Source organism: Quercus robur, chromosome 2 (genome assembly GCF_932294415.1).
Source record: "Quercus robur chromosome 2, dhQueRobu3.1, whole genome shotgun sequence".
Lineage (NCBI taxonomy): Eukaryota > Viridiplantae > Streptophyta > Magnoliopsida > Fagales > Fagaceae > Quercus > Quercus robur.
Genome location: NC_065535.1, coordinates 88,853,021 through 88,997,199, shown reverse-complemented (window position 1 = coordinate 88,997,199; position 144,179 = coordinate 88,853,021). Strand labels below are relative to the sequence as shown.

General features: G+C 34.8%; 8 protein-coding genes, 1 long non-coding RNA gene and 1 other non-coding gene across 12 annotated transcripts; 2 read left to right on the top strand and 8 right to left on the bottom strand.

Annotated features, from left to right (window-relative positions):
* The first annotated feature begins 29,536 nt into the window (after positions 1-29,536).
* LOC126715690 (gamma-glutamyl peptidase 3-like) lies at positions 29,537-31,198 on the top strand. Its single transcript, XM_050416432.1, has 3 exons — positions 29,537-30,022; positions 30,364-30,696; positions 30,815-31,198. Exons 1-3 carry the CDS (start codon positions 29,705-29,707, stop codon positions 30,908-30,910), a joined length of 747 nt encoding a protein of 248 aa, XP_050272389.1. The 5' UTR covers positions 29,537-29,704; the 3' UTR covers positions 30,911-31,198.
* Positions 31,199-44,237: 13,039 nt separating this feature from the next.
* LOC126715689 (histone-lysine N-methyltransferase ASHR3) lies at positions 44,238-56,079 on the bottom strand. The gene is made up of 11 exons (XM_050416431.1): positions 55,608-56,079; positions 54,549-54,695; positions 53,128-53,292; positions 49,866-49,892; positions 48,879-48,993; positions 48,562-48,655; positions 47,871-47,964; positions 47,641-47,719; positions 46,927-47,098; positions 46,780-46,860; positions 44,238-44,850 (listed from the first exon to the last, which is right to left on the bottom strand). Exons 1-11 carry the CDS (start codon positions 55,974-55,976, stop codon positions 44,694-44,696), a joined length of 1,500 nt encoding a protein of 499 aa, XP_050272388.1. The 5' UTR covers positions 55,977-56,079; the 3' UTR covers positions 44,238-44,693.
* Positions 56,080-59,264: 3,185 nt separating this feature from the next.
* On the bottom strand, positions 59,265-61,172 carry LOC126705095 (uncharacterized). Its single transcript, XM_050404048.1, has one exon. The coding sequence runs from the start codon at positions 61,170-61,172 to the stop codon at positions 59,265-59,267; it is 1,908 nt and encodes a 635-aa protein (XP_050260005.1).
* Positions 61,173-65,417: 4,245 nt separating this feature from the next.
* Positions 65,418-67,319, bottom strand: LOC126705086 (uncharacterized). The gene has a single exon (XM_050404039.1). The coding sequence runs from the start codon at positions 67,317-67,319 to the stop codon at positions 65,418-65,420; it is 1,902 nt and encodes a 633-aa protein (XP_050259996.1).
* Positions 67,320-73,012: 5,693 nt separating this feature from the next.
* On the bottom strand, positions 73,013-73,109 carry LOC126716255 (small nucleolar RNA snoR137). Its single transcript, XR_007652066.1, has one exon. It is a non-coding gene; the product is annotated as a small nucleolar RNA snoR137 (small nucleolar RNA).
* Positions 73,110-73,727: 618 nt separating this feature from the next.
* Positions 73,728-76,948, bottom strand: LOC126715688 (uncharacterized). The gene is made up of 3 exons (XR_007651894.1): positions 76,801-76,948; positions 75,444-75,560; positions 73,728-73,926 (listed from the first exon to the last, which is right to left on the bottom strand). It is a non-coding gene; the product is annotated as an uncharacterized LOC126715688 (long non-coding RNA).
* A 24,109-nt stretch (positions 76,949-101,057) lies between these two features.
* On the bottom strand, positions 101,058-107,644 carry LOC126715685 (uncharacterized). Of its 2 annotated transcripts, none has more exons than XM_050416426.1 (2): positions 107,488-107,644; positions 101,058-103,220 (listed from the first exon to the last, which is right to left on the bottom strand). In XM_050416426.1, the coding sequence occupies exon 2, from the start codon at positions 103,184-103,186 to the stop codon at positions 101,282-101,284; it is 1,905 nt and encodes a 634-aa protein (XP_050272383.1). In that variant the 5' UTR covers positions 103,187-103,220; positions 107,488-107,644; the 3' UTR covers positions 101,058-101,281. The 2 variants fall into 2 exon arrangements, with proteins under 2 accessions (XP_050272383.1, XP_050272384.1); XM_050416427.1 differs by lacking the exon at positions 107,488-107,644 and adding an exon at positions 107,334-107,425.
* A 2,001-nt stretch (positions 107,645-109,645) lies between these two features.
* Positions 109,646-110,323, top strand: LOC126715687 (dehydration-responsive element-binding protein 2A-like). The gene has a single exon (XM_050416430.1). The coding sequence runs from the start codon at positions 109,709-109,711 to the stop codon at positions 110,321-110,323; it is 615 nt and encodes a 204-aa protein (XP_050272387.1). The 5' UTR covers positions 109,646-109,708.
* Positions 110,324-115,779: 5,456 nt separating this feature from the next.
* Positions 115,780-123,842, bottom strand: LOC126715686 (uncharacterized). 2 transcript variants are annotated; one of them, XM_050416429.1, is made up of 3 exons: positions 120,590-123,842; positions 120,328-120,364; positions 115,780-117,834 (listed from the first exon to the last, which is right to left on the bottom strand). In XM_050416429.1, exon 3 carries the CDS (start codon positions 117,802-117,804, stop codon positions 115,906-115,908), a length of 1,899 nt encoding a protein of 632 aa, XP_050272386.1. In that variant the 5' UTR covers positions 117,805-117,834; positions 120,328-120,364; positions 120,590-123,842; the 3' UTR covers positions 115,780-115,905. The 2 variants fall into 2 exon arrangements, with proteins under 2 accessions (XP_050272386.1, XP_050272385.1); XM_050416428.1 differs by having other exon boundaries at positions 120,328-120,404; positions 120,590-123,841.
* A 13,997-nt stretch (positions 123,843-137,839) lies between these two features.
* On the bottom strand, positions 137,840-142,496 carry LOC126715684 (AP2-like ethylene-responsive transcription factor At1g16060). The gene is made up of 8 exons (XM_050416424.1): positions 142,067-142,496; positions 141,884-141,966; positions 141,728-141,736; positions 141,462-141,550; positions 141,278-141,351; positions 141,142-141,192; positions 139,387-139,463; positions 137,840-138,624 (listed from the first exon to the last, which is right to left on the bottom strand). The coding sequence occupies exons 1-8, from the start codon at positions 142,234-142,236 to the stop codon at positions 138,092-138,094; spliced, it is 1,086 nt and encodes a 361-aa protein (XP_050272381.1). The 5' UTR covers positions 142,237-142,496; the 3' UTR covers positions 137,840-138,091.
* Positions 142,497-144,179: the final 1,683 nt, after the last annotated feature.

Sequence of the window (144,179 nt, the reverse complement as noted above, 5' to 3'; positions counted from 1 at the left end):
ACTTTTTATCTTTTAGCAGGCCTTAGGTTTCCCCTAAACTCTTTCTGCAGAGACCTCTTCCAGAGGTTGGGTATTGGGCCTAACCAGCTCAATCCCAATGGTTGGAGGACGATTGTTGCCATGCAAATATTATGGCGTGAGGCATTGGAAGGGGACCGTCCAATTACAGTGGACGAGTTCCTTTACTGCTATAAGCCCTCAGAGATCAAAAAATCTGCTGGGTTCTACCAATTCTCGTCCAGAGGTTCATATTACAGTTTAATAACGGGCCGTAGTTCGTCTGACCGGCTTTGGAAAAAAGAATTTTTTACTATTTCTGGAAATTGGGCTGGGGACCCAGCTGATGTGGGTATTCCCCTCTTCCCACCTTTTACCAGCCCTCTAGGTCGTCTTCGTCCTGAGGGTATGTTTTTCTTTCCATTTTATCCTGTTTGTCCTTTAAAATTTCTTATCTGTCACTCGTCTAACCCTTTATCTTGGTGATGCAGCTGTTGTTCGTCCACACTTGGACAAGTTTTTCTTGGACCGGATAGACGTGGTTCGCACCTTTCCAGGAAGAACTTTCCACGACTTAGTTACCCTTAGTCGTCTAGCTACTTGGGAACTTGGTCCAGTCCCAACTGCTGAAAACTTAAGTCACGAAGAGCTCACTCGTCGAAGTAAGTATCGTCCATTATATTCTATTATTTCAGCTCTCTTTTCTTTTGATTTTCTTTTTAATTTTTCTAATTAATTTTTCTCGTCATAGGGATAAGCACAATGAGGGAAAACAAAGAGAAGACAGTGGCTAGCGGGGACGAGGATGTTGCTGCCCCAACTCCCAAAGTGGCTTCCGTCCAGGCTGGGAAGAGGAAGTCTAAGCCAATCTCAAGCAATGTGGACCTGGACGACCTTCCCAGTCGTCGTGACCACAAGAAGCAAAAGTCAAGTAAGACTTCCCTTCCCAAGGTTCCTAAGTTCGTACCACCAACAGTGAACTTGGACGAACCTGTGGACGTGGAGCCCGTCCAAATAGTTCATCCTGTCCAGTCTGACCCTCCCCCTCCTCCCAAAGCTTCTCACAAGCCAAGCCCTTCAGAGTCCTCTGATCGTCCACCTAATTTGGTTCTGGACGAGGGTTATGCATGGAGGACGTTCAAAGGAATCGTCACTGATCATGAAGTTAACGAATGTTACAACATGTTAGTGAAAGAGTTTGAACGCTCTGGCATCCATGACCTTTTCAAGGTAAGTTCATTCCTCGTCCTTGTGTATAAACATTTTATCTTGAATGAAATGTCTAACTCTTTTTCGTCCAAATGCAGGCTATGTCAAAGTTTTATACAGCAACTTGTCAAGCCAAGGAGCTTGCTTCAGATGCTAAGACGGCCAAGGAGAAGGTTAAGGAGCTGAGCCATGAGGTTTTATCCAAGAAGGGGGAGGTCATTAGGTTGACCGAGGACTTTAATCGTCTGCTGGGAAGCGAGACGAAGCTGAAGAACGATGTGGAGGAGCTCAAAGCTGACAATTTAGAGAAGGATACCCGCATCGTCCATCTCGAAGGGCAAGTTTCAGAGCTTACCTCGTCCTTGAAGAAGGCACGTGAAGAAGCAATTGCTGCTTTTAAGAAGTCTGACGAGTATAAGAATCGTCTAGACAGTCATTATGCAGCTGGTTATGAAGACTTCCGTGCTGACGCCAAAGAGGCATATCCTGACTTGGACTTCAACTCCTTCAAGCTTCCTCTTGCTACAGAGAGTTCCGTGCTGCAGACGAGTTTCGAGGACGTCAACATCATGGACGATGCTAACACTGAAGTCACTCAGGACGACCCTAAGACGAGCTTGCCCAAGTGAAATCTGTTTCCTTAGAAAATTTACTTTTATTTGCCTTTTCATGGAAGCGCCCGTTGTTTTGGGCCTTTTACTTCTTTTTCTTTTATTTTAAAGCTCATGCAAGTACAATCATCTCGTCCAGGATTATGGACGAGTTTTATATACATTTCATATTCAAAACTAAAGGGGTTTTTGGACGTTGGTCGTCCATCCTTTGAATTTTATAAAAGAAATGAATACTTCTATTTTTACTTCCATTGTGTTTGAATATATATGTTTCCAGCTTTATGTATGAAATTTTTATTTTCATATAAGCAGAGCGGTTCGTCCATCTAGGAATTCAATTCACCTCGTCTTGGAAATGGAGGTGAATTTTATTACATCACCTAGATAAAGTAAGTTGATTCCTTTTGGCTAGATTTTTCATCATTCCAAAATTATGGACGATCATTTTGTCGTCCTCGATGATTAGACTTTTAGCGATTTCTCGTCCAATGTAATGGATTGTTAAGCTAATTTTGAAGTCTTGGCTCGTCCGCGTCTCGGACGAACACTTTTGGGAATTCATCTCGTCTTGGGGTCTAGACGAGTATGCCCTTTTCATCTCGTCCCATGTTCTGGACGGATGAAACATGCTTTATTTTTTGCTTGGGTTTTATCTCGTCCTGTGTTCTGGACGGATGGACCTTGGTTTCATTTTCAGGTTAGGTTTCATCTCATCCTATTTTTGGACGGATGGACCTTGGTTTCATTTTCAGTTTAGGTTTCATCTCGTCTCTATTTCTGGACGGATGGACCTTGGTTTCATTTTCAGTTTAGGTTTCATCTCGTCTCTTGCTTTGGACGGATGTACCTTAGCTTAATTTTCAATTTAGGTTTCATCTCGTCTCTTGCTTTGGACGGATGTACCTTTTCATCTTTCCTTCGGAGGAAGGCATATGGACGATATATCCTTGCGTCCAATGATTTCATTCGTCCATGCTTGCTTTCTTTTTGCGGATCAATCTGAATGAACATATAAGGATTCCAATAATATACTTGAAAACAATATATATATATATATATATATATATTTTGAAAATCCAAACTTATGTAAACATTCGTCCACAGGCATGGCACATGCTTATTAGCTAGTGCCTTATTGAATTAAAAATACAAACCAACTCATCCATGAATAGCACAAAAGTGAAAACACTAATGTACTTTCTAGGGGATTATTAAAATACTTAAAAACACTTGACAGTAGTAAACAGTTCTGCTCGTCCATATATCTCGTCCAAGGACACTGGTGAAGAGTCAGCACTTATTGATGGTACTTCCTGAGGTGCTCAACATTCCAAGGGTGTTCCAGCCTCCGCCCATCCAAAGCTTCCAAATAGTAGGATCCTTGCCTTTTGCAGTTGATAACCCTATAAGGTCCTTCCCAATTTGGGCCAAGTTTCCCGTAGGCCGGGTTTTTTGTTGCCAAGGTAACCCTCTTCAAGATGAGATCCCCGATGTTGAAACGCCTAGGCTTCACCATAGCGTCATATTGTCTTGCCATGAGATTTTTGTACCTTGCTGTCCTCTGTTCTGCATCCATCCTGACCTCGTCTATAAGGTCAAGGTTAAGACGGAGCTGTTCCTCGTTTCCTTCAGTTTGATACTTCCTCACCGTGTGGCTCGTCATGTGTACTTCTGCTGGTATAACTGCCTCGCTTCCGTAGGCTAGTTTAAAAGGAGTTTCTCCTGTTGGAGTTCTCGCTGTCGTTCTATAAGCCCATAAAACACCTGGTAATTCATCCGGCCATATTCCCTTTGCCCCTTCGAGCCGAGTCTTGATGATCTTCAGCAAGGATCGGTTCGCTACTTCTGCCTGGCCATTGGCCTGTGGGTGGGAGGGTGAGGAGTAATGGTTTTTCATTCCAAGCTGTTCACAAAATTCCCTGAAAGGTGTGTTGTCAAACTGTCGTCCATTGTCAGACACTAGCACCCTAGGTACTCCGAATCTGCATACAATGTTCTTCCAGACGAAGTTCTTGACATTCTGCTGCGTAATTTTGGCCAAGGGTTCGGCTTCCACCCATTTTGTGAAGTAATCTATTCCCACCACCAGAAACTTCATTTGCCGGGTTCCAGTCGGAAAAGGCCCCAATATGTCGAGTCCCCATTGTGCGAAAGGCCACGGGGCCATCATTGGCGTGAGATATTCTGCTGGCTGTCTGGGAATGTTGCTAAAGCGTTGACATTTGTCACATACTCTGACATATGCTTTAGCATCAGCTTGGATGGTTGGCCAATAGAATCCGCTACGGATGACTTTATGAACGAGTGATCTGGCTCCCGAATGGTTCCCGCATGCTCCTTCGTGAACCTCCCTCAACATGTAATTTGCCTCATCCGGAGCCAAACATCTTAAGAGAGGCTGGGAAAAACCTCTCTTATATAACACCTCGTCCATAAGTACATACCTGGCTGACTTGACCCTGAGCTTCCTAGCTTCGTCCTTCTCTTCTGGAAGCCTTCCGTCCCTTAAGTATGACACTATTGGGGTCATCCAATTTCCTTCTCCCTCTATCTGCATCAGTTCTGGAAGGTCTATACTTGGCATGTAGTGTACATCATCCATTTCGTCCAACGCCTCATTTGCAGATGCTTCCTTCGCCAGAGTATCTGCCTCCACATTCTCTTCCCTTGGGATTTGAACAAAATCTGCTTTTTTGAATTTCTTCACAAGGCATACTACCTTCCTTAGATATTTCTTCATTCTGTCTTCCTTGGCTTCGCATGTCCCATTGACTTGGCCTATGACCAATTGAGAATCTCCCATGACAAGTATTGAGTCTGCTTCTACGGATTTGGCCAGTTCCAACCCCTTTAAAAGGGCTTCATACTCCACTTCATTGTTAGTAGTCTGGTATTGCAGACGGGCCTTGTATTTCAATTTGTTCCATTCTGGCGACTGCAAAACAACTCCTATTCCTCCAGCATATAATGTAGACGATCCATCAACATGGACGATCCATTTGTTGTTGTACTCGCCTTCCCCCAGGTCTTCGTAACATGGAGTGAACTTTGCAATGAAATCTGCTAGGGCTTGAGCCTTTATTGCATTTCTCGGTTGATACCGAATGTCGAATTCACTAAGTTCAACTGCCCACTGAATGAGTCGTCCTGCGGCTTCCAGCTTGTTCATTGCCTTCTTAAGCGGATGGTCCGTCATGACATTAATGATATGAACTTGGAAGTAATGTCTTAACTTCCTAGAAGCCGTTATTAGTGCAAAAGCCAATTTCTCCATGAGCGGATATCTTCCCTCTTCTCCTCTGAGTGCCCGACTAGTGTAGTACACCGGCTTTTGTATTTTCCCCTCTTCTCTGATTAAAGCTGAACTTACGGCGTGTGGGTACACCGCTAAGTATAGGTACAGTTCTTCTCTTTGCACGGATGGACTTAATAATGGGGCAGTTGTAAGATAGTCTTTCAGGTCTTGGAAGGCCCTTTGGCATTCGTCCGTCCACTCAAATGCCTTCCTGAGGACTTTAAAGAAAGGTAAACACTTATCTGTGGCTTTCAAAACAAACCTGTTCAAAGCGGCAACTCGTCCTGTGAGGGATTGGACTTCCTTGATACTCTTCGGTGGCTCCATGTTCAATATAGCCTGGATCTTGTCCGGATTTGCTTCAATTCCTCTTTGCGAGACCATGAACCCCATAAACTTTCCCGACGATACTCCGAATGCACACTTGCTTGAGTTCAACTTCATCTTATATCGCCGAAGTGTTTCAAAGATTTCCTGTAAGTCGTCTAGATGGCTTCCCTCGTCTATGCTCTTCACAAGCATGTCGTCAACATAAACCTCCACATTCCGTCCTATTTGTGGACGAAACATGTGATTCACTAACCTTTGATAAGTTGCCCCTGCGTTCTTCAAGCCGAAGGGCATCACTTTGTAGCAAAACAAGCCTTGGCTGGTAATGAAGGAAGTTTTCTCCTGATCAGCTTCATCCATCTTGATCTGATTATATCTTGAGAAGGCATCCATGAAACTCAGCAACTGATGGCCAGCAGTAGAGTCCACCAATTGATCAATGCGTGGCAGAGGATAACTATCCTTGGGACATGCTTTGTTCAAGTCAGTGAAGTCTACGCACATTCTCCACTTTCCATTAGCTTTCTTCACCATCAACACATTGGCTAACCAATCCGGGTAATAGACTTCTTTAATGAACTTTGCCGTGGTCAGTTTTTGAACCTCTTCCTTGATTGCTTTGTCCCTCTTGGGAGCGAATACCCTCTTCTTCTGACGGATAGGCTTAAAAAAGGGGTATATGCCTCTTATCTTTTAGCTGGCCTTAGGTTTCCCCTAAACTCTTTCTACAGAGACCTCTTCCAAAGGTTGGGTATTGGGCCTAACCAACTCAATCCCAATGGTTGGAGGACGATTGTAGCCATGCAAGTATTATGGCGTGAGGCATTGGAAGGGGACCGTCCAATTACAGTGGACGAGTTCCTTTACTGCTATAAGCCCTCAGAGATCAAAAAATCTGTTGGGTTCTACCAATTCTCGTCCAGAGGTTCATATTACAGTTTAATAACGGGTCGTAGTTCGTCTGACCGGCTTTGGAAAAAAGAATTTTTTATTATTTCTGGAAATTGGGCTGGGGACCCAGCTGATGTGGGTATTCCCCTCTTCCCACCTTTTACCAGCCCTCTAGGTCGTCTTCGTCCTGAGGGTATGTCTTTCTTTCCATTTTACCCTGTTTGTCCTTTAAAAATTTTTTTTGTCACTCGTCTAACCCTTTATCTTGGTGATGCAGCTGTCGTTCGTCCACACTTGGACAAGTTTTTCTTGGACTGGATAGAAGTGGTTCGCACCTTTTCAGGAAGGACTTTCCACGACTTAGTTACCCTTAGTCGTCTAGCTACTTGGGGACTTGGTCCAGTCCCAACTGATGAGAACTTAAGTCACGAAGAGCTCACTCGTCGAAGTAAGTGTCGTCCACTATACTTTGTCATTTCAGCTCTCCTTTTTTATTTATTTATCTATATATATATATATATATATATGTTTTTTAATTAATTTTCCTCGTCCTAGGGATAAGCACGATGAGGGAAAACAGAGAGAAAACAGTGGCTAGCGGGGACGAGGATGCTGCTGCCCCTACTGTCAAAGTGGCTTCCGTCCAGGCTGGGAAGAGGAAGTCTAAACCAATCTTAAGTACTGTGGACCTGGACGACCTTCCTAGTCGTTGTGGCCACAAGAAGCAAAAGTCAAGTAAGACTTCCCTTCCCAAGGTTCCTAAGTTCGTTCCACCAACAGTGAATTTGGACGAACCTGTGGTGGACGTGGAGCCCGTCCAAATAGTTCATCCTGTTCAGTCTGATCCTCCCCCTCCTCCCAAAGCTTCTCATAAGCCAAGCCCTTTAGAGTCCTCTGATCGTCCACCTAATTTGGTTCTGGACGAGGGTTACGCATGGAGGACGTTCAAAGGAATCGTCACTGATCATGAAGTTAACGAATGTTACAACATGTCAGTGAAGGAGTTTGAACGCTCTGGCATCCATGACCTTTTCAAGGTAAGTTTATTCCTCGTCCTTGTGTATAAACATTTTATCTTGAATGAAATATCTAACTCTTTTTCGTCCAAATACAGGCTATGTCAAAGTTTTATACAGCAACCTGTCAAGCCAAGGAGCTTGCTTCAGATGCTAAGACGGCCAAAGAGAAGGTTAAGGAGCTAAGCCATGAGGTTTTATCCAAGAAGGGGGAGGTCATTAGGTTGACGGAGGACTTTAATCGTCTGCTGGGAAGCGAGACGAAGCTGAAGAACGATGTGGAGGAGCTCAAAGGTGACAACTTAGAGAAGGATACCCGCATCGTCCATCTCGAAGGACAAGTTTCAGAGCTTACCTCGTCTTTGGAGAAGGCACGTGAAGAGGCAATTGCTGCCTTCAAGAAGTTGACGAGTATAAGAATCGTCTAGACAGTCACTATGCAGCTGGCTATGAAGACTTCCGTGCTGATGCCAAAGACGCATATCCTGATTTGGACTTCAACTCCTTCAAGCTTCCTCTTGCTACAGAGAGTTCCATGTTGCAGACGAGTTCCGAGGACGTCAATATCATGGACGACGCTAACACTGAAGTCACTCAGGACGACCCTAAGACGAGCTTGCCCAAGTGAAATCTATCTCTTTTGAAAATTTACTTTTATTTGCCTTTTCATGGAAGTGCCCGTTGTTTTGGGCTTTTTACTTCTTTTATTTTTATTTTAAAGCTCATGCAAGTACAATCATCTCGTCCAGGATTATGGACGAGTTTTATATACATATTCAAAACTAAAGGGGTTTTTTGACGTTGGTTGTCCACCCTTTGAATTTCATGAAAGAAATGAATACTTCTATTTTTACTTCCATTGTGTTTGAATATATATGTTTCCAGCTTTATGTATGAAATTTTTATTTTCATATTAGCAGTGTGGTTCGTCCATCTAGGAATTCAGTTCACCTCGTCTTGGGCATGGGGGTGAATTTTATTACATCACCAAGATAAAGTAAATTGATTCATTTTGGCTAGATTTTTCGTCATTCCAAAATTATGGACGATCATTTTGTCGTCCTTGACGACTAGACTTTTTAGCGATTTCTCGTCCAATGTAATGGATTGTTAAGCTAGTTTTGAAGTCTTTGCTCGTTCGCGTCTCGGACGAACACTTTTGGGAATTCATCTCGCCTTGAGGTCTAGACGAGTATGCCCTTTTCATCTCGTCCCATGTTCTGGACGGATGAAACTTGCTTTTATATTTAGCTTGGGTTTCATTTCGTCCTATGTTCTGGACGGATGAAACTTGCTTTGTATTTAGCTTGGGTTTCATCTCATCCTATGTTCTGGACGGATGAACCTCAGTTTCATTTTCAGGTTAGGTTTCACCTCGTCCCATGTTCTGGACGGATGGATCTTGGCTTAATTTTCAGTTTAGGTTTCATCTCGTCTCTTGCTTTGGACGGATGTACCTTTTCATCTTTCCTTTGGAGGAGGGCTTATGGACGATATATCCTTGCGTCCAAGGATTTCATTCGTCCATGCTTGCTTTCTTTTTGCGGATCAATCTGAATGAACATATAAGGATTCCAATAATATACTTGAAAACAATATATATTTGAAAATCCAAACTTATGTAAACATTCGTCCACAGGCATGGCACATGCTCAATAGCTAGTGCCTTATTGAATTAAAAATACAAACCAACTCATCCATGAATAGCACAAAAGTGAAAACACTAATGTACTTTCTAGGGGATTATTAAAATACTTAAAAACACTTGACAGTAGTAAACACTTCTTCTCGTCCATACATCTCGTCCAAGGACACTGGTGAAGAGTTAGCACTTATTGATGGTACTTCCTGAGGTGCTCAACATTCCAAGGGTGTTCCAGCCTCCGCCCATCCAAAGTTTCCAAATAGTAGGATCCTTGCCTTTTGAAGTTGATAACCCTATAAGGTCCTTCCCAATTTGGGCCAAGTTTCCCGTAGGCCGGGTTTCTTGTTGCCAAGGTAACCCTCTTCAAGACGAGATCTCCGATGTTGAAACGCCTAGGCTTCACCATAGCATCATATTGTCTTGCCATGAGATTTTTGTACCTTGTTGTCCTTTGTTCTACATCCATCCTGACCTCGTCCATAAGGTCAAGGTTAAGACGGAGCTGTTCCTCGTTTTCTTCAGTTTGATACTTCCTCACCCTGTGGCTCGTCATGTGTACTTCTGCTGGTATAACTGCCTCGCTTCCGTAGGCTAGCTTAAAAGGAGTTTCTCCTGTTGGAGTTCTCACTGTCGTTCTATAAGCCCATAAAACACCTGGTAATTCATCCGGCCATATTCCCTTTGCCCCTTCGAGCCGAGTCTTGATGATCTTCAGCAAGGATCGGTTCGCTACTTCTGCCTGGCCATTGGCCTATGGGTGGGAGGGTGAGGAGTAATGGTTCTTCATTCCAAGTTGTTCACAAAATTCCCTGAAGGGTGTGTTGTCAAACTTTCGTCCATTGTCAGACACTAGTACTCTAGGTACTCCGAATCTGCATACAATGTTCTTCCAGACGAAGTTCTTGACATTCTGCTGCGTAATTTTGGCTAAGGGTTCGGCTTCCACCCATTTTGTGAAGTAATCTATTCCCACCACCAGAAACTTCATTTGCCGAGTTCCAGTCGGAAAGAGCCCCAAAATATCTAGTCCCCATTATGCGAAAGGCCAAGGGGCCATCATTGGCGTGAGATATTCTGCTGGCTGTCTGGGAATGTTGCTAAAGCGTTGACATTGATCACATACTTTGACATATGCTTTAGCATCAACTTGGATGGTTGGCCAATAAAATCCGCTACGGATGACTTTATGGACGAGTGATCTGGCTCCCGAATGGTTCCCGCATGCTCCTTCGTGAACCCCCCTCAACATGTAATTTGCCTCGTCTGGAGCCAAACATCTTAAGAGAGGCTGGGAAAAAACTTCTCTTATATAACATTTCGTCCATAAGCACATACCTGGCTGACTTGACCCTGAGCTTCCTAGCCTTCCGTCCTTCTCTTCTGGAAGCCTTCCGTCCTTTAAGTAAGATACTATTGGGGTCATCCAATTTCCTTCTCCTTCTATTTGCATCAATTCTAGAAGGTCTATACTCGGCATGTAGTGTACATCATCCATTTCGTCCATCGCCTTATTCGCAGATGCTTCCTTCGCAAGAGTATCTGCCTCCACATTCTCTTCCCTTGGGATTTGAACAAAATCTGCTTTTTTGAATTTCTTCACAAGGCGTACTACCTTCCTTAGATATTTCTTCATTCTGTCTTCCTTGGCTTCACATGTCCCATTGACTTGGCCTATGACCAATTGAGAGTCTCCCAGGACAAGTATTGAGTCTGCTTCTACGGATTTGGCCAGCTCCAACCCTTTTAAAAGGGCTTCATACTCCACTTCATTGTTAGTAGTCTGGTATTGCAGATGGGCCTTGTATTTCAATTTGTCCCCTTCTGGCGACTGCAAAACAACTCCTATTCCTCCAGCATATAATGTAGACGATCCATCTACATGAATGACCAATTTGTTATTGTACTCTCCTTCCCCCAGGTCTTCGTAACTTGGAGTGAACTCTGCGATGAAATCTGCTAGGGCTTGAGCCTTTATTGCATTTCTCGGTTGGTACCGAATGTCGAATTCACTAAGTTCAACTGCCCACTGAATCAGTCGTCCTGCGGCTTCCAGCTTGTTCATTGCCTTCTTAAGCGGATGATCCGTCATGACATTGATGACATGAACTTGGAAGTAATGTCTTAACTTCCTAGAAGCCGTTATCAGTGCAAAAGCCAATTTCTCCATGAGCGGATATCTTCCCTCTGCTCCTCTGAGTGCCCGGCTAATGTAGTACACCGGCTTTTGTATTTTCCCCTCTTCTCTGATTAAAGCTGAACTTACGGCGTGTGGGGACACCGCTAAGTATAGGTACAGTTCTTCTCCTTGCACGGATGGACTTAATAATGGGGCAGTTGTGAGATAGTCCTTCAGGTCTTGGAAGGCCCTTTGGCATTCGTCCGTCCAATCAAATGCCTTCCTGAGGACTTTAAAGAAAGGTAAACACTTATCTGTGGCTTTCGAAACAAACCTGTTCAAAGCGGCAACTCGTCCTGTGAGGGATTGGACTTCCTTGATACTCTTCGGTGGCTCCATGTTCAATATAGCCTGGATCTTGTCCGGATTTGCCTCAATTCCTCTAAGCGATGTGGGACTCTTGCACAATGAGCATGCCCACACTCACTAAGAGGACAAAGCCGTGCGGGTGTCAAGCCAAAAATCCAATATCGGCTACAAGGCAAGCCCTTGGCCTGAGGTGAGGTGAAAATCCCCAAAGTGGACAAAATATTGTGTTCCCACAGATGGCGCCAACTGATATTGCTCCGAATCAGTAAGGTGGAATGGCCTGGCTTCGGTGGGCTGTTCAAATGGTTGATGGCCTGCAAGGAAGAAAATGCGATCAAAGAGGAGACCGGAGAAGACCGGTCGAACCCCCTCCGATGGAGAAGTTAGACTCGTAGAGAAAGAAGTTCCAAGTGTTTTGGAAATGTGTCTGAGAGAAAATCTTACCTCTGTCGGGTTCAGACTGGTCCCTTATATAGGGAGCCCAGGGCGGTTATTTGTCCAATAACCTCCCTAGGATTTGTGGAAACCAACAACTCCGGAGTTAACTACCTCAACGGATATAAAATGGTAACTGCTAATGGAAGTTAACTTATTCGAAGGGTTTGTTGAGATAGTTGAGGGTTGCCGAAAGTTTAAGTGTTGAGGTTTCGTCCGTCTGGTGTAGGGTGGTTTAGTCGTCCAAGGATATTTAACGATTTCTCATGGACGAACCTCATGGACGATACTCATGGACGATCCTGTCCTTCATGGGAGACTTAAACTTATGGAGTGGTGCTATTATTCTTGAACGTTTCTCCTTCTTCTGGATAAACCCCTGGATCAACTTGCGCTGTATGCTCTGGACGATCCATTTGGACGATCTGGAGATGGATTGTTTTCCACTTCTCTATCACATTCTAATAAAGACCTTCTACCTCTTATTGGCAACTTCTTGGTTAGGAAGTCTTAGATTGAAATTTGTGATGAAATTGGGCATTTTATTGTATTGGGTTGTTCTTGTATTTGAGCATTTCATTTTGTATGAAAGTTTTGTCACGAATTGCCAAAGGGGGAGATTGTTAGGTTCTAAAAGTTTAGAACAATTGGCAAATCGTGAATACAAACTTGTCTAGATATAGATCTTAGAGTCTATAGGTATTATTAGACAATGCTCAAGGTGATTCAAGTCAAGATTCAAGAACATATAAGCTGCAGGAAGAAAATTTCATAATTTGTTTGGTTCGATCAATCGAAAGACAGGCTCGATTGATCCAAAGTCGTATCTGTAGAATTTTAATTAAGCCCAAACTGCAGTTTAAGCCTATTAAGGATTAGGGTTTCAGATCTATTTCTCCTAGTATATAAAGGAAACCCTAAGCACGTTTTTATAAGGCTTTTTAGAGAGAAAAGAGACTACCTCTTTTGTATTTAGGGTTTTGTTCCTAAAAAACTCTCTCATATCTTCTACTGGTATTATTACTTGAAGAATCTCAAGATCCGGTATTGTAAAAGTTGCTACCTTCTCTAGTCATCAAAGGTGCTGATGATCTAAACCTTCAAGGGTGGTCTTGGAGTCACAAACATGAGAGTTTGTGTTGCTAAATTTTTGAGTGGGATCTCAAAGTTACAAACGTGGGTGTTTGTGTTTTGCAAAGGCCAAAGAAAGAAGGAGTCTGTGATCTCGAAGTTTGCACGTGGTCGTGTCAGTAAGTTTCTATTGGTGGGTAGCAATAGGATGTTAGTGGTCTAAGTCGCTATTGTAAAACTTCGATTCTTTCTAGTGGATTTGCTTTTTACCTTGAGGATAGCTAAGTTAAATTCTCCCCAGGTTTTTTACTGGTTTGGTTTTCCTGAGTCATCATATAATTGTGTTATTTATATTTTCGCTGTTTTGTATGATATGATTATATGATTGTGTTAACCTAGATCTGAAATTTGGACTAAGTAATTACTTGGCTAATTAACTAAGTTAATCCAATTATGTTTTAAGGGGTCTAAAAACTAACCAATACAGAATCTATATATTTTTATTTAAATTAAGGAAAAAGTCATGTATGAATTAACCTAATTTTGTATTCATAACTTAACCCAAAACTTCACCATAAAAACACATTTCTTTCTCCATATATTTTCAAATACTATATTATTGTGATTTGGTGCATTATAAATATAATGTTATACGATATTTTTTTTTCTCTCCAATAGTTACAATAAATAGAACTCTAAAATTTTTCGTTAGAAGTACTATAAAATGTCAATTGAAGTATATGGCTTTTGCAACATTATTCTATTCAAATATTGTGCAAATGGGTTTATTTATAAGCTTATAGGAATAGGATTAGAACTTCTCAAGATTCGTGTGAATTAGGACTCATTTATTCACATAAATTAAAAATTTGTTCATTAATATGGAAGGAGTTTCTGAAATTAAAGATTAAAAGTTATAATTCAAGCCACTGAGTTTCTCCACTAAGTTTCTATCATTGAAAGTTTGAAACTCTTACTCTTTTCAACTATTAGTCCCGTTTAATCCAAATGAGTATTTAATAAAAAGAAATTTAAATATGCACGTTTCAAAAAGAAATATATATATTAATATGCACTAATACTTTCCAATTTATATGTCTGACTTCTTGGCAATTGTCCACCGCTTAAAAACACCTTTAATCAACCACGAAAGCTTGTTCAAGGAAACATCTTTAATAAAAAAAAAAAAAAAAAAACCTTATTCAAATACCATTTGTTTTGGAAAGAATCAAAACGTGAATGTGATGATTTTTCATATAGACGATGAACTTAACACTTGCGTAAAGAAGTTTGCAACACTGATGAAGCATTGGACCCACTTACCTGCCCCAGTTTTAAGATGCTTAAGTTTGTTCCTTCTTTAATTAATTTTTCTAACTTTATAAGCCGACGAAGGATTCCATTGAAGTAAAGAGAATAATTGTTCGTATCATCTAGTAAAAAATTGCTTAGCTTCAAAAGAATCATATGTAAATTAATATATATATATATATATATTTTTTTTTTCAATAATATTATTTACATTTAATAATAAATTGATTGTAAATATGTAAGAATAAAATTAATTTTATATTACATTACAAATGCACCTTGTATAAACTTGATCAATTTTAGTTTCCAATCTCATTTTTTTTAATTCATTGTTTTAATTGAAATTTTTAAAAATTTATGATTGAATTGAAAGCCATCTTACATTATTGAGGAATTATGCAATCTATTCAAATCTTTTACAAATGATAGCAAGATAGGTAATTACCACATAAAGAGGATAAACACTTGATGGAACTATATATAATTTCTAGAATCAAACTTTTATTATAGTATAATATTGACAATTTGACACACTTGAGATGCAATTGGATTAATCTCTAAAGCATCAATTATTTTTTCTCAAAAAAAAAAAAAAAAAATCCTTTAACTATTAAGTCAAGAGTCTTAGTTTAGTGACATTATTTAGTTTCCTTTACTAGGAGAAACAGATTTTGAATCCCCATCCCTATAGTAAGAATTATAATAAATAAATAATTAAAAAAAAAAGAGCTTGGACAACAAAGGCGGCTCTAGGATTTCTTTTAAGTGAGGTCATTAAGAAACTTGAATATATTGGGTTATCCAAAAAAAAAAAAAAAAAAAAAAACACAAATACTTGAAATTTTACTATTTCTTTCTATAAGTTTTCATATTTTGACATCATTATAAATTTTCATTATCTATTGTCAATGTGGGTAGGTGTAACTATTTTATTTTGTAAAGTTCGTATAACATGTTGTATTTTTATGCAATTTTCATTATCAATTTGTCATTATTTTTATAATATTTTAAATTGAATGACAAAACTCAACCCACATACATTGTATTAATTATTAACTCAAAGAGCCACACCCATCCATACACATAAATAATATTCTACGTATCTACTTAACCAATTAAATGTTTGAAAAATCACTAACTTTATTATTTTTTTAATCACTAAATTTATAAAAAAATGTTATTATAACATGATAACATGCAAATATGTAACAAACCCTCTATATCTTCTAATTATTAAATTATATAAAGTTATATTATATTTATATTATACGCGCACACATTTACACAAATAACATTATAACAAAAATAAATAAATAAATAAATAACTCATACAATCAGTATTGACACACACTCGTACAAATAATTAATATATAAATTTATAATAAAAAGAGATACACTTACAATTCACAAATATTCACTTTTTATAACAATAGTCAGATAAAGAAAACAGATTCATATGAGAGAGGTCTGTTATTTATGTTATTGGTTGGTTTTGGAATGACCTTATTTGTGTTTAATTTTGTGTTAAACTCTGAATGTATAAGATCAAAGTCAGGATATGCAATAATATTTTCAAACGTAGATTAAACTAATAAAATAATATTTTATATATATAATTTTTTTATGTCAAGTCAAGAGGGTTCATTTGAAACCCCTATTAGTAACGCCGCCCCTGTTGGAGAATCAGTAACCCCTGTTGGAGAATCAATATTCTTATGGGGGAATGTGAGTGTGATTCTGTCCCTGTTGATTGTGACTACACATGAAACTAATCTGAAGGGGATATGGAATTTTGCCAAAATTTCAATAATTCTTTTCCTTTGATTGATCACTCAAACCCACGTATGCCGGCATATCTCATTAAATATTGAAACATATATGGAAAAATGAAAAGGAGTGAATGTGGAAAAGGCAAATTTTGGAAGATTTTAGATACTCATCTGTGCGCTTTAACTTGATACATTTGATAGGCATATATGGCAAAGCTCATATTCGATGAAAAATCAGAAGTGAATATAATCCATAAGACAGGTATATATAAAGTAGAAACTAAAATGACAAAGAAAATCCTTACACTTTCAGCACAAGAAGCTAATCAGTGGAGCAAATTGCTTAAAGAACAAGCATATTCTAGAAGGTAATCGTAAGATATACTATACCCTCATGTGAATTGGAATCCAAAATTAACAAGGAACCAGAACCTAATACTTTAAAATTGAAGCATCCTCTCACATGACGTATCCAGAAAAAAAATGGTATAAATGATGGTTTCACGTCCACATACAATGTTTCGATCGGAATTTTGGTTGCCTTTCTAATTACAAAAGCATGAAAGGATCGAGAAATTGGTTTCCAATAGGGATGAAAGATTCGATTTGTTACGTCATTTCTCATTTGCCAAGATTTCATTCATTATATGTCCAACTTCTAGAATCATAATCCCTATTATTAATCTTCTCCAAAAAAAAAAAAAAAAAAAAAAAAAAATCTCTATTATTAAGAGCACCATGCCCATACAACTTCAAGTACGAAAGCCTAGTGCACTTCTTTCAGTTTGTCAAAATTCTGTACCATCAGCAAAATTTTGATGTTTATCAAATTTTAGAAAACGAGGTATATAAGCCATAAGCAATACTTGAATGTTCACGTAGGCATGGAGTTTTCTTATTTTGTTGTACACGTGGTTTGGGTTTTGACATGTCATTATTAACATTTAAATAAATGTTAATAATATATTATTTTGGTTATTATTTAATTAAGTTATCAACAACGTGGCTTAATTTAATCTATTTATTTAAATATAGATAAATAGGATTTTAGAAATTTTATGATGTAATTACGCTAAGAACTCTAGAGAATTGTAATCTCTCGTCTCTTCTTACTACCAATATTTTAGAAAATTTTAGGATAACTTTACTAAAGACTTTTTAAATTTAAATTTATTCATTTGAAATTAATAGATTATATTTTACCATGCCATCAGTATTTAAAAAATTGATGACTATTACTATTTTGGTATCTATTTAAATTATATAATTTGGTAATAATACAATTTGGTGTTGATGCTCCCGTGTTGCATTAAGATTTACACAGTCATGCATTGTCTAAACTTTTACATAGCTCATGCATTATTTCAACATTTACACAACGCATGCATTGTCTTCACATGACGACATTTCATGCATTACAGACTTTTCCAAAATTTACAAACAAATTAATCACACTATCAAATATCGCACAAGTTCAACAAGTGATTAAATGAAGGTTCATTATCAACAGATTCAGTTGTTTACATTTCCATATTTCTTGTACACATAGATTAATCTTAACTAAACTCACTCAATAAACGTCAAAAATTAAGTTTTATTTAACTACAACTATGACACTCATCTACTTCATGAAAACCCTGTTGATAGCAACATCAATATTTCACAAACACATGCTGTGTAAAATTGATCTTCTCCAAAACAAAGATCAATTTTAATTTTCTTAAACCTCATAAATCAATAACAATAAATGAAGAATACATGGAGTATTTTTTAAATTGACCAAAATCACAAGGGTCTTTTAAGATTTTGCTATAAAAAAATAAAATAAAAAAATAAACAAACAAAGACGAATAAAGTGCAAATGAAATTTTTTATATTTATTTTCAAAATCAAATCTTTTTCAAATAGCTTTTTTATTGGTCGTATTATCCCGTTTATATAAATTATTGTGTATTTTATTTTTGGTGCAAATTATTGTGTATTACTTAAGAAGCGAAAAAGATAGGAAAATGTCAAACGGATGTTTATTACGCATGAAGAATCCTTAGGTGACCATTATTAATTATAAGCTTTTTGATGATGATTGAAAAAGAAATGCTGGACAATGCAATTCACGTGAAACAGGTTTAATTAAAAAATTTGATTGGACGTACACCAACGTGTAATCAGTGTAGTGCAGATTTTTATTTATTTTTAATTACAAATATAAGAGTACCGTAGTATCCTCTGTTTTGTTTTAAATTTACCTCTCTCTCTCTCTCTATTTTTTTTAATATTTAAATTATGTCTCTGTTTATTATCAAATAAGCACTACACATAGTCCCTAATTTAATTTGCACACTCATTTTATGAGATGTTACCCTCCAAATCCCTAATTTCTTTTCCAGGTTTTCATTGATTTAAAAAAAAAAAAAACTTTTAAGTTGTAATTTTCATTCCATTGCTTTAATATATACAATTCAAATCTAGATGTCTCCATTAGTTTGTCAATTGAAGTATTTTTCTCCATTTGTAAAACATCTTTTAAAATTTGTAATTTTGAAAATGAATCTAAATCATCAAAATTTCACCTCCCTTTTTTTCTTATATTTTGCTTAGCGCTGGTAACAAATTTCTCAAGACACCAATTTTCAGATTCAATTATTTCTAGTACTCTTGTAATTTGAAGAAAAATATTATTCATTTGAAGAAAATCATAATTTGTAGCGTAATGTTATAACTTATAGCTATAAATATTTACAAATGAAAGAAATTCCATTTACAATATAAAATTATAATAGGACTAGAATAGTAAAATTTAAATCATAAATATGATAGAACTTAACTGTAGGGACACGTTTTGTAGTCCAAGCCCAAATTGTGTGGGATATTGGCCCAATGAGCCAAGTACAATAAATTTGTAGAGAGTGATTAAAGAACTAGGTCCTAATGAATTTGACAACGGCTAGTATGGATGTAGAAGATGATTAAGCAAGAACAAGGAACGTAAAGCTGAATGAATTCACTGTCCGAGGAGGTAGTTTTGCATATAAATCAATTAAACACGTTACAAGTGCAATTTAAATTGCTACAGTGCCTTTTCTCTCTTTTTCCTCGATCCCCTTCCTCTGAGGTCTCTACTCTCATTTATACTACATCTTTTCCTTCATCTTTACCCAACACGTGGATAGTTAATGGTTTATACTGATACTTGTCACATCAGCCTCCTCTAGAAGTTTTTGGGGGATGGTTATAAGGCTGAAAAAGTACTATTCAGAGGTCACTTCCTTATTAATGTGGCCAAGGAGTTAGCTACAGAGCATTCAATGCGGTGGTAGCAGCTTTCCCTTAGATGTTTTTGGGTTCCTATCTTTCTTGTACGTTTATGGCACACGTCCCTATCATTAGAGTTTCCTAGAAGGTCACTTTGATCATTAGGATCTACATCTAATCTATATTTAGCTTATCCGAGGAGATATTCCTCCTCATACCACCTTCCCATTTATATCTTGCTCATTAAGTCTTGAGTTTGAACCATTCATTACCATCCGTTCATCCTTGGATTACTCATGCTCTCAGCCAAGGCCCAAGGCCCAAGGCCCAATATATGATTTGGGCCCTTAACCCTACAATAGCCCCTCAAAATTTCAGTTTTTTCCTTTCATCCGAGGAGAAAACTGGGGTTTTGAATTTTTAAGAGTTAATTCTACTTGATCCTTTAATTAATGAATAGACTTTTATTTCTATTTCTAGTGTCCTTACTTTATATGCTTTCAAGCTTATTATTATGACAACTAGATTCGAACTGTTGCCACTATATCCTTAATAAAAACTATCAACAATACCCCGTTATTAGCTTAAATAATTTGATCACGTACCAGCAATAAAGAGATTTACCATATATCTGCATTGAAAATGGAGCCCTTTGTGATGAAAGTTGAACATAATGAAGATACATAACTTACCTTATAAAAGATAAAAGGAATAGACGACTATCATCCTGCTCATCATTTAGATATATAGCCAAGGACTTTAACTTACTCAAAGTCCTCCATTCGAGGAGTTGGGCATAATCCTGGATCAGATTTGACACTTAGTGAAAAACAAATAGATGTCACAGAGTGTTAATTTCCCCAAAATATGTGGTCCGAGGAGTCAAACATAACTTAGGTTCTATTTAATACTTAGAAAAAATAAATAAATATCATTAGGTGTTAATTTCCCCAAAGTATGTGGTTTGAGAAGTCAGGCATAACTAAGGTTCTGTTTAACATTTATAAAGATGCCATTGAGTGTTAATTTTACCAAAGTATGTGGTTTGAGGGACCAGGCATGACTAAGGTTCTGTTTAACACTTATAAAGATGCCTTTGAGTGTTAATTTCTCCAAAGCATGTGGTCCAAGGAGCCAGACATAACTAAGGTTCTGTTTAACCACTTAGAAAGATGTCACAGTGTATTAATTTCCCTAAAGCATGTGGTCCGAGGAGTCAGGCATGTCTAAGGTTCTGTTTAACCACTTAGAAAGATGTCACAGTGTGTTAATTTTCCTAAAGCATGTGGTTCGAGAAGCTAAGCATAGCTAAGGTTTTGTTTAACCACTTAGAAAGATGTCACAATGTGTTAATTTTCCTAAAGCATGTGGTCCAAGGAGCCAAGCATAACTAAGGTTCTGTTTAACCACTTAGAAAGATGTCACAGTGTGTTAATTTCTCCAAAGCATGTAGTTCGAGGAGTCAGGCATGTCTAAGATTCTGTTTAACCACTTAGAAAGATGTCCTTAAGTTCTCTCATCTTTTGCTTCTAGCTCGCCCTTCACTTGGCCAACAACCAATCTTGAGTTCGAGAACATCTTTACTGTTTTTCCTCCCATTCTTTGAACCATGGACATTCCTTCCAACAAAACCTCATATTCAGCCTCATTATTTGTAGCTGAAAAGCCTAGTCTTAATGACTTTTCAATGGTGATTTGTTTAGGAAAAACCAGAACTAGACCCACTCCTGAGCCCCTTTGATTTGCTGCACCATCAACATACACCTTCCGAAATAAAGGTTCTTACAGGGAGACTATGTCAACTGATTTTCCATCCATACTCTGCGTCGCTGCCACTTCCTCTTATGGAGACTCAGTGAACTCGGCCATCAGATCCGCGAGGATCTGGCCTTACATGTTTCATTGTTGCACTCACTATCACACAAGTTCTTCCCACAGACGGTGCCAACTAATTTTCCATCCATGCTCTACGTCGCTACCACTTCCTCTTATGGAGGCTCAGTGAACTCGGCCATCAGATCTGCGAGGACCTGGCCCTACCATGTTTCACCATTGCACTCACTATCACACAAGTTCTTTTCACAGACGGCGCCAATTGTAGGGACACATTTTGTAGTCCAAGCCCAAAGTGTGTGGGATATTGGCCCAGTGAGTCCAGTACAATAAATTTGTAGAAAGTGTGTTAAAGAACTAGGCCTTAATGAATTTGACAATGGCTAGTATGGATGTAGAAGATGATTAAGCAAGAACAAGGAACGTAGAGCTGAATGAATTCACTGTCCAAAGAGGTAAGTTTGCATATAAATCAATTAGACACGATACAAGTGCAATTTAGATTGTTATAGTGCCTTTTCTCTTTTTTTCCCTGGTCCCCTTCTTCTGGGGTCTCTACTCTCATTTATACTACATCTCTTCCTTCATCTTTACCCTACACGTGGACAGTTGATGGTTTATGCTGATACTTGTCCCATCAACCTCCTTTAGAAGTCTTTGGGGGATGGTTATAAGTCTAAAAAAGTACTGTTTAGAGGTCACTTCCTCATTAATGTGGCCAGCGAGTTAGCTACAAAGTATTCAATGCGGTGGTAGCAGCTTTCCCTTAGATATTTTTGGATTCCCATCTCTCTTATACGTTTATGGCGCATGTCCCTATCATTAGAGCTTCTTGGAAAGTCACTTTGATCATTAGAATCTACATCTGATCTATATTTAGCTTATCCGAGGAGATATTCCTTCTCGAACCACCTTCCCATTTGTATCTTACTCATTAAGTCCTGAATTTGAACCATTCATTACCATTTGTTCGTCCTCAGACTACTCACGCTCTCGGCCAAGGCCCAAGGCCCAATATATGATTTGAGCCCTTAACCCTACACTAACTTATACTAATCAATAGAATCACCCACTAACCTTAATTAACCTTTACGGTACTCTCTCTCTCTCTCAAAAAAAAAAAAAAAAAAAAAGCCCTTTATGGTGAAGATGGATTAATTTAAAATTTAATAAATGTTATAATTTTTCACATTGATTTTTTTTTTTAAATCCAATTTTTCACATTTATTTTATATAAAGCATATAAACTTATTTACCGTAAATGTAACTCTTTAGATATATTTTAATTTGGATTGCTATAAAAGTATGGTATTGTACTATGATCAAGCTATATGGGACTTTTAATTTTTAATTTTTTATACAAAATATATATGCTTAAAGGCGACAATTTCATAAAATAGCCTAATCTATAGAGCCTACATTGTTTTGATTTTTGATATATATATATATATATATTTTTTTTTTTTTTTGTGGTTGTATATATCTTATCATTATTTTTGTTTTTCCAATATCTCTTAATATGTTGTATTCATTGGTCCATATTTTTTAAAACAATATTTCTAGATATTATTTTGTTTGTGGTTATCGATAAATATGGTGATCAGTGATCACAATGTTTTGACAATATCAAAATCTGTGATGTCAATTTATTTGAGTTACATGAATTTTTTTCTCTTATTGAGTTTTGTTTCGAAGAATAGTATTTTGACCCTTACGTGTTTTAAAAACTCTAATACCACTTAATAAAATCTAATTTAAACCAAGTAATTTATACAACAAAATTAATGGATATATTAATCACAAGAATCAAATACCAAACCTAAAGAAATAATAATAAAGTAGAGAAAATGCCATAAAAAGATTTAGTGTCTGTTTGAATTAAACTTATTTTTGCTGAAATTGAAAACTAAAAACTGAAAACACTGTAGCAAAATAATTTTTAAATGGGTGAATAGTACCGTGGGATCATTTTTAATATTTTTAAATACATGAACAGTGCATGCATAGTGCGTAAACAGTACATATACTGTTCATAAATAGTAAATTTTGTCTCCAAAGTCAACATAAGTAGCTTAAAAAAAAAAAAAAAAAAAAAAAAAAAAAAAAAGAGAGAAAAACATGGAATGGAAATGCAGAGAACGCGGAATCCAAACTGCACCTTAATAACGAAATGGAAAACTAATTAATGAATGGCCTCTTCAATGGAAAAACCTCAAAAAATCCAATATTTATAGAAAATTCACTATAAAGAACAATTACAATAGTCTATAGTCTATACTCACAAAACCTTTACAATCATACACTCTATTAATCCTTGTAACTCCCTCATTTATCTTCCTACCGCAATAGTCCCAAAACCCTTAGAATCCTTCTATAGTGATTTTTCGCATAAGCGAACTTCACTTCACTTGTATGAACTAAAACCTCTAACATTCCATGGAACTCCTCAAAAATTCATAGCAACTGGGAACTAACTAGAATAGAACTCTATTATTTCAAGGAATCAATAGTTTGGGTAGAAACATTCAAAGAAAAACTATAAAAATATGTCACAGGAGAAGCATATGCTAAGAAAAGGAATTTAGATTTGTTTAGGTTCAAGAGTCAGAGTGTTTACTCTTAGAGTAATAATATTGATATTATAGGTTAGTAACCTCCCTTCCCTCGATTTGTGAAATAAGGGTGGTTTTTTGCAGTGATTTCTCTCAAGCGAGTGTATAGCGAAATCTCGACGACAATATAATGTACCAATTTTTTTTTTTTTTTTTTTGAGGGGAATAATGTACCAATTTTAAACAATCATATTTCACTCAATGAAAAAAGTTTCATTTAGAATCCTAACAAAATTATTTGGAAACAACCCAATTTGATACTATATTTTGACACTGAAATTTACCTAGTACCAACAATCTCACCAATTTAAAACATGAAATATTATTTTATTATTATTATTATGAACAAAATATTCTATCCACCATGGCTGCTATGGATAAGGATGGCATAAAAGTAATTGGCGGCTAAGGGTATTTGAGTAGTTAACTTGGAGTTGGAGGGCAGTTCATTACCGCCCGCACATGCACATAATTCACCGTGGTCACTTGGCGAACCCCGCAGCGTGTAAAGAGAATCCGACGCGGTCGCGTTTAAAACTTTAAAGTTCACAGCTACGTATTGCCGTCACAAATATTATACTAATATTACTTACTATTTTGTCTTTACAATAAGAGCGTTGACTTCAGCGTGTTCGCTAGGTTGTTCTCCACGTTTTATTTGGTTGAAACCTGAAATTCCCACGTGAAAAAGATCACCTACTACTTACTACTACAATTGGCTTTTCATTTTATTGGTCATAAAATTATAAACCAAGAAATCCATAAAAACAAATGAAAAAAAAAAAAAAAAAAAGTCGTTTTGTCCAATATGAGCAAAGTTAGGGGGAAAAGAAACCATTGAAAGACACGATTTTGTACTAACTAAAATTAATGTCTTAATTCGCATTGTGAAAGAATAGGTTTAGATTGTGACAAAGGAGCTAGAGTATCATGCGGGGAAAGAAAAGAAAAAAAGAGTTAGAGACACACGGCCAAAATAGGCATTTGTCTTTTTTGTCCAAAAGATGTAGTAAAATGCTCTGTTCTAAAACTATTTAGAAAAATGTCTTAAAACTTAATTTTTAGAAAATCGAGTTTCAAAATAGGAGTATTTCGTTAGATAGTTTCAGAACAGAGACATTTTATTACATCTTTTGAGCGAAAGGAAAAAAAAGCTCATTTTTGCCAGAAATGCACCCGTGCAATTTTTGTTAAATAGTGGGGGAATAGAAGAGTACTTTATCATCTAAAAAATATAAGCCAAGTCTACTTTAAATGCTATTTTATAAGTATAAAAAATAGAAAATAGTATTAAAAAAAGATTTGACAACCAAGTGATTAGTATGAGTTTTAATTAACTCTATTAGTACTAATAAATATTTTAGTTTAATAATAAATAACAATCATCTGAACCACAAACGTTATATTTTAAAACTTTCTAAATAAAAAATATCCAAGTGGTCAGTTGTCATGTATATGTATGTTAATTATGATTTCCTTTTCTCAAATGAAGAAATTAGAAATGCAGATGCTACGTCTTTTCGACATGGGGTTGTGTCAAATAATGGCCAATGGGTCATTGCCTAACTCTAGTACTTAGTACTTACTCGGATTTCAATTTCATTGGTAAAATCAAAATTGAATAACCCCTTGGACTTTTGAAAAGGTTACGTTTCAATGTCTCATAAAAAAAAAGGTTATGTTTCAATGACCGTTCATTGTTACAATGAGACATTATTTGAAATTTTTTATATTTTTTTTGGTCTACAATTGTATACAAGATTCGGAATAGATTTTACGAATAATTATGATTTAAGTCAGTGGCGGCTCTAAGAATTTTGTTTTGGGGGGTTATTAAAAAATTTTAATAAAAAAAGAACTTGAATATATTGAGTTACCAACAAAAAAAAAAATTAAATAAATAATACATGAAGTTTTATAATTTCCTTCTACAAGTATTCAAATTTTGAATTGTTATATGATAGTTCATTATAAGTATCTATTGCCAATGTGGGTAGCTATAAGTCTATAATCATTTTATTTTGTTAAGTTCATTTAACATTTTTATTTTTATGTAGTTTTTATTATCTATTTGTTTTTTTTTTTTATAAAAATATTTTAAATTAAATGACTAAACTAAACTCACTGGCTTTGTATTAATTATTGACGCACACAATCACACTCATTCATACATAAAATTATACACTGGTGTTTACTTAACCAATCAAATACTTGGACAATCACTATCTTTACGTTTTTTTTTTTTTTTTTTTTTTTTTTTTTTTTTTTTTAATTTTACTAACTTTATAACAAAAAGTTGTTATAACATGACAACAATATACACATATGCAACAAACCATATCTATTTCCTAATTATTAAATTATATATATTTATATTATAATGTACACACAAACATCCACACACATCATAATTCACACAAATAATATTATAACAAAAAGCAATGCACACAATCAATATTAGATACACTCACACACATAATATAAATTTATAAAAAATAGTGACACTTACAATTCACAAACACTTACTTTTTATTCTTAGAGTTGGAAATACTTGTAATAAGAGTGTGTAAAATTTAAGACAGGGTGTACAAATATATTTTTAAGAAAAAATTATAGTATTAAACTAACAAAAAAAAAAATTATATATATATATATAGAGAGAGAGAGAGAGAGAGAGAGAGAGAGAGAGAGAGAGAGATAGAGAGAGAGAGAGCGATGCCCATGGTTTAAGCTCCCATGCATGCACCTTTCCTTATTACCGTCTTTGTTCAAATGACTCCTAAAGATTCCCTGTAACGTTCTCTCTCTTATCTAGATTTACTGTTCACCGTTCAATATTTGCTTTAATTTTTATAATGAACTTTCCATTTATTAGAGCATCTCCAACAGAGTATGCATAGCCAAAATATAGAGAGTATTTGCTCCAAATCTCTATTTTTCATGCTCCAACCGCTTCTCTATATCCAAATTTTTTTTTGGCTAATAAACAGTAGCCCATCAAGTCTGATGGGCTACTGTTCATTATTCAAATCCTTTTTTTCTATTATAATAATTAGGTGTTGAATAAAAAAATGTTGGAAGATGTATAGTTGTTAAAAAAAGAATAAATAATGAATAAAGAAATAATATTTAAATGAGATAGAGAGTCTGTTGGAAAATGTATTTGAAAAAATTGGTAGATAAAGGTAAAAGTCAATGTTCATTTTCCAAACAGTACAAAAATTTGATTATTCTGCTGGAGATGCTCAAACCTTTAATATATAACTTTTTTTTTTTTTTTTTTTTTTTTTTTTTTTTGAGAATCCAAACATGTTAGCATTTTATTAAGATATAGGAAAATCAGCAGATACAAAACGATAAATATCTGGTGGCAACATCCTCCATCCAGATTAAAATAGGAAAAGAAAGTCTCACTCTCTGCGCTAAGGCATGGGCCATGATGTTTTCCTGCCTCCTAATATGAGAGAAGGATTTGGTTCGTAACAAACCACTTATAGACTCAATGTCTTTTACAATGTGACCGATACTAGGAATTGTACAATTTCCATCAGCAAGTGCTTTAATAACAGTTTCTGCATCTCCTTCAAAAATGGAATGCGCGAACCCCAACTCATGTATGAACTGGACTACTCTGCGTGCTACCGGAACCTCCAGTATTATTGTGGATGTTGGTTTGGGTATTTTTTCTACTAAAGCCTTCATGACCTGCCCCCTATTGTTTCGGACAACCACCCCTATCCTTGCTTGATCCGATTCAACAAACATAGCCCCATCAAAATTTGTCTTCACCACCGCTCCTTCTGGTGGTTTCCATTTGATGTCTCGCTACGACGAAGCTTTCACACTAGACCGAGAATAGCTTTGAAAATCCCTCAATAGTGAAGCAGCGGCCATATATATCATGATTTTTTACATGGCCATGTTGATGGTGTGAAGTGTGAGAAGTACATGAGCATGACCAAGTAAAAATGTTTATCTTCTTCCTACACTGCAATTGCTATGACGAAAATTCCATTCTTTATTCTAATTCGGGAACTTCATAGGTAAGAATTTCTTGTTTGGTAAGCTAGCTGTTTTATTTTTGACCAAGATATGCGTTCATGCATATAGATGTGTTTGCATTTGTGTTCTACTTGATGTAAAAGAAATATGGCATTTGACTTCATCACTATGAATTTAACAACTTAATGCTGTTCAATAAAATTAAAGATTTGGTATCAGAGAATTAAGAGCTGAATTATTAGTGCTGAAATTATAAATTCAGAAATTCTGTAACTAAAAATTTAGTGTTTGTATGTTATTGTATTATTTGATAATTTTACTAGTTGAATTCTGATAAATATGTATAACTTATAATATAAGGCCCGTTTGTTTTGTTTAATCCAAATTTTCAGATTTGACCCAGCAAGTGTTTCAGATTTGTTTTAGCATAAAACAAATTTTCCCAACAAACAACCCCCCACCGAAAACCTCATATTGACACCCCTCACATCTTTGTTACCCCCATTGTAGCCACCTTCGCAACCACATATTCCAATGTCACCCTTGACAAATTGATATTGACAATTGCATAAAAATATAAATTGTTATACAAACTTTACAAAATAAAATAGTTACACCTATGCACATTGACAATAAATAATGAATACTCATAATAATATCAAAATATGACTTGTAGAAGAAAATAGTAAAATGTCATGTATTTGTTTTTTTTTTTTTTTTATCGATAACTAGATATATTCAAATTATTTTTATTATTATTAAATTTTGTTTAATTTAAATTTTTTAGTGATCCCCTGAAAAGTAATCCCTTGTAGCCGTGATTGAATTCGTAGAATATTGCATGCAATGTAATACCATCAGACCAAGATGATCAAGACCTCAGCCGGCCACTCAATAAGATAGAGTCTATTTTATTTATTTGATAATAGAGAAGGTAAAAAGTTAATTTTTTTTCTTTCTTAAAGCACTAGTAATAGTGGTGCTAAATAGCTATTTTGAGTACTCTATAATAGTGGAGCCGAAATAATATTTTTCGACTCTACAGTTATAGTGCACAGCCAAAAAGTAATTGAAAGGTAAAGTAAAAAAAAAATTGCGTTCACACTACTTTTATTTTTAATTTTTTTTTATTTCTTCTGCATTTCATTTTGTGTTCACATTACTTTTCCTCTCTCTCTACCGTGATTTCTATGGTTTTGATGGTGGTTGTGGGTGTGTTTTGGTAGTTGAATGAAATATTATTTTATTATGTTAAAAGCTAAAATAAAACTACTGCTGTTGGATGTGAAAATGTAAAATAAATAAAGTAACTTTTTGTGGTGCTAAAAAGTTAAAAATTTGGTTTCACATTTGTGGATGCTCTTAGTATTGGCTCTCTAAGAAAAACCAATGGCTTATCGAAAAAAAGAAAAAAAAAAAAAAAAAAAGAAAGAAAAAGAAGAGAAGAATTTTTTTTTGGGAGAAAAAAGAAAAATGAAGAACCAATGGAACCTAACCTGCAGCCAGAAAAAAGGAAAAAAAAAAAACAAAAGGAAATCTAGCAAAACGTGTCTCCTACACAAAAGTTTGTCAAAGTCAAATGGTAACACGTTCTCACTTTTGATTTGCACAAGCGACAAAGGTCTCAACTTTTTTTACAGTGGCATATCATTTTTTATTTACCCAAATTCCCATCACATGAAAAATTTCACCTGACTCTATTATTATTTATATATTTTTGCTTGGTCACCTCTCTTTATCGCTTACACAGAAGAATTCCATTATTGAGATCTATAAAAGGGGTCATTGCCTCTACAAACACCCACAATCCAAATCCAAATCCAAAAAATTTCTTCTAAATTCCTTAACTCTCTTACACACACATATTACTATATTTAGTAGCCACTTCAGTTTCAAGATTTTATTCAATCTATTTTTGTTTTCTAGCTAAAGAATTGATGAAGGTTGAAGGAGGAAAAAGATATGCTGTTCTTCTAGCAACAAAGGATTCTGACTATGCTAAGAAAGTATATGGTGGGTACTTCAATGTGTATCTTGCAGCTTTTGGTGAAGAAGGAGAAAGCTGGGACTTGTTCAGGGTTATTGACGATGAGTTCCCTGATGTGAATGAGCTCCAAACTTATGATGGTTTTGTAGTTAGTGGCAGTCCTAGTGATGCTTATGGCAATGATTTTTGGATTCTTAAGCTCTGCTTGCTCTTGCAAACTTTGGATGCCATGGAGAAAAAAATCCTTGGGATTTGCTTTGGTCACCAGGTAATTAATTAACCTTTGAGGACCAATTATAATTAGCTACTACTTTTGCTGAATTGAAATCACATAAATTTGTCAAAAATCTTACAGTTTAACTGGCAGATTTGGTAGTTCAAACAAAAACGTTTATGTTCAAATTCTTCCACTCTCAATATATCAAATTAATAATATATATAAAAAAAAGTCACAGAAATCTCATGCAGGATTTGCATGCAGTGTCCATAAAAATTAATTAAGGTCACATCCATTCTTTATTAACTTTGGGGCCTCCATTTATTGTTGATTCAAATACAAGATTTATCATGCAAATATAATATTATTAATAATCGATCTTTATGAAGCAGGTATTATGTAGAGCATTGGGTGGAAAAGTTGGTAAAGCCTATACAGGGTGGGATGTGGGGCTAAGGAAGGTGAGTATAGTGAAAGACTTGGCCCCATATTACTTCTTTGATGACTTGGGTGAAATCCCTACATCCCTTTCCATTATTGAGTGTCACCAAGATGAGGTTTTTGAGGTCCCTCTGGGTGCTGAAGTGATTGGATTCTCAAACAAAACAGGTGTGGAGATGTTCGCCATTGGAGACCATATTTTAGGCATTCAAGGCCATCCCGAGTACACCAGTGACATTCTTCTTAATCTCGTTGATCGCCTTCTCAGTATGGATGCTATGGAGGTAGTTTAAAAAAACAAACAAACGAACAAACACTTTGTCCATTGATTCATAGTCTCTATTTTGGTTATATTATATATATTTAGCTTGTTTTTAAATATATGAATTTGAATAATTACAGAAAGGTTTTGTGGACGAAGTAAGGTTGGGAATGCAGACAGCTGAACCGGATAGGATGTGCTGGGAAAGGATATGCAGGAACTTTCTTAAGCGATGATAGACTCACGTCACTTGCTTTCTTACTGACCCTGGAATCCTTTTTCTTTTTTCCTTTTTCTTTTTTCTAAGAAAAAAAATTATGCTGTTTTCTTTCTTAGACTAGCCCAACATGATTAGCATGAGCAGGTCTTATACTCTTATACTGTGTAAGATCCTTTCATTAAGAAAATTAATTAACTGTAATGCATTAGAGACAACAAAGATTCAAGTACATGTGGGAGTAATTTCTGTGACTTTCAGTTTTGCAGTCTTGAATAATATCCATTTGGGAAACAAATTAAGCCAATTGACTTTCAGTTTTGCAGCTGGGATAAAGTGAATTTCTGTAGCACAAAGCTCTGTGGATTGTTTTTGATACTCTTGTTACCTAGATCCAAAAAGCATTCGCATCAAATCAGATGTGCAAAAATAAAATAAGGCCCAAAATACGTCCACGTCTTACAAGTCACTGTAACTCATGCAATATAATTTCTTATTATTTCTTTATGCTTCAAGGATGAAAGAAGAAATGACTATAATTATTGTGTGTGAAAAAAGAGAAATGATTAAATAGAAAAAATGACTATTTTTTTTAATGAAATAAAGTATCTGAATAGATAATTTAATGTGTTTGTTTTGAAAAATGGCTAGATAAAATAGATTATTATGCTAAATAAACAAAAAAATTTGCATGAGTTGATGCAAATGCTAACATAGATCTAGATTATGATATATGGATAGAGGCTCCTCCAATTCACAACATGGTAACTTACAAAATAATTTTTGTGTACTTTTAATCATATAACCTACTTAATAATCATGTGATTTATTTAAATGATTTAATAAATCATGCGATAATACATGTGAATAGTCTAAACCGTTATGTAGTGGATTAAAGAAAATTAATCTAACCTAGTTTGGAGGTGCAATGGTGTGTCAATTTCACTAAAACCCGGTTTGGAGGTAAAAGGGTCTTCATCAAGTGCTGTGATGTTTTAGTTTCTGATGATGTTCACATCTCAATTGGAAGAAAGAAGGTAGGTTTTGCATTTAAACCTATGAAAAAATTAGTTAGGTGAAATACTGACAGGACTTTACAATAATAATGAAATCGACACCCTTGTTCCTCTCATCACGTTTACGGTGTTGGAGTATTTTAATATTAATTAATTAAAATGAATAAATGTTACAATATAAGTGTAAAGATATGGGAGTGAATATGGAAGATGAGGAGTTAGTGAAAATGTTTAATCCCACATTGAAAAGGAGATAGACTATTTTATTCTTTTTAATTGTGGTGATTAATGGGCTAATATGAATTGTCTCAAATATTGAGCTAGATTCGTGTGGAAGGGGGAGGTGAAGGGTGGAGATATCAAAATTGGAAATGGATCAGCCTCTTGGATCCTCCTACTTGATCTAACAATTAATCTTGTAACACCCACTACATCAGAATAATGGACCTAATTAATTAGATTAATTTGGGTAGTAATTTCGTGAGGCCAATTAAGCCTATAAATAGACTCATTCAGGTCCAATCCAAGTTACTGGGCTTGAACACTTTGTGCAGAGGTTGTTCTAGCCATACGACACTTGTTGGGCTGTTGTATCTTGGGGGAGACAAGTCAAAGACAGTCTGCACCGGTTACAAAGTTTAGCCAATCAAGGGCTTGAATCTCTTTAAAGAGAGCGAGTGTAGCGCCTCAACCCAAATAGTGTTGTGTAATTTCTTTCTTTACATTAATAATATTCAAAGAAGTATTATTCAGTTTCTCGTTTTGTTATTTTCATTATTATTGTGTTTACACCAACAATTTTAAAGAGATTCAACACATGGAGCCTACACAAGAGAAACCAAATGAGCCTGTTGGAGATCTCAACAAGCCCTTTAAGGGAACCCACTTTAAGAGGTGGAAAGGAAAGGTCCTCTTCTACTTGAGTTTTCTCAAAGTCTCCTACATTCTCACTGACAAGAATCCATTAAAAGTTCCTACTGATGAGATGAGTGAGGAAGAATATAGTCTCCATTAAGAAAAAATAGATAAGTATACAAAAGATGAATATAATTGTTGCTCTTATCTTTTGAATTGTCTTGCTGATCATTTCTATGATTATTATGATACAACTTATAATTCTGCTAAGAAAATTTGGAAAGCTTTACAAAGCAAATATGATACCGAGGAGGCAGGTGCAAAGAAGTATGCATCATGAAGGTGTGGATTTAAATGCAGTAGATTAGATTATACTTAGATTGTGTAAATTTGAACTTTAAAAATATTAGACATGTGCACATGTGTCTTACATCAAATATGTATTAAATTAATTTGAGCGGGTCCGTTTGGATTGAACTTATTGTTGCTGAAACTGAAAACTAAAAACTGAAAATTGAAAACACTGTAGCAAAATAATTTTTAAATGTGTAAATAGTACCGTGGGACCCATTTTTAATATTTTTTTTATGAATAAAGTTGTTGTGGGTCCCATAAACAGTACTGCTACAGTACCGCTACAGTGTTATTTGTCCCCTCCTTTCTGCAAAACGCGTGAAATGAAAAAAAAAAAAAAAAAAAAAGAAGGAATGCAGACGCCAGACGCAAGTTTCAGCCGAATCCAAACGGCACCTATATATTCACGATTATAAGAAGTTTTAATTATAACTAATTCTTTCAGGGGTATAACGCAGAGGTGATTATGCCAACTCTAACTCATAAAGATTATACTTTATTTTTAGGTGTAACAGTGTAGAGAATATTATATTTTTAGGTGTAACATTGTAGAGAATATTATATCTTTTAAAATATATAATCTAACTCAACACTTTATACACGTAAAATTTTTTTTTTTTTAATCTAAAAATTCTGAATCAAAAGAAACGGATTAATTCATCTGAATTGGAACATAACCTTTCCGACATATATAGTAGGCTTCTTAACTTAAAAGTCTGTTCCACTAAAATTATGGATAAGATTAGTTGTACATTAACGAAAGGCTTTTAATACATATTGCAGCGGGAATATTAGGGTCTATTTGGATATTATTTATTTTGCTAAAAACTGAAAACTTATTACTGAAAATATTATAGTAAAATATTTTTTAAAATACAAAACACTATTCACACGTTTTTCAAGTGTTGGCCGGTCCATAAACAATACCATGGGACCAGCCATAAAAAAGGCAAACGCAGAAACATCTCTAAGTAAACACACACTTAGCATCCAATTCTTCTTATAGATATATATAGAAACGAACATAACCGAGGAACCTTGGAATCTGGAAAGTGTAGCATTACAATAGTGTGGTTAGTTTACCTTTTACAGATCCTATCTATGCTATTCTTTTAGAAATGAAATTGTTTTAGTGGGAGGCTAGGGATCCCATTAGGCAAGGCCACCAAAGAATAATTCTCATAACTTTATCCAAGAGATTTGTCAAATTGAGTGTACATGTTTTTTCCCTCACATGTTGTTCGAATCACATACTTCACACTACTAAATAGATTCCATACAAAGCAGTCATGCATGTGAATATTAGGCTTACTTCCATTCTATTATTATTATTATTATTATTATTACATAATCTGGATTCCATAAATTGTATTAGACAATGATATAAACTTACCTTTTAACCAAGATCCTAATGATTTGATTTAACCTCAGATTTCGCATCAACTATTGAAATTATTACAAAGAACAACAAAATAAATTGCTATGGCATTAAAAATTTTGCTATGCTATGCATGTGTTGGTTTTTAATTTTTGACTAAAGCCAACATCATGGTAAATCTATAATAATAATTAAGTAAAGGCTAGAGTACACTTTTGGCCTTAAAGTCTAGGATATTTTTCAAATTTAATATCTCATAACTTCTAATAAAATATTCCTAATATATAATAAAAAATAGTAATAATTCAAAATTTGTGGTAAATGTAATTGTATAATGTTTGTAAGTTCAGATTTTACCTAAATGATTTCAATGACTAAAATTTTTACATAGATGCCGATTGGAGTGGGCATCTGCACGTGAACAGTAACATCATATGGGTTCACTGTGCAGGGGACAAAAATCACTGTTCACGCACTAAAAAATATTAAAAATGAGTTCCACGGTACTATTCACACATTTAAAAATTATTTTGCTATAGTATTTTCAGTTTTCAGTTTTCAGTTTTAGCAACAATAAGTTCAATCCAAACGGACCCATAGTAAATTGAAAACAATTATCAATAATCAATACCATAATAATCTAGTCATAAAAAATTTAAACATAATATTTATATAGTTCTCAATCCCAATCCAGTATCCAACAAAGACAAGAAAGTCACCATAATTAATTAACCCAAACTATACTTCAGTAACCCTATACTTTATCGCTAAAACTAGTTAATAGAGTGAAAACATTGATCACATGATAAAATATTCGTAACATATAATAAAAATAATATTTACTCAAAATTTGTATAATTTAACTATTAGGTAAGCGTACTTGTATAGCATTTGTAAGTTATTTCAATTCTTAAAATTTTTATCTAATAAATTAAAAACAATTATCAGTGTTCAATATCATAATAATCTAGTCATAGAAATTTTAAACACAATATTCTATACAATTCTCCTATGCTTTATAAAAGTACATAATCATGATAGTTATGATCAAATGATGTATATGCTTTAATCAACATACATCTAAAAGTCAGACCAAAAAGCACAAAAATTGTAAATTAACATTGTTCTTATGAAATGTAAATAAAACTAAAGTAAAAATACTGAAAATGAGCACTACACCCTCTTAATTAAAGAGGCCAATAATTATCAAAATTTGACCTTGCTTCACTTGCATATCCTCCTCAAGCTCAACCTCATCCAGCACATCCTCTTCCTATTCGGGCATCAGCTCTTTCACTTTGCCTGGATAAATGTGGAATGCTGTTGTGTCCTAACCATAAAATTCAAAACATAAAAGATGAAATCAATATTTATGAAGAATATTTAGGTGTAGTTTTTGAAGAAATTCAGAATCTCTATAAGTTGTTTGTTGTGCGGGAAAGTAAGGGAAAGAGAAGAAAATAAGAGAGGAAGACATAAATGGAAAGCTTTAAAGACATACCTCAAACGTAGCAATCCATTTGAAGTTAGTGTCAAGTACACGTCAATTGAGACCATGCCATTGCACTCCAATAGCATCACCGTTGTTTCCTCACCATTATTGAGGGGTACACCCAGTTGGCTTAGAATGTGAACCATGTCAAGTCGGTCATAGCAATCACACTATAAATTTATTTATAACGTGCATGAGACAACAATACCATATATGAATCATTGTTTTAAAAACCGGACCGGACCGGCCGGTCCGACCGGTTCAACCGGGAACCGGGAGCCAATCCGGTCCGGTTAAAAGCTCCAAAACCGGTCAATAACCGGTCAACAACCGGAAAACCGGCCAAAAACCGGTCAAAAACTGGGGTCCAACCGGAAATTAAAAAAAAAACGGTTCTATGACCGGTTCGGTTTTTAAAACCATGATATGAATAGTTAACACCACAAAATCTAATTACTACCTTGCATACAATTAAAACCCTCTTCTTCCTTCCATAGCAACATGTCTCCTCCATACACAACCTCAACTCTTGGTTGCACTAGCTACATCTCTCACAAAGCAGCTGCAATATAACCAAGAAAACAAAGAGAAAATTTAACAAATTATTAAGGCAATTTTGTTTTATTAAATTGAATTCAAAGGCATGCTAAAAGCCAAATCCAGCAGACATGCATCAAAGTAACTTGTACAAAAACAGCACAAGACCTAGCAACTTTACCTACTACATTTAGGTACAACACAAAGATCATAAACCCAACCTTACCACTAGAGGTGGCAAATGGACGAGTTGGGCGGGTTTTGGTTGGGTCATAAATGTGTTGGGTGTTTAATTACCTATTTATCCACTTGTAACCCGTTTATGTTAAATTAATTACCCATTATTCACCAAACTCATTTAGTTTAGTAACCCACCCATTTAACTCAATATGACTCAAATACCTCTAAAACTACTTGAATACCTTCTTGACCTCCAAAATACCCTTAAATATCCAAAATGACCCAAATACACCTACACTTCCAAAATTACCAATATACCCTTGGACATTCAAAATTACCCAAATACCCCTAGAATGTCCAAAATTACCCAAAAAACACTAAAGAGCCAGAAATTCCCAAGACAATAACATTTGATTAGCGACAAATATCATTTTTTTTCTTTTCCTAATGGGCAAATCAATAAGGCAATTTTTTTTTTTAATCTCTATTATTGAGGAAATAAAGAATCATTGTTATACATTTATTTCTCTTGTTCTTGAGTTTGGTTTAGTATAGTTTCTGCATTTATAAACTTATTTTTCCATTACATGCCCTCAAGAGAAAGAAGAGATTTAAACTTGGATGGAAATAGAGTGAGATAGAGTTGATGAACTACAACATTGTTTCCTTAGTCCCAAATCCCTTTCCATATTGAACTACAAGGCAATTAATACAACTAAACATTTCTTGGCTATAATTAGATTTAAAAATAGAAGAATATGAGAAGCCATGTCAATGACCAAATATAAATGTAAGTGAATTTTCATATTAAAAACGTTTTGACTATATTACTGGCCAAAAGAACAATATGGTGCAGAAAGAATATTTTTCAAGTTTAAGCTTGATAAATTAGTAGTAGGGGAGCTACGGCTGGACCTTGGGTAAGAAAATCCAAAGGATTATATATCCTCTCTATTTGCTAATGAAGAGAGCACAATTCATGGATGAGACCTAATTTTCACAAATTCAAAATTGTAACTATCCTATGTCAAATCTCTTAACAATTCATCAAAATAAAATATGGAAAAATAAAGACTCCAAATACATCCTCAAATAGTGTCATGATTACCGAGTTTACAACAATAAAAAAGCACAACAAAGCAAATTTTATAACATAGTTCTCTACTTCATGTAGTCTTTAGTTCATATCTCCAATGGTCACCAATTTGTTGCATTAAAATTGTCCACTGCACTAATCTTAAAAGGGAGGAGAACAGGAGGTGAGGTTTTTTTTTTTTTTTTCACATTCTTGCGAAATGCACTAACAATTAAACTACATATCTATACGAATATACATACCTTGGACGATGCCTTCGCTCACCTCTACACTACCATCGAAGCTGACCTCAAATCTGCTCTTTCGGTAACTTCCATCTCTCTCTCTCTTTCTCTCTCTCTCTCTCTCTCTCTCTCTCTCTAGATTTTCCTTAATTTGAAGTCCTAACCTGTTTGGTTACTCAAAAAAATTTGAGGGAAAGAATGTATTTTGATGTGACGGAGAGTGAGATTGAGAGCTTGCCGAATTTTTTTGGTTTAGATATTTAGATTTTTTGTTGTTTATTTAAATTTTAGATTTTAGATGGGTTTTAGTGGGTACTAGTGGGTTTATCCATCTAAAATATAATTAAATAACCTAATGGGTCTTTACCCATTTAACCTAAATGTTCAAATGGGTTGGGTTAAGACTTATCCAAATTAAGTGGGTTATGGGTGGGTTCATGGATATGGATATGGATAAAAATTGCCACCCCCAATTACCACTATACACAAGTCTAGCACCTAACAAAACAACTAACTTAATACAATTTGTACAACTAACTTTCTTTTCCTTTGATAAGACTGAAAAATGTTGATAAGATTGAATATTTTCCCCTTGCACATCCTCCTCAAGCTCAATCTCCACATCCTGCACATCATTTTCTTGCTCAGGCATTAGCTCTTGTACTTTGCTTGGTATATGTAGAATGCTTTAGTGTCCTGACCAGTAACCTGAAATAAAATTCAAAAAAAAAAAAAAAAAAGATGTAAATCCATTGGTATGAAAGAACATTTGGATGCAATTTTTGAATAAAATTCAAAACAAAAAATATGTAACCCATACTATACTTCAAATCTTCAATAACCCTATACTTCATCTATTAGAAGACTAAAGAGAACAGGCATAAGAGCACAAATTTGATACCTCCATAGAAAGGTACAAAACTAGATTGGTTGCTAAGGATTTTACTCAAAAGGAGGGCTTAAACTATATTGAAACCTTTTCTCTTGGTTTTCATAGCAAGGGGAAGGTTGTGTGCAGGCTCACCATGTCTTTATATGGGTTGAAACAAGCCTCAAGACAATGGTTCTCTAAATTCTTTAGTGCTTTGATACAAATGGGCTTTCATCAATCCAAAGCTTACTATTCTTTATTCACTAAGCAAACTTCAAGTTTATTCATTGCTCTATTGGTATATGTTGATAATGTTCTAATTGCCTATAATAATAAGGAAGCTATTGTAGAACTTAAGGTTTTACTAGACCAGCAGTTTAAACTCAAGGATTTGGGAGACCCAAAGTTCTTTTTAGGGCTTAAGGTAGCTAGGTCCGGTGAAAGCATTAATCTCTGTCAAAGAAAATACACCTTAGAGGTGCATAATGATGCATGCATGTTTGGTTGTAAAACAGTCAAGACACCAAAGAAACAAAATTTGAAATTGAGCAAAAACATAGGTGCAGAAGTGAAGGACGCTAGTTCTTATAGTAGGCTGATTGGTAGATTACTCCACTTGACTATAACCAGACCGCATATAACCTTTGCAGTTCATAGGTTAAGCCAATTTATGGCTAAACCAAGGCAGCCTCACCTTCATGCAGCACAAAGAATTCTGCAGTATCTCAAGAGAACACTAGGTCAGGGACTATTATTCTCGAGCAAGTCAGAATTGCAAGTCAAAACCTTTGTTGATGCATATTAGGCCTCTTGTTTAGACACTAGAAGATCCATTACAAGGTATTGTGTATTTATTGGAGATTTTTTAGCATCTTGGAAGTCCAAGAAGCAAAAAATAGTGTCTAGATCTTCAACCGAAGCTGAATATAGGGCCGTGACAGTAGCCACTTATGAGATTGCATGGATCTTAAGTTTTCTTAGAGACATCCAGGTTCCACTTAAACATCACTTTTGTTTACGGATAGTTAGGTTGCACTTCACATTGGAGCCAATTTTGCGTTCCACAAAAGGATTAAACACATAGAGATAGATTGCCATGTGGTTTGAGATAAGGTTCTAGCAAAGGTAATCAGGTTGCTGCATGTGAAGACAAAATCACAGATTGGAGAATTATTAACTGTGGGCTCTTATTTTTGGACAATACCTAAGCCTAAGTAGAAACAAGGATTCTGGATCTTATACTTGTTGTTTGGTGGACTGGACTTAGTTCACCGCAGCTATATTAGGCTGATTACGAACAAAGTTGTGCACAAAACATGGGCCCTACAACGCATACATATCCATACATGCAAACATATACACATTGTAAAATAAATGGCTAAAGAACAGTAAGGAAATAAAGAAAAATCAAGTAAGGATGTTAGGGATCATTAGAAAATAGAATGATATTTCATTATATTAAGTTTTAGTACATTGAACCCTTCTTTTCACTGGGAACAAGGTTCAAATAAGTTCAAAAGTCACAGACTTAAATAGCTCTTTGTAGGCTTTCAAGAATTGTGAGGTTTGAATCCACTTGAATCCAAGTGTATCCTTTAGTGTCTGTTTCAGGATCCCTCACAATGTTTTTCCCTTTTTCTATTTTTCTGAGATTTAAAGGAGTTTTTCAGATGGTCTTTGTGCTTTGATTCCTTATTACTGAATGAATTTTGTTGATGGCTTGATCTCCTTTTATAGTATCTTCCTAGGGTTTTTCGTGTACGATTGATTCCCTCTATTTGCTGCTTTGGGTACCAGAGCCAATGTTGTGTTAGCAATATTGGTGGCTAATCTTTTCCTCATTTTCTCACTATATTCTTATTTTGAGATTTTCCTCCAAAAAGTCCCCAACTGACCTTCCTTTTTTGGGGTGTCCTAGGAGCTGACTTTTAATCTCTTTTTTCAAGGCTTCTAAAGAGGCTTTTCAGAACCCCCCCTTTTGGATGCCTTATCCTTTGTCTTTTTTCTCTAAATAGGCAGATTCCCCCTTGTCAGACTGAAAGATCCCTAGCCACCTTCCTTTATAGTTCACCTTGTTGCTCTTCCTGAGGTACCAGGCTTCCCTTCGTAGGTGCTAGTTCCTAAATTATCAGCTGTTTCCAAAGTCTTTTCTTTTGAGTTGCAAGCGGCTAATGGACATGTCTTTCTTTGTGCCTTGTGCCCATGAACATACTTCCCTAAGCTATCCAACTCCTAGTTGATTATTTCTTGCACTTCCTGAAAATCCCCTCCTTGGTTCTGGCAGCTCCTCGGTATCTTGGTCTAGTCTCTTTCTGGGCTCCTTGGGGATTCTTGTCATAGAGGCTGAGCCAAACTTCCTCTGCTTTTTCTTCCTTCTTTAAGGCCCAAGGCTTACCCATTCATGAGCTTAGGCTTCCTTTTACCCATTTTAAATGGGCCTTGCTCACGGATTAGGCCTTTCCTATCCTTGAGGGCTCATTAGTTTTGGATTTCAATACTTGTAATATTTTGGATCTCAACATTAACCAAAGCACCTAGTTTGCATCAATTTGCATTTTTTATTATCCAAGATGAACTTAGTCAATATTCATTCCCCTACTCATCTTGAGGATATTGCGGGAGAGTATTAGAAGGCTAAAGACAACAAGTGTAAGAGGAAGTTGGATCCTAATCCAAGGCATAACAAAGAAGAGAAGAAAAAGAAATGAAGCAAGTCCAGCAGTAAGTGTTAGTTTAAATCAACCTAAAATGACATCTAGTTTTTGTATATTTTTTCTCTTTGTATGGTCTTAAGCTACTTGTAGTTTAGTATACAGAGGTAGTGGAGTTAGTTATATTATCAAACAAATGTCACAGTTTAAGCTGATTAGTTAGTTATTTAGGGAAATTAATTTCGTATAGTTTGGAGTTGATTAAGGAGTTAGTTAAGGGCTTAATTTTTATATATAAATATTTGTAGTTTCAGATATCAAAGGGCCGTTTGGTATGGTTATTTGAGCAACATTTTTCAGTTTTTAAATAACATTACACGTATTTCCACACACATTTTCATCTACACGTATTTCCAAAAAATACAAACAACGTTATCAAACGGTCCCCAAATTAATGCAATATACAGAATTTTCTTCATTTTCTTATATCATCGCTTAAACTAGAGTGAAAATATTGGTCACGAGTGATGAAGTATAGGGTTACTGTTTGCATATTTGAATTCAAATAATTGTAATTTAATTGCTCACAATTTTTTAACTTTGTTACTCTATAATATCATGTTGTTACTTATCTTATTGTCAATGCAAATTTGTATTTCCTTCCTATTGACATTGTATATTAAGTTATTCATTGATTAGATATCGCTTAGGAAATAGCAGGTGCAACTAATCATGAAGTGGAGAATCTATCTTTATTTATTTAAATGATTTTGAGGTTCTTCTACTTTGGAATAATAATATAATAAAAATTATTATTACTTTTGAGTAGAATTTGTAGTGTGTCTTATATTAAAACCCTATTTTCTCTCCCTTGTGTTTATGTTTGTTGAGAGAGAGAGAGAGAGAGGATGGATAATTTGATCTTACGTTCCATATTCCTATACGGATTCAAGGCATGACATATCCAAACACTCTTACACCATATGAGTTAATAGACGTTACATGTTATAAGCATACTTTTCCTAAGTATCTTACTTTAAATACATCAATGTGGCATTTGGTATGGGGTAATGTTTTAGGATTCCTAGGAATGTTTAAAGATTTCTATGTTTGGTTGCAAATCACACTAAGAAAAGAGATGCTAGAGGAATTTGGATTTCCCCTTTAACATCCTTTCAATAGGAATGTGCATTCTCTTTAAAACAGGTGGGTATCCAAATTCCCAAGCTTCAAGGAAATTATTATTATTATTATTTTTAATAAATTGACAATTTTAACCATTTTTCCTTATCATGTAAGCAATTGAAATAAAATATAAAACAAATCATCAATATTTTTTCCTTTGTCTTTATCTTCCTACCAAAATAACATTATCTCTTCCCGCCAAAACAACATAAACAAGATGGACAAATCTATTGATATATTCATCTTTTCTTCTTTTAGACTATAGTTTTAATGAACTTGTCATAATTTATATTTTGTTTTTCATTATTTATTTAGAGGAATATTATTATTTTTTTAAAAAGACTTCTATTGGATTTACAAATCCAAAGATAGAATGAGAAAAATAAATAATTCAATTAAGATTCCTAAGAATAAACCAAATATTATAATCTCACATTCCTAGGAATAAGAATCTTATTAGATTCCTTATTAAACAAAATATAGGAATAGCTATATTTCTAAGCATCCAAATTACAAGGCATCACATTCTCAGGAATCTAGATGCTAGCAATAATCTAGACTCCCTTGTACCAAACGTCATCTAAGATTATTAGGATAATTATTCTCTTGGTAAATCCTCATTATCACTCCTCTCCTCCTTAATCACTTAGCAAATAAAAAAGTCTAATAAGTATAAAGTATTATGATTAAAATTACAAAAGAAATTTGAATAAAACCAAGTTTAAAATATATAAATAAAGTTTGGTTACAAACTTGGTTAGAAGCTTAGGTTACAACCAACAATAGGAAGATGTGTCATTGTAATACACGACTTACTAAACCATGCACACTTAAAAAAATAAAGTTTTAAGTGAGTAATGTGCATTGCACATAACAAGAACACATGCCACTTCTTATAATTGGTTATAACCAAATTTGTAGTCAAACTTTATTCAAAAGACATTGAATTATCTATTTTAATTATTTACCATGATTTTAAGTTTTAATTAAAAATAAAATAAACTCTTACACAATAGACTAACCCGTACATCTCATGGTTCAATTAAATGATTATACTATGTTTAACAATTCTTGTTTCTTTTCACATCTTAATAGCTTAATTCAAACAAACTCCCCAAATGTAAATGCCATTTTATACAAGAAGGAATATTAATATATTATACATGGATCATATAGAAAATTAGAAATCCTCATATAGGCTAACGTATAGCTGAAATTGGAGAGGAAAAGGTAGAATGCATGTGAAAGCAGAATCAAGATAATCCTTCCTATCATACGAGACTAGCTAGTATGGTACAAAAGAATTGGTGTACTTGGATGAATGATTATAAATAAAATAAATAAACCCTCAATGAACACAGGTTCTCTTTGGTCAAGTGAAGATGGACAAGGTAATAAGAACATGAACAAGCATCTGCAATTCTATGAGGAGGAATTCACTCCTTAAAACAAGCACAGCACCTTGTGTATCACACCCACCAAAAGAGAAAAACCCAACAGCACACCATTCGGGAATTTGAGAATATTTTGTTATGATAATAATGTAAGGTACAATATACTCAAGACAATGGAATCAATTAGTCATGAAAAGGATGCTGTGAACACAACTTTCAGTGCCGCATATACATCAGAACTATAATTCCAACCAATCTGACATTCTTTCAGATTTTTTTTTTCCTGAATTTTTTTACTTGTCTGTAACTGGCTGACTCACAATGTTACACTTACAAGCCTACAGAAGAAAAATTCTGGGAATAGGGGAATTAGATGTTACAAAAAAAAAAAAAAAAAAAAAAACATCTGGAGAGGATGTAATAGCTTGAATGGTGTAAAAACAATGACAAGAGACTGTATTTTCTACTCCCCTTCTTTTTTCCTTTTCTTTTTCTTTAGTTTTTTTATTTGACCACATTTTATGGGAAGTGATTTATGACATGACTATTATAACATTTGTCAATACAAATCATACTGCTATGATAGTTAAGCAAGAAGTTGATGTTCTCTTCCGTTTTGTTCCCCAGCAAATATCCACTTTACCAATCTTTCTTTTGGTCCCAAGATAGCCTTGACAACTTGGAGCTCCACAGTGGCACTTCACCTCAGGTCCAAATTGCACAAATCTACAATGCCAAAAACCAGATAACTTCTCACTCTTTTGCAACTCACAGGTCCTGACTCTTAACAAATTATATGCTAGAAACTTGTAGTAGCCATAAAAATTGGTATAACAAGGACCTGTTACTTTATATAATTCTCATAAAAATTGGTATAACAAATTATCTCATTTTTCTATAGATAATATTCTTTTATCTTAGAAAGAAACCTCAGAAAACAAAATAAGAGATTGCTCACAAGCAAATTTCATGCTGATAATTAGTTAATGGAGCCAGTCAATATAATGAACCCAATTTCTTAATAATCAATCACCCCTGTTAAGAATCTAGAGATCGTTACATGCAAAACTTCAGTACAATTAGTCTACAGATAAAGTGGCACTGATTCTGGAGAGAAAGGCAGCTATGGCAAAACCGGAGAGATCATAAAGCAATGCTTTTAAATTCATTGTATGCAAGACAAATAGGTGGACTTTTGTTGAGGACATGACAGAATTGAACACATATTGGAATAATAAGACAAGGAGATATAAGTAGGTTTGATAGACACCATGCTGAATACATTTATAAACAAATAATCAAAGCTAAAAAGCATACAAACAGCCTTATGGGCGCTGAGAAGAGTCAGCCAACAGCATTGGTTTGGTATGGCAAAAACAAAATTGATGTCAGCTAGATGTTCTGAAACCAATAATATTGGAAGACATGAAGAAAATATTATGTGTCCGTTTGGAAATTGCCTTGCTTTCAGTAGCTTATTTGCATAATGTGAGTCAAAAAACTAAAACCTAGCTTATTTACAAAAAATTAGAAATTTTTTTAGAGTAAAAATAAGATAAAAGCTTAAAGTTAGATTATTTGAAATAAAGCTAAGACAAAAAAACAAAAAGCTTTTTGCTAATTGGCAAACAGGCACATACATCATTATATCATATTATTGCAATGAGAAATAGTTGAAAATTTACATCAACTTCAAAGGTCAAAGACAGCAACATCATCTGCCTCATGCAACAGCCACAAGGAGAACTCAAGAGAGTCCTACATAAAAGATAATCAAAAGCCTATGCCAATATATCGATGCTCACATAGTTAGTGGCCCCGACAAGTGTTGGAGGTCGGGCTTCTATGGATACCCAGATAGCTCTTGCCGGAAAGAATCATGAACCCTCCTCAAGTACCTGAGCAGAATCGACTAGAAGCCTTGGTTGTGTACAAGTGATTTTAATAAAATTACTGAACAAAGGAAGAAGGGATTTATTGATAGAAAAATTGGGAGGATGGAGTTCAGAGAGATCCTATAACAGTGCCAACTAGTACATTTGGGTTTCAGAGGATATTATTTACTTGGAGTAATAATAGAGCCAGGCTAGAGAATGTGCAAGAATGAATTGATAGGGGTACTGCCACGCTCACATAGATGTCATGGTTTTGTGAATGTACGGTCACTCACCTCCCAATCTCCACCTCTAATCACATACCAAAAGCGTAACCACTATCCCAACTACCCGCTAGGGGTTGGGTCTAGTGGTTCCCAAGATTTTATGAGATCTATGAGGTCATGGGTTTAAAACTCCTAACCAACATCTTGGGGCCATCTCTAAAGGATTCTTTCCTATAATTACTTAGTGTTTGTGGAACGAAGGGACTACACAGACTAGGGAAAATAGTTAGGTGCTCGAAGAAATCTAGACACTCACGTTAGCAAAAAAGAAAAAAAATAAAACATATGTACGTACACAGTAATTGAAATATATGCACATATCAAATACTTTGCATCTTCATCCATATGTATGACTGGTTTTGATTGTTTTTTTATTTATAAGTGACAGGTTTTGATTGTTTATTTTGTTGGACTACTAATAAAGGACCAGAAACATAAAACATGGGTTTATATAAACAAAGTAAAGCATAAGTACAAGGTACAACCAGATATACCTGTAATCATACGTTAACGCCTCTCCAACCTTGATTGACCGAGCAGCAAAAACACCGACACGTACTTCCCCCTCAACTTGCCTGGAAGGGAAAATATCAATTAGAAACCAGAAAGGACATAACAGCCAGTAAACTAATCATACTAACCACTTTTCCAGAACACAGTTGGGATCACAACTATGGTTTAGAAAGCGAGAAGCATTCCCCTTGAAAGTTGCATCAATTGTGAAGTCTTTTCGAATTTCACACATGTAAAAATTATGTGCACCTCTGTATTTCATGTCCCAAAGTCTTTTCTCACACTGAGCATCATCAATGACTGAAACAGAAAACCAACAACTTAACTAGTACAAAAAGCTTGAAAAATATGTTTAATTTCACAAGAATGACACCCCACTTTATTTTACAAAGAAAAGTATTTTGTCATTTTCACTAGCAACCCCGAGAAAAGCCAAATGAAAATCTCCTATAGAAGCAAAGCAATTATGATTTATATGAGCACACAGCTGCAGCAACAAGAAATTGCTTCGAAGGCTCATGTTTTAACACACATACACACAATTTGAATCAACTTCCAAATCCTCCTACCTAATTATGATTACAAAATGACAAACTTTCCAAGCAAGTAGGCAGGATATAGTGACCTGAATAATCATATATACACCCAAGAAAAGTGAAAAATAAAAAAGAAGATTGGCATCACAAGGCATGAGTAACAGAGGCAACGCTTGAAATGTGGGATTCTTATTCATGAAAATAAAGCCAAAGCAACAGAACAAAAGGTTGATTTTATTTTTATTTTTATTTTTTTAATTTGCAGGCTTGTGACAATATAAGCTAAATTCAAATAAAACAGACTACCTTCTCCAATGTACTCAATAATAAAATCGCCTTTATTAATTTTTTCTGCTGCCTCTACTCCCCAACCACAGAGTGTTGTCTGAGAGGAAGATAACCATTAAATGGTTAGTAAACTTAGAAACCAAGAACTACATCAACTTAGAAAAAAGCCTAAATAATTTCTCCTAAACAATACAAGTTTGAGGTAAAAAAAAAAACCCTTCATGCACTCATGAATTCAAAATTTTCACCTTGACAATGTTGATCTTTTTCTCGTTGCGAAATGGCCGGTTTGTGCAATTTTCTGAGCAGCGACATGCCTTAGAGCAGCTTATGCATTGAACCCTATTACGCAATACAAACAAAATGCTAAAGCAGCTAGAGTATCTATAACATTGCTACTCAAATGAATAGCAATGTAGTTAATAAAGAATTTAATTGAAGGAGGTAGGAAAGAAAGTAGTGCCACTGCTGCACAGGGATTTTTTTTTTATATATTTTTTTTGATAATTCGATAATTGGGGGAGGGGAAAGTTGAACCCCAGATGTCTCCTTTAGAAACATTAGGAGGCATCAACCACTTGAGCTACATGGCTCTTGGTAATTTGTGCAGGAAAAATTGTGGTTTATCTACAAAAAACTAACCAATTACATTTCATAGAGAAAATTATCAAACTGAGGAAACATGATAGCTTGGTCTGAATATGAGCTATTCTTTTAGTGTTTCAATTTTCAAATGAAGAAATGATTTCTCTGTTTACCCCAACCTTATGTCCAATCAATTCCATAATTAAGAGAATCAAACTTCCATACTCTAATACATGCCAATGGATAATATCTCTCCTCCACTTTAATAGAGAAAAGAGGGAGGGGGGGGGGGGGGGGGGAAGAGCAGGCAGGGCGCACCCTCCCAAAAAAAGGAGAAACGAAGAAATAAATGACCTGCAGACACAATCCTCAGAGCACATAGAACTGCAATTTGTGCATCCAATATCATCATCAGCATCATCACGCTTCTTCTTAACCAGGTAGATATCTATTTTCAGTTGAGGCCAGTGCCATAGTAGTTATAAAAACTGAATTCTAGAATAATGGAATAAAAAATAACCTGCCAAATTGGAGCAACATTCACTGTTTCACCAAGAAGTTGCTCAATAAATTTTTTAACAAATATGCAATTATTTGCTTAAATGATTGATACAATGATAGTGCAGAGAAAATATAACTAATCCAATATAGAACATAACAGAATAGGATACTGCGCCTGATGTGCATATAGGGAGGCGGCTCCACTTTATTTTCCATGTCTTTACATATTGAGTCAACATTGAACTCCTCCTCCATATAAGGCAGAGGCAAGCGACCAAAAGCTTCCTGAAATTTGAGGAGTTTTGTTATCTTTTCGGGGAGAAAGAGAATTAGACACTGGTATATGATGATGACTAAACAAATATAAGATCTACAGCTTTATATGCAATAGAACATTTAGGACTTTCTTTGCTTCTCTAAAAAGTTACAGGTATAAGTTGAAAAAATTTCTTGATTCAATTAGTCAGATTAAGATTTATGTTCCCTCTACTTCCATTTTGTTCATTCTTTGATTTGGTATGGGCCTAGACTAAAGGCCATCCTGACAAGGTAAACCATAAACAACAAACACTAACGCCCAAAGTACAAATACATAACTCCTCTACTGAACTAACAGACAAAGCATAGTAATTTCTAGGTTTAGACTTTGAAGGTAGGAAAATATTAAATGAAAATATGCAAATTTCCTAAAGCATTTCTCAAAATTACATTTACATGGGGTGATTGTGTTGGGTGTTAACTTGCATCTGATATTGAGTGCCTCCACTTTCAATTTCTAACCACAAGGAGACAAATCAATACCAAAAAATTCAATTTTTTCCATTCTATATGTCACAACAGAATAAATTATTCATGCAAACAAAGTTGCGTGCAACAAAGTATTCTTATTATAAAATATTCATCCTTGCAACATTTTGGGTAAAAAAATCTTCTAGATTCATAGGATCCTGAATGTTACTCTCTTCGTTTCTTTGGCACATCTATAACGTCACTGTGTGACAGCAGGCAGGCCCAGCACCAGCATATCCCATGTCCATACCACTAACCAAGAATTGTCATGTCTGACATGGGTACTTAATTTCAGGGCATTCATGTAACATATGATTACATTATATAAGTTCAAACAATTATATTAACAGATTCCTCATGAATTTTACCTTTATGTCACTTGTCCAAGCTGCATGCTGCTCATTCAACAAATATATCAGTCTTGTCAGCCAGCCTAATCAATGAAAAATTTGAATGAAGAAATAAAACTTCAATGAAAATTTAAAATACAGAGAGATAGTTGAATTAAATTCAATCTGTATAACTCAACCCCAAAAGCATCTTTTTCTCTTTGATAAACCACAAAAGTATTTAAAGCACTCTAGATGGTAAATCAAAGAGCCCCACAAGAAATGACAAGACAACGTATTGAGAAGTCCATTGATCACAGTTCAGCACTCTAAATGCTTAACTGGAGGTTGAAAGCAACTAAAATACATACAGACACTGAAAAATGGGTACAGTATGTGAAAGACTATTGAACAATGAGGTAAAAGATATCTAAGACACACACACACACACACATTGAACTGCGATTCTACTAATGCAACAAACTAACCAAAAACTTGAAGAGGTAACACAAAATGCCTTACTTTCAACAATTTTTCACACTTGCCAAAATGTTCATATGGTTTTAACAAAACAAAAACAAATGACACATTAGAATGTTCCTCATAAAATATATTTTCTAGATTTTACTTCATCATTTTATATTTTCCTAAAAAGTATAGAACAAACCGATGCCAACCACATGCTTACATAACATTATTGTCACAAGATGGAAAATATCAGGGAAGGGACAACAACATTCAAATTCCTACCAGTGGGGTCATATACACTAGAATTCTTCCTCATAATCAATAGATGTTCACAAAGTCAGGGTGTCATGCGATGGAGAATATTGGGAAAGTTGCAACCTCTAGAAACCTACAAGTGGGATTCAGAGGGTTCTCATAAATGTACAAGTTTGCAACTACCATGGCACTTCATTCCTTCAGCATTTCTCGTCCTTAGTGAGCCCACATACCTCCTCCACATCCAACCTCTTCAACTCCCCCAGAAATTTCTTTTTATCAACCCCTATGTTCCTAAACTCCCTTTGGCAGGTTATTTTTTATTCCATTATTCTAGAATACAGCGTTACAAATGAGATTTGACTCTTTACAATTCCCCCACAAACTGTTGGTGGGTGCTACAAGGGCTAACTCTGATTTGTAGTCCACAGGTCCAATGGGGATTTAAATAACCCCCCACCAAAAAAAGAACTTAAGATGTATGTGTTGATTCATGAGCAATTAATAAATGTAATTTGGGAAGAGTTTCCTTGTTAGGGCTGTAATGTTATATTTATATTAGATTGAGCCTTTAGGCTTTGACCTTGCAATTGTATATAGGGTGTGAATTTACATTCATTGACAATAATATGCAAGTTGAACACATCAGTCATGGGTAAGAATCATAATTAAGATATGATTTTCTCCATTACATTGAAGGCATCAATCATGGTCATGAATCATGGTTAAGATTTGACTCTTTATCATTCCCCTCTCAAATTGTTGGTGGGTGATATAAGCAGATTGGAATGATGCAATTTAAAGATTGGTGAACAGAAGGCCCTTAGTGAAAATAAAGGCCATTAGAGCACAAGATAACAAATTTAACACCCATTGCTCCATTTGCAAAGACAACAAGCTTCAGTGTGTTTTTGTCCATGCATACATGACAAGATTGGCAATCATGTGTGTCGTGACCTGATGGAAACGCTATCCACATCTACTCCATATCCCAAAAGGACTAGTCAAGTTACAATTAGAGTTCCCCATAATTGCTTATATAACCCAGATTAACCTAGCACACGTTCGATGTGGGAATTGACTCACACCCACGCAACTCACACTCATATCCAATTTGGGTATCAATATATCTTCCACCTATATCCCTAATGTCCTTATCAAGGTCCTTAGATACCATTTCTCATAGCAAAAGAAAAGCACTAGCCACATCAAGTTACAATTACTGTTTCTCGCAATCATTATATAGTTAAGATCTACCTATTAAACACCACACATGGACTCAACACATGCCCACACAACACACAAAAAGGCCTTCACAAGAGAATATATAGAAACTATGTCTTGTCTAATGTTGCTTCCTCACATGAACTATGAAGCACAGGTGCGGGTACAAGTGCGGGACTCGGCAATTTTTGAAAATATAGGGTGTGGGTGCGGCGGGTGCAACGATTAAAAAATTATTAAAAATATTTTTATTTATATATTTTATATATTGCTAAGCATGCTTTTTTATATAATAATAATAGAAAACTCATATAATAATAATAATAATAATAAATAGATAGTAATAAGAACACAAAAGTTTTTGGCACTTGAATTATTGACAAAGGTATTAAAATAGATGAGGCTTCCCATAAATAAATAAATAAATAATAAAAAAAAGATGTGGCTTAGTGGCTCACGTATTTGGTCAGTCCAAAAACAAAATAAAGGATATATGTGGCAGGTATTAAAATAGGTGTAGCTTCCCATTAAAAAAAAATGGAAGATGTGGCTTAATGGCTCACGTGTTTGGTTAGAGAGGCACAAAAATCAAAATAAAGCCTTTTAAGTTGTCAACAAAGGCATTTAACAAAACTTATCAAAAAAAGAAACAGAACAGAAGGCTGGGGCTCTGGCCAAAAAAAAGGAAGAAGCAGACGAAAAAGAGAGGGGTTAAAGCCAGTGAAATTGTGACGGCGACAACGGCTATCTTGTATAAATATCCATGGGTATTTTCGGTTTAGGTTTCTTTTTTTTTTACCGGCCGATTTCCTTTTTCCGGCCGAAACACACCGATATTCGGCCGATACGATCCGAATCGGCCTGGTTCAGCGCGCATCGGAGCCGAATCGGTGCGAGTCGGCGCATCCGAAAATGAAAAAAAAAAAAAAAAAAAAAAAATTCGACGCGGCACCGATACTCGGGCAACAGCGTCACCTGCCGCACCCCGCGTCAGACACCGGTGTGGCACCCATTTTGCTGCATCAGTGCTTCATAGCACATGAATTATACAAACTCAAAACTAGACATGTTATACTAATACAAATTGACTTATGAATTTTTGTTAACCAAGACACAATCATGGTACAATGAGTCAAAACAAATGGTAGAATACAATATAATAAAAGAATGGTCCTCATGTGGATTGCATTGATATAACTAGAAATATTGCTGAAAAAAGTTATGAAGATGAGGGGACCCAGGGTAGCATTTATCAAAATTACTAAACAGGCAATGACAATACCCTTATAATAGATATTTCAAAAAGGTAATAATAGTAATGAAACCAAATTGACAAAGGAAAGGAAAATTTGACCTTCCTATCTAGTCGCCAATCACTAGGATGCCTCCAGCAAACAGCTCTCCCTGGTTGGCTTTCAAAATGCCTTACTTGGTCTGGCCATGGTGCACACTTATCATGCGATGCTATTGGACACCGCACACACCGCCAATGTAACTTCTGTTTGCAAATGAAGCAGGCCTGCTCATCGAAAGATGGAAAATACATTAGCACCTTTACAAGTAGAAGTATAATAATGAATAAGAATATCTAGATATTCATTATTCTGACAGAAAAAAAAATAATTAACATATATCAATCAACAGGGGCAAAAAAGTGTCGATTTAACCATCTATAAAATAAATAAATAAACAAAAAAAAACTTGTGATTCAGAAAATGACACAAAAAAATTCAGAAATAACAGTATTATAAAACAGATATGAAAAAAGAGACATTCCGAAGTAATAAATGAGGGCTCTTAATCTCTCCTAAAAGTTAAGACTTAAGAGATGATTAGATTTGAAAATAATTACCACACTTACCTCCAAAATAAAATGATAATAAAGCTGACATTTGACGGCAGATAAGACACCAAACAATATAATAGAAGCACATCATGGCATTAAATGAAGGTATTCTTTCTCTTTTTTTTTTTCTTTTTTTTTTAAAAAAAGGGGGGGTTTGGGGGGGGGGGGGGGGGTGTTCATAAGTAAAGAAACATTAAACGAAGGATTTCTTACAACAGCAAAAAAGAACCAAGGAAACCCACATTTCAATAGCCTATATAAAATTCAATAATAAGTAGTGCAAATATAAGAAGGGTTGTATTAAATCTATAAAGCACAAAAATATACAAAGCACCTTCAACGTATAGAATAAAAGCAAGATTTTTTATTATGTAGAGGCATAATATAAGATAAAGTGTGCATGCAACCTTGTTACATTTAATCAAATTAACAAAATGCAAGGAATAGTAAGAACCAAAAGATGTCTTGGTGTGCCTTTCCATTTCAATATAGTAAGAATTTGATGTGATCCACATTTTAAAAAAGACCAGCTATTAAGTGTGTATTGACAGCCTAGAAAGAATTTCAATAATAAGTGGACCAACTACTGAAGGTGTATCAAAATCAATAAAGCACAAAAATACGCACGGCAGCTTCAAAATACAAATTAATAGCCAGCTTGTTTGCTGTATACAAGCATAAATTATGACATTTTGTGTGTGTGTGTGTGTGTATTATTGTTACATTGAAGTTAATTAACACAGTGCAGTGATTTATACATCCAAAAATCAAGAAAAAAGAAACTACTATTGGGTTTGATGAGACATTACATGTTGTGTGTGCGTGTGTATCTATTATTGTTACATTGAACTGAATTAACACAGTGCAGTGATTTATACATCTAAAAATCAAGAAAAAAGAAACTACCATTGGGTTTGATGAGACCTTACATGTTGTGGGCACTTGAATTTTTTCAGATTTGAGACCTGAAGCTTTTCCTTTGCACATTGTATGTGGTAGAGTCCTTGACAACCACGAACAGAGCATAACACCCCCTCCTCAGGGTAGATATAATTATGACAAACAAGACATTCAATCTGAAATGGATGCCAACAAGTGAGGAACAAAATAGGGAAGTATCAAATGACAAGAATGCATTACAAAGCATCATGTTGGAGTCACAATTCTCACTAAAAATCATTTACAAGTCCATGAACAAAAATTACAAAAATACACCTTTCAAACAAGTTCATTACGTTGAAAATGCTTCAAATTTAATACAAATATAATATAATATAAATAAATAAATCAGCTCCACCTACGCTTGAAAACTGGTGGAAAGATTGGACAAGCTTCAAATTTAATCACCCAAGTGTCAAGCTAATCTAACAGAATCTGAGGTGATAGCTGTAGTTGCCTCTGAAGTAAATACAACGAACATAATTGAACAGAAAATGGACAAAAAGGCCACCAGACATATTTGTTCTAGCAAAAAGCTATTCCTCAATTATAAGGGAAGTCATAGATGGACCGAGCACCAATCTAGAAGACGCTCATACTACATTACTTGCAGGACACAGAAAAATACTCTTAAAATTAACCTCTGGCAAATCTCTATCTTCGAAAGTTGTTCTTCATGCGCCTCACATTAGAAGAAACCTAGAGAATGAATCATCACTCAACAAAGTGGGGACTATGTTTGATGCTAGTAAACTTGTTGTAAATTATAATTGATGAACTAGTTAAAGCTTAAAGCGGATAAGCTCCAGAATTGTCCCTAAAACATTCTTATGAACTAACATTCATTTCAATAAAATTGCTTCTTCTTCACTGCATTTGAAAGAACCAGTTCCCCTAATACGCTACGAAATTTATGCACATCCCATTTCATAAAATAAAAAAATACTTTAAATCACATACAAATTATACTAAAAACAATTCCCAAATTACTGTACCAAAAAAGATCAAATTTTTTTCAATTTCTCAAAAGTGAGTAAAAATGAAGGTACCATTTTGGGAGCTCCAACGAGGAAAGGAAGCGAGCAATGCGATTCGGGAACCCCTAACTCCATCTTACTCAGAGCCCAAGCTTTCACATGGTCCTCCAAGCTCTTCCCATTGTTGGCCTTCTTAGGCCGGTCCAACGAGCCCCGGCTCCGCTTCAAAACCCTAATTCCATTTCCATTTCCATTTCCATTGCCATTGCCATTGCCATTGACATCGCTGACCTCCCCTTTGTGAAGAATCGGGAATCGCAACCTTTGGTCCCAATGGCGGGCTTCTTGGTCTAGGGTTTTGGGTGGGTCTGGGTCAGGGACTAGCTTGAGGTTAGTCAGAGCGAGAGAAGACGAGAGGGACAGGTTTCCGAGGTCTGGCATTTTTGCGAAGAGAACATTATTTTTCTCTCTCTCTCTCTCTTTCCCTCACTATGTATAGTGAGAGAAAGAGAGAGAGAGTGGAGTTTGGGCGGGAAAAGTGAAAATTTTGTAGTTGCAGAGAGGAGGGGAAAGTGAAAATTACGGTAATGGTATTATTTACGAGAGTGCCCCCTGCCAGGTCAGATGGGTTGGTGTTGGTGGGTGCTGAATTATTCGAGAGAGTGGTCCTGTACGTTGGGATAATACTATATTTTTTTTCAACCAATCAGCCACCGTTGGATTCTGAATCAATCAGAACTGATCAATTTTGCTTTCCTTTTACATCCTCTAGGATGGGTAACGCTAATTTTTCTGAAGCTTTTTTTTTTTTTTTTTTTAATAATGAATTTCCCTTTACGGGTTTGTTTTGGTGGTAAACTGAAATTAGAAAAAATTTTACATCGGGTCCATGTTTGGCATCACCTAAAAATAAAGTCAAATTGAAAATAGAATTCAGTTTGACCGTAAAATATCCTTGCCACCTCGTAAAATCATTTCCGTTCCCATTTTACCTTCAAATGCTTTCCAGAATTACTCACTCCTCACATATTCCTCTCACACACGCATCAATCTCATTTTAGCTCCAACCCACGCACGAACCTCAACTCCACCCACAGTTCGATGCCAAGCTCCGACTGCCCAGCCAAGCCAAGGCCAGCCCAAATCGTGCCGCCCCCACCATCACCCACTCCGCCCAGATCGCGCCACCCCACTACCCAGATCGCACCACTCGCCGCCGTCCTCCATCCACTCCGATCTCTTTCTTTCCCTCCAATCTCTCACTCTTTATTGCTCCTTCTTCCACAAATATATCATGTATATGTTCTAAATATGTTTTTATTTTATTTTTGGTTGTGTTAAGTATATATTTTGAAATTTTCTAATATAAAATTTGTTTGGAAGTTGAGAAAATGGCTGAGAAAATGTAAATTTTTTTTAGGAAAATAGCATTTTTAGAATGTTACCAAATACTGAAAATCATTTTCCATACTATTTTCCATTACAAAACCAAATGCTCGGATATTAATTTCCTTACGGGAATTCATTTTCCCATGCCTTCGTTTTACACTCAGAATTTGATTTACATCAAACCAAACGCAGCCTACATTCTTTACATTTTCCCACAAATTTGGTTGAGATTAAGGCTATGTATTTGTATCTATGTGATTCATGTCTTGTTTGTTCACTTTGGCTTTCCCAAAGTGAACAAACAAGACCTGTAGTTTGAAAAAAATGTCTAGAACTGTATTCAATATATTTAATGAAAATCTTGCCACAGATGTATGCATGGAATTTAGACCCTGATTACCAACAGTTTAGCAAATTTAAGCCAATTCAAGTAAATAATTAATTATGATATTGACATTTAGTTTTGGTTAAATATCGTTGCAAACCAATATTACTAAATAGACAAGTGCAAAAAGTAAAAAATACAATTAATATGGTTATGAAGTGAAAACTTTAATAGGAAAAATACTTTGGTGGTTTATTGCCAAACTTTTAAGGAAACAGATCCATTAGTAAAATTAAAGTTTGTACAGTAAAATTAACCTTATAAGTCTAAAGCTACCTCCAATAAATACTTATTAATGTGACCCGTGACCACTCACAGCTCCAACTCCGTTGGATTAATCTACATAATTCATTTGTGACTTCAAGAACCCTATGGAAGATTTGCACAGCAGCACATCTATGTTGATTGCAACAGCTTCAACTTGATTACTAGTTCTTCCGATCTTCTTTGATTGATGGAGAGCGAAAATTTGGTCACAAAGCCCTAGGCATGAAAAAATGTAACTTTTAAAACCTATTTAAATGTTAGTTTGGATTGCACTGAAAACGTTTTTCAATGCGTTTGTGTTTTAAATAGTGGGTCTCGTGCACTGGTCACGGGACCCATAAGTATGAAATTTAGTAAAATTTTTATTAAAACTGAGTTCTATGATACTATTTATACATTTAAAAATTATTTTGTTATAGTATTTTCTGTTTTCAATTTTCATCAATAAAAAATATTCAAACAACCCCTAAGTCGTTTGTAATTAATCGTTTTATACTCTAGCAATTAGAGCTCAAAATTTAAGAGTTTGGATAGCTTATTGGGCCTAAGTGTCTAGAATCTAGATTCCAATTACATCTTTTTGCTTTGAGCTGGTTTGGGCTTGAATCTTGGACTTCAAATAGACTTTTAAGCACATACAAGACTAACTTTTTGTTACAATTTTCCAACCTACATTTATGGACCTAACCGGCTATCACAAATGAGTCGTGCTGGGGTTACAAAACATTGGTTAGTGATGCTATAATATTACGTTATTATAATTTTATATTAATGAAATCTCAATATAAGAATATGACATTACATTGTTTAGAAAGAAAATGAGATTAATGTGATATGATATATTTTGTAATTTTAAATTATAGTAATATTAGAAAAAATAAAATAAACCAAAAACATTAATGTCACATTATCGTAATGTGCATCACATAAAGCGCAAATCATAGCAAACCAAATACCCCTAATGTCTAGTCTGTTTCTATAAATATAAACAAATTTGTAACAACTATATCTTCTATAGTAGAAAATTTTCTTGTAAGGTTAGATACCCTCAAAGTGATTTTTCTTTTGAAGAATTCTTCAAAAGTTTTCCACTTTCAACAAAATCTGTATATATATATATATATATATATATGTATTTATCGCATTGGATTGTGGTAATTATTATTGTGATGGTGTTAATTTGGGAATAAGTGACAAATAATCCATTACTTAGCTTCACTAGGATCAATATAGTTTTTTAATTTTAATTTTTTTTATTATAATTATATACGGATCATATGGAAAACTTCCAACAAATAGTTCAGAATGAAAGTAGAAGTGTGCTAGGCATTTTGATGGTTTCCTAAAGATGTCTGTAGTCTGTACGAAAGAAAAAAGATCAATTAATTCTTATAACTCAATGCCATTGTAGTAAATATTGTTGGCAATGACTTCATCAATGTTATTCGTAAGCCTTTGTTTCAAGACTCCTCTAAAATAAAATAAAGAAACTAGAAGAATCACTTAAAATAAAAACAGTGTATTACCATCCATAAATTACACATGACTCTAGTCCACACCACCATCAAAGGAAACCTCTTATAGAAGCCAACAAGTGATAGGCATTTATTGTAGAAATATCCCTTGACAGAACTTGAATTTTATTTGAAAGAAATAATTTTTTGATACTCTGAATTCAATGGTATATATCAGTCACTTGTACTGAATTTATCTGTCTTGTGGGCTAAGAGAAGCCAGACATGGGTGATCAATCCCCCACCTCGCCTAAGTTGTTCTGAATGGTGATCAACAGGGCAATTACTCGCTGCATAACACAACATCTCCATCCACACACTACTTATGATCACCCATCTGTTCTCCCTGTCCAACAAATTCCTAGCTAATCTTTGTGCATCCTTTAGCACGTGCCATTTTGACGTGACCATAGTTTCGTTCTTTCTCTTGGCGTCTGACTCCTTGTGAAGTTCTTCTGTCCTCAAAATCCTGCAGGCTTCATATTCATCTTTTATTGTTGATGGCCTTGCTCTTAAAAATGTCGAGAGTTTAGTGGAAGTATGTTCGAAGATGATTTTTGCAGTGGTGCTGCATAACATGTGAGGCCGTATGGCCAGAAGATACATCATGTAGTTAGACAGCAATCTGCACATTTCAATTTGGGTGTTTGTAGTATCATATTGAGCATTATCTGAACGATAGCAGATATCTGTTGCAATGTGCCAAATGGTAATGCTCTTGTCGAAATCTCTCTTAATACTAAATCTAAAATCATGGTTGAGGCATCCATACCTTTGAAGTGCCCATTGACCTCTTTGAGTGATGGGCTTTAACCCTCTCTCTATATCAATCTCTTTCATCTCTTGGACCATCAGTTCTTTCAATTCTTTGGGGAAGTCCACTCGAGTTTTACTTTTGCACTTTCTAATCTTCATGTCCATTCCATGAAACTTGAGGATTCCACCGAACTTGAATTGCTCATCACGGAGGCAGAAGTCTACCAAATTGAATTGTGCAAGTGAATTAGACCATCTTTTCCACTTATATGACCGTGGAGCTAGGACTCGCAAGCAAGGCATCACAAATGGCATGTCATAGTGCTTAATCATTTCAATTATCGCCCAATCTGAGAAAGGCAATAGGATGATCTGATAAACCTCTAGAATGATGGCTCCAATTAGCATTGAATAGGTAAACCCGGCATCTGTATGACTTATGAAGCCCTCTCTGAATAAGATTGTGAATCCAAATAATGTGAAAACTAAACTAAATAAACTTATGATACGGAGAATGCAACCTATCCAAGTATATATAATAGGAGCCTTTGTATAGAGTGCGTCATACATGAAGCCAAGTTCAGAATCAGTGATTCGGAAGACATCCTCAGCTGAATATGCATCTATGGACATCCATGAAAGAGATTCATAAAATGGCTGGTAAAGCCAGTTCTCAAGGTGAGGCTTCAAGCGATTAAACCGGTAATAGGCCTTTAAGATCAATTCTAGATCGGGAATGTCCTCTGATAGCTTTTTGAATAAAGAAAGAGCATTCTCTTCTTGGGCAAGATCAGCAGTGGTTAGACCAGAGTTCCATAGTGCTGACTTGAGAGCCCAAACTGACTCTCCATACTTGATTATTCCAGCCAAAAACGTTGGCAGGTATAGAAATGAGAGTGGTGAATTAGTCCAGCACCTAATGAGGATATAAACTACAATTCCCACTTGGAAAAGGAGGCTAAGTAACTGCCTTAACCCCAATCTATTATCTTCAATAGAGTAGGCAGTAATAGTATCCGGGTTTCCAATTTGGACTAAGAGCAATGGTGCCAACAGTGCCATTAGTTCTATAGTGATATTTTGTTTCTCAGTGTCTCTGACCTCAATTGTAGTGAGCTTACCCATAATAATTTTCACTACAGAACCAGACAACAAGTAGGCAAACCAAACTGTAAATCTTATTTGGATTCCAGGGATGTACCTTCTGCGGCTGCCTAAGAGAGTGAGCACAATTTGCAAAGTAAAGCTCACTAAGGCTAGCGTAATCATACCCCACGCATTCCATAGTTCCTCCAATTCTCCTGGGAGCAAGTCGAAGATCAACATTTCTCCTTTTGCCAAAGTTTAGAATGCAGCTGCAACATAAACATATTTTGAAACTACGTTAATTAGAAGTTCATCCTTTCATTTTCAAAATACAATTTAACTATTTCACAAGTCAAAACACGATTCAGTTGGAGTGTATACAACAATGTATAACTCAGCGTGTGCAACAATAATTAATCTTTTACAAATGTATATAAACCTCTATGTTGAGCAATAAACTTAACCCTATGGTACTTGACTTTGGTAAATCCATCCATTTCAATGTGGAACAGTCATATACAATATTTACCTGGATAGGGTAATGCACGGGTGAAAATGGGTATTAATTAGCTTAGACCAAATATGATTCCTAAGTACTTATAAAATATATAACTCACTTTGAATTCGGTTCAACGCAAAGATTTTCATAGAATTCATGCTTTTACTTATGTCCTTTTTATCTTTAAAATAATAATTATTTATAAAATGGTTTAGGAGTAACGAGTATTTTAATCAATCCAGATCTTAATCGAATTGAATGGACGGAAAAACAAGTTTCTAGGATACGAAAAGAGCTGGCAATAAAGATTTGGTCATGACTCAAAACAGAAGGAAAGGAATGTATGGCCAGAGACAGACATCTCTAGGTCCGATGATTCCACACATGCAATTCTTTTTCGAAACCTTACCAATATGAAAAGGCAAAGTGATTCGTTTAGCCCAGTGACAATAGTCACTCTTGAAAACGAAATGGGAATCTTCAAAAAAACCAAAAAAACGAGTAGTCCAAACACCAAAACAGAACAGCTCAAAAAGAACTTGCAAATCGAAACCAAGTAGCATGAGGAATATAATGCAACAGTTTACAGTTCACATGGTAGCTAGCTTAGGCCGAAAAGGAAGAACAAAATGGTTCTCATATCAGATTTGTAATTGATATCCCTCTTGTTAGATGAGTGAATCTGGAATCTCAGTAGATTCAAAAAAGTTTGTCTCCCAACCGTGATTTAGAGAAATTTTATGCAATATTTACTACTATTGATAAGACTATCTACATATACTTTTGTAACATAACTTATTTAAAAAACTATATGATTTGTTTAAATAATACATATGGACACATCATGAATTGAAAGAAGTTCTATGTTCCATATGTGATTATGTATAGCTTGTGTAAACATACATGCATATCTACGAATTACTTTTTTTTTTTTTTTTTCCTACAAAGGCATCTGGAGCAATTCTACGTTCATTGCATGCCTACCTTGCTATATATTGTGGTATGTAGATATCAATTTACGAACATGCATGCATGCATAAGGTAAAGGATATGAAATTAATATGCATATAGAAGATGTGATAGGTGATACAAAATTTTATTACAATCCCAATCCACAATATTTTATATACAAAAAAAATTTGTGGATGCAATTTTTTTTTTTGTTAAAAACTTATTTTCTTATTTACTGAAAATTGATGAAAGTATAATTATACATATATATATATATATATATATTTATTTTTATTTTTTTAAATTGGACATAAGCAAATAAGTTAAAAGAAAAAACCTTTGGCAAATGCACGTGTATTAAGTGATTAAGTTTGCTATTAGTAAAAAAAAAAAAAAACAACTTATTTGGGTTTTTGAGATAATTTTGACAGGTTTCCATACCAATTTTTTTGTTTCCTTTTAATTTTAACCCAATCTTATCTATCATACTTTTAGAAAATAAGTAATTAACAAGGCACATCTAAAATGCACTTTAATTAACAAGACAACCTTCCGATCAACAATTTAAATAGAAAAAAAAAAAGAATAAATAAATCATAAGGTAATAGAACTTGCACATCTATTAAATCCGTATTCTATTAATATGAAATCCAATATATTATGTAAAATCCATCATATTATGTAATGTATGGAATATATTATAGAAGTTGAGTGTTGTTGATAAGTCGTATCATATACTATTGTGGGCTTGTGGTTATTGTCTATTTTCTTTATAAGGAGAACTAGGGTTCAAATATTTTCTTCTCTATTGATTTAACTATTGAATTATTTTTTTTTAAAATGACATAAACTTGAAAAAGAAGTTAAAATATTGCATGTAACGCACCTGAGCGACCGAGTTCCTAACTCCAGCAAGATAGAACGTAATAGTGAAGCATACAACAATCAGAAAAAAGAAATGGAAAAAAAAATGAGGTTTTTGATCGATAGCCAATGAGGATTGGTGTGAAGGAAGTGTCTCCTTCACCTCCAGCAGTGCTAATAGAAAATGTGAATCAAAGAACCAAAAGGGGAGGAGATTGTTTTCTTCTTTTCTACAAAGTTTTGCTCGAGTTGGAGGATGATTTTCTTATCTTTGATAGCCTATATATGAGGGTTGCTCATTAACTAAGTGATCTCTATTAAGTATTAATGACCTTTATTTATATGATACCAATTATTCACTTTTAAAATGGAGTTTGGGGAACCAATTATTCTTACCTTGTAATAGTGCTTTGGGATGCTTGTATCTATGGTATCATAGTATTGGACCCTTTGCTTTATTCCCTACTCCTTGAGCCCCGCTCACGTGAAACTTTATAAGGGCCTTAAGCTTGCCTTTCTTCTTAGGAGTCCTTTGTGAATCTACCATGCAAGAGATCTACAATAGCTTTTTAGTTTAGCCCACATGAAAATGAAAAACTCTGCTTTCTTGTCTTTTATTTATTTATTTTTATTTTTCCATTTAATGTACCCAAAAATTCCACATGATTCTCACCAAGAGTATAATGCATTAACAATATAAGTCTAGAGGCACAATAAATTTTACAAAATTTTACACAATTACTAAGATCCTTTTTTAAAAATTATTTTATATATAATAAACAACTAAGATCGTTGATTGTAATTAGTGTGCAATAAAATTAATTAATATCAATGGCGGTTCTAGTGAAAGGGCGTTACACACACCTAAACTAATTCCAGTCTGTCACATCAATTATTGATACCATTTTTATTATGGACCAAACAAAACAATTAATACAACAATTAATTATGAAAAAAAAAAAAACAAATTTGTTTCCTTTTTTTTTTTTTTTTTTTGAGAAAGAAAAAAAAAATTGCTTCCTGATTTAATGTTTCAAAATCAAAACAAAATAAAAGAAACCGTTCAAAAGAGAAAAGAATAGTTAAGGTGACATGTCACATGCAAGTGATTATTTTTGGGTTGGTCGGACTTTACTTTTGCCCAAAGTAGCAAGTAGCAACTTGCATGACATGCTTTAAACCTATTTAATTAGTCTTGTCGCCGGAGAGAATGAAGGCATGCATTTAGCAAAAAAGAATAAAGGTATGCTGGTTTCTTGAACCAGAGATTGAATCAAATGAAAGCTTAATGCATATTAAAATACAAGCAACTAATGGAAAGTGGAAACCCAATGAAAGGAGGATTGAATAAATCAAAACACTGCCTTTACATAGAGAGTCCAACAGCAAGAGTTTTGTAAGTAGGTTATTATAACCTTTTCTTTTATAAATTTCGACGGGGATGGATCGATTTTTCAAAGTGTTTTTTTTTTTTCTTTGAAGATGTTCTTTATTACCTTTTCATTTCGTTAACAAATTTGTATGTTGTTCATTGATTTAATTTTATTGCTTTTAGATTAGGTGATTGGAAACTGTGGTTGAAGCACTAGATTGTAACTTTGATCAATTACTGATTTGAAGTATTTGTTTGGACTAAATTGTAACTTGACCAATTGCTCCAGTGGTTGAAATACTTGCTTGAGCTATTTGTTTGGATAAAATCATAACTTTAACAATTAATCTGTTGCTTAAGTTGTTGGACATCTAAATCCTATTTTTCGATTGTATTAGAGCTTTATGAACACATAGGGACCAAAATATGTTTTTTTTTTTTATACCCTTGTTTAATGTTGTCAAAATTTAATATTTTATTACTTAATAGCCACAATATAACAATATATTCAGTTTTAAGAATTGGAATGTCTTGCCAGTTCCAACCAAACGGTAAGGGATAGAAACCAATGAAAATTTTAAATACAAGGACGTAGTATTACCATCATAATTAACATATATGTATCTCTAACCCACATTTGAAGGAAGCTAGTTTCATCCTAACATGAGAGCAGGATTTATTGGAGATGATATATATCCCTTCAAACTTTTCACATAATATTTGGATTACATTTACAAGATATTACAGCTAAAATACCTCAGAACATATATAACAAACAAATACATTGAAAAAAAATGCATTATTCACTGGTATAAAACTTGTCTGTCTTGTGGGCTAGGAGAAGCCAAACATGAGTGATCAATCCCCCACCTCGCCTTAGCTGTTCAGCATGGAAATCCATTGGGCAATTACTTGCTGCATAGCACAGCATCTCCACCCACACGCTGCTAATGATGTGCCATCTGTTCTCTCTGCTCATCAAACTCCTAGCAAGTCTCTGTGCATCATTTAAGACATGCCAGTTAGATGTCACCATAGTTTCCTTATTTCTATTAAAGTCTAACTCCTTGGGAAGTTCTTCTATCCTCAAAATCCTACAAGCTTCACTTTCATCTCTTGTTATTGATGGTCTTGTTCTTAAAAATGTCAGGAGTGTAGTGTAGGTATGTTGGAATATTATATCTGATGTGGTAGTGCATAACATGTGAGGACGCATGGCAAGAAGATACATCATATAGTTTGACAACAATTTACCCATTTCAATTTGAGAGTTTGCAATGGCATTCTGAACATCTGAATGGTAGCAAATGTCTGTTGCAATGTGCCATATGCTAATGCTCTTATCCAAATCTCTCTTAACACTCCATTTGAATTCATAATTGAGGCATCCATACCTTTCAAGTGCCCATTGACCTCTTTGGGTGATGGGCTTTAAATCTCTCATTGCATCCACCTCTTTCATTTCTTGCACCATAAGTTCTTTCAATCCTTTAGCCAACTCAACACGGGTCCTACTCTTGCTCTTTTTGTACTCCATATCAAAGCCTCGAAACTTGAGGATTCTATCGAACTTCAGTGGCTTATCATGAAGGCAGAAGTTTAACAAATTGAATTGTCCCAATAAATTAGACCATCTTTTCCATTTATTTGCTCTTGGGACTATAAATCGCAAGAATGGCATCATAATTGGCATATCATGGTGCTTAGTTATTTCAATTATTGCCCAATCTGAAAAGGGTAATAGTAAGATTTGATAAACCTCTAGAATGATAGCTGCAATTAGTACCAAGAAGGTAAAGCCAGCATCCATATGATGTAAAATGGCAGTCTTGAACATGATTGTGAATGCACAGAAAGTTGATGCTAAACTGAAAAAACTGATGACACGGAGAATATAACCTACCCACGTATATGTTACAGGTGCCTTTGTATAGAGCACATCGTACATGAAGCCAAGTTCAGAATCTGTGATTCTGAAGACATCCTCAGCTGAATATGCATCAATGGACATCCATGGAAGAGATTCATATAAGGGCTTATAAAGCCAGTTCTCAAGGTGAGGCTTCAAGCAATTAAAGCGGTAATAAGCCTTTAAGATTAATTCTAGACCAGGAATGTCCCTAGGTAACCTTCGGAATAAATTAGGAACATTTTCTTCATGGTTTATTTCTTCAATGGTTAAACCATAATTCCTCAATGCTGACTTAAGAGCCCATGCCAACTCTCCATACTTGATTACTCCGGCCAAAAATGTTGGCAAATATAGGATGGACAGCAAAGAACTATTCCAACACCTAACGAGGATATACACTACCACACCCACTTGGAAGAGTAAGTTAAGTGACTGCCTCAATCCAAGTTTATTATCTTCTATTGAATAGGCAGTAATGGTATCCGGATTCCCAATTTGAACCAAGAGCATGGGTGCGAGCAGTGCCTCTAGTTCCAAGGTGACATCGTGTTTCTTAGTGTCACTGATTTCTATTGTGGTGAGCTTACCTATAATAACCTTTGCAACTGAACCTGACAACAAGTAGGCAAACCAAATTGTGAATCTTATCTTAAGTCCTGGGATGTATCTTCTGCGGCTACCAAGGAGAGTGAGAATGACTTGCAACGCTATGCTCACCATGACTAGGGTATCAATACCCCATACATCCCAAAGGACCTTCAATTTTCCTGGAATCAAATCTAGGTGCATGATTTCTCCTTTTGTGAGATGTAGCTGAAAAATTAGCAAAGTTTTCTTATTATTATCACTTTAACTTCCATTTCTAAACCAAAAATGAAAAAGGAATTGCAAAACCTTGTCATTGATTTAAAACTGTAGGCTATACATGTCTTGTTGCCTAGCCAATGGACTGAAATTAAAGAGAAAGATGATAGAAAATGGGGGAAAGAAATGGGAAAAGAAAATGTTATTTTTCATTGTTTGGTTGGAGTACAAAGGGATAGAAAAGAAAAGGGGAAAGATGGGGCCTTTTTACTTGGGTCTATCATTTTTCTTTCCTTTCCAAATTGAGGAAAAAACATGAGAGTAAATGGTAATGAGAAGAAAAGTAAAAAACTATCCCCACTTTTTTATTCTTCTACTTTTAATAATAAAAGCATGATAATAACTGAAAATACAAGTATATTTTATCCTCCACTTGAATGTAGGGTGACACTATTTCACCAAGTGTTTTGAGTTGAGCCTAGTGGTATATTATATTAACGTATCAATTATGGCATGCATGAATTATGTTAAACTTAAATATAGATTTCTAAAATTATCCTTTGTTTTTCATCTTCCCAACAAAAAAGAACTTAGCATCAAAAATTAAAAATTTTGACTTAATTTGATTATTGAATTTATTCAAATCGAGTTTGCTTTAGAGTTGTTATAAACACAACTGTAGGGGGACCAAAGGAACCAGCAGCCTAGGTATACTAAGAATTGAGTTTGGGTTTGGTCCAACTGTGACCCTAAACAATGAATTTATAAGAGAGGGAAACAAACAACCAAAGGGTGACTCCACCCAAGGAGAAAAAAAAGGAAAAAAAAAAAGGCCAATCTTATTATAGGGAAGAACCACTTTGTCAATACTGATTGGCCCGAGGAGGCCTCAATTACATAAGAATTATTACTATTCACTCTTCTCACTTTGGATTCTCTGTGCTTTTTTACTTGTGTTTTGATCCCTTCTTTCTGTAAACCCCTCATTTCTTATATACTCCTCCATTTCTTCACATATGAACCATCCATCCCTACTTAACTAGCTTTCTCTCATGACACTTGTCTCTTTCTACCTTTGAAGAAGGTGGTGGAAGGAGTTTGCTTAGCTATGACTTATACTATTCAGGTCACTTCCTCATCAATGCAGCTAATAAAATTATTGTCCACCATTTAATGTGGAGGTGACAAGCTACTCCAAACTAGAAATTTCTCCTATGACCACTGACTCTCTCTCTTTAGATCCTCATTCCCACTGGGAATGCCTCAGAGTACTTTGACTCATCCCTTCCTCTCCTTGGGTGACCTTCCTCCTCGGGCCCGTGGCCCGTGGCATTTTCACATCAATGTTGCAATTCTTCAACTTCATTCTCAGTTCTCGGGCACCCACAACAACATTTTTCATAATATTTTCATAACTTACTGAGGTGGTGAGTAGTATTTATTAATTTTTACATTTACCATTTACAACTTGTTAACTCAAAGGATATAAAAAAAAAATTATAATTATTTTTAATGTGCAAAGAAAAGCATATTACAAACTTGGGACGTTGTTACATCTATATATATATATATATATATATATATATAATAACTATAAAATTTCTTTTATCTTTTATTATATTACTTAAAAAGTTCACAAAAACGAGCACACAATCAGAATGAGAGCAGAGAACAAGAAGAAGGGGACGGGTAAGTCTTTCATTCATTCGTGGCTACCTACTTACGCATAAATATATAACCATGTATATGTTACAAAATTTTTTATTGATTACAGGTGGCTACCATCATCTACATTCGTGGCTAACTTAAAAAAAGGTTCGGAGCAAGAGTGAAAAACTACAAAAATTATAACCCCTATCCCCAAAAGTTAACTAAATTATATTGTAAACTTCCAACTTAATTTTCTTTCTTAGACCTTTTTGTATTCATTGGTGACGTAGAACTTCAAAAATGATAGTTTTAACTTTCAAGCTATTGGGGTAAAAAATATTTAGAAGAATATAAGTCTTCTATCTCACTTTTTCTGTTTTACTTTCTTTAAAAAAAAAATTATGCTTCACTCTATACTCCACTAATCACAAATTGTAATCTATTTCATTTACTTTCTTTATGAAATAATCAAAAATTAAAAAAAAAAAAAAATCATACACGTCAAGTTACGATTGATTGAGCATAAAGTGAATGAATACAAAAAAGTAAGACATAAAATTTGCATTCATATGTTAATTAGTCCTTCCAGATATTTGTGTTTTACTCTCTTTTTACAAAATTACAGTCACCTAATTAATGTGGACTATCTTAAAATTATAAAAATAAAAGGCACCCTCAGCATGAGTCAAATGCGCATGCAATTTCAACACGTAAATGGTAAATGCGCATGCAATATCTACACGTAAATGGTAAATGATGGACTAAATTAGGTCTATGAACAAGGCCTACAAATCTGTTCAAGTGAAAAATGATGCTAACAATAGTAACAGAAAGAAGAACTAGTTAAAACTATATCTGTACAAATTCATCCAAAAAAAAAAAAAAAAATTTATTGCACAAACCTGGCCGAGTTAATTCCCGCAAGGCAGAAGTGGTCACACTGTTGCAACCAGCTCAAAACAGAAATGGAAGAATTGAGGTACAAAATGTTGATGAGAACTTTCAAATGGACTCTTTTTAGTGCATGGGTTTTCTGTTAAAAGTTGGTGGACCTTCGCTTAATCTGGAAGATGATTGTTTGGAAGTTTCTTCTTCAGCTCCAATGCTTGATATTGAAACTACGAAATTTTGATGGGTTTGTTTTTTCTTTGTTAAGCTAAGCAGATACCTATTAATTAACTAGATGATCCTTAATGGTCCCTTGCTTATCTGGTTATATGGTCACGTTTCTATTGAGTTTAGGATGCTTACCTTGTAACAGTGTTTTGGTATGTTTCCATCTATGGTGCCGTACTTTTTTATATTAATTTCATTTCGCTTTATTCTGCCTTACTTGTGCGTACCTCTCTTTTGATACACATAAATTTTGAGTATTTTGGGAATAAAGTTTTGAAGGAGTGTCTAGGAGTACTGAGGAACGTTTTAATATTCCCAACCACTTGTAGTTTTATATAATTGTACTACTATACATGCAAAAGTGATACGAATTAGCTTTTTAATTAGTTTAACTAGTCCACATGAAATGAGAAGTTCTGTTTGTTTAATTAATATTTCCACCGAATGTCTGAAAGCTTTTTAATGAATCTAACCAGAGAAAATGGGCCTTTGCCCTTACTTTTTAAAAAATTCAGCAAAATGTCCCATATCTGAAACTAATTAGGGAAATACTTCTTTTTTGAAACTTGATTTTCTAAAAATCGAGTTTCAATTTAAAACTCGATTTTTGGACAATCGAGTTTCAATTTAAAACTCGATTTTTGGACAATCGAGTTATAGCGAATTGAAAATTAAAAAAAAAAAAAAAAAAAAATTTGGAACTCGAGTTCCAAAAAAAGTTTTTTTTTTTTTTTTTTTTTTTTTTTTTTTCTAAGTCCACATTCGCTATAACTCGATGTTCCAAAAATCGAGTTTTACATTTGAAACTTGATTTTTAGAAAATCGAGTTTCAAAACAAGTACATTTCCCTAATTAGTTTTAGACGTGGGGTATTTTGCTGGATTTTTTAATAAGAAAGGGCAAAAGCCCATTTTGGCCAAATCTAACCTAGATTTTGTTTTCTTCCAAAAAGAATCTAACATAGATGACAATGCATATAAATATTGCTAGACCAATTTCTAATCTTCTTCTTCTGATCTGTAAATATTTTATAATCAAATGTGAATGATTCTTTGAGTGAATGATCTGAAATAATTTTTGTTGAGAAATTGTTATATTCTAATTAAATTTCATAGTTGTTAATTTTTATTTTAAATTGAGTATCAAAGTTGTTGAATGATTGAGTGACGAGTGAAAGCATAAAAGAGAGAACAAACGTAAAAGTTGATGGGTATATATTTACTATTAAACTCTTGTGTTACATTGAATTCAATGTAAGACTTACATATATACTAGGTAATATCCAGACTAACCTTAGGCTAATTCCATAGACTAATCCAAAGTAAATTTGCTTTTTTACAAGTATATGAACCTACAATTAGTTTGGACCACCTATGCTAAAAACACACGTGTCATGTTGTAGAAGGCTGGTTCTCATACCATGTTAGAGATATTAAATGATTGAGTGATGAGTAGAAGTATGAAAGAGAAAGTAAACTCGAATGTTTATGTGATTTAGCCTAATTGCCTATATCCACAATAGTAAACTCTTCTGTTATAATAAACCAAATGTAGGGTTTATATACTAAAAGAACACTAGATTAACCTTAGGCGTGCTAACCATAGAATAATCCAAGGTTAATTTACATGAGCTTATAATCGGTTTAGATCACTAACCATAATATTTCCAAGAGTGAAGGGAAAATTGGTTGAAAATTAACCTCATGTATTAACGCTCGGTACATGCACTTTTTTTTTCGTCTCACAGTAATCTATCAATCAAAAAAAAAAAAAAAATTGTAAAAAAGGGGTATAAAGCAAGTTTAATTTCACTGAAGAAATTAGAGTCTTCTTCTTTTATCGTTATTAAAATCACTCTGTCAATCTCTCTTTGATTTAGAGCTTAATAAAAGTCCTCCGTAAAACATAGGAGGCCTAGGGGAATTATTAGACTCGAGCTCAGAATTAGTGCGGTATTCTAGTATAATATATACTACGACGCCACCTCTTTGGCCTACAAAATCAACTATCTCCCTCGTCATTAGTTGAATATCTTCAAAGAGAGTTTGGGCTTCCAGGAACACCAGAAGCCAACAATTGTAATATTGGGAATACGGCATTGATCCATACCTATTGATTTTACTGAGCTTGGGAAGAGTAAGACCAACCATTGTGACACGATTTGAGGCTAGGTCGCAAAGCACCAACTTGTCCAATCCTTGTCTTCTGCCTTTTGGGCTGCGGAAGATAAATCATTTCACTACAAAAAAATAGGGCTATCCCAGCGTTTTGAAAAGTGCTGGGATAGCCCCAAAAGCGCTGGGATAGGGTCAAAATTCCTATCCCGGCGTTTTTTTTCCTGGCGCTTCAAACCGCCGCGGTTTGAATGTCGGAATAGGGTCGCCGGACCTGTACCAGCGCTTTTCAAAAGTGCTGGGATAGGTCCCGGCGCTTTTTAGACCCTGTTCCGGCATTTTTACTTGTGCCGGGACAGCCTTTACGAAAATGTGAATATAACCTATACCAGCGCTTTTAAAAGTGCTGGAATAGGTACTACTTATGCCAGCGCTTTTAAAAGCGTTGGCATAGGTCCTTTTAAATTATACTGATTCAAGACCTATACCAGCGCTTTCAAAAGCGCTGGTATAGGTCTTGAATGAATAAAATTTAAAAGGCCTATACCAGCGCTTTCAAAAGCGTTGGTATAGGTCTTGAATCAGTATAATTTAAAAGGACCTATGCCAGCGCTTTCAAAAGCGCTGGTATAGGTCCTTTTTTTTTTTTTTTTTTTTTTTTTTTTTTTTTTAATTTAGGGTTGCAACAATATTTGAACACCTATTGTGGAATTCAAAAAGTCTAGATCTCACAAAGTGGATGAAGGTAAAAAATAAACACTCTAAAATCAAGGCCGTAGAGACTTTTAATTAGAAATCAGATTTACCAGAAGACAGGTAACACAATGCTAAGAGATGAACATCATGCTGTTAAATACTGGAACATATCTATCAATTTATGCTTCAAACAAACAACAAATGACCAAGAACTGGGACATGAAAAGGATGGTATGTTAGGTATCTAAATGAATGCAACAGACAAAACAACTGCAAAAAATTTGGACACATGTAGTATACATAATCCAACTTATGATTCTTACTTAAAGACATATGGCAAAAGCCACACAAGTTAGAGATTTAAAATAAATTAACTTCAATTGTGGGCCATTTTGGATGCACTTTAATTGCATGCTCAATTAACTTTAAGAAACTTGGTCCCAAAGCTGCATAGGTGGATGCCTATATATAGTTTATTGATATTTCAGCAGTTAAGAAAAAGGATGGAAAACCCAGCTGCTTGTTTGATACATGATGCACCCATCACTTAGGTGTGATGCACAAGAACCCTAAGGTGATACCAAGTTGATCTTTCTCCTCTCTCTCTATTTCTTTTTCATTTGCTATTTGCAGCAGTCCAGTCTCTTTACTCAGATTATTCTATCTCCAAACCAACAAACCTAAGCCATTGAGCATCTAGAATACTGCCATTGCAGTGCTAACACACCCAGACTCTTAGCCCAAAAAAGACAACCTAGGTGGCCAACACTTCCAAGCACCGATCTATGCATGGTATTGACATACAAAGCTTGCAAAATAATCAAGTCTATATTCAAAAAAAATTATTAAATTATATTGTACAGATAGATAAAAAGAGAGATAGACATGCTATCTAAAAGTGTAAACATATGGTAAGAGGACCTATATAGGAATCTTACCTGCATTGTGAACTTTAGATAGTTATTAATAGCATAAAGAAGTGCTGGAACAGCAAGAAGCACATTGTTTCGAGCTGCCTGCAAGAATAAGAAAACATCATTCTGAAATTAGAGGTCTCCAGGTGTGAGATGTCAAAGTAAGCAACATGCTAAGTCGAAAATGGGTGACAAATACACAGGATGAGAATATTTTTTTAAATATAAAAATCCGAATTTCAAATTAGAGACTAAGTAGACCAAACTGAAAAAGATCACTCAAAATCTAAGTACTACAATATCATGACATGCAAAGAGGTAGGGGAAAACCCTTGCAGAAAGAATTAAGCCTGACTAAAGAATTTGCAAGATTGCAGACTGTCACCAACAAGTGATGCTTTTCTCTATTGATGGATTAATGACTCATTCAAGGAATCAACTGGCCTTACACTACCATAAGTTTTACAGGACAAATCTACCACAGTTTCATTGCTTAGAAGCCTATAAAAAGGCCCAACAAACAACACTGGCCAATCATGCAGAGTTTACCAAACCCATCATCTTATATCCATGTCAAAGATCTATGTTGTTGAGCTTCATATATAGCAGATAGTAAGTGGGAACAAATATCTACAATTTTCTGTGCAGGAAAAATTAAAAGGCACAGCAATAACTTCTTTTAACTCGTAACTACAAAACTGATTTCATCACCATCAAAATGATGCTTGATTACTTCTGGAACTTGGCACCTAAGGAGTCCAATACAATTGGAGACTGTATAAAAAAGGGAAACCTCATGTTGCCTTCCATTGCAGCCATATTGAGAAATTCATATTTACATCCAGCAAATATTCATTCACATATCCATTATTAAATATCATTTTAGTTCCCTTGTTAATAATTTGTGAATCCAAGGTCAACCACAATTTGCAATGCGCAATGTAATACTATATAACACCCCAAATGCAGAACTCTAATTCTAAACAGTTATCTTCTCCATCAATAAATCTGAAACTTGCAAAAGCATGGTTAAATTCATTGTTATTAAAATATTTCACATCTAAAACCTAAGACTTTGGCAACATATGAATAGCCTTTTTTCAAAGGCGGTCTTACTTCAAAATTTTAAAAACATAAATTGGGTGATAACAATGACAGACTATTACCTACACGAATGTGGAAATTGAGAGAAGAGGCTTCTCCCCAACTTTTTGATTCCTTGCCTGGAAAATCAACAAAAACCTCACCAAGAAAAATAAAACCTCTTGCCCTTTAAGATATGTAACATAATGGATTTTCTAAAATCTGCCCCCAAGATAAAATAGGCTATGAAAAAGTTATTCCAACTATCAAATCAAACCTTTCTCTCCCTTCCCCAACCCACCAAATCCTCTCACTCTCTCTCTCTCACACACACACACACAAAAACAAAAACAAAAACAAACTGCACTACCATCTCCATCATATGCTAGAACCCAACAACATTAAGGAACAACAATAACTCAATCAACTCAAGATCTTCCTGTCAATAAAGTAGTTTGCCTTACTTGTGAAGCTCAATATATATATGTTCTTGTAGGAATAACAAATAAAAATAGATAAAGAAGTTTCAAATGTACCTAAAGCAAGAGCATAGTAATAGCAAAGAAAACCTTTGTAATCTCTGTTAAAAAATTAACACTAATTGGGCTAAACTTGAAGCTCCCATCCACCTTGGACATATAGACTAGAATAGGCTGCAGGGGAATAAAAAAGGCATTAAATATGTGGCAAACATTCATCAAAGCAAATTGAAGAATTGGAAAGTCACATATATGTTAGTGATATTCATGTTCATGCACCGACTGTAGTAGCTAAGCAAAATTATATCCTCATATAACCATGGTTGCTTGAAAGTAACAAGTGATGATGCTGATGCCCATTACAAATTCAAAAGTCAAAACAAAAAAACAAGGAAAGCAAAATTAATGGGTTTCCTAATAAATCTTATATATGACCCGTGTTAATTCAAGAAACCACAATCTTTTTAATTATTTATTTATTTTTATTATTTTTTGTTTTTAAATATAATTTTTTTCTAGTAACTGTCAGACATCATATATATTTGTCACGACTCTACAACTATATGGGGTACCTTTATTTATTTATTTTTTTTGTGTGCTAAAAAACCTGATCAAGAGGAAAATGTGAAAGCAACTATGAAAGTTCTATCAAAATATCCAATCACCCATCTCATTAAGTTTGGACCTTAAAACAGTGACACTTTTATATATGTCACACTTAGGCTCCACGCAATAAGGTGCATTATCAGCTAGGATTGACACTCAAAAGGGTGTGTCACATTCTCATATATATATATATATATATAAAACAAATAGTAGTATAAAAACAAAGTGAAAGGGGCAACCGAATAAGGTGTGGGTAACGTGAATCTTGCCTAGAGTTCTAGAACAAAGTCCCATCGATCCCACCTTGCATAGCTACTTGGTCATATCATATTTATCTAATCTATAATAATTACGTGAGAATAAAATAGTTAGATAGAAACAATAACTAAAAAGAGAAATAAAGAAGCAGGAAAAAAAAAAAAAAAAAAAGCCTCTTTACACTTTTGAAATAAATTAAAAAACTCAAAAAAATATAAAATTGCTTTTTTTTTTTTAAAGCTAATGCAAGTATCAGTAACTAACTATTTCAAAGGAAGATTATTTTCCTCTTCGTTCCAAGAATCAAAACAATAATAGCGAAACACATTACCTTATACAAACCAAAACCCTAAGTTCAAGAAACCTAAACTCAACGCCTATAATTATTCACATCAACAGGGGGACGCATTTTTCTATACAGTAAAACCAACAAGAACAGCTCGCATCACTCAGCTAAGCTAGGGTTTTGTGCGGAACCGAGAGTCACGGCGAGAAAGAATTGAAAACGAACAAGATTGAAGCTTCGGAGAATTGGAACACGAAACAAGACCTTTGGAGATCTGCTGGGGCGGCAGCATGACAAAGAGGTGGTGGTTGTGGCGGCGGGAATCGGAGTCGGTGCGGTCGGCCATGGATGATACTAAAGGGGAGGAAGAGAATGACTGTAGAGGTAAAGGGGAGAACGACTGCTACTGAAGTGAGAGACAAATGCTGAAAAATAGGGTTAGTAGGTTTATAAAGCAAACCCAAAACGACGTAGTTTTGGTTATAAAAAAAAAAAAAAAAAAAAAAAAAGCACTCACTATGGGTCGAACTTGAGCCGAATGGTGGGAACGTGCGTGTCCTTGCCGTTAGGATACCATGAACTTTTTGATATAATTTGTACAATTAGGTTTATGAACATTTTATAAATGAATATTTCATAAATAGTAATATTTAATCTTTAATACATGAATATTTTATAAATAGTAATATTTAACATAAATACTAATATTTAATATTTTCTTGATTAATTTATTTTAAAATTATAGATAGTAATATTTAATATTTTCTTGATTAATAAGATTGAATATAATACTTCAAATTAATAAAATATAATTTAACAGTACAAATTAATAAAATAAATTATATTAATTAATATAAATATTTTTAATAATTCAATTTAACAAAATTTAATTTAATTTAATACTTCAAACTAATTTAATATATTTTAAGTTTCAGGTGTATTTTGGTCATCTATTATTTTTAAGGGGTATTTTAGTCATTTTTTGGATGTCAGGGGTATTCTAGTAATTTTTAGGTTTTGGTGGTATTTTGGTCATTTTATCGGTTTCAGGGGTATTTCGATATTTTTTTTTGTGCTTTTGGGGTATTTTGCTAATTTTAAGGTTTTGAGGGTATTTTGGTCATTTTTTGGACTTTGGGGGTATTTTGGCCATGTTTTTAGGGTTTTGGGGTATGTTGGTAATTTTTAGGTTTTGGAGGTATTTTGGTCATTTTTTTGTATTCTAGCGATATTTTGGTCATTTGATAATTAGCAAATCCCTATAGGTGATATTTATAAGTTTCAGGGGTTTTTTTGGTCATTTTTAAGGTTTCAGGGGTATTTTTGTCAATATTTTGGGTTTTGGGGGTATTTTAGTTATTTTTTTGGGTTCTGGAGGTATTTTAGTCATTTTTAGGTTTCGAGGGTATTTTTGTCATTTTTGGGATATTTTGGTAATTTTTAGGTTTTTGGGGTATTTTAGTCATTTTTTGGGCTTTGGGGGTATTTTGGTCATTTTTTTAGGTTTCGGGGGGTATTTTGGTCATTTTCTAGGGTTTTGGGAGTATTTTAGTCATTTTTAGGTTTCGATAGTATTTTGGTCATTTTTTGGGTTTTGGGGATATTTTGGTAATTTTTAGGTTTTTAGAGTATTTTGGTCATTTTTTGGGCTTTGGAGGGTATTTTTGTAATTTTTGGTCATTTTATGGTTTTGGGGGTATTTTAATCATTTCCTAGGTGACCTATCCCAGCGCTTTAGGTGATCTATCCCAGCGCTTTTAGAGCGCTGGAATAGGTTCAACCTATTCTAGCGCTTACAAAAGCGCTGGGATAGGCCTCTCTCCATAAGGGAACGGAGAGACCTCTCCCAGCACTTTTAAAAGCGCTGGGACAGGCCCTTATGGAGAAAGAGCTATCCCAGCGCTTCTAAAAGCACTGGGACAGGGCTCTTTTCATAAGGGAACGGAGAGACCTGTCCCAGCGCTTCCAAAAGCGCTGGGACAGGGCTCTTTTCATAAGGGAACAGAGAGACCTGTCCCAGCGCTTTTAAAAGCGCTGGGACAGGTCCCTCCATTCCCTTATGGAGAAAGACCTATCCTGGCGCTTTTGGAAGCGCTGGGATAGCTCTTTCCCTATAAGGGAAATCAGTAACCCTATCCCAGTGCTTTTGGGCTTCCTATACTAGCGTTTTTGAAAAACGCCGCTATAGGCCTCTTATGGCAGCGTTTTGAAAGCGCTGGTATAAGCTTATCTATTACGGCGGTTTGTAAAAACACCTAGAAAAAAACGTTGGGACAGGACGATTTTTTTGTAGTGTTTTCCAAAGACACCAACATGACTCATGACATAAATTATAAATATGCCATGAATGAAGTTACAAATTTGCTTACGAGGATTAGAGTGGTGGTGTCCTCCTAATTAGGAGTGATATTGGGTCGGGTCGGATTGGGTTTACTGTGACCCAAAACTCGACCCGATAGAAATCGGGTTGGGCTGTCTGAAACCCGACCCGACCAGGAAAAATCGGGTCGGTTTTTCGGGTCTCAGGTTAGACCTTTTTTTTTTCTTTAAATGTGAAATTTTTTTAGTGAAACAAGGGATGTGATGCTGAACAAGAACAGCTTTCAGGAATTCTCCAATAATATTTTTAAGCTTAAAAGCCTCCTTAGCTCATTGAATGCCAATAAAAATCTAACAGACTAAAAACTGTTGACAGACACTTTTTTGTGTGCCATACTAAATCCATGTGTAAATTCAAGTGAAAGTGTGAGACTTATGGCTTGGAGGGTGAAAGAGAACTTTTTCTTCACCAATTTTGGGCTTTATGGGAAGTCTTGCAAATGTGCTAGGAGTGTTTGCAAGCCATGAGCCCACATTAGGCCTTTGACTCCAAATCTGCAATTAATGTTGTCTTCATCAAATTAATGTTTATTTTCCTGAACCCACTAGCTTAGTAGCTCCAAAAACTGTTGTTCATTTTGTAGCAACAAACTGAATTGAACTGGCTTAACCAAATTGCCTAGTTTAGCACAAAATAGAACTAGCTCAACCTCCTATAAACTTCATTGCCCAATGCACAGGTTCTATTATTACCCACTCCACTACTCAAAACAAATTCTTCCTTCTTTCTAAAGGATGTTTACAGCACCCCCAAGTTATCATAACAAGCAAAATATAGTATAAAGCAAAGTATGAGACATGTATCCATAAGGTCACAAAAGCTAACAGTTGAGAGTTCCAAGATTTAAATATTTGTAATGAAAATGCAAAATTCATTAAACATATTAAAATAGCTAAGATGAATGAATTTCCTTCAAAGGAAACAAAAGAGTATTCGCGTATTTGAGCTCTTGCTATGTGTTCATCTGAGATGCTACACTTATCACTTCTTAGATTTTTTTGCTCCCTTGCAAGGAAAAAAAACATCAAATAGAACTGTGTCAAATTCAGACAGTACATCTACTACTATGGATTGAATGTATGGTAATATTATTATTGACTTGAACGTGCCAGTCCGGTAACAATTTATAGAGTATACAATATAGAGGTAATGCTTATAGAAGAAAATGCACTATTCTAAGTATTTTAACTATTGCTTCAAGAACAAACGTTTTATGGTTTTCCTTTCACTTTTGGCGTAAATGCACTTTTAGTCCCTACATTTTGGCTTTTTTCCATTTTAGTCCCTACATTTTATTTTTTCCACTTTTAGTCCCTAAAACCAATTTACGCTTTCCGTTTTGGTCCTTTCCGTTAGCTCACTGCCGGAATTTGCTTAGGTGGCAGACGGATTATTAAAATAATAATAAAAAATTTTATTTTACTATTAAAAATGCCACGTCAGCTTATAAATTAAAAAAAAAATTATTTATTAATTTTAACTAAAATAAATTAAAAACAAATCATTTAAAAAAGAAATTAAATTAATTAAATTAAAAAAAAAATTCTTTACATTATGTTCTTCCAGTCATTATGAAAAACATGTTCATGTTCTTCCTCAAATAATATGTTTGGTTGCCGAGGAAATTAAAAAAAAATCAAGAACATGCCAACACGGAACACATAAAATCAAAGGGCACATATTTACAAAATACAAAGACCTTCAAAGATTCAAAACACAAAGAACATAAACCCAACCCTCAATCTCTAACAAACCCAGAACATCACATGAAAAATCAAACCCTCCATACAAACATCAAACCCATAAATTTCAAACCCAAATTCGAGAAACCTGTAAACAAACCCAGAAATTTTAAACCCATCGATCTAATAGAGACCCACTGATCTGTGAGAGATTGGAGGTAAATACACTTTAAACCCAAATCCAAACCACCGTCGACCTCAGCCCCTCCACTGTCACCGATCAGTCCATCAAGCCATTGCAACCCACACCAACATCAAACCCATCCAACGATCCACCCTCACTGACCACCAGACCAACCACCACTTCACAACCATTGATCCGAGAGAGAGATTTAGAGATTTTTACAAATCCACAATCTGAGAGAGAGACTTTAGAGCATTAGAAAGATGAAAGAGAGAGGGAGATTTTGGTCTGAGAAAGAGATCTTTAGAGATTTTCATCTGGGTAAGCAAACCCAGATCTACGATCTCTCTCTCTTCACCCAACCTCCAACCCAATCGCGCTCCTCCTCACTTGAATTCGACCACAGATACTTCCCCACCGCGAATCCAGCGTAGAACGGAATGTAAAACGCTGTAGCCGATTCCACCGCAAATCGGTTGTGGAAAACGATTTCCGAAATGAACTGGTTCGTCCAGTACCACGCGAAGGCCGGAGAGGAGGACGGCGTCGTTTTGAGATGGGAGAGGGTGGGATTGGGAGAGGTAGAGCCGATGGAGGTGGTGGATTGGGATGTGAGTGTGGTGGTGGAGAGAGAGTTTGAGGGAATGGAGAGTGGTGGTGTTTGGGTCTGAGTTAGGGATAGGCTTTTGTGGTTTGGGATTGTGTTGAACACCATGGTTGGTTGTGGTGTTAATTGTTTGAATTCTGAGATTTAATTAATTTAATTTCTTTTTTAAATGATTTGTTTTTAATTTTTTTTATTTAGTTAAAATTAATAAATAAATTTTTTTAATTTATAAGCTGACGTGGCATTTTTAATAGTAAAATAAATTTTTTTATTATTATTTTAATAGTCCGTCTGCCACCTAAGCAAATTCCGGCAGTGAGCTAACGGAAAGGACCAAAACGGAAAGCGTAAATTGGTTTTAGGGACTAAAAGTGGAAAAAATAAAATGTAGGGACTAAAATGGAAAAAAGCCAAAATATAGGGACTAAAAGTGCATTTACGCCTTCACTTTTCTTTTAATCAAGAAGTACAAGCAAAATGTCCAAACAAACAGTATTTGCATGTCATCAATGGTTAATTCAAAAGATTGAGAAGATAAACCACAATTCAAAAGATTTAGGCAGAAGCAAAACTCACCAATGTATGTAGGCAGATTAGTCAAGATTTGTAACAGTGCTTGATGGTGAAGGTGATGCTGCTGAAGGTGAAGCTAATTTCGCTTCTAAAATAGCTTCAAAACATTTTAGAACAATAATATATATTAAATTCTGTTTAATGCACTAACAAGATATATTAAATACACAAGATATATTAAATTTTAGTTAAAGCACAAGTTAATAAATTTTAAGAACATTACATTTTCCATAATCTTCAAATAGCTCAACATCATCCATGGCTTGTCAAAGCGAAATTTGCACTGAAGATTGAAGCCAATTTTGAGTACATATGAGAGATTGTACCATCTCAGGGGAAAGTGAACTACAGAATGGGTCTAGTATATGTCCTCCTGTACTAAATGCCGACTCAGAATCCACAATAGAAACAGGTACAACCAACACATCTTGTGCCAGTTGAGATAGTATACTATACTTATTAGTATTATACTTCCACCAAGCCAGTATATTAAAGGTTTTGTCATTTTCCCCTTCACTATTCTCCATCAAGTATTTTGCAAACTCATCTACACATCCAACAGGTTGTTTTCCTTGCCTGTCTGGATCATCATCATCATTATCATCATCATCAACATCAACACCAACACCAACACCAACACCAACACCAACACCAACACCTTCCATCTTGATATCTCACTCACACTTTGTATAGACACATATGATGAATGAGTTGAATTATAATACTTATACAAGCATTCCAATACACGTTGCACAAGGTTAGTGATAACCTTAGCAACATTCTTCCCATACAAATTTGATAAACAATAATTCTAATAATCCAACTTCTTTCGACCCCAATACTTGTCAAACTTCTCTTTCATTGTTTTTGCCATGGAGTACAAAAAATGGTCCTCACTCCTAAAAAAGAGATCTATCTTTCTTTTAATCATATATATCTCATCAAAGAAAGCATTTGATGTCACATACAAGGAACCTGAAAACCTCTTTGTGGCATTATAAAAGAGTTTTAAAAACTTAACAAATTTTCTACAAGTCTCCTAATCATCCTCATTTGGAGGTCTCCTATCATAGTCCCCATCCCGAAAGTGTAGAATATAATCAAGATCTTCATATTCCATCCGCTTGAATGCATGTTCAAACTTTTTCCAACATTTTATAGGTGGAGTTACATCTAGTGGCCACATCCAAACATAAAATAGCCTTTGACTCTATTTTCACTTTCTCCACACACCTCTTGAAGGTTTGTAACCAATTTGGAAAAGTTTTCACATATCTAACCGCATGATGCACCCTATCACTTGACTTATTATGATGTTTTAAGCCATCGGTCACAATAAGATTCAGAATGTGAGCATAACACCTCACATGAACAAATTCATTCCCCAAAACAGTACATATCCACATATTAGTAGCTTCTTTCAAGTAAATAATGGCTACGTCATTTGAGGAAGCATTATCCACTATCAAGGTGAAAATCCCCTTAATATTCCACTCTTTTAAACAAGATTCAACCATTTTGCCAATGGTTTTCCCCTTATGGTTATTAACAATACAAAAATTCAAAATTCTTTTATGTAGCTTCTAATCATCATCTATAAAATGACAAGTAAGTAGGGCTGTCCACGGGTCGAGTCAGCCCGGGTTTGGGCCCAACCCGCACTCGACCCGATTGGGTCGGGTCACTGAAAAAAGGACCCGCAATCAATTGAAATATAGGTTAAACCCGCCGGGTCGGATCATTGGTTTGAACGTGTTGGACCTCTTATTGGGCCTTTTCTGTAAATTTTATTGAATTTAATTTTTTTGGGCCTTTTGGCCGAAATTATTGGGCTTTTCAAGGAATTAATAGTTTTTGAATCTTAACATATCAGATTGGGCCTTCCTCTCTACTATAATTTGTCCAAAACTCCAAACTCATACTTCCCAGAATGTAAAATATCAATACATTATCAATTCAAAGTATGTAAAATGGGCCTTCATTGAGTATGAATTCAAAGTAAAATCTAGATACCTGTTAAATATCAATAGAATGTAAAACCTAGGCATTAATCAAATAGATAAAAACACAAATACACAATTATCATTTTGTTACCACCTGTTCATCATCCACACATTATAACAAATATTTTCCAAATTGCCTAAGCCTTGAGGCCTGGGCAGTACCATTTTGTTTCCACATTCATCAATAAAACACAATTATCATTTTTGTTACCACCTTTTCATCATCCACACATTATAAATTTATAACAAATATTTTCCAAATTGCCTAAGCCTTAAGGCCTAGGCAGTACCATTTTGTTTCCACATTCATCAATCTGTCAAGGTGAAAACATACCTAGTACCTACCAACCATTCCACACATCAAATAAATTTCCAGAACCACATAGGCTACAAGCACTACTAAAAATACATCATCTTCATAATTTGATATATAAAGCCATAGAGGCAACAGAGAAGGCAGTTACTGCACAAGGCAATAAACTACCAAAGCAGTAGGCAGTTGGCAGTTCCCAGCAGTATATATAATAAGTTACAACTATGAAATATTATTAAGTATTTCCAAAAAATAGCTTTCCTAAGGCAGTAAAGAACTACTCTATTTTCTGTAGTTAACATGTCCATAACTTATAGAGAGGAAAGCCTACACAGATGCTAAGTTTTCCTTCCTCTAAGCAAGACAAGAGTTCATGTATAATTATAATTAGAAAAGCTACACATCTGTCCAAAAAAGCTTCAAAATATATCCAAAAAAACCGCCTCCTATACAAAAGGCGACCTTCCATCCTCCTACAATACAAGGGGAAAAATATTTATCAATACTATATAAAGACAGAATAACAGCTACAGAATAACCAAAAGGGACACCAATATGAACAAAAATTATAAAGGCAGAAACATACCCAATCAGTGATCATTCATCAATATTGACTGTGGTATGAGTACCACCTTTGTTTGAACAGGAACTAGAACTTGCTGCTGTTGTTGCTTGATTTAAAACTAGAAAAGAAAAAATTGAGACAATAGATTAAATTTTGCTCAAGTATATGACACATTTAATAACACTTAGTAAACAAGAAGATTGGAAGTTAAACATATTACCTAATTCATGAAATTCATCCTTCAAGGCCTCCATCTCGTCCTTTGACTTGCGAAAAGAATTGGGACATGGGCTTGCAGCCAGTTTTGAGCACAAACAAGATTTTGAACCATGAGAGGGGAGAGTGAACTTCGAAATGGATCAAGTATGCGCCCTCCGGTACTAAAAGCCGATTCAGAAGCAACCGTAGAAATAGGTACAGCCAGCACATCCCTAGCCATTTTGGACAGCACTGGGTACCTATCTGAATTGGCTTTCCACCACCCCAAAATCTCAAATTTCACATCCCTTCTACTCTCACAATTTTCAGCCAAATATTTTTCCATCTCATTGCTACATCCTATAGACTTCTCAACCTCTAAAAACCGCTCATATCGTGAATTAACCATTGCATACGGATCACTACAACCAACTGTATCACCTTCCATGTGTGTCCTCTCATTCTCACTTGGTAGCACCACATTTGGTGAATCAACCCTAGAGTAATCATCATACAACCTAGCCATGAAATTCCCCACCAAGTCAACCATCTCATTAGCCACTTCATCCCCATAAATTTCAGAAAAAGAAAACTTCAAAAACCTCATTTTCTTCCTTGGATCAAGCACCACAGCCACATACAAAAGCTTATTAATTTTATCCCCTTTCCCCCAGTACTTTTCAAACTTAGCTTCCATTTTAGTTGCCATGTTTTTCAAGAGATGATTTTGAGATTTAATTAAATGAGCAATATTTTCTTGAATCACAAACATCTCATCAAAGAAGGTATTTGAAGTCACATACAAAGAATCGGAGAACTTTTTAGTTGCATTGTAAAAAAGTTTCAAGAAACCCACAAATGTCTTACAATTTTGAAAATCAACCCCACAAGGAGATCCCAAACCACCACTATTTTCCTTGTTCAAAAAGTATGAAGAATAGCTATCATCCTCAAAGTCCATTCTTAGGAACACTTTCTCAAATTTTTCAACAGTATCTAACATGAGATAGGTAGAGTTCCACCTAGTTGGTACATCAAGACTTAGTAAACATTTGGATTCAATACCTAATCTCTCCATAATACTCCTAAAAGTTTGATTTCTATTTGGTGAGGACTTCACATATCTCACTGCTTCACGCACCCTAGCAATGGACGCATCAATTTCTTTCATACCATCTCCCACAATCAGATTTAAGATATGTGCACAACACCTCATGTGCAAGAACTCATGTTCTAAAATAGTCCCCTTCCAATCTTTAGTTACTGTTTGTAAAAATTTAATGGTAGTACCATTAGAGGAAGCATTATCCACTGTCAAGGTGAATATGCCATCAACACCCCACTCACGGAGACACATCTCAATCTTTCTACCTATAGTCTCCCCCCTATGGTCTTCCACTTGACAAAAATTCAAAATTCTCTTATGCAAGTTCCAATCATCATCAATAAAATGACCTGTGAGGGACATATAATTCAGATTTTGAATACTAGTCCATGTATCCGTAGTAAGGCACACCTTACGACCTTTCAAGGCTTCCCTTAGTTTCTCTCTCTCAACACCATAAATGCTAATCACATCTCTAGCCACAGTTTGACGAGATGGGATATCCCTAATTTGCAACTTAGGTTGTAAGGTTGTTGAATATTTTTGAAACCCATACCCTTCAACAAACCTAAAAGGCAACTCGTCTATTATAATCATTTCTACGAGTGCCTTCCTAGAAGCCTCAACAGTAAAGGCTGTTGGTACAAGCTTAAACCCTTCCTCCCCATTCATTTTGGGTTCAAATGCTAAGGTTTGTTGCCCTTTAAGTGAAGCTCTATTAGGGTTCTTAACATAGTTTGGTGTATGATTCAATAAATTAGTAGTACCATGACCCTTACTATTAGCACGGTAAGTTTTTTGGCAATAATGGCAAACAACCTTAAATTGACCCTCACTCATTTTTATTTTTTCAAAATGATCCTAAGCAGTAGACTTTTTCCTATTATTACCACAATCAGCAGCTATCTCACTCACTTTGGTTTTATCACTAGGTCTAGGTGGAAGTGCCTCAGCATTTGTTGGAGTGGGAACAGGTTTAGCTTGGACAGCAGGTCCAGCTTGGGCAGCGGGTGTTGTTTGGGAAGGGGGGGCATCAATAGAGGGTTCCATGACCTAAAGACATCAAATTTAAGCATAAACAAACAACCATAAAAAAACTAATACTAAGAAAGATCATTGTAGTTGACCTCTTAAAGGGCCAAATCACATACATTGGAGCTTTGTAAAATAAGAAATATCATTATGCATAAGAATTTACTTCACTAGTACTGATTTCATTTAACACTCAGTGTTCTGTATCAAGGTAAATTACATGGCACTTCATGATTTTATTTAAATTGCAAGTATGCATTGTTTAAGAGTCAAGACAAAACTAAGAACTGATATAACTATAAGCATTTGAAAGAAATTGTCCTTGTTCAAAACATAGAGGCCCAATACATTTTCCAAAATCTTTTTTTTTTTTAAAAACCAGATCATAGACACAACTTCAGTTGAAGTAATCTGAGACTCTCATTGTCTTTAGTTCTCCCCTTTTTTTTTTTTTTTTTTTTGTTACACATAGCCAATGGTTTTTGAACAAACTTCCTCAACATCACAGTGTTCTTACATGGAAAGGAGGTGCTTGAGCACTAATCACAATCCGTCACCTCAAATATTTTTTTACTTCAAAAAGTTACAAACTTTGTTTGGTGTCTGTATTATTCGTTAAATCCTCACCATTCTTTATACAATAAGGTAATCAAATAATCTTAAAAGCTTTAAAAAACAATCAGAACTAAAGAATCTAAATAACTAATAAAAAAGAGAAAGAACAGATTTGTTTGAGCGACACGAACCTGTTGACGAGAAAAGCGAAACCGCAGTCGCCGTGCTTGAAGGCTGAGAGGCGGCGGACGGTGCCCTTGGTGCGACAGACCAGCGACAACACTCCGATCCTCTGCTTAGAGGGGATACGTGTGAAGATGAGAACCAGCAAGGTTTGGTGTTTGGTCCGTTGGAGACTTGGAGAGTTGGATTGAAGCCAAGTGTTTCAAAATAAAAGAGAGATTTTGAATCAGCCCTTGAGACTAGAGAGCAGAGAAAAGTGGAACAGAGAGAAAAATCAGATCTATTTAAAAGAGAAAGAGATGAGGGTTGAGGGTCTCTTGAGGCTGAGGGAGGGTAATCGGCCATGGCTTGGGGAAGTGGAAATTTTTTATTATGATTTGAGTTGAGGTGAGGGTTAGCCGTTCTGCACCTCTGAGAGTCTGAAGAGAGATTTTGTGGGATTTTCTTTTGTGTGTTGGAAACTTGGAATGATTTTGTTGATCTTCAGAAGGATCAAGACCGTTGATCACGCTCAAATCGGACGGCCATGATTGCTTTGTGTGTAAAAATCTTAGGAGCAAGTAGGTTGATTTGAACTTAGCGTGTAAAACAAAAAAAAAACTGAGTGCTTTAACCGTTGATCACGCTCAAATCGAACGACCATGATTGCTTGGTGTGTAAAAATCTTAGGAGCAAGTAGGCTGATTTGAACTTAGCGTGTAAAACAAAAAAAAAAACTGAGTGCTTTAAGTCCAATCAGTCTCCTCATTTCAGTCCTGGACAGCACCCTTCAGTGACTCAGTCTTCACGGGTAAACTAAGTGCTGAATTAGCTTTTTTTTTTTTTTTTTTTTAATATCGGTCGAGTCGGGTAATGCGGGTTTTTTCTTCCTTAAACCGCTACCCGACCCGAATAATCGGGTTTTGAAAGAAATACACCCGAATCCGACTCACTACAGGTTTCAGGTTCATCCGTTGGGATGCGGGTCGATCGGACCTGGTCGGTTTGGACGGGTCAAAGAACCGCTGGACAGCCCTACAAGTAAGACACATGTAATTAAAATTTGTATTGAACTCCATGTGTCAATGGTAAGACAAAGCTTATGGCCTCTCAAGGCATTTCTCAACTTATTCTTCTCTTCAAAATAAATCCGACTCACATCTTTAGCTACCGTGAAGCAAGATGGGATATTAAAATTAGGTTGGAAGATATTACAAAACCTTCTAAATCCTTGATTCTCTATAAACCTAAATGGAAGCTCATCCAATATGATCATCTCAGCTAGAAATTTTCTACCCACAACATTTGTAAAAGTCCTAGGCACTAGATTTCCCTCCTCTACATCCTTGGACAATGGGTCTTGTCCATCATGCAATTCATTAAAAAGATATTCAGGACAAATGGGTGTATGGTTTTTTAAATTAGATGTCCCATAAATTTTGCTATCAGCCATGTATGCCTTGCTACAATATATACATCTTGCCCTAGTTCTACCTTCCTCATCTATAAACTTCTCAAAGTGGTCTCAAGCCGTTGATGGTGATTTTCTCTTATTATGTTTAGAAGAAGATATCACCTGCAGTGGACGAGGAGGTCTCATGGTTGGTCTTGTAGTGGCAACATCAGGTTGTGTAGGCTCCATTGAATCCATGACCTAGTACCATACAAAACAAATCAATCATTAAACAATTCGAAGGTTTTTAGACCCCTTAAAACACAATTGAATTAACCTAGGTAATTAGCCAAGTTGTTACTTAGTCCAATTTAACAAATCTAGGTTATCACAATCACAGAGATCATATCATGCAAAGCAGCGGAAAAATAAATAACACAAAGATATGATCACCTAGAAAACCAAACCGGTAAAAACCTGGGGAGGATTTGACCTAGCTATCCTCAAGGTAAATTTGAATCCACTATCTTGAAAGAATCGAAATTCATACAATAAGACTTACAAGCCCCCACGCACACTTCTTATTGCTACCCACCAGTAGAACTTACTAACATGACCATGTGCAAGCTCCGAATCCACGGACTCCTTCTTTCTTGAATTCACCACCAGATACAAGCACATTCGCTTGTGTTTCTTTAAGGTTCAATGGCAGCAACCGAGTTGATCATCAAGGTGTAGATAAAATCTTCTCCTTGAAAACCCTAAGTTTGTGTAAAGGAAAGCTCCTCTAGATCTCATAAGAGATTTACACAAACAGCAATATGAGCAACACTAAAACGTGGCTAGAGTTTGCATTTTATACTTAGGACAAAATAGAAAACCCTAAACGTTTTAAACAACTAGGGCTGAGTTGGAAATCTGCAGAAAAAATGCATTTTGCCCGAGATTTGATCGATCGAGCCAAAGCTTCGATTGATTAAGCCAAACCGAAATGCACAGTAACTTCTGTATTAGCTTGATTCCAGCTTTACATAAAAGATACAACTTTGAGCAAGACTAAACACTTCTAAACATATTATTTTGATCATGGTTTGCCAACAATACATATTAGAGTTCTAAATACATAAAAACTTAAGTCTTTAGAACCTAACAAACTCCCCATTTGGCAATCCGTGACAAAACACAACTAGAAGTTCAAAGTTTACAAATAAAAGCCCTTTACAAAACAAATGCTCATAAAACAAACTCAATCCTAACTACTATCCATCAGTTGCAAGTGTAGACAACAGCTTAATTGAATCAACCTGTATATTTCCTGAAACACTAAACAAAATGCATAACCGCATGTGTAGAAAAATATAAGTAAACAAAATAAATTCTTGATTTCAAACATCAAGCAATAAAGACATATATCAATGAAAAACTCATAAATATAAATCAATAAACAGTTGAAAACAAGAAACATATAAAGCAAAAAAAAAGACTCCCTCTAACATGAATATCCCAACAAAAATATAGCAAGAGCTAAAAAGATAAAAATACAATGTGAAACACCTAGATACAATCTAAACTCCACAAGCTCCAACCAACAAAAATACTCTCCCCCTGAAGACAAAAACTCTACAAGCTCAAATATGCTCAAATATGTACTCCCCCTTTTTGTGATGGAATACCAAAGGGCAAACAAAATCCATCATCAAAAGGGAGGTGGCGGTGAAGATCGTCTAAATTGTGCCAACTTTGCACATAAAGCACGGATCTCATCGAGCACGTCCACCAAAATCTGTCCATAAGCCACCTGAACGGTCAAGACATGATCCAACGTATGTCGAATGTCTGAATCATCCGAACTAGTCGGTGGAGGAACATCAGCATCAGCACCTGTAGAAGAGGGAGGAGGGGGAACAAAACCAGATGACACAACTCTAGGACGCGAATGAGCAACTCTCAAGTGAGCAGTTTTCTGCCTAAGAAAGGTGGCATCTATGAGAACAACAATATGAACAGGCTCACTAGAAGGAAAACCATCTAGACCTAGAAACAGCAAAATCCTATGAATGAAAATAGGATGGATAAGCGCATGCCCTACGGCAGAACTCTTATGAACCTCGTTCAAAGAACGAAGGAACATATGAGGGAAATCGATAGACGCACCAGAAACAAACGCATACAAAAACACACATCGCTCTAGAGGGATGGTGTGGAGATGAGAAATAGGCCACAACGAATGACACGCTATCCTAAAGAAAAGATAGGCAGTCTCGGTAAGCTCAGCGGATGTAATCTGAGGATCAGAACCCCACTAGATAAAAGACCCAGTGATGTATGACATGACAACATCTAAGGGAGGAGACTCATCATAGGGATAGTCAGGCTCCCAAACAATCGGAACCCCAAGAGTTTCAGGCACTACCCGAGGGGTAATGGTGAACTCAACACCTCGTATCCAACTCCTAACAAGGATGTTGGAATCATAGACGTGGCAAGAGAGATTCGAGAAGAACTCTCTAATCAGGGCGGTCGGGGGTGGATGATCTATCTCTAAGAGAGACAACCAACCTCTAGACTCAAAGTTAGCCCGAATGGCCAGATCAATCTCATCTAAAATCACAGCATGCTCAGCCTAAATCTTACGCTTACAGTTCAAAGTCTCAAAGGTCTCTCTGCTTTTATCATTTCTAAACACCTCACTCCTAGAGGGAGACTCAGAGGAAGTGGAAGGTGTCCTATGGGCTCTAGTTTTCGTAGGTATGGTGCTAGGATAAGGACCAAGACACAAAGTAAAGGAACAAAATAAAAAAAACACCAAGGGCAGATTGCAAGTTAGTACAAAAAAAATATAGAACAAAAATTTATATGATGCATGAACAAATTAAATGGCATGATGCATGTCCTAATGCAGTGCAATTAAGTTCAAATTCACAAAATTGGCTTGAGCATAGAGTTTCTAACACAAAAACCCCAAATTTTTGAAAAACCACTTGATCAATTTGAAAGAAATGGACTAATTGATCATCATACAAGATAGATTTTAGAAAATAATGACCAATTACATCAAATCAACAAGCCAATTTCATCAATTTAACCAAATTTGAACAAAATCCCCAATTCGGGTTAATTACAAGCCCTAGAATTTTCAATTCCTCAAAAACCACAACATTGATCAAATTAAACCACAAGGATCATGATTATAACATCCTAGAAAAAAAACCCAATGATCAATTTCACAAAATACGGTGTGAATCATCAAAAACCCCAAAATATGCTAAGTCCGAAAATAACCCTTCAATGCATGGAAAAAATGCATGTAAAACAGAAAATAAATGAAAAAGAGAGGGTAATATGGACATACCGGCTTAGGGAGAGAGATTCCTTGCAAGAAAAATGGAAGAAAACGACAAAAAAATCTCAGTGGAGCCTTGCCATGTCAGAGAGAGAGAGAGAGAAAGTTTTGAAAAAGTGAGAGGAACAAGTCAAAACTGATATTTTTAAAAACCTGATTCACGAGTTTTGATTAATCAAAAATCAGTTTCGATCGATCGAAATAGACAGAGGCTCTTTAAAAAATTTAAAACAATTTCGATTGATCGAAAATTAGGTTGGATCAATCGAAATGGACAGAGGCTCACAAAGTTTGAGAAAAAAAACATAGTTTTTGAAAAGACATTTAGGAACAACTCACAGCATTGACATAAGGAACAAAATGCATGAGTATGTGATGATATGATTTTCAAAAACAAGAATTTAAGCCCAAAATTCCCAAATTTAAAATTTCTTGCATTCTCCATAAATTTTCAAGCATTAATTCAATTTTGCACAAAATTCAAAGTATTTGCAAAACTTGGTTGGTCAAACCATGAACACACACAATAACATGTACAATGTTTAGCAAAGAGTAACTTGTGTAGTGTGTGCAACTAGCAAAAGCTTGAGATACATGTGAGGTGATATGTGAATAGCAATCAACCACAAAGTCTACAAAATTCATCACATAGAATTTAAAAGAGACTATCACCTAAAGAGTTACATCATATAACTCTTACATCTCCTAGATCATAAGCTTGCAATCATGTAAGTTTCTTGAATTATGCCTCATAATATACACACCAATTTTAATTCATTCAGAAACTTATTAAAAGGCCAGGATAATGTACACACCAATTTTAATTATGTGATTTTGACATCAAGCCTAATAGTACACACCAATTTTAAGTATTAAGCAATTAAACCGAGGCTACACCTTATGTTCTTTTTGTGCATGTACTACACTTTCTCGAGCACAAAATCTTACAAAATGCACTAAGGTGTTCATGATTGGCTAATGAACAGTGGTGAGATGGTTATTTATGCATTTCTCTAAAAGTTTAAGTCCGACAGTCAAAAACATGTGACTTCAAGATCAAGACAAAGTGATGAAAAATCATAAACATCTTTCCCACACAACATGCACTACAAAGCTTCAACTAGTAATGTGCAATAAGTAAGCTCATCAAAACTAAATAAGGTACAAAAGACATGTTATGTGAAAATAAATTGACCAACGTTGTTCTCAAAAACTAAGAAAATAGTACAAAACACAATTTGCTTCATTTTTCTTCCTTTTTTTTTTATTAAAAAAAACTTAGAATGAAATGCATGAATGTTATGCAATGCAGATCCTAGAAACCAAAAAAAAAAAAAAAAAAAAAAAAACAATGGTCACAAAAGGTAGAGCAATGAAGCACAAGGACCATGTCAAAAAGACTCAATTAGTTCAAGTCTTTTGCATCCAAAACCTTTTAGATACACCATGAGCATTGGAGTTCTTATTCACATGGGAATGATTACCAACTCCAGGATTGGAATAAAAGTTTAAAACCTTTACCAATTCACCAATGAGTACCATAGGATCTTGTGCTTGAGGCACAGGTACTTTTGGTTTGTTTGCTCTTTTTGCAGCTTGCAACTTGTAACAATTTGGACGTATGTATCCAGACTTTCCACAAAAAATGACAAACTTATACAGGTTTATCATGTGTCTTGTCCTTAGATAGGGTAGGCTTCTTAGGCTTAGACTATTTCAGATCAACCCTAATCTTCTTAGATGATAAAACTTCTATGGGTTTGACAACCTCACTCACAGGGGGTTTGATAGTTTCACTCAAAATCTTACTCACAGAAGGTTCAGAGGAAGATGAAGGGACAAAATTTGTGGAATGGGGAGCAGACACAGAGATGCTTTCAACATAACCTAATCCAGATTTGTCAGAAAGAGACTTTTGAACACTTAGCATTTGATCAAATTTAGAACTAGCAGATCTAGCAACAGATAAATCAAGTTCCAAAGATTTAACTTTATCAAGCAAAAGCATATTCTCAGTTTTCACATTGTTCAAAAGTTCATTAGTATCAAACAGTTTTACAAGCAAATTCTTCTTATCAAGCTTAAGAGATTCAATTTTCTTCAGGCCAAGTTCAACATTCATAGCATCCTTTACAGCAACTTTGCAAAGTTTATTGTAGGCCTCTTGAAAATTTGCATCCTCAGAGAGTTCCCCATCAGAAGGGTTCTTTTTAGCAGATATGCTCTCATTGACTACAGCATTAGCAATGAAAGCAATGAAGTTTCCATCTTCGTCACAATCAGACTCATTATCAGAAACTTCACCATCACTAAGGGTTACAGCAATAGCCTTACCCTTAGACTTCAAATAGGTAGGACATTTAGATTTCATGTGACCATACCCTTGACATCCAAAACACTGAGGACCCATAGAATTATTAGAAGATTGACCTACTTTTTCTCTAGGTTTATCATTATTGTTAACCTTAGTGGGATCATTCTTCCTAAAGTTTCTAGGTTTAGTAGTGTTCATGCCTCTTACCTTTCTGTTACTATTCTTGAGAAAGTTTCTAAAGTTCTTGGCAAGGTAAGCAATCTCTGTAGCAGAGAGCTCATCATCAAATCCACCAATCTCAACATCATCAACTGACTTAAGAGCCATTGATTTGGATTTGTTAGTTTTGGGTAGGTCCAACTCATAAGATTGAAGAGATCCTACAAGTTCATCAACAGGGATGGAGTCCACATCCTTACTTTTAGTAATGACAGTCACCTTGGGTCTAAAGTCTTCAGTTAAAGATCTAAGAATCTTCCTAACAATTTTAGGTTGATCATAGATTTCACCCAAGTTAAAAGCAGAATTAACAATATCATTCAATTTAGCATAGAATTCATCAAAAGATTTATCATCAAACATCCTAATGCTTTCAAATTTAGAAGTCAATTGCTGCAATTTATTGATTTTGACAGCCTTTGTGCCTTCATGCACAGTCTGGAGGATATTCCAAGCAGTATGAGTAACCTCAACATTAGAGATTCTCTTAAATTCCTCCATAGAAACAGTGTTAAAGATAGCATTCATAGCCTTGCTATTGAACGCGGCTGCTTCTTTTTGAGAAATTTCCCACTCACTAACAGGAGTAGTGGGCTTCTCCCATCCGTATTCAACGGAGTTCCAGACTTTCTAATCAATTGATTTCAGGAATGCTTTCATCCTTACTTTCCAATAAGCATAATTATTCCCATCAAAGTGAGGAGGAATAACTAGAGAGTGTCCGTGTTCCATGACAACAGGGGTCAAGGATCAGCTCAGTGATCAAAAGATCAACAACAATAGAGCAACCCGCTCTGATACCACTTGAAGATTTTTAGACCCATTAAAACACAATTGAATTAACCTAGATAATTAGCCAAATTGTTACTTAGTCCAATTTAACAAATCTAGATTATCACAATCACAGAGATCATATCATGCAAAGCAGCGGAAAGATAAATAACACAAAGATATGATCACCCAGGAAACCAAATCGGTAAAAATCTAGGGAGGATTTGACCTAGCTATCCTCAAGGTAAACTTGAATCCACTATCTTGAAAGAATCGAAATTCATACAATAAGACTTACAAGCCCCCACGCTCGACTTCTTATTGCTACCTACCAGTAGAACTTACTGACACGACCATGTGCAAGCTCCGAATCCATGGACTCCTTCTTTCTTGGATTCATCACCAGATATAAGCACACCCGCTTGTGTTTCTTTAAGTTTCAATAGCAGCAACCGAGTTGATCATCAAGGTGTAGATAAAATCTCCTTCTTGAAAACCCTAAATTTGTGTAAAGGAAAGCTCCTCTAGATCTCACAAAAGATTTACACAAACAGCAATATGAGCAACACTAAAACGTTTTAAATAGAAAACCCTAAACGTTTTAAATAACTAGGGCTGAGTTGGAAATCTGTAGAAAAAACGCATTCTGCCTGAAATTCGATTGATCGAGCCTAAGTTTCGATCGATCGAGCCAGGCCAAAATGCACAGTAACTTCTGCATTAGCTCGATTCCAACTTTACATAAAAGATACAACTTTGAGCAAGACTAAACACTTCTAAACATATTGTTTTGATCATGGTTTGCCAACAATACACATTAGAGTTCTAAATACATAAAAACCTAAGTCTTTAGAACCTAACACAATGCATTCACAAAAGAAAAACATAGAGAGAGAGAGAGAGAGATATGTATGTATGTATGTATAAAAGCGTAATCATTTGTTTATAGTTCTATTAGAGTAGTAGCAACTATTACAACCAAAGAAAAAAAACCCATAAAAAAAAATTATCCAAGAAAATCAATCCACACAACAATTTCATAAACAAATTACAGAAACATCAAACCTTAAAACACCAAGGTATTGCATGTAGTAATATTTTGTGTATTGTGGAGAATTTGGCAAAGACAGAAACAATAGAACTTTTGATGCACAAATAAAATTCTTAAGCAATCTATTTTAAGATCTTTGTATGATTGGATAATTTATAATTTATAATTTAGGAATCGAAATCTATTAGAGTATACTTTTGAAAACTTCACATATAGCAACCAATAACTTATAAATACAACAAAAGAAACATGATTATAACGCACTAAACTAACAAAACAAAAAAGCAAACTATAACTACAGTTGAATTATAAAAATTCCATTTAATCAATAAAGCCTAATAAAATTGGCAAAACAAACAAAAACTTAATCTTAATGTAAAATGTAAGAGTAAGTAAGGCTATCAGAGGATCTACAAGTTCTTCCTTCCTACCAAAAAGAAACTTTTTGCTCTATTGCTCTCTAACATCTTCTCTTAGGGATAATACTAAGACAAGTGGTGGAAGTCAATATGTCAATTTTCCACAAACTTAAAATAGGAGGCCAATAATATTTGAGCACGTACACCAAAGAAAAAAAAAGAACAAAATATTTAGCACCTCTAGTCCTCTACTGTCTTCAAAGCTCTCAAATGAAAGACTATTTGCCAAACAGTAACTGACAAGTGAACCTGCATGAAAAAATGACAATTTTTACAACACTAATGCTAACCCAGATAGGAAAAAGTTCACATTTTCATGTAGAAAAAGAAAAGTGAAACAAAAGGACAAGTGAGGTGGCCATAATGCTAAAGAGGGAGACAGTATTCAAAAGAGGAATGAAAACCCAGATGACCATTTCTTGAAATGGATAAGTGTGGATACTGGATAATTGGCAAAATTAAAGGGTCCAAATCCAATACTGTGTATAATGAGTGAAGAGAGAGTAAACCCAGAAAGCAAAAAAAGAAAAAAGAAACTTGAAGGCTTTAGCCACAAACCCAGATAGAATATATGAAAAAAAATTGAAACTTGAAGGCACTCAGATTGAACCCATAAGTACATAAACCCATTATTGAATATTGCTCATGTAACAGAATCTAAAACCAAAAATCAAAAATACATTCAGCATACAAAAAATCAAAAGGAAACCCATGTAACAAAGTGCGAGTGAACATATCACACACACACAAACACAACAACACCATCCAAAATCTAAAACCAAACACAAAACGAGAAGGATGACTTACACAGAGATAATTGAGGCCCTGAGGGAGGCGGAAAGAGAACAACAACAGAGTAGGGTTTTTTCAAAAAAAAAAAAAAGTTTGAAGTAGTATATTTATATGATCCGACGTTAACCCGACACTGACCCGAACCCGAAAATAACCCGAAATTAAGACCCGAAACCCGACTCGAATATTCTCAAACCTGCCCAAAACCTGTCGGGTTGGGTCGGGTTTTTGGGTGGGTCGAGTCCTTGCTCAATCCTACTCCTAATGCCTTAACTGTTATTGTTTTCTGTCTTCCTAATGGGTGAATAGAAATATTGTTAAGAAAAAAAAAATCCTTTTACACTTCCTTCCATACATTAATTTACGTCAATATTTGCATTTGATGCAGAAATTTCTATATTTTTAAATGTTTACATTTTAACACAAGAAGCAGGATGTGAAAAAAAAAAAGTGTAAGAGTAAAAAGCCCTTTTATTAAACTAAACTTATTTTAAATTCCTTTTTGAGAATATTTTATAAATTACAAGAATAAGAACTAAGGAGGCTAATTTTGTCGTCCATAATGTAGTCAGAACATTTGCATAAGTTGTTGTAAAATAGCATAAGACCCAAAATTTGCCCAATCAACCCCAAAATACAAACACTTTAGTCTATATTTCATTGTGTAAAAGTACATTTGTGCTACAGTAACTATGCTACAATAGCTATATATGCTAATGAATATTTTGGTAAATTTTTACTTCACCCAATGTGCACTCCCCCCCCCCCCCCCCCAACCCCTCACTCTCTTTTTCCTCTTTCTCACGTACCCAAAGTCTTTGGGATAATAATAGAAATTGATAAGATAAAAAATAGTCCATCTAGGAGCATTCGCATTAATTCATGTAAAAAATCTTGAGGGAAAGATTCCCATTCCCACCTCTTCTATCCCACTGCCTAGGGTCCATGGAAAGAGAAGAGTCTTCCTCTCTCTATTTGTAATTGTTGTGAAAAATCGATGAAACAATCTGTTTACAAAAGGTTAAAGAAGAGAGAGAAGAAAATATGATACAAGGAATTTACGTGATTTGACAATATGCCTATGTCCACTGGAGGCAACATAATAAAGTTTCACTATAATTTTGGAGATTACAACAACAGCTTAAAGATACTCTCACACAAATCCAAATCCCAAATACACCCTTGGTTCTCTCACAAATAAATAAAGAACACCCTATTGTATTTAGACAAAAATTGCAGAACACTCTAGCTTCCTATCTCTGGTACACACATAGAAGAAGCTCTTTGATATCTCTCGTAGAAACCCTCTCTTGCTCCATCTCTATTTATAGCTAAAGATCTAGTTGAAATATTAATAGTTTCAGCACATGAAACTTATCATGCCAAAAGAAGATGGCCAACATTTATTGCCAATGGAGTCATTCATTTCAGCTACAAGCAGAAAGCATAAATTTGGTTTGCATGTCAGGTATATATTGTTCCTTACCTTTTTCACAATTCATGCAAGACAACATTTAAATACAAGCTTGTTGTATTTCTTCACGCATGATATTTGGTTGAATATCATCCAAACTTTCTGACATGAGCATGCAAGCCATTTAAGGGTTTGTTGGCTAATGTCTTAGTGACAATTCAAGCCATTCCAACAGTAATATTTCTTTTGTCAATGGAAGTTATTAGGTTCCCTTTTTAAAAAGAGGCTATACACGGTTCATTATAGATTTGTTTGTTAATATTACAAGGTTTCCAAAGTAAATTTGAAAGTAATTCTTCCAATTTATATATTCCTTAAATAAGAACTTATTAGAAATCTTGCACTACCTATTAACAAAAGAGATAGCTTAATTAGTTGAGGAGAGGCTCAATAATCTAGAAAAGAGCTAAGAGCCTTATTACATGCTTATAGTTTAATTGGTTAGCATCTCTTGATGTTCTTAAAAGAAACATCCTAAGTTTAATAAAGAGCTTATTTGTCATGCTTTTTATTTTTTATTTTTCCCATTTACGTGTGACAACCACTACTTAAATGGGATACAATAAACATTGATTACAAATATAGTTTCACTTTCACCACTTAAAACTTCTCTGAACATGTTTCACAACCAAAGATTGCTTGGAATCGTTAACACATCAAGCAAGAGAAAAAGTCTCAATTTAATTTTATTCATCAAATTCAACATATCACAATTATTTTCTAGAGCCTTTAAGAAGCATTGATATTGATTCCGTTTCGTTCCGGCCGAAAGGGCCGAAATTTTTCGTACCGGTATGCAAACTGGTACCGGAATACCCCACATTCCACCTCGGGTCAAATTTCGGGCCGTTTCGGTCCATTCCGGTCAATTCCGGCCGAGATGCAAATTTCGGCTGGTACCGGATTTGGCCTATTATTAACTTTTTTTTTTTTTTTTTTATATAAAAAAGTTATATTTGGGAGTTCTTTTGATGATGAATTTGATCCTTCTCTCATGGATGATGATGAAGAGGAGGAGTAAATCTTGTATTATTTGATATTTAGTTATTGTCTTGTAATCTTCTTATTGTGTGATGTTAAATTGATATTATATTTCAAGTTATTGATGTTTAAGACTTAAGAGTTTTTTTTTTGTTTAAGACTTAAGACTTAAGACTAAATAATTTGTATTATTTGATATTTAGTTATTTATTTATTAGAATTGACAATTTTATGTTCTACAAGAATATATATAAATTATTTTTTAAGAACTCCGAAACACCCTGAAACGGTACGCCGAAATCGGCCGGTACCGAAATATTCCATTCCACTGGACAAACCGAAACGGGCTCCGAAACGGTATTAATAACAATGTTAAGAAGGGTTTTTAGAGTTACAACAAATAAGGAAAGAAATAATTTAATCAATTGCATTAAATTAAAAAATAAAACCAGAAATAAAATCCAATAAATCCTCAGCATTAATCCTTCCTCAATTGGCTTGGTGTGGCCCCAAAAGAAGCTATTCTTATCCTATTTTTGATAGGATTTTATTGGAGCCAATTGAGTCAAAGGTTTCAATTTGTGTGTGCAAGATTAGGTTGCTAAAATACCATTACAGCATACAAATAGTTAATCACTCGTATAGAACTTATCTGTTTTGTGAGCTAGGAGAAGCCAAACATGAGTTATCAGACCTCCACCTCGCCTTAGTTGTTCAGCATGGTAATCCACTGGACAGTTACTTGCTGCATAGCACAACATCTCCACCCACACGCTGCATATGATGTTCCATTTGTTCTCCCTGCTCATCAAACTCAAGGCGAGTCTTTGTGAATCTTTTAGCACATGCCAATCAGATGTGACCATGGTTTCCTTTTCTTTATCCGAGTCTGATTCTTTGGGAAGTTCTTCCATCCTAAAAATCTTACAGGCTTCTCCTTCATCTTTTACTAAGGATGGTCTAGTTCTTAAAAGTATCATGAGTTTAGTGTAGGTATGTTGGAATATGATATTTGCTGTGGTGGTGCAAAACATGTGAGGGCGCATTGCTAGAACATACATCATGTAGTTTGACAACAACTTACCCATTTCAATTTGAGAGTTTGCATTGCTATTTTGAACATCTGAATGATAGCAAATGCTTGTTGCAATGTGCCATATCATAATGCTCTTATCGAAATCTCTCTTGACACTCCATTGGAATTCATTGTTGAGGCATCCATACCTTTCAAGAGCCCATTGACCTCTGTGTGTGATAGGCTTTGAATTTCTTGCAGTGTCCACCTCTTTCATTTCATGCACAATCAGTTCTTTCAATTCTTTAGGGAATTCCACGCGTGTCCTATTCGCGGTCTTTCTGAGCTCCATGTCGATGCCACGAAACTTGATGATCCTACTATATTTCAACTGCTTGTCGTGAAGGCAAAAGCTCAACAGATTGAATTGTCCCATCGAATTGGACCATCTTTTCCACTTACTTGACTTTGGGCCAAGAGCTCGCAAGCATTTCATCACCAGAGGCATGTTATGGTACCTCATCATTTTGAGAATTGCCCACTCTGTGAAAGGTAGTAGTATGATCTGATAAAGCTCCAGTATAATTGCTCCAATCAGCATCAGATAGGTAAATACAAGATCTTTACGTGAAATTTTATCGGAGGCTGTGTTAGAAAATATTGCAAATACACATAATGCTGAAACTAAACTTAGGAAACTGATGATACGAAGAATACAGCCTTGCCATGTGTATATAATAGGCGCCTTCGTATAGAGCACATCATACATGAAGCCAAGTTCAGAATCTGTAATTCTGAAGATATCCTCAGCTGAATATGCATCAACGGACATCCATTGAAGAGACTCATATAAGGGCTTGTAGAGCCAATTCTCAAGATGAGGCTTCAAGCAGCTAAACCGATAATATGCCTTTAAGATCAATTCCACACCAGGAACGCTCTCTGGTAATTGTCGTAATAAAGCAGGAACATTTTCTTCTTGATCAATTTCTGAAATGGTTATGCCAGATTCACCAGTGAGTGCTGTCTTTAGAGCCCATACTGTCTCTCCATACTTAATTACGCCGGCCACAAACATTGGCACGAAAAGAAATGAGAAATGAGAGGAACTATTCCAGAAGCGAACAAGGATCCAAATTACCACACCAACTTGGAAGAGTAGGCTAAGTAATTGCCTCAATCCCAAACGATTATCTTCTATTGAGTAAGCAGTTATGCTATCTGGGTTTCCAATTTGCACAAAGAGAAGTGGTGCCAATAACCCTTTCAGTTCACGGTGAGGAAGGCCCTTAGTATCTAAGCCAGTGAGCTTGCCTATGACAACCTTTGCAATTATATTGGACATCAAGTAAGATGACCATAGTGTGAATCTTATCCAAAAGCCAGTAATGTATTTTCTGCGGCTGCCGAAGAGAGTGAGGAAGATTTGCAAGGCAAGGCTCACTAGTATTACCATTTCGATGTTCCAGTCACCCCATAAGTCCAACCAGCTAAAAAGATCATCTTCGCCCAGTGTCATGATCTCTCGATCCTTTTGACAAATAATAGAAACTCTGCAAGAAAGAAAGATAAAATTTAATCACTTAAAACTTTTGGCAAAGTTCTTAATTTTAAAACAAAACCTATATAAGTGTAGGAAATGTAAAAATTATTACAAATTAAACTATATTATTGAAGACTTTCAACAGTAAAAGTGATTGATGTCAATTTAATTATATATAAACAAATCCTTAAGTTAATTTTTTATAATTAATAACTCATTAATTTATAAGAATTATATAATAAAATTTGTAATAGCTTTATCAGTATATATGATTGACCCAGCTTATAAATCAATTATATCAAAGAATTGCAATTAACGTTAACGTATCATTCCATTGTGAGTGTTTACTATTAATTTTTTTTAGGCCATTCCATTGTGAGCTGGCCACCATCATCCTCTTAGCTAGACTATGAAATATATAAAATGATTAGTTACAAAACTCCTTTTTGACCAGCTAAAAGAGGGAAATAATTTAGAAAATTATTTCCAAGACCATCTCTGATAATAATCATTACGATCCATTGCTAAAGAGATAAGGGAATTAAGGCAACGATAATTTAAAAAACAAAAAATAACCTAGCTACTTTGGCCCCACAGATAGAAAAAGAGGAAGCACATTCTCAAAATATATTCTCAATTAGGTGGTCGAGAGATTAACTAATGAGTTTTTTTTTTTTTTTTTTTTGAGAAACTATTAATTAATAAGTTGATGACTTGCTCTTTTAATATTTTGAAGGAAAATGCTAAATCTAGGACATTTTATATATATATATATATATATATAACCTTATAAAGTGAATGTAATTGGTACCGTATTAACAACTTAATAAATATTTTAATTACTTTTATGTTTTTTTTTTAATTAAAAACAATTACTTTTATATCTTGTGTTTAAAAACTGACACATCCATTTATAAGAGTTATGCCGTAATGTTTGTAATATATTAACTATGCTTAAAGAATGAGTACTTCCCCATCCAAAAACAATGAGTACATCAGTCATAAGAATATTAGAAATACAAGGGGATACTCCTCCACCTAATAAATGGCATCATTATGAACAAACATTAAAACTTATATTATGAACAACTTTATTCAAGTTTGATGGTCAAAGAGTTATGTAGTAAAATTTATAATATAATTTAATGATATTTGTGACTCTTATAGAAATGAAAATATATATATTTTTAATATATATAAACGCGATATAATTTCAATCTATGGTATATACCCCATGATGATGATTAAAAACTTTACCAATTGAGTTATAATTAAAACTCACAAATGATAATAATGCTATGTATCTTTTTGTATATATGTATCCAAAAATGCGTTTTTTTTTTTTTTTTTGATAATTGTGCATCACCCATGGGCATCCTATGAACACTAGTTCATTTTTATTTTGTCACATTTTACTACACTATCACGGATGTTTATAAATTATGCACTATATAATCTGTATACTTTTGTAAATTTGTGAATCCTAATGGTTTTTTTTTTTTTTAAATAATTTTTTATCAATTATCATTTAGCAAATTATGTGGGTCTTATATGAAAACTAATTTGTTTTTTTGTTTTGTTTTGTCACATTCTACTAAACTATTACATTACATATGTTCATAAAATGTAAATATCTCTAACTTAGTTTAAGAATTTTATTATATTGGGTTGTTTAGTACTAAATGTTGAGCTTCGTGTATGGATTAAATGCTTCTATGCTTTATGTCCTCATAATATTTACTTTAGGGGGCTTTCAATTAATCTAGACCGGCCCTTTAATTGAATTCAAATTCTACTTTATATTTAGAGTCTTCATTAAAATCTTGGTAAATTATATTTTTTTTGAATATATAATTCTTTATACAAAAACAATCATAATAAGTGTCTAATATCTATTAATAACTAAGTAATGCTATAAGCACAATAGTTTTCAAAACAAATTTCTCAACGGTTGAGCTGAAAAATATTATTAATTTTTATATAGGTCCACTATTGACACTACTTTATTACCTACCATTAATAACTTTAGACCTTATATAATTGTGAAATTTGTGTGAATAATGTTGTGCCTTTAGACTTATTGATTAATATCTATCTTAATTATCAAATTTCATATTGGACGTAAGTTTATATAAAAGATAAAAAGTAATATTATGTTAAACTTTTTTATGCATTGTACGAATTATCGACTAGTGTATAAAAACCTTTAAACAATGTTTCGTTGACAATATCAAGGACTAGACTTAGGTGTGATTTTCTAAGTAATTAACAGTACTTTGTGATGCTTATTTTAATTAATTTTTTATGTAAATATTAGAAAAAATTTCCATAAATATCATTGAAATTAAACAATAAATGATTAAAATATAACTAAACAAAAAAAATTACTTAGGTTATATGATCGTATGTAAGACTAGATTTTTTACGTGAAAAAGATCCAGATTATTGTTATTATTTAAACCATTGTTTTAAAATCGGACTAGACCAGCCAATTCAACCGGGAACTAGATCCTAAACTAGTCCAACAAAAACCATAAAAACTAGCAAAAATTGAAAATCGGTCCATTTTCTAGTTCTTTGATCGTTCCAATTTTTTAAAACCATGGTTTAATTTAAACCATTTAATAGGTGGAGTATCTTTTTGCATGATAGACAATCAAGTGAAAACTATAAATTAAATATTATTTTTTGTTCATATGTGCAATACTATTTAGGGTTCATTTGGTTGGGGGTAAAAATTTGGGGATGGAAAAATGGAGGAGAGAAAAATATGAGAGATGTTGGGTGGGAGAGGTGTTTGGTTGGAATGATTTGGAAGGAAGAAAATGATAGGGTCCAACTGTTTTCTACCCAAGCCCACCACTTTTTAGCCTCCCTAAATTGGAGTGAAAATGGGTGGAGAAGAGGTTGGATAAAATTTACCCATCTACCCCTTCTCCCATCCCCTAAACTAAAGTAATGTTATTCTTTTACCTTTTTTTTTCTCCCTCATTATTGAACATTTGGGTTGTTTTTTTATTATTTTATTTTGTATATATTTTTTATTTCAACAATACTTTTTTTTCCTTTATAAAATATTTATAACTTTATATATCCTCATAGATTTCTTTTTTGAGTGAATTAAATTCATAAATAATATAATTAGTATATATAAAAAAGTGTGGCCCAGGAAGTTTGATGAGGCACTAACTTATCACAATTTATCAATTACATAACTGTGCTTAAATTGATCAATAAGTTAATACTTTATAGTTCAAAATTTTATGACACGTCACCCTCTTTAATTGGAATGAAATTGTTGGAGTTGTACCCAAAAAAAAAAAAAATTAAGGAAGCTGTACTTTAAAAATGTGTAATTTGAAAGCGCATTATCAAAAGGAAACTGAATGCAAAGATTCAATTATAATCTAATTTCCATGGTTCAAACTGGAAGTGTTAGAGTGTTAAGAGTAACTCGCATATGGAACTAGAAATACTAATCATGCTCAATAATCAGTACTAAATCTTTGCTCTAATGTAACAGCTATTGAGTTTGGGTTACACATTTCATTGCAAGGCCAACTTTAGCCTTCATCAAGGCGCTGCAGATTTTTCAATCTTTCCTATAGTTAGTCTATTTCAAGGCCACAAATTGAGACAAAATGCAAGGGTATAATTTTTTTTTTTCCAGATAATAAAATTTGAATGGCCACTGGTCTTTGAAGTGCTTTTTAATTGTTACTTCCTAGATTTATACGGCTATGTAAATGTAAGCTAATAGTTTAAAACATGATAAAGCTTCCAAAACAAAGAAGTTTGCCAAAAAATAAAATACAGAGGTCCTTAGGCCGCGTTTTTAGCTCAAAAAAACGCGGCCTAAGAACCCGTCTATGGCCCCGCTTAAAAAACGCGGCCTAAGAACCCGTTTATGGTCCCGTTTTTATGAAACGCGGTTTCAGTTTATCTTGGGCCGCGTTTTTTATAGCCACGGCTTAAAGAACGCGGCCCAAGGCCCCCGCGTTTTGTAGTGATAATGTCAAATATGTGAACACACAAAGACGGTGTTAAAAAAACAAGCACTAAATATCACCGAAAGTTTACAATAATGATGATGATAATTTCAAGTCAAAATCAGTAAGCAAACCTGAATATATAGTTTAGTCCCTGCCCCAGCTACACTGAATTAGTTGTCGTTAAGAGCCTACTAGAAGAGCTACAATGAAAAAAAATGTTATAGTAAGCAAAAAAAGTTTACAATAATGATGATGATAATTTCAAGTCAAAATCAGTAAGCAAACCTGAATATATAGTTTAGTCCCTGCCCCAGCTACACTGAATTAGTTGTCGTTAAGAGCCTACTAGAAGAGCTACAATGAAAAAAAATGTTATAATGGAGACAAGAAATTTTGAAAGGACTTCATGGATTTTGAATAGAAGTAACAAAAAACTGATAGTTTCTCCTTTACTTCCAATGCTTAGAGACTTGTATAGAAAAAAGAAAAGGTGAATTTAATCATGAAAGGAAAAGTATAAATGCATTTCTACAGTGTTAAACACCTTTGCTTGCTTTGGAAGAAGTTCTTTATTACTGTGATGGGCTGTACAAGCAGATAAAACGTTTATTTTTTGGTTAAAATTATCCATTACTTACCTGCATGGTTATGCTTTCATTTCATGTGTACGGAGGAATTAATAATTTCTGATACTTACCTTCTGGTTGTGTTTTGCTTACATTTTTTTTGGTTATAATAGTTGTTTTGTTTTGCTTTGTCCTGCCTCCCTGGACCCTCCTGCTTCCTTTTTTTGTGGAAAACATGCATGCCGCTATTAGCTACATAGGACTATAATTTTGGATTAAATAGTATATATTTGGGCATCTTAGTCGTATATACAAAAGTACTTTTGAAGGAATGGATATATTGAAGAAGGCTTATTCCACACTCCTGCCTTTCATTTGCACAAGAGCTGTTCACTAGTACAGCTGGTTAGATAAGGCCCCATGAACAGTCTAAGAAGCCTTTAGGCCTAAATGTTTAATGTGAAAATTCGCATATATCGTCTGTTAATTTGCTTTTTGATGAATGGTGGAGATGGTTTTAGTATTTTAATCATTGTATGAAAGTTATGTAAGATTGTGAAGGTGGGGAAGAAATTGAAGAAAAAGATCAGTTTTGGTCGAGTGAAACCAATATTCGCTCGAGCGAATCATTTAAGTAGGCAACAAGTAAATCTGAAGAGCAATTGTTTAAGTTGGTGATCAAAGCTAAAGTCACTAAGCCATCCCTTATTCCTTTTCAGTGAAGAAGAAAATTTTAAGGCAGTCCACGAAGTCATAAATGTGTTTTGTGGGAGAATTTTAAATTAGAATTCGAGTGGCTTGGAATATATTGTGTTGTCAAATTTGTAAGTATCTACTAGGAAGAAACTAGGGATATGGGTATATCTCAATTATAAAACTTTGATACAAACTTATAGGTAAAACTCACCATTGGTATTAGCTTGCAAGGGAAGAGAGCTTAAAAGCTTATATACACATTATTAAGTTTCCACTTAAATCATGTAGGACAATGGTATCTAAACATACCGCCAAACTCCGCAATTGATGTTTATGACGGCTTACACTATCTACACTAAACTGTTGGTAGCCTATTATCTTTTTCTTCTTTTTTTTTTGGTGCAACTCCACTCACTTATCAACTATTCAATGACTTAACAAGACAATTTAATTTAGCCTCCGGGTCGTCCCTTCAAGGGTCTAACCACAAAAGTTGCAACTTATTTGGTGTGGGTTTGGATTCAGCGTTTCCGTTGAATCCTGCGTCACTTTTTTTTTTTTTTTTTTTTGCTTTCACGCGTTTAAGGGAGCAAAATTTACTGTTCATGAGACAAATTTTACTGTTCACACACTGTTTCGTCACTGTTCACGCACTGTTCATCACTATTTATACATTAAAAAATATTAAAAATGGATCACACGGCACTATTCATATATTTAAAAATTATTTTACTACAGTGTTTTCAGTTTTCAGTTTCAGCAACAATAAGTTCAATCCAAACAAACCCTTGATCTCATAACCAATGAGCTATGTCCAACTATTTGACATGGTGGTTGGCTCTTGTACTAAATGATACAAATGTTGAAGACAGACCTGTACAAAGGCCACGGCAGAGGTTGAAGATGAAGCAAAGGTTGAAGATTTCTGAGGGTCAAAATGACAGTGTTTAGTATTGCGCTAAACGCATCGTTCATTAAAAGGAGCATTAGTAGTGAAACGGGTCGTTTTACTCAGTTGAAAGAGTAGTTGGTTGGCGCAAGATTCAGTTAAGAGCCACTGAACAGAACTCCCTAGATTTATGGGTTTAGATCCGTATAATGTGGAAGATTAATTAAGTAGTTACGATCATTGTGTACTATAAATACAGAGCGTCAAGTTCAGCTGTAATTATGAAAGAATTTCAGATTGTTAGTACAAGTTTTCTCTTTCAATCTTTCTCTCTTCGTTTCTAAAGAAGGGGTGTATGAAAGGAAAAGGAGGGCCTGAGAATTCAGGGTGTAATTACAGAGGGGTTAGGCAAAGGACTTGGGGAACATGGGTTGCAGAGATTCGCAAACCAAATAGGGGAAAGAAACCCTGGCTTGGGACTTTTGATACTGCAGATGATGCTGCCTCTGCTTATGATGAAGCCGCTAGGGTGATGTATGGTGCCTCGGCTAGACTCAATTTTCCAGAGTCTGTTTCCACTGTGTCGGGTCCTACTTCTGCAGGATTTGAGGCTTCTGCTGATGAAGAAATTCATTATGCTGTCACGGAAGCTGCTAGTTTGGTGGAGACAGATGTAAAGGATGAGTCTACTGCTATGCCAAGTACAAGTAGTTTGGTAAAGGATGAATCTACTGGAGATAATGGACAGAAGGAATTGCTGGCTTATTCTAGAAATGAGTTATTTGATGATGCAGAACTTATGGCACTATTCGAAGATATTCCTCTTGACTTCACGTATTCAGTACTGGATTTTGGTTCTGATGTGAATCAACTTGGATTCCCTGACATTAAAGCTGACATGCCAAGTTTGGTGGACACAGAAGGAAAGGATGAGCTTGTAAATGAATATTTTGATGTGGATATGGGATAACTTGGCCGCAGGGCCGGCTGAAGCTATAGGCGATTAAGGCCACCGCCTAAGGCCCCTACTGGTAAGAGGCCCCCAAATCCTAATAATATATTATATAATATTAATTTCTCATCTTGAAAAAAAAAAAAAAAAAAAAAAAAAAGCCCCGTTTCTCACTTTGAACCTAACATGAAGGCAAAAAAAAAAAAAAAAAAAAGCCCTGTGAACTAACGTGAAGGCTAATCCAAAATCCCATCATCTTAAAAAAAAAAAAATAATAATAATAATAAGGGCCGTTTCTCACACTGAAGTGACACTATTCCCATCCCCAAATCTTTTGCTTGCAGAATAAAAGATTGCAAAAGGCAGAAAGCTTAAAGGCAAGGCAGAACCGTAGAAAGAAGAAACAAATAAGAAAAGGCAGAAAAAAGAAAGAAAAAAAGAAAAAGAAAAACACTCTCACTCTCTGACTCTCTCCATGTCTCCATCTTGATTCTTAAAAAAAAAAACACTCTTTTTAGTTAACTTACTCATCAATTGGTGTTAGCAATAGACTTGGTGTGTCCACAAATCATTTCAGGTACTTTTTTGTTTACTCTTCCTTTGTCTCTTTCGTCTTCTTCAACTGCTGGGTGTCTGAGTTTTTTTTTTTTGAAGAGGAGCTGCTGGGTTTTAAGCATTCTTTTTGGCTTTAGATTTCTGTAGAAGGGTATCTGGCTATGGAATGGTACAACCGTCCAAATGGACCCCTTAAAATATTTAAAGTATTGTTTTGTTTTTGCTTTTGGCTTTACACGTTTTGTCTTATTCTTAGTTTTTTTTTTTTTTTTTTTTGAAGAGGAGCTGCTGGGTTTTAAGTCTTCTTTTTGGCTTTAGATTTCTCTAGAAGGGTATCTGGCTATGGAATGGTCCAACCGTCCAAATGGACCCCTTAAAAGAATTAAAGTATTGTTTTGTTTTTGCTTTTGGCTTTACACGTTTTTTTTTTTTTTTTTTTTTGAAGAAATCAGATTTAGTGGATTGGAGCCATGGAGGGATAGTTAGCTCTAGGCTGGTCTTAGTCTCAGTGTAAATCAAGTTGAGTCTTACACATTTTGCTAGTGGATTGGTCTTAGTGGATTCAATCTTTTACTAAAAAAAAAAGAGTATTGATAACAAAATTATAAATTTAGAATAATTTACTTTTTATTAATTTTAATTTTAATTTTTTTGTGCAGGTTTAAAGTGTAAAGTGATCATATTAAGTAAAGCTACAATTGTGCTTTTGATAAACCAGGTTATATTGTTTTATACATTAAATTTATATTATTCTAGTTAAATTGTAATTTTCTTTTTTATTATTATAGATTGTGTTTCATTTATTCATAAATATTTTTTAATTACAAATGTCTACTAGAAAATATCCATCTGGATATGAAAAACTAAAAAAAAAAAAAAAAAAAAAAAAAAAAAAAAAAAAAAAGACAAAGAGAAGAACTAATTGAATCTCAAAAAGGAGCTATGGACAAATTTATTACTAGCAAAAAACAAAATCTTGCAGAAAATTTGAGTGAAGGTTTCATAAATGAACAAGAAATTTATCAAAAAGAGTTGGAAGATAATGAAAATATACAACAAAATGATAATAACGAAGGTGGTCATGATAATGTCCAAACATGTAATGTCACCATTCTTGATAATGAAGCTCAAAATAATTTAGAGGAGAGTGAAAATATTAATGATCAACCTAGTTATATTCCTACAATCCGTTGGAAGAAACAGTTTGATGAAAATGTCAATGATGAGACAACACAATCCACTGAAGAATATTTTAAAATTAATTATTTTTTATAAATAGTAGATCAAGCTATTTCTTCAATTGAAAGTAGGTTTGAACAATTTCAAATATATGAAAATATTTTTGGTTTTTTATTTAATTTTGAAAAATTAAAATCACTAGATAATGATAGTTTGAAAAAAAATTGTCTTAATCTTGAATGTTTTCTTACACATGAAACTTATTCAGATATTGATGGCTCAGATTTATTTTCAGAACTAAAAGTTTTAAAAGAAGTTTTGCAAATAAATGATAACTCTCCAATTGATGTACTAAATTATATAAAGAGGCTAGAATCTTTTTCGAATGCATGTATTGCTTTCAGAATATTACTAACTATACTTGTTACAGTTGCTTCCGCAGAAAGAAGTTTTTCAAAATTAAAATTAATAAAATCCTATTTAAAATCAACTATGTCACAAGAAAGATTAAGTAGATTAGTCATATTATCAATTGAAAAGGAAATGTTAGCGGAACTTGAATGCAAAAATTTAATTAGTAATTTTGCCTCTCAAAAAGCAAGAAAAATAAATTTTAATTGAAAAATATATATGAATTTATAATTAAATATAATAAAAGGTCCCATTTAAAACTTTCGCCTAGGGCCTCCAAATTCGTTGAGCCGGCCCTGAACTTGGGATAGGGAATTTAGCTTGTTGACTTCATGTAAACAAAGTTTTGATCATTATTTGTATTTTCTTACCGATTCTGATTCACTATATAATTGTTCATTCTTTTTTTATCTCACCTTTTTTTTTTTTTTTTTTAACCTCAACTGATAGGTTGCTCTTATGTTTCTATAATTGCCTGTTAATGTGTTTCTATAATTGCTACATGGTAGAGGTAGTGTTAACTCTGAATACACATTCCTATGGTTGGTGATGCTGTCAAGATCAGTTATTTTTTATTTACGTTTTTGTTTTGAATATTTAATGATTTTTTCAAATGGTACATTCGGGAATTTTGATTGTTATACTAGGTTGTTTGATGTGTTTTGGTTCAAGATGTTCATCACATCTGGAATATTCACTAACTGCATTTGAATTAAAAGCTAAGTGTGAGGATAAACAGAGGAACTAAACTGGGATGGCCTTGAACTAGGAGATTAGTATTGAAAATGTGTCAATTAGTCTATTTAGGTGCTACTGTCAAGTAAATGAGATTGATGGTTCATTGTGGATGCTTTGTGGTATAGCTCAAAAGATGCTAAGAGCTTTTGTATTGCTTGTATATTATCGTTTAAGATTAGGAGGAGCCATACTATGGCCTCATCTTTTTTGCAAAATAAACAAATCTCTGTTTAGTATCCGTTTGAGATGATTAATTTTGTCAACTTATTTTACTATTCAGCTTATTTTTGCTACTATTCATAGCCCTACTGCACTTTTTATACTATTCATAAGTCCTACTGTACTATTTCAATTAATTTTTACTTTTATTTACAGTACTTTCAGCAAAAAGTTTTCAATTTCAGCAAAATAAGTGATTTCCAAACATACATTTAGTATATTTGTTGCTTGATTTTGAGGGTTGCTGATGTGCTGATAGAACAAAATAAGCTGCTGGTTGGTAAAATGAGTGTAAAAGTACTTTATTTGGTGTATCTATTTGTTTTCTACGAATGCAGTTAGACATGAATTTTCTTATTTGTGTGCATGTGTTTCTTTTAGACATGAATTCATTTCTTCTGAGTCAGATCACATACCACAAATTCTATAACCCATATTTTATTGTACTATTATTTACCTGCTCTGCTAAAGTTGCTTTCTAAGCCAGGAGCATAAGTTTTAAGATAACTTTGTGAATCTTTCATAAAAATTGAACCTTTCTATTGAGGTGGAAGCGGTTATTTGGTAGTTTCAGTAAGGATACTGGTGTAAGTGAAATTAGCTGATCATTGAGTCTCCACCCACTACCACTCATGCACACAGAGAATATAAAACGAGGTAAGAAAAACCTCCCTTGATTTTGCAATTTCTTCTTTCACCGGACCTTCCTGGCATTGTCTCTAGGAGTCAAAGATGGCCATAGCATCACATAATGGCATGAGATCTATGTTTAATGCAAAATAATAGCTATGTCTCTTCACTCTTGAAAATTATATATAGATCACATAGTAATTTGTTTTGCTTGAAAAATAACTTGGGTAAAACTAAAAGTACATTTTAAAGAAAAAATAGTATATAAACTAAATAAACCAAAAATAAATAAATTCTGAGGCAAATAGAGACATGTTTGATCACTCAGTAATTAGCTTTTGTTCGTCAGAAGCACTCACAACTAAAATGGCTGTCCACAAGGTAATTTGTTATGGAAGCTCTCATGGGTTTTATGTCGATGAATTTTAATTACACTAATTTGTCATAAGATTAATTTGTATTATTCTAATGAAAATTACTAAAGTTACGATTAAATTTGAAAATTAAGATTTAGAATCCTAGTATTGGCTTTTTGCAATTTTAACAAATTGATCGAGTTAAGTCTAAGTGATAATTAACCAATTACAATCCAAAAATGATAAAATAATAAATGGGAAAAACTCTTTGAGGCCGAACCTAATAAACTGATCTTCTTCTTCTTTTTTGATACCATAAAAAACATAAAGATACAGGACCCAAGTTAATTTACATAAGATTTGGAGAGATCCACCAGTAGTGGATCGGAAATTTTGCAGCTAGAGAAGCTACTTCTAACACATTACACAGGTTAGCTTTAGGTACAAAAATGGTGTGAAAAGTTAAACCCTATTGTGTTAGAAAGTGCAGGTTTGTCTCATCATAGTTTGTTCTAGCCACCTTTGTTGACTTCTTCTATTGCAACTTGTTCAATCCTTTTACAATCACTGAGAATCTAAATTTGTCTAAAACCAAGGTCTTTAGCTTTTATTAAAGCCTCCATGATTACATCCTGAACAGCTGCTGCCTGCTGGATAAGTTATTGAAACACTTCTCGCTCCCACACCAGAAAAGCCAACCATGTTGGAGTGGGGCACAAGACCATTATCGTCTCAAAAAGGAGAAAAAAAAGCACAAGACAATTAAAAAAATTCTGTTGGAGGCTCTAGTTATTTAACTTGTTTACATGATGTCATTAACAGAATCTCATATATACTCACATACTACCTTGCTTTCAGAGCTGGCAACGACTTCATAGATTTCTTATTTTTCACAACTTATTGGTTTTAACTTGTAAGAATCGTATGGTAGCTAGAAGACGTGCCAAAAAAATACTACCAAGCGAAGAAAAACAGAAACAATGTATAATTTTACCATCACAATTTACAAATAGTTCAACTAGTTGGTACCATCTACTATTTTTAATGGAGATATTCATGGTTCAAATCTTCCCTCTCACATTCTAATTATCAAATTATGAAAAAAAAAAAAAAAAAAAAAAAAAAAAAAAACTGCAAATAGCTCTAATTATTCATCAAATTCTGATTTAATTTTTTTAGGGTGATAAAGAGGTTTGAATCATAGATATTTCTATTAGAAATATCAAGAGGTGCTAATTGCGCAAGAAATAATTATGGCTTTTGAAATTAAACATATCACAATAATTTTAAGTAAGGCTTCTAGATGTACCGCAAATAAGGAAAGAAATCATGTAATCAATTTTAGATTTAATTTAAAAATAAAATAACAATTGAAATAAAATTAAATAAAATCAATGAGCAATAATCCTTTCTGAATTGGTTTGGTGTTGGCACCAGAAGGAAGCCAATTGAGTTACAAGGCTTCAATTTTTTTTTTTTTTTTTGTCTGCAAAATGTGATTGCTAAAATACTTTAATCACTGGTATGGAACTTATCTGTTTTGTGGGCTAGGAGAAGCCAAACATGAGTGATCAAACCCCCACCTCGCCTTAGTTGTTCAGCATGGTACTCCATTGGACAGTTACTTGCTGCATAGCACAACATCTCCACCCACACGCTGCAAATGATGATCCATTTGTTCTCCTTGCTCATCAAACTCCTGGCGAGTCTTTGTGCATCTTTTAGTACATGCCAATCAGATGTGACCACGGTTTCCTTTCTTTTATCCAAGTCTGATTCTTCGGGAAGTTCTTCCGTCCTGAAAATCCTACAAGCTTCTCCTTCACCTTTTACTAAGGATGGTCTAGTTCTTAAAAATATCATGAGTTCGGTGTAGGTATGTTGGAATATGATATTTGCTGTGGTGGAGTAAAACATGTGAGGGCGCATTACAAGAACATACATCATGTAGTTTGATAACAATTTACCCATCTTAATTTGAGAGTTTGTAACACCATATTGAACATCTGAATGGTAACAAATGTCTGTTGCAATGTGCCATATGGTAATGCTCTTATCAAACTCTCTCTTGACACTCCATTTGAATTCATCATTGAGGCATCCATGCCTTTCAAGTGCCCAATGACCTCTTTGTGTGACAGGCTTTGCATTTCTTGCATTATCTACCTCTTTCATTTCATGCACTATAAGTTCTTTCAATTTCTTAGGGAATTCCACACGTGCCCTACTCCTGGTCTTTCTTAGCTCCATGTCGATGCCACTAAACTTGATGAACCTACTATATTTCAAATGCTTGTCATGAAGACAAAAGCTCAACAAATTGAATTGTCCCAACAAATTGGACCATCTTTTCCACTCACTTGACTTTGGGCCAAGTACTCGCAAACATTGCATCACCGCTGGCATGTTATGGTACCTCATCATTTTGAGTATTGCCCACTCTGTGAAAGGTAGTAGTATGATCTGATAAAGCTCAAGAACAACTCCTCCAATCAGCAACACATAGGTGAATACAAGATATTGAAGTTTAACTTTAGCAGAGGCATGGCTAGATAAGATTGCTAATCCACATAATGTAGAAACTAAACTCAAGAAACTAATGATACGGAGAATACAACCTTGCCATGTATATATAATAGGTGCCTTCGTATAGAGCACATCATACATGAAGCCAAGTTCAGAATCTGTAATTCTAAAGACATCGTCAGCTGAATATCCATCAATGGACATCCATGGAAGAGACTCATATAAGGGCTTGTAGAGCCAATTCTCAAGATGAGGCTTCAAACAGCTAAACCGATAATATGCCTTTAAGATCAATTCCACACCAGGAATGCTTTCTGGTAATTGTCGTAATAAAGTAGGAACATTTTCTTCTTGATCAAATTCTGAAATACTTATGCCAGATTCACCTGTGAGTGCTGTACTCAGAGCCCATACTGTCTCTCCATACTTACTTATACCGGCCAAAAACATTAGCAAGAAAAGAAATGAGAAAGAAGAGTGCTTATTCCAAAACCGAACAATGATCAAAATTACCACCCCTACTTGGATGAGTAGGCCAAGAAATTGCCTCAATCCCAGACGATTGTCTTCGATTGAGAGGGCAGTTATGGTATCCGGGCTTCCAATTTGCACAAAGATCAGTGGTGCCAACAACCCTTTCAGTTTCTGTTCACTCAGATCAAATTGCTTGGTATCTATGTCAGTGAGCTTGCCTATAGCAATCTTTGCAACATAATTGGACAGCAAGTAAGCTGACCATACTGCAAATCTTATACCAATGCCAGGAATGTATCTTCTGCGGCTACCAAAGATAGTGAGGATGATTTGCAAGACAAAGCTCACTAGTACTAGCACTTCGATGTTCCAGTCCACCCATAATTCCTTAAAGTAACCTACGCTCACCATGATCTCTCCTTTTGACAAATAGTAGAAATGCTGCAAGAAGATGAAGAAAGCTTTAATTACTTAAAAAGTATTGGCGAAGTACATCTACGAAACCTATATACGTGTAGGAAAATTATAAAATTATTATAAATTTACTATAAAAAGCTTATAAACTTAAGCGACAATAAATACATGTTTCATGGTTGTGTTTACGTTTTCATTATTTTTTTTTTTTTTGACCAGCGCCTTTTGTACTGTTCATGAGATATGAACCACTAAGGCAAATGTACAGTGTTTAGAGAGTGAACAGTAATCCAAAAATTATTTTTTTATTATTTTCAGTAATAAGTTTTCAATTTTTAGTAAAATAAGCGGTATCCAAACACATCCTAAATGTAATTGCTATAGTTCGACTTAAACCATTTTAAAAAGAAATTAGTGATTCTCAAAAAAAAAAAAAAAAAAAATAGTAACACAATAATTTATAAAATTTATCCAATAAATTTGTAGTCCTTTATGCCTCTCATAAATATAATGAATCGTTTTAGTATCATAACGTCACTTATAAAATAATTTAACTTTTACCACAACTAACTTACTTGTTAGACTGTAATTAGCTGTATATCACTTTTATATAAACCACTACTCATAGTATACCATGTGGATAATTGTAGCATTTTATATGGTCTTAGAATTTTTGAAATATATATAATTGATATGTTGCCCCCAGCCTGTGAACCGACCATAATAAAGAATTGCAATTAATATGAATGTCGCATTCCATTCATCTACTGTGAACTGGCTACCATCATTTAATTTTTTAGACTAAAAATATAGAAAATGATTTAGTTACAGACCTTCTTTTAGACTAAAAGATAAAGGACTAATTTAGAAATATATTTTCCAATATCATCTAGATAATCATTACATCCATTTCTAAAAAGAAAAGGGGAGGATTTTAAAAATAATAAATAAATAAGACTTAGTTAGTTTTGCCCCCTCAGACAGAAAAGAGGAAGCAGGTTGTTAAAATATATATAATTTGAATGAGGACAACAGATTAATAAGTCTCTCCCACTTTCAATATGTTTGAAAAAATAATATTCAAAAATAAATATAAATCGATATAGTAATGAATGCAATTAGTAGTTCATCAACAACATAATAAATAATTAGTTTAATTACTTTTTTGTCATATATTTGAAAACTGATATAGTTGTTGAAATTTAAAAACTTACATATAATATATCTAAAATCACTTGATATTTAATGCCTTTGAGACTTTTTTTTTTTTTTTTTTGGTTGAGAATAATTAATGGTCTTTGAGACTCTTATACAAATGATAATAAGGTTTTAATTGCATAATATATATGAATAATTTTGCATAAATGTGAATCCTCAATCCTATCGTTTTTTTTTTTTTTTTTTAATTTGATAAATGTGAACACTTAAGGGCATCTTTTTGAAAACTACTTCATTGTTTATTATTTTTCCTTTTGTCACATATTACCAAACTATCACATATGTTCATAAATGTATAAATTAAATAATATGTGTATTTTTGTATATTTCTGAATCCTAATGGATTCATATTTTATTTTATAATATTTGATCAATTATGTGGATCTTATGGCACTACCTCATTGTTAATAATTTTTAAACTATCACCTATGCTCATAAATGTAAATATCTCTTAGTTTTTTATTTTATTTAAATCTCTTAGTGGGTTTTAAAAAAAATTTCATGTTAGATTGTATAGTACTATATGTTGCTATAGGTCAATTAAATCCATCTTAAAAGATAAAGACTTAATTAATTAGGGTCTGGATTAATTCAAAGTCCTCTAAATCAATATATAAGAAATTAAAGTACAACCACCTGCAAAACCTAAGATTACTAAAGACATATGTGCAGCTTAACATTAATATAAAAAAATCACATAATTTAGAGAGAGAATAGCTTTATGATCAAAATGAAACTAATATAATTTTGAGAATTCGGTAACAAAATAGTAACATGTTAGAACCTTGAAGTTTGATGAGCACCCTATCATAGTTTAACAAAATAGTAACATCTTCCGTTAGTACTAATCACGCTCACTACTAAAATTCTTGCTCTAATTCAACTTCTCTTATCTAATGAGTTTGGATTACGCATCTCGTTGCAAGGCCAACTTTAGCCTTTATTTTAGGCTTTGCATATTTTTCAATCGCTTCCTATAATTAGTCTATTTCAAGGCCTGCGTGCAGAAACTGGGATAAAATCATAAAGTGCAAGGGTATTATACTTTTTCCTTTTTTCCTTCTGGATAATAAAAATTGAATGAGCAATGGTCTTTGAAGTGCTTGTTATTATTTAATAGATTTAGACCATTGTGTAAATGTAAACTTTACCTAGAGCACCAAAACATGATAAAGCTTCCAAACATAATCTCAAATGTGAAATAACAAATTAAGATGGTTTTCAAAAAAAAAAAGCCTAAACATCACAATAAGTTTACAAGAATAATGATGAAAATTTTAAGTTAAAAATCAGTAAGCAAACCTGAATATATAGTTGAGTCCCTGCCCCGACTAGGAAGCTACACAGAATTAATGGTCGTTAAGAGCCAACAAGAAGATCTACAAAGAAAAAAAAAAAAAAAAGAGATACTATATATATGGATAAGAACTTTTGATAAAGGAGTGCATGGATTTTGAATAGAAGTTCGCAAAGAACTGAAAGTTTCTCCTTCACTTGCAATGCTTATAAAATTAAACATAGGGAAAGAAGAGTGAATTTAACCAAGAAAGGAAAAGTAATGCACTTCTACAGGGTTTAAACACCTTCGCTTGATTTGGAAGACGTTTCTTCACACAGATAGGCCGTACTAAGAGATAAACGTGTTAACCTTTTTTTTATCCGTTACTTGCCTGCATGGATATGCTTTCATGTGTCTTCAATTGGAGGAACTGCTAATTATTCTTACCGTCTAATAATGTTTTGCTTACGTTATCAAAAAAAAAAAAAAAAATGTTTTGCTTACATATTACGTACAACAATTCTTAATATTAATATTATTATAGTTGTTTTTCTTTTCTTTTTTGCTTTGCCCTACCGACATCTTCCCCGCACACTTTTTGTGGAAAAAGTAAAAACATTCCAAAAATATTCAATAGCATACGTGTGGGAATCTCAATCTTTATATATACTAACTAGCCTCTGAGCACGCGCTCACGTTTGTGCTCAGAAGCTTTTCTAATCTTTGGGTAAAGATTAATAATTTACACTTATTATAATTTAGGATTTCTACTTTTTCTAATCACAAAAAAAAAAAAAATAAATAAAAGAGAAGAATACGTGGGGTGAATTATGTAAATTTGAGAAGTTTTAAAACTAACAAAAGAATGATTCTATTTTATAGAGAGTTAAAGAGTAGAAGTAGGAATTTAAATTAACGTAAAAGTAGGAGTTTATTAGAAGCAAGAAAGCATTTCAATATAGAGTCAATTTACTATTTTAACCCCATTTTTAAGTTTTAGGTAGAGGTATTTTTTACAATAAAAAAAGTAATAACTAACTTTCTTTTGCCAATTTACTAATTTAACCCTATTTTTAAGTTGTTGGTTAATTAATTTAGGGATATTTTTGACAGGAAAAAAAGCAATAACTAACTTTCTGAATCCTCTTAATATATACAAATTACTCCTAGCCTCATCACACACGTTTCGCGTGTGTGATAAGGCTTTTTTTATAGAAGAAAAAAAAAACTTGTTTTTTTATTTTATACATACAGTATAATTTTTATTTTGAGAATCTAATTTATAAGTGGATAAAGCAATTTGAAAATTAACAGGAAAATAATCTTATTTTTTAGGCAATGTTTTAGTGGAAGTTATGATTGTATTTTTACTGAATTGTCCTTTAGTTTTATTTAAACATAGAGGTGTAGGGATTTTTTTAAACTAATTAAACAAATGAGGATTCTAAATAAAGAGAACTTCTTAAACAGTAGTATAGATAAAAGTAATTTTCAAGAATGAATATTTCAAAGAAGGGTTTATTCTGTACTTCTCCCTTTAAATTTGTATAAGAGCACTGTTTGCAAGTACAGCTTGGTGCTTGTTTAATTAGTTACCACGTTTTGCGTTTGTGATTTTAAAACCTAATTTAATGCCTTTGGTAAAATTTACAAATGGTGCTTTTTGAGTCTAATTATGTGATTATTCTAAGTTTTTGCATTGAACCAGGTGAATAGTAGGAACAAAAACCTATATTTTTCAAAAAGCATATAATTTCAAAGTAGAGAGGCCCCATGACCAATCATAAAAAGCAATTAAGCATAAATGTTTATTTTGAAATTTTACATAGTGGATTTGCTTTTTGATGAATGGCATGGAGACGGTGTCAGCTTTTAAATTTGAGAAATTCTGTGTGACGACCATATGTTGCAGAGGGTTGTAATCATTGTATTAGGAAAGTTGGATTATACTGTGTAAGATTGTGTCAAGAAGCTGATGAAGAAATTAAAGAAACACAGCAGTTTCTTTAAAGGTTTCTTTATGGAAATTCTTTAAAGGTTTCAGAATGAAAACACAGCAGTCATTTTTGGACCACAGGTCCACAACACACAAAAACAAACAAAAGGTAATATGATCAAGCTAAGAACAAAATTTTCACCACAAAGATGTTTTAGAGCCTGCAATTTCATTGTCTCTTCTAGCGCAATTGATTCTAGTTCTGATAAGTTCTTCTGCACTCATCAATTACCTTAAAAGCTGGCTGTCATATTATATATATGTATATATATATATATATATATATATACGATTTTAGTAAAGAAGAAAAGAACATTAAGCCTGAGACAAGAGAAAGTCAAGAAGATCTTGAAGGCGCATAAAAATGAAACAAGGAATCAAACATAAAAAGCCCATTTGTGAGAGTTCTCTATTGCATGTATGATTATTCCTTAAAATAAACAACTGCAATTTATGGACAATATTTCAGATTAAAATTTTGCAACGAATAACCTTTGTAAAATTTAGCGCCTTTTTTAAAATCCAACGGATTAGGCAAAAGACCGATTGGAAATAAAAAACAGAATTTCAAGAGCTTGGTTTCAATAGCCCCAACTATCTTGACCCCTCTATGAAGCATTTCAACAAACACCTTCAGCAACAATAACAGAGGACTCAAAGGTCACAGCAACAGCAACAATAAAGAAGCAAGGCAATAACAAAGATCATAGCAAAGGAAGGAAAAAAAAAAAGTAGAACTTACCCTTTACATACCCAGATTTTAAGATCTGCACTTAACTACTCCATTTGTTTACACTAATTTAAGCACTCTCAAGAACACAAATTTCACTCACTCAATAACCCACACACAAAATGACATGTATTTACACAATAAAACAGACTCATACCAAAACCCCCATTTTTCAAACCCAAACAAAATCATACAGCTCTAGTCATCAAAATAATTAAAACTGGAACAAAAACAAAAATAAAAGAGAAAATAAATTTGAGAGGGAGAGAGGGAAACCCGGTAGCCCCCAGTGGTGGTGACACCGGTAATAAGCACCGCCAACGGCAGTGGTGTGGGTGCAATGAGAAGAGAGAGAGCTACGAGAAAACCTTGAAAGAGGAGAATACTAGACCGGGAAGCATCGCCGGTGGTGGTGGTGGTGTGGGATGAGCTGAGGCCCACTGAGATTCGGCCATGGATTTAGAGTCTCCAAGAGAGGTTTTTTTTCTGAAACTAAAATTTGGGAAAGCTGAATTGATGAAGTGAAAAGAGAAAAAAAAAAAGAGGAGAGAAATTGAAGCACGCGGATTGCCAGCGTGGAGATATAACGTGTCAATTTTCTGAGCATTAGATTTAATCCATGGCTGATATTAAAGCTATTGCACCCCGTGCAATACCCTAGCTATTGCACTGGATGTGAATCCGTATGTTGCAGAGGATTGTAATCATTGTATTACGAAAGTTGGGTTATACTGTGTAAGATTGTGTCAAGAAGCTGATGAAGAAATTAAAGAAACAAAGGTTTAGTCGAGCAAAACCAAGATTTGCTCAAGTGAATCATTTAAGAAGGCAATAACTTCGCGCGACACTTGTTTGAGAGACATTACACAAAACTTGGTTCCGATTTGTTTTAGAAATCTGATTTCTAGCACACTTTAATCTATCTATATATACCCTCTTAAGCACGATTTTCAAGGTAAAGAAAGCAGTCCTACAAAGAAAATTTTCTAAGAGCTTAAATAGAAAATTTTGATGTAATTTTCAACTTTGAGCTAGCCTAAACTATAAATTGCTTGAAAGCTTAGAGTTAGTTCTTTGACAATAAATCACTATCGTTGCTTTCCAAGTTTTGGGCTGTTATGAGTGAGGTTTTTTGAAAGTCAAACATGACGTTTCCTGAGATTACTTATAGAGTCTAAGAAGACTGAAATTGTTTTGTAGGTAGAGATTATTCGAATTTTTGTGTCTTTTACATAGAATGTCTAAGATTGAAAACAAAACATTTGTGCTTTTTTTTTTTTTTTTTTTTGGAGTAAATCAAACCTTAAATCAATATTTCTACTGTTTAAAAGTCTATTTGATAATGTTATTTGAACAACAATTTTCATTATTTAAACAATGCAACACGTATTTCTATAACACTTTTTCACTCACATATATTTTCACAATATTTAAACAACGTTACTAAAAATCTTTTACCAAACAAGCTCTAAGTTTTTTGGAGGTCTAAATCAATATCTTTTTCAGACGATAATAGAAATTAAAGTATTGCCTACTATTTCCCATTTGAGAATTTCTCAGACCTAACATAATAAACTAATCAAAGCATACTGAATTTTCACCAGGAGCAGGGAGGACCTCTTAAGTTATTTTGTTTAAATCGATAATTAATGATGATATCTACTACAAAAGGAAAATTATGAAGTCATATTAATTTTACCATTAGCTCTCAAAGTGATTGAGAGTTAAACACGAGCGTTTGGTTCACCGTAATGTTACATTACATTGTAATATTGCATTATTGTAATTTTATATTAATATAATCTCAATATAAGAATATAACATTATACTGTTTAGGAAAGTGCACTCTTTGGCTCACCAATCTTTTGCCATCTTCTTTTTTTAACATAATATCTCACAAGGAGAAATTTGTTGTACATTATCTTTCTCATATTTAAAAAAACAAAAACAAAAAAACAAAAAAAATTTATATCACTAATGTGATAGGGGACCAAAGACTCACATGTAGCAACTGCCAATAGCACTTTGGTGAGAATTCTTGAGTTTGACCTCTTGCACGTACATAATATTTATTTCGGCAAAGTGAGACAAATTGGTTACTCTTTATCTACGTCAATGCATATAGTAAGTTTCTCTCCCTTTTCTATCTCACCTTCTTTATATAACATTACCACCCATCTTCGAATGATGTTGCTAAATACATTTATTAGCTTAGATTTTCTACTTAATATATTTACTTGGGCGTAGATGAATTTATTCTTTTAATCTTGCTAAATATATTATCTTGCTAAATATATTTTCTACTTAATAATAGCCTAGCATATTTTCTCACATCAATTTATATAATTCATAGCCTAATTACTTGAACATGAAAAAACTATTTTCCTCATTATTTGTTTACTTACTTCACTCGTTACATTTTATTACTAAGGTCAAAAAAAAAAATTGCAATAGCAGTCAATGATTGTTTCATCAGTGTAAGCACCAAACCAACTATCCCAAAAAACCCCAAGTCTAACTACTAACTTACTAAAATGAGATGTGAGTCACGGTCAGAAAAATGCCCCAACATTTTAAAAATCATTTTTTTTTTTAGAAATAATTTCAATTTGTGACGTTCGCTTTTGAAAATTGCTCTAAATAAAAAAGTATGTATCATCTCATTCTAAATCTTCTACAATCTAATAAAAAGGCAGTTTATCTTTTTTTCCCCCTAAATTGATAAAAAAAAAAAAAAAAAAAAAAAAAAAAAAAAAAAAAAAAAAAAAGGGGTAGCTTAATCATTTGAGCGGAGGCCAATAATATACAAAGTGCGCTTAGTGTCATGATTTTTATTATTACTTTTTTAAGTTATATTTTTTTTTCCATTTTTGATCACCACTACAATGAGCTACAATAAACATTGATGACAATTTTTGGGTCCAAGCAAGCATTGTAATTCAAGCAGTGACGGAATAGGATATTAGTCTAGGGAAGGAAGGGTACGACCAAAGACATCTTAAATAGAAAAATTAATGAATAAAGATCAAACTACACTCCTAAACTTTGTGGATTTTTGAATTTTATACTCTAAAATTTTAGAATTTGAATTTTATTTTCTAAAATTATATTTTATTTACATCAACAACTCCTCTGTTCATATTTTTCAAAGCTAGCTAAGAAGTGGTTTGACCTCCATACCTTCTTTTTTTTTTTCAAGTCTTAAATTTGGTGCCACTTTTGAGTAATAGTAATACTGTAATATGTGTGTGTGGTTTTGGGGAATGAGAAGTAAGAATGTAAGATGTAGCTGGAGGAAAATTGAGCCATTGAATTCAAGCATCGTCAAGATTGAACTAAATCATCTTAGTACGTTAAAAAATAAAAAGCACAAGACTATTAAAAATTTCTGTTGGAAGCACCTGTGGTACACAAATTATTTAACTTATTTATAGGATGTCAACAACGGAAATTCAAATATACTCATGCTACCTTGCTGTCTAAGTTGGCAAAGTCTTCATAGACTTGTTATTTTTTACAACGTGGTTTTAAAAGTCGTAGGGTAGCTAGAAGATGTGCCAAAAAGTACTTCCAAGCAAAAAAAAAAAAAAAAAAAAAAAAAAAGCGTAATTATACCACCATAAACTATAAGTAGTTCTATTATTCCGACTCTGAATTTTTTATTTTATTTTTACAATTCATTAGTTGAGGTAGAGGGATTTGAACTATGAACATCTTCTTTCGAAACAATAGAAATTCTCCTTGAGATATAAAACTCTTTGCTTCTAAAATTAAACACATCACAGTTATTTAATAAAGCCTTTAAGTAGGTTTCTAGATTTACAAAAAATATGGAAAGAAATCTTGTAACCGCATGCATTAAAATCAAAAGTAAAATTAGAATTCAAATCAGCAATAATCCTTGATCAATTGGCTTGATGTTGGCACCAAAAGGGAGCTATTTTACCCTATAATGGATAGGACTTTATTGGAGCCTATTGAGTCAAAGGTTACAAGTGTTTATAGTTATTTTTTTGCCAAAATATGATTGCTAAAAATTCCTTTGCAGCATACAAATATCTTTAGTCACTATTATAGAACTTATCTGTTTTGTGGGCTAGGAGAAGCTAGACATGAGTGATCAAACCCCCACCACGCCTTAGTTGTTCAGCATGGTAATCCACCGTACAGTTACTTGTTGCATAGCACAGCATCTCCACCCACACGTTGTTAATGATGTGCCATCTGTTATCCCTAGGGGTGGCAATTTGTGTTCGCGTGTCGGGTTGAACTGTAAGTATTATGTTATATGGGTCAACTTGAACCCGACCTATTTAATAAACAGGTCAGAATTCCTCAACCCTAACACAGTCTGTTTATTAAACGGGTAACTCGATAAGACACGTTTAACCCGTTTAATTAGTAGGTCATATTAGGGTTGACACAAATGACCTGTTAATAACCTGTTTGAATAATAAATCCTAACTAACCCGAGCAACCTGTTTAATTAATGGGTTAAACTTAACCCGAATAACATGTTATCAACTCTCATATATCTAAAATTATAATTCAACCATAATTCAAGTAATAAAAATTCAAATAATAACGAAAGAAAATATTCTTTCATTCCTTCAAAATAAAATTACTAGTCCAAAAGGTTCCAACCTCCATACAATCAAATTCAATAATATGTCAAAGTTTCATAATAAAAAGAAAAAAAACAAAAACAAAACAAAATTACTACATGGCATCCAAGTGCCATATAAAAAACTTTAAAGACATTACATATTAAGAAATTAAAAACTAGAATGATTACATATATGGCATATCAAAATATCCATGATGGCAAAATCTAAGTCCAAACATCCAAGTGCCATATCAAAAAGTAAAAGTCACCATTGATTAAGGGACTGGATCCATTGAGGGTTCCATTGAAGAGGTGTCTTCCTTGTGCTCATCCTTATTGATACTCATGTTCATTATATCTTTAGTGAGCTCTTCCAATTGTGATTGTGCAAGTTCTACATCAAAAAAAATTTAATGAAACATTAAAAACTTATCAAAGCATTATAAATAAGAAATTTAGAAACTGTGGATAATCAAGCAATTGAATCAATTAAATAAATAATAGTCATTCGCATAGTAGTAATTATTGGTAATGAACTTGTGATGTCTACCAAGTCTGCCAAAACATCTATAAACAAATGTATTTTGCCCAAACAACATCTATACAACAATTTATATCCAAGGGAAACTAAGATCTTGGTTTATTGTTCTATAATACTATTTGACATTTTATGGAAATGAAGGTATCATATCATATACTAAATTACAGAAAAATAAAACAAAATTAAAACCTATTAGAACCCAACACAAATTTCTAGTAGGTTTCTCTAACTTACTGTTAAAGTGTTATATAAGACCAGTGAAAGGGGAATTAACAATAACATTTTCATTTAACATGAACATAGAAGAAAAAGTTGATTAGGCCAATATTCATTCTTTCCTTAATCTGTAAGTTCACTAGAGATTGGGTCATAAGTTGCTGCCATGACTCATAATGTCAATTAGACCTTGCTACCATGATTCATAACATATATCAGACCATAAAATGGGTAGTGGAGTAGAACATTGAAAGGGAAAATGAAGCATTCTACCTGCAGATTTATCATCAAAATGAAATTCGACTTTTAAAGATAATAGTATGGAATGCTATTTGCACTGAAGCACAATCAGGTGAATCATCTCACCTGAGACAAAGTTTCCCATTTATATCTATCCTATAATTAGAGTTTTATTTTTTTTTAAATCATCATAAAACTTAAAACTCATTCAACCAACATGGAAATAAAAAATACATTACCTATATCTGCATATAACCAGTCTCTTGTACAAACCAATGCCTCCACAACATCAGGCTTAAGTGCACTCCTGAATTGATCGATGACTCGTCCACCAACACTAAAAGTGGATTCCGAAGCAACCATAGAAATAGGAATGCTCAAAATATCACGAGCCATGGCAGCAAGTTCTGGATACTGAAATTCATTTCCTTTCCAAAAAGCTAGTATGCCTAGTTTTGCATTCCTATCCACTCTTGGTTCATCCAAGTAGAGCTCCAATTGTGTTTTTTGTGCTTGCCTACCCACATCCATACTATGAAATGAATCAAATTCCTACATATAAAAACAATATAATAAATGTTAATCTAAGCAAAATATAAATGTCATAATATAAATTAAAAATAATAATAAAAAAATAACATACTTGCATCATAGGCAAAGATCCCTCATTAGCCTCATTAGCATACTGTTCTTCAGTTTCTTGAGTAGCTTGACCAGCCATTTCGGAAGATGTTGAAGGTGTAGGAACATTACTCACATATTCTCCAAACAAAACAAATAATTTTTCACGAACCTTCACTATAAGGGATGTTGTCGCGCAAGCCAAGGAGGTCGGATCCAAGCCTACGGCAGGAGGTGATCACCCCGAGACAAAGGTTCCTGCTAAGAGCTCAGCCCAAGATAAAGCTTAGGACATTAGCGTAGGGCTTTTCTTGTAGTTGTTTTGTTCTATCTTTCATTTCCTTAGCTTTTGTTAACGCTTGTAAGATGACACATCTTGGAATTTAATGAATGATATAATTTCTTTTTTGAATTTTGTTTTACTGCTTCCATTTTTGCCTTCATTAAGAATGAACCTCGACTATGTTACTAAATTTCTGAGGATAAACCGTTACTCGTAGTTTAAGCAATACAGCTAAGTATGAATGAAAGAATGGTAGTTAATTTCCCCCAAGTCTGTGGCCCGAGGAGCCATGTAGACCTTGGATTCTGTTTAACACTTAGATAAAAACTGCGTCGTGGTTAATTTCCCCCAAGCCTGTGGTCCGAGGAGCCACGTAGGACTTGGGTTCTGTTCAACACTTAGATAAAAACTGCGTCGTGGTTAATTTCCCCCAAGCCTGTGGTCTGAGGAGCCATGCAGGACTTGGGTTCTATTCAACACTTAGATAAAAACTGCGTCGTGGTTAATTTCCCCCAAGCCTGTGGTCCGAGGAGCCACACAGGATTTGGGTTCTATTTAACACTTAGATAAAAACTACGTCGTGGTTAATTTCTTCTAATCCTGTGGTCCGAGGAGCCACGCAGGATTTGGGTTCTGTTTAACACTTAGATAAAAACTGCGTCGTGGTTAATTTCCCCCAAGCCTGTGTTCCGAGGAGCCACGCAGGACTTGGGTTCTGTTTAATACTTAGATAAAAATGCACAGGGGGTAGTACCATGAATACGAACTTTCATTAATAATAGTACATTTTCAGGTTATTTACATTCCAAGGACGTGGCACTACATGTTCATCCAAATCTTCTAAAAAGTAGGCCCCTATGCCGGCCACCAAGGTGATACGATATGGCCTCTCCCAATTTGGTCCGAGCTTTCCCCATGCGGGATTTCTTGCAGTGCCCAGGACTTTTCTTAATACCAGGTCCCTAGGTGCTAGTGGCCTTAGCTTCATCTTGGTATCATAACCTTATTTAAGTTTATGTTGGTAGTAGGCGAGTTGAACCATTGCTCTTTCCCTTCTTTCCTCGATAAGGTCTAAGCTTTTTTCCAGCAACCCGTTGTTAACACTAGGAAAAAATGTGCTGGTCTTCAGCGTTGGGAAGTTTGTTTCTAGAGGAATGACAGCTTCAGCCCCGTAGGTCATCGAAAAGGGGGTCTCCCCCGTGGATCTGCGCAGCGTGGTGTGGTACATCCACAGGACATGGGGAAATTCTTCTACCCATCTCCCTTTCGTGTCATCTAACCTCTTCTTCAGCCCATTTACTATGACTTTGTTAACGGCTTCGGCCTGCCCATTCCCCTGTGGGTAAGCGGGTGTGAAGTATCTATTCGCAATTCCCAACTCGCTGCAATACCTTTTGAAAGTCTTACTATCGAACTAGAGACCGTTGTCCGAGATTAGGGTGTGAGGGACTCCGAACCTGGTGACAATGTTCTTCCAAATAAATTTCTTGGCATCTACGTCTCTAATGTTTGCCAGTGGCTCGACTTCGACCCATTTTGTGAAATAATCAGTATCGACGAGAAGGAACCTTTTGTTCCCCATTGCTTTAGGAAATGGTCCTAGGATGTCCAGGCCCCACTGCGCGAACGGCCAAGGGCTAGACAGTGGATTGAGGGTCCCGCCGGGTTAATGTATATTTGGGGCGAACCTCTGGCATTGGTCGCACTTCTTCACGTATTCATGCGCCTCTTTCTGCATGCTCGGCCACCAATAACCTTGGGTTATAGCCCTATGGGATAGGGATCTACCCCCAGTATGGCTCCTACAAATTCCTTCGTGCAATTCCTCTAGAATAAGCTCTATGGCATCTGGGTGTACGCATAGCAAGTACGGTCCTAAAAATGAGCGCTTATACAATTTCAAGTCCTCGGACAGCCAGAATCGTGAAGCCTTTCTTCTAATCTTGTTGGCCTCGCTCTTCTCTTCGGGTAAGATATCCTCCCTTAAAAACAGTATTATAGGATCCATCTAGCTAGGCCCTGCCCTGACGCTGTGAACATGCATCAACCCGGCTTTCACCACTAAGGGCCTGTGTAGATCTTCCACGAGTATAACTCGAGGTAGGCATTGCGCCGAGGAGGTGGCTAGCGTGGCGAGAGAATCAGCATGAGTGTTTCCACTCCTGGATACATGCATTAGGCTAAAAAAGTTAAAACGCGTTCGCAAGTACTTAGCTTGGACTAGGTACTCTTGCATTCTTTCATCCCTCGCCTCCAATTCCCCATTTACTTGTCCTACAACAAGTCTTGAGTCCGAGAATATGTTTATGGATTTCCCGCCCAATTTCTCGATCATAAACATTCCTTCCAACAAGGCCTCATATTCTGCCTCGCTATTCGTGGCCGAGAAGCCTAGTCTTAGAGATTTTTCGATGGTGATCCCTTCGGGGGAAATCAGGACGAGCCCCACCCCAGAGCCCCTTTGATTTACCGCGCCATCCACATATGCTTTCCAACAGGCAGAACTTTGCTGAGAGACTGTGCCGACCAATTTCTCGTCCGTGTTTGGTACCTCTCCCCCCTCTTCTGTTGAGGGTTCAGCAAACTCAGCTACTAGGTCCGCGAGGACTTGGCCCTTCACAGCGCTACGAGGCATGTATCTAATATCAAAGGCACCAAGAATGGTCCCCCACTTAGCTATCCTTCCTGTGTAATTAGCACTTCTGAGTATTGACCTGAGCGGGAGTTAGGTTAATACAACAACGGTGTGTGCCTAAAAATAGTGGGGGAGCTTTCTCGTGGCTTGCATGATCACCAGGATGGCCTTTTCCAGGGGGAGGTAACAGATCTCTGCCTCATGCAACAACTTGCTCACGTAATAGACAGGCCGTTGTACGTCATTGTCCACCCGGATCAGCACCAGGCTGACTGCATGAAGGGCCACGGCAATGTAGGCGAATAAAACCTCGTCGGCTTCGGGACTAGACATGATTTGCGACCGAGACAGATACTCTTTGAGCTGTTGGAAGGCTAGGGCGCATTCTTCAGTCCACTCGAACCCTCTCCACTTGTTTAATAAGAGAAAGAAAGGCCTACATCTATCCGCCGACCGAGAGATGAAACGATTCAAGGTTGCGATCATGCCAGTGAGCTTTTGGACCTCCTTAGGGTTTCGAGAAGGCTGCATGCTATGGATAGCTCTAATCTTGTCAGGGTTGACTTCAATACCTCTATGGGTTACCATATAACCTAAGAATTTCCCTGATCCCACTCCGAATAAACATTTGGACGCGTTTAGGCGCAGCCTGTACTTTCTTAGAATTTCAAAGACATTGCCGAGGTCCCTCACGTGATTGGACACTAACTTACTCTTCACCACCATGTCGTCTATATAGACTTCGATGCTCTTGCCCATCTGTAGTTCAAACATCCTGGTCATCATCCTCTGGTAGGTCGACCCAACGTTCTTCAAGCCAAAGGACATCACCTTATAGTGGTAGTTTCCAACGGGGGTGACAAAAGTTGTTTTTTCTTGGTCATCAGCAACCAGGGGTATTTGATGGTATCCTTGAAAGGCGTCTAAGAAGCTCATTCGAGGGTGTCCCACAGTCGAATCCACCAATCAATCTATCCGAGGCATAGGAAAAGGATCCTTCAAGCAGGCCTTATTTAGGTCTGTGAAATCCATGCAGACTCGCCATTTCCCGCTCTTCTTCTTCACCACAGCTGTATTGGCCAGCCACTCGGGGTAAAAAACTTCTTTGATAGCCCCTGCTTTCTTTAATTTCATCACCTCCTCCCTCACCGCATCCGCATGCTCTTTCGACGGTCGCCGAGGAGGTTGTTTCTTAGGTGTCACGGCTGGGCTAACATTAAGATGGTGGCAAATGAAATTCGAATCAACCCTCGAAGCCTTGTAGGCATCCCATACAAACACGTCCACGTTTTTTTCTGAGAAAATCAATCAGCTTTTCCTTCTCTTAGGGCAGTAGTTCCGAGCCGACCTGAAAAAATCTTTCCGGATCGGAGCCCACAAGAACTTTTTCCAAATCCTCACAACTCGCCTCCTCAGCGGGTCCCCCACCACTTGAGGCCAGGTCTGGGGTTGTTAATTGCTATAAGCCATTCTCGACAGAGGTAGAGGGCTTAGTACTCGGTCGTCGCGAGATGGAAGACATCATGCATTGTCGGGCCACGACTTAGTCCCCTATCACTTCTTTGACCCGACCTTCCGACAGGTACTTCACCTTTTGGTGTAAAGTTGATGATACAGCTCCTAGGGCAAGAAGCCATGGTCTGGCTACAATGGCGGTGTAGGGCGAATATGCGTCCACCACTATGAAGTCCACCTCCACTATGTCCGAACCTATTTATATAGGCAACCTAATCTGGCCTTTCGGGATAACAATTTTCCCTTCGAAACTCACCAAATGGGAGTCATATGCTGTCAGGTCTTCTGGTCTCAGTTTCAACCCCTTGTACAAGTCGGGGTACATTACTTCCACGGCACTGCCCTAATTAACTAGCACCCTCTTCACGTCATATCCCCCAATCCTCAGTGTAATGACTAGAGCATCGTCGTGGGGCTGGATGGTTCCAACTTTATCCTCATCCAAGAATCCGAGCATGGGTGAGGCCATCCCTTTAACCCTCTTAGACTCCCAGTCATCAACTTCAACAGGGAGTCAGGTCACTGACATCACTCTGAAAGGATGGGAGTCGGTTCTTCCTGAAGCAGCAAGAATGACATTTATCGTGCCAATGGGCGGTCTCAATGTGCTTTGCCTTGCCTCAACGCTCATCTGCTCTTGTCGTTCAACAGGATGATGCAAGAGGTGCCTCAACTTTCCCTCTCGGACCAGCCGGTCCAAGTGGTTTTTCAGGTTTCTGCAGTCATCGGTGATGTGGCCCGGCTCTTGGTGGTATTCGCAATATAGGTTCTGGTTACGCTTTACAGGGTCGCCTGCCATCCTACTTGGCCATTGAAAGAACAATTCGTTCTTGACCTTCTCTAAGATCTTGTGTAATGGTTCCTGGAACACAGCATAGACTGCCTGTGCCCTGGTAGATCCAGACTGTTCCGAGTAATCCCTTCTCGGCCGATTACTGTTGTTAAATCGATCCGACCTGAAGTCCCTCCTCTCTTGAGGGACAACCTTCGCCTTACCTTTTCCCGTCTGCTAGTCCTCTTCGACTCTCTTGTACTTGTCGATTCGGTCCATGAGTTGGCGCACGCTGGTGACCGGTTTCCCAGTCAAGGACTTCCTTAAACCGTGCTCTGTTGGCAGGCCTCTCTTGAATGTGTTGATGGCGACGTCATCGTAATTTCCCTCTATCTCGTTATACATCTTCCAATACCTATCCGAGTAGGCCTTCAAGGTCTCTCTTTCTCGCATGGACAAGGACAGGAGGGAATCTAAGGGCCGCGGAACCCTGCTACTCGTTATGAAGTGAGAACCGAAGGCCTATGGAGTTTGGCTTGAGGCTGTCAAACCATCTCATCGCCATGGGTCCCAAACTGGACGGAAACACTTTGCACATCAATGCCTCATCTTTGGAATGGACGGTCATCCTCTAGTTAAACTGGCTCACGTGCTCTACGGGGTCTGCCCGACCATTATATATGGCGAAAGTTGGTTGGTGGAACCACCGAGGAAGCTCAGCCCTCTCTATCCTACGCGTGAAGGGCGACTGAGAGATGTGGTCTAGGGCCTTACTCATGGCGTAGTTTGCTAGGCCCTTGTAAGACGGACTTTTGTGGCCGCGTTTGTGAGGTTGCTCTTCCTCGTAGGAGAAGGTTTTGCTTGGCGGGGTTCTCGACCTTCGCCTGTACTCATTGTCCTTCTCATCGCTGGTGTCAGGAGTAGGGGAAGGATGCCTTTGCTGTGCTCGGCGCAACTTCTTCTTCAAGTCGTCGATTTCTTGCTGTAGAGCCCTATTATCGTCCCGCTTTTGGGATGCATGACCTTTCCCTTTCGAGCGACTTATGCTCGTATGGGAGGTATTTACACTACCCTCTCGTCGCTTGTCTTGATCTCTTTCCCGTTCGAGGTTCAAAAAGTTGTCCTGTCATTGGGAGTCTGCCTGTCTCGTTTGGCGCAGACCTGATCCTTCCATCTCTAACGGCCTCACTTGCTGAGGCACAAGTTCTCCCCACAGACGGCGCCAATTGTAGGGTCGTAATTTGGTATCCAGGCCCAACAGGTATGGGGTTTTGGCCCAAGGAGCCCTGAAACAATGAATTTATAGAGAATGGGCTTCAGAACTAGGCCTTAACGAAGTGTATTCTGGCTAGAATTAGGCCATGCTATAATTGAAAGTAAGAAAATCTCCTTCATGTCCGCTAGATATTCAGTCCGAGGAAACGTGGTGGATGTATACCGGTTCCTGCTCAAAGGCTATGGTTCTAGCACTGTTCTTCTGTTCTTAGTTCCGTTTTTTCTCCGTCCCCCCCTTCATGGGGACTTCCCTTTCTTATATAGTCTTCTTGAAGTCATCAGGGCCTTACACTTGTTGATCATCTGAACCTCCACTTGAGTGTCTTTCCTATCGGACATCCCCCCCATCTTTCTGTGAGTTGTGGTAGCCAAGGCAACACTATTCACAAGTCCTCTCCACATTAATACGGTCAGAAAAGTAGCTATCATGCATTTAATGTAGCAACTGCAGCCTCACCCTTGGCATCCTACGCTTTCTTCCTTCTTACGGGCTTGTGGGACTCATCCTTGTTGTTAATACTCATTGGGGTGGGTCCTTCTAGCAAGCAGAGTGCATATTTGAGCCATATTTGGTACGTCCGAGGAGACATTTCTCCTCGGACCGCCTTTTAAACATCCTCAGGCACACAAGAATTGGGCCGGGAGCCCTTCTGGCACCCACGTCTTCTCCTCAGACGTGGTCGAATTTTCCACACGGGACCCAAGGCCCATTGTATGATCTTGGGCCTTTGCCCCTACAATATATATATACACACACTAATTGTTTTATTATAATATAATTCAAATAAAAAATAAAGATAGTAAAAATAAAAGAACAAAAATTACTTGAAGTTGCATAAAGAATTACGTTGTGTAAGGTATTCACCAAAAATAAAATATTATAATAGAATATTAAATAACTTTAAATAATTAATGTAACTCATTTTGAATATCTCAAAAAAAAAATTATAACCGTATTTTAATCTAAGTAATATTTAAAATATAAAAATAAAAAATAAAAAAATTGGCATTCACTTAAAATAAATTATCTTAATAATTTTAATGTAATTATTATAATAAGTCACGAGTAATTCTTAAATACTCTCGGAGCACAGAGAATGGTGCTCCCTCTTCTTACATTCATGGTGAAGTCCACTCATTAAATTTATAGTGAGTCCACTGAAAATGTAAACATCATTTTTCGTACTCCAGAAGTACCTAAGAATTTTTCCTGACTCACAAAGCAAAACTATACCTTGCACGTGGCAATTAAGGATAACATGATATTGATTACTCCTAAGACATTAACCTTGGTCAAAGAAAGAAAGAACAGAGAATTGTTTAAAAACTTTATATGCGGAAAACATCTCGTGGGCATGCCTGCATGCATGCTCCCAAGGCCATGACAGCCCCATGGACGAAGCCAAGGCCTTTACAGCCCATGGGCAAGCTACCTAGATCATGGCAACCTAGTGTGGGCACGTAGCCAAGACATGGCATGCAAGCTTGCACTCTCCCCAGACCATGGCAGCTCTCGTGGACATGTAGCTAAAGCCAAGACAACTCTCGCGGGCATGCTGCCAAGGGAAAATCAAAAGCCAATTAACTAATATTCACTATGTAGGAAAATTTTTCCTAAAATACAAGCATATCCCTTCCTTTTATAGACTCGAGGAATTGGAAGAAATTCGACAACTACTGGCTCCTCATTTTGTAAGTGTGAGTACTGTGATCTAAAGCGGATAAAATGGAAAGGGATAGGAATCTCCCCCCTCTAATGCTAAGGTTGTGAATGGGGTAATAATAACTAAAAGGAATATTAAACTGCATTTTGTCTTTCAAATATGGGGTCAATTTTGGTCTCCCAAAATTTTAAATTGTAATAATTTAGTCCCTCCATCTATTTTACATTCATATTTCCTAATAGAATGCCGAGGTTCCCTATATTTAAGGGATCAAAATTGTACCAACCACATGGTTTGAGGTAAAAAAAAAAAAAAAATGCAAGTAAGAAATGGATGTAAATAGACAGAAAAAATTGTCCCCCATTTGGAAATTAAGAGAGGGAACCACGTTAAGAAAAGGCATAAGTACTTATCATTCTTGATTGGTAGAAAGAATGTTGATTACCAAATGCTTATTCTTCTTTACATCTAGAAGGAATGAACCAAATAATAACAGTCTACTCCTCCATTATGAGAAGTGTAAAGTCAAAATTAAAAGAATCTTCTTTGTTAACCTCTTGATCATGTTGTTGTTCAATCCAACAATATCTTTCATGACCACAAAAAAAAAAAAAAAAAAGCCCCAAATAGTATGTCATATACCAATAAACCCAACTCCCCCATGCATTTGACTACTTATTAATCTCTTCTCTTCTAAGTGTCAAAATCATACTGAAATACTGGTGGCACATATGACTTGAGCTCACCAAAGATATTGTCATCTCCTTCACCATAAACACTTGAATCCTGATAATCAAAGTATGTTTGTATATCATCAGGAAATGAGCATTGTGGCGGGTCAGACTCCGATGGCATTGGTGAACATTCGGCCACCGATGACATCTCCATCATTTCCCTAAACTTTGAGGACTGAAGCAGAAGCCCTAGGGCTGATGTGGCAGTTGCAGCTCGTTGGGGTTGAGTCAGCAAGGTTTCTCCTGAGCTGTATGTTCGTTGGTTGTGGAGGAAAGTTGATGCAAGTTCTTGGTTATTAGGGTTCGGTGTTAAATTAGGTTCAACATTAGGAATATGGAGACTGGGATTATAATCAGTACTGTTACTACTATTATCTTTATTGGGTTTTAGCCATTTGATGTAACGACTAAGATCGAAGTTTGTGACTGCATTAAGTCCACGGTATTCTATAGCCGCCATGTCATATGCAGTGGCAGCTTCTTCTTGGGTAGCTGCAAAAATCAATGAGATCATGATTAATGATATTTGGGTCTTTGTTAATGAGTACCTTAGTTCAATGATTAAGAAATAACAAATATTATTGCTCAAAAAAAAATAACAAATATTTAATTATAAATTTCAATACACTTTTTAAGGAAGAAAAGTGTATAGAAACATATATTCTGGTTAATCGTCTGCATAATTAGTTTGTATGCGCTAATTCATTATGGTGTGTTTTTCTTTTTATTTGTGCACAAATTGACTTTATTTTTAAAAAGTTGTATAAAAACATCATTTAATGGAATATTAGGTGCATCTTAATTTGGAGCAATTATTTAGTAAACCAAGAGTAATATTCTTTTTTTTTTTTACAAATAATAGCGAATCTTACTAATTAAATTCATGATAGGATTCAGCATTAATTCATACAAGAGGATGAAACATTAATTGCTTTCAGAGTTATATTTGTGGAAATTTGTTTTTTTTTTTTTTTTTTTTTTTGGGAAATTTGGTAATTGGTAGTACTAAAATTCCGTTAAATTGAAAATTGTACCAAATTCTAGGTAAGTTGCTCACTTATCCCTTGCCACTCTTGTAAAATTGAGTTTCAATTTTCAAAATTTTGGATGAATGAAAGAAAACAAGAGTGTATCATTTGATTGTGTAAAGAATTGTTTTTATAAGCCATAACAAAATTTAAATATTTTTTACCATCGAATCTAATCATGTTAGACAAAGCTGATTTCAGATTACGATAATAGAGGGAGGAATACCATATGTCCCGAGATAGAGATATTTATTTCCAAAGACTCGACCAATTCGAGCTTCCCATCTTCCATTGTGATGATGCCTGCCCATTGATAATAAAAGAAATTCATATTTCAAATACGAGACAGGTTGCAATTGAAGCTTTGATAGTCACAGACATATATATATTGAAAGATCCCACGGTATACTTGATACACGATATTGATCCTCTATATATCTTATGTCATCTCGAAAATTTCGTGTATATATATGTATACACACATACAAATCGATTCATATAGAGTACATATTTGGTCTTTATAAAGCACACTTCAACAAATTATGGGAAAGAACTGTGTCTCATCAAAGAGCACAAACAGTGAAACTTGGAATGATTTATTAATTTTTTTTATTATTTTTGAGACAATAATTGTTGAGGTAAATGACATTAGGAAGTTCTTAATTATTTATTTGTTGAATTATTCTATGCCCATATGCTACACTCTACTCTCACATAAGAGTGAGTCCTACCTATGAGTTTAGGGGTAGAACTGTAAAGTTCATATACTACACTCTACTCTCACATAAGAGAAAGTCCTACTTGTGAGTCCAGGGACAGAATTGTAAAGTTCTATTGACATTTAGTTTTAGCTCAACTTTCGTTAGAAGCTTTATTCACATTTTTCCCAAAAAGTTTTACACTGTTAACTTCCTTTTTAGTTAGCCACTCAAGTCTCTCATTAGAACCGGTGCTCTCACATTTACTTTTAAGTTTAACTCTTTTCAATTAGATCTACCTTTGGCTTAAAATACCCTCTAATGATGGCAATCTATATATAATTCACTTTGTTTAGCAAATGCTCTCACATTATCTTTATTTAGCAGTATGAAGACTCTATATAATAATGAACCATATATATAGTGTGTTCTTTCTTCCTTAACAAAGAATTTTCTTATTTGAATCTAAAGTGAAAATAGCTTTAAAATCTTGACAAGATCACAATTCTTTTTTTAAGTTTTTCATTTCTATTTATTCAAATTATGCTTCATGTTTTTCCCCCTTTAATTTATTTAACCAATTGACAAGCTTTATTCACTATTTTATCTAGAATTAACATTGGCTTCTACTTAAATTTGACATTTGGACAATCTAAATTGATGGATGATATTGGTTGTTTAGCTTGGTTAGTATTTTGAGTGTTGACTTTAATGGAAGGTGCTAAGTTCTTTTTTATTATTTATTTTTTAAATATTTGTTATATGATACTTTGGCAATTGGGTAACTTTTGTGTGTAGCATCTTGGCCCCTCCGCACATTAATTTCTGGCTCCACCCCTGTGTGAGTCTCATACATAAACACAAACTGGCCAATTGAGAGGGGATAGAAAGTTGTGTTTTGTTTAGATCTCTCTCTCTCTAAAAAATTAAAAAAAAAAAAAAAAAAAAAAAAAAAAAAAAAACACACACACACACACACACAACTTTCTTCCCCTCTCAATCGGCTGGTTTTTTTTTTCCCTAGGTGAGTGGACTGTTAACTTATTTAACGGCAAAGTGACAGAATTACCTATTTGGCACATATGTAAAGTTAAGAGAGTAAGCTAAAATAAAAGTTCAAGTGGTGTCATAGCTACTACCTTAAAGTTCAGGGGTGTCATGGTATTTTTCCCAAAAGTAATATATCGAATGTATGAAATAATTTATAATTTCACTTATTAGAATTGTACAAAGATTTTATTCATGATAAAATTTCAAAAGCCTTGGAAAATTATGATAATTACCTTGCAACACCTCTATATTTTGAAACTCCTCGAGAAAAACCACTACTTTTCCTGCAAATTATATCTCACATCAATTCAAATTGTGAAATTTACACCTTGTTTTTCTCAAAATTGAATGTAGATGTAGATTCTAAACCTTCTCAATGATCCAATATATTCTTCTCTTGATAGACCCTCCATTTCTTTGAGTTGTTTATGGTATATTGATAACTGCAATTGTTAAGAGGGATTAGCCTCTAGGCCCTCTTCCTTAATCATCTATTCTAGTTTATAGCATTATTAAAAAAAATAAACATAAAAAATCAATAAAACAGAATTACCGGAAAGTTAAGAATGGTTTCTTCACCCCAGTATTTCAGTGCTGCAAGGTCATAAGCATGTGCAGCTGCTTCTTCGTCATCATAGGCACCTGAAAATTCCACAGTGCAAAAGACTAAGAAATTAACACTACAAAACCAGAATTACAAAATTATAATAGAGTTGCACTCAAATAAGTAACTACAATTCCTTAATTTCTACAATTAAAGGTGTACAATTTAGCCTTTATTTTCAAGAAATACATGTAGCCGCAGTAATTAATACATACCAAGATAGACTGCAATGAAGTAGGATTCCCACCAATCACCAACAAGTATGCCAAAGCCAAAAAGGAATAGGAAGAAAAAAAAAACATAAGAAATATGAACATATAATCGATTAAGAAACATAGAGAAAATAAAAACAAATAAACATGAGCATGAACCTTGTCTTCCTTTCTTGTTTTGGGATTCATTCCAACAGTTCTTATCCCACAAATGAGCTTCATATCGGCCTGTCCATCGATGCCTGAAAATAATCAAACCACACCCACTTCAGAAAAACTAAAGGAAATGAACATAATGGAAAAATACAAATTAATAAATTGGGTACGTAGTAATTTATTGACCTTGTGACCCCTCGATATATTGAGCTACGTTGAGGAGGAGAGTCTCTAGGGACACATCTCCTTGTTCGTTTCACCTTTGTGACAGTGTTAGAGCTATTAGTGTTATTGTTATTGTCATTGTTACTGCTGTTTGCATTGTTTTTCTTGGTTTTCTGTGATGATTTCGCCATGAAAGTCAATGAAAAAGATGAATATGAGAGAGAGAAAAAATGTTAAGAGAGAGAGATACTAAGTCCTAGAATGAGAAGGATTATAAAGGATGACAATTGGCAATGATATAAGAGGCAAAAGAATGGAGTCACAACAGTATGGGCTGTCTAACTAGAGAGGCCGTGCCGGCAAGGAGCTAGGTACGTATTTTGTGGCCGTCTAGTTTAACCGGCTCATAAAGCCTTTTTCTTCTTGTCCACACCTAACATTGTGCTAAATTAGTTTCGATCATATATTGAAATCTGATTGATGTAGCCCTTTTTGTCTTTATTTTATAGGATGAACCTTATTTTATAAAATAAACCTTTTTTTTATTTCATATTTATACAAAAGTCGTAATAATATATTGTTATCTTTAGATATTTTATGCCTGTGAAATGAAAATATAGTTAATTTATGTTTCTTCAATGACAATATGCTACGAGTTTTTGTTTTTTTACTATGCGTGTAGAATGAAGATCTTTTATCTCATTTTAGCTGTTCTATTTTCTACTTCATCAATCAATCAATCGCAAATTACTATATCTATTTTTGATTTTTTTTTCTTAAAAAATATATATACATTATATATTGCTGTTAGTGTAATATATAATGTAATAATAGAAGTGGGATAAAAAAAAAAAAAAAAATTATTGGCGTGTGTGTGAATACATTTATTGAGGGAGAGAGAAATAGAGATTAAATTAGATGAAGTATAAGATATGTCGATATTTTTCGGCCACTTTTAATTGTGTGTGGTTTCTTTTGCCTTGTTAAAGATTTCATTGAATTGAGTTTAGATGTCATTGGCTAAAGGTCGGAAAATGTGCCATGTGGGGTTAATGTTAGCTCCTAGTAAATTGACTTCATCAGAAATCAATCAACCACCACAGTGCAAATTGAAAACCTTAGGCTACGTGTCATAGAGAAATAGGGTAGGTATAGAGTATGGTTGTCCTTAAAAGTTGGTAAGTAAAATATCTTAAAGGCCCAGTTAACATGAACCAAAACTAAAATAGAATAGAAAATTGTGGAAATACTTGCACACAGGGAAATAAAGTCACTCACTCAAGAATAGATGACCAAAGCCTCAATCAAAACACATTGTGTAGTACACGTCTTATTAAAGACCTTCACATGACATGATCTATTCGATGTGGGCCTCAGGGAGACTTTACGTGCTCTATTCGACGTGGGACACCAAGATAGCTAGAATTTATTAGCATATTTTGCACACGGTGGCGTAACTGTAACCAACCCAAGTTGATCGTATAAGTATTAATGATATGGTTGAAAAGTTTCTGAACTTTTTAAGGTTTACCAAAAGAAAAAAAAAACTTTTTTAGGTTTAGCGTGTCCTAGCTAGCTACTTTCATATCTTGCTGACTGGCCCTGTTGTACAAAACTCTCAAATTAATACTCACAGTGGATGAGGAGCCAATAATGACTAGTTACTAGTTTTAATGCCAAACCAATAATCAGAGAGATTATTTTGTGTTTTAATTAAGGAAGTTTTTATCTCCAAAAAAAAAAAAAAATTAGGAAGTTTGGTAAGCAAACTGTTGGCAACCATATCTAGTATAGCATAAAGAATTCTTGTTCACCTAATTAATGCAATAGATTATCAGAGAAATATTGTATTGTTCAACTGTAATGCTTGAGTGCCTTTCTTTTTCTTTTTTTTCTTTTTTTTTGCTTGGTAAGTGCGGGGGATAGAACTCCTGAGTAATAAGTTACAAAGGAACCCGGGTGTCACTTGGTTACAAGACAATTGGCTTAATGCTTGAGTGCTTGATATTCCTTTAATTAGGACATAAAATACATTATGCTTTTTCATAATGATATCTTTTCTTGACATAGACACTTTTTTGTTTTTTGTTTTTTTAATTTTATGATTAACTGAGAACATATTTAAGGGAGTTAA

Coding starts and splice junctions, on each gene's coding strand:
- LOC126715689 (XM_050416431.1), bottom strand. CDS start 55,976: ATGCCAGACCTCGGAAACCTGTCCCTCTCGTCTTCTCTCGCTCTGACT. Junction 48,994..49,865: donor CTTGGACAAGTGACATAAAG/GTAAAATTCATG, acceptor CTCAAATTTCAG/GAAGCTTTTGGTCGCTTGCC. Junction 46,861..46,926: donor AACTGTGTTCTGGAAAAGTG/GTTAGTATGATT, acceptor TTTCCCTTCCAG/GCAAGTTGAGGGGGAAGTAC.
- LOC126715690 (XM_050416432.1), top strand. CDS start 29,705: ATGAAGGTTGAAGGAGGAAAAAGATATGCTGTTCTTCTAGCAACAAAG. Junction 30,023..30,363: donor GGATTTGCTTTGGTCACCAG/GTAATTAATTAA, acceptor TTTATGAAGCAG/GTATTATGTAGAGCATTGGG. Junction 30,697..30,814: donor TCAGTATGGATGCTATGGAG/GTAGTTTAAAAA, acceptor GAATAATTACAG/AAAGGTTTTGTGGACGAAGT.
- LOC126715687 (XM_050416430.1), top strand. CDS start 109,709: ATGAAAGGAAAAGGAGGGCCTGAGAATTCAGGGTGTAATTACAGAGGG.
- LOC126715685 (XM_050416426.1), bottom strand. CDS start 103,186: ATGACACTGGGCGAAGATGATCTTTTTAGCTGGTTGGACTTATGGGGT.
- LOC126705095 (XM_050404048.1), bottom strand. CDS start 61,172: ATGTTGATCTTCGACTTGCTCCCAGGAGAATTGGAGGAACTATGGAAT.
- LOC126715684 (XM_050416424.1), bottom strand. CDS start 142,236: ATGGCGAAATCATCACAGAAAACCAAGAAAAACAATGCAAACAGCAGT. Junction 139,464..141,141: donor AAATATAGAGGTGTTGCAAG/GTAATTATCATA, acceptor ATCAATGGGCAG/GCATCATCACAATGGAAGAT. Junction 138,625..139,386: donor TCTCTATCTCGGGACATATG/GTATTCCTCCCT, acceptor TGATTTTTGCAG/CTACCCAAGAAGAAGCTGCC.
- LOC126715686 (XM_050416429.1), bottom strand. CDS start 117,804: ATGGTGAGCGTAGGTTACTTTAAGGAATTATGGGTGGACTGGAACATC.
- LOC126705086 (XM_050404039.1), bottom strand. CDS start 67,319: ATGCACCTAGATTTGATTCCAGGAAAATTGAAGGTCCTTTGGGATGTA.